Source organism: Anabrus simplex, chromosome 8 (assembly GCF_040414725.1).
Source record: "Anabrus simplex isolate iqAnaSimp1 chromosome 8, ASM4041472v1, whole genome shotgun sequence".
Lineage (NCBI taxonomy): Eukaryota > Metazoa > Arthropoda > Insecta > Orthoptera > Tettigoniidae > Anabrus > Anabrus simplex.
In genome coordinates this window covers 64,796,586-64,940,764 of record NC_090272.1, presented here as the reverse complement: position 1 = coordinate 64,940,764, position 144,179 = coordinate 64,796,586, and the positions used below count along the sequence as shown (strand labels likewise).

Here is a 144,179-nt window from a genome sequence, read left to right as displayed (position 1 = left end):
AACCCCACCACAGACAACACTGAGACTAGCAGGGGCGAAGAGCGGGAGCCCGGACAGGAACCGGGGCCAGCCAAGCCTCAAGATTCATCGCGGGAGACGGAGCAGCACGTTCCGGAGACCGCATAAGGTGAAGTATTGCATGAAAGTAAGGAATGATTACTTTCATACAGGCAAACATACAACATTGTATAGCGGCCCACACCGAGCTCGATAGCTGCAGTCGCTTAAGTGCGGCCAATATCCAGTAATCGGGAGATAGTGGGTTCGAGCCCCACTGTCGGCAGCCCTGCAGATGGTTTTCCGTGGTTTCCCATTTTCACACCAGGCAAATGCTGGGGCTGTACCTTAATTAAGGCCACGGCTACTTCCTTCCACTTCCTTCCACTTCCTAGGCCTTTCCTATCCCATCGTCGCCATAAGACATATCTGTGTCGGTGCGACGTAAAGCTAATAGTTAGTGTTTGGTATCTATTTAAGAAAAGTTATTCATTTGCTACTACTTGCGAGAAATGTTCATTTTTTCCGTATTTTCAATTTGTACGTTTTTCAAATCGTTATTAGCTATTATGAGAGCAATGCCAACAATATAATGTATTGATTTTCTTGACAAGGAAAATGCCGTGGAGCTCACCCTTTACTTAGTATAAAACTAGCTGATATACCTGTGCTTCGCTACGGGATTCTAAGAAAGACTGTCTTTGTAGATTTACGAACTACAGTTAGTTAACTTAGGCCATTACAGAAACGTCAGTAGGAATGTAGGGATTAAAAGCATTTTACCATATAAAATACTCGCTCAAATGAAAAACCGTACATTTTCTCACTTTAAACGAACAGTACGGCGGCGCCGATCTAACAGTCCAAAGTTCCAGTGCTGGTATGACCAGGCCACAGACAGCCGTGAATACTCCTCTGCCATTGTTCCGTTAAATATACTGAAACAGGAACGCCCGTAATTCAGTTTTGTGGTGAGCATGGATAACGCCAAGGCGTGTACGGTTCATGCTTTAGAGAGTACGAGAGAAGAGTAGTGGAATGGGTTCATATTTAAAGTGGAACTTGCAGTTTATTCAAAAAATGCATAGATATTATATCACCTTTTACAGACGAATAGTTTGAATGTCCTCGAAGATGTGGAGAAGGCGTCGTTCTTTGGCGCCGGTGTCGTCCCACGTCGTCAGAGTCGGCGTCGTCCCACGTCGTCGAAGTCTCCCACGTTGTTGGCGTCGTCCCACGGCGGTTTTTAGCCCTTGATGTTGAAGGAGACTCGAACCTGGGGCGGTCGTCTGATGATAGTGCTGCGTGGAATAGTTGTTGAGTTTTGTATTCCACTAAGTCCCATGACAGGAGCAGAGAAATGTAAAACTTTCGCACAGAATGTCAATGGAATCTAATACGACACTTCTCTACCGCACTGCACTGCAAATTATGGCGAGACACTGTTTACTGGCCGAATAAATTCCACTATAAATGGCGTTGGACGCACATTTGAAAAAAGTAGATGAATTCAAAATCACAGTTCTGTGAGAATGATTAATATTGTTCTTGCCATAGTCACTATCGAACTTGAAATGATAGGCAATGAAAATAATCTGGAACTTTCTGAGATACGATGGTTTACCGCTTCACTTAATCTCAGTGCAAAAGGAAATAAATTAAGTCCTTCGGACACAGTCTCCGCACTGTTTTAATGAGTACATGCAATGTCCTAGCACACGCACGTAGAAATAAATTAAAGTTTCTGCGAAGACAGAAAGAAATAGTTTATGACACAGTCTTGTGAAAGAGAACCAAATTCTGTTACGACTCAGTCTTAACAAAAATCACGTAATTTCTCAGGGGTAAATTTTCCACTGAAGCACAATATTACACGTAAATGTAGACACAGTCTTTATGAGGGGATTTAACATAGTCCCTTGAGAAGAGATAAAGGTACCGTATTTCACGAATCAGCACAGTCCTTGAAAGGAAATATCGGCACAGTTTTATGAAAGAAAACGTTAGCACAGTTCTGTGAAATGGATTGACACAGTCTTTTGAAACTGAAGGTCGGCACAGTCTTATGAAAGAAAATGTCGACACTGGTTTTTGACGGGGTGAATGGACACAGTCTTTAAAAGGAAGGTTGGCACTGTCCTTTATGAAACAAATTGACACTGTCCATAAAAAGAATTGTACACTCACTAGAGCACAATTTTACGAAATAGCCTGACACAGGCTCTTGTGATTGAAACAACTAAAGCACAGTCTTTATGCCCTAAGTCCTTTAAACACAGTTTCAAAATATCAAGTGATTACTGTACAGACTCTTACAATTACACAATTCACGAAACGAAATACCGGTAATGTTACTCGGCTCTACAGACCGATATTATCAGTGAATAAGCTTTCGCTTACACGCGAAATTAGAGTCCACAGAGAAGGCTTTCAACACTCGTATTACGTACTTTCAAACCCCGGTCCTTAGCCGGACAGAGTAACGAACTGTATCACATCAGCGAGACGACTGGTTCACGACGAAGTACTGTGACACACACTGTGACACACTGACACACTCTGATCTCTTCGAGCTTGCTTGAGAGGTTTTCATTCCCCGTCCGAAGGCGGGGCGGGCCCCCTAGAAAGGGAAAAGAAGTAGAAGGTGAGATAGAACAGGAAGATGGGTATAGCAATGTGAAAATTCATGGTGAAGTAACGGTGGGTCTTCTTAGCTGGGGAGATGTGAATGATAGGAATTGTGCTCTAGGAGTGAAGTTTAAATGAATGTAGCAGGGCGGAAATGGAATGTGAGGAGTTGCAGAATTGTTGTGATATTGTTAAGGGAAGTGATGAGGAGTCGGATGATATCTAGCGTTGGAGGTGGTGGATGGAAGAAACTAGGTGGCGAAAGGCGTGGGCAAACGGGTGTACTAGGTTGGAAAGGAGGAACTGGCCGGGGGCGGATATTTGGTGGGTTGAAATGTTGGCGAATAGGTTGAGGTGGGGAGAGAGAGGGCTCAACTTTATGACAATGGCGATAGATGTAAGCTCCATTGGCAATAAGTCGTTGGACATCTTCGGCAGCTGGAAGGTGTACGCGGACCATATACGTCGGGCCGGAGGAGTTCTTGATCCGAAAGACGCGACGGAGTGGGACGCCTTCGGCTTGAAGTTCCTGGAGAATCGTTTGAGCTGAGAGAGCAGGATCCACTCCGCGTATCACACAACTGTACATGGTGTGACAGGTCGATGAGGACTGCGTGAATGGTGGTGTGGCGGAGGCTGCTGCGTCGGCGGCGTGCGTAGATGGTGGTGACGAAGGCAGTGCTGCAGTTGTAGACGGAGATGTCTCAGTGGGCTGGTTCGGGTGTTGAGGTCCTTCAGGGGTAGGGCAGACAGGGAAGAAAGAAGTCATGAGAGGAGAAGGATGGCATGTTATAACAGTTGTGACCGGGACAGAAGGATAGAGAGGGATGGAGGGCGTATTGGTCGTTGCGACGGTAGTGGTGATGGTGTTGCTGGTGGTGGTGGTGGTGGTGGTGATGGGAGTTGTGTAGAAATGAGAGGAAGATGGTTGGGATGGAGTCCACTGTGGTAGTGTTTCGTCGGCAAAGTACGAAGGACAAGACGTCACTCGATGGATCTGGCGGTCCAAGTAGATTCCGCTGGCGAGAAAATGTGAAACGGCGTCAGCTGAGTGGAGATGTAGTAGGACCCGACGTGTAGGAATGAAGTGTTGCAGTATCCTTGAGACGCTTCGGGCTGGGACGTGTGCCAGTTGGAGTTTGGCAAGTAAGTTCTGGTCAGAGAGGGCGGGATCCATGTCATGGAGCACGCAGCTAGACATGGTTCTGGGGAGGCTAACTACCAACTAGGTGTCGGCCCAATATGCTGATTGAATCGGCGGGAAGCTAAGTTATAGATGGTGAGCCACCCGGCCGAGCAAAAATGATTTGAAGGTGCGACGGAGTTCGGTGCAATCCAAATCAGAGATCCTCTTCGAGGCTGGTGACCCCCTTATATTACTCAAGGTCGGACGGCGAGACTCGAAATATGAGCTTTAAAAAATTCATATCTCAGCCATCCTTCCGCCGATTTTAATGAAATTTTGGGTAGTAGCATTTGTTGACCAGGCCCGCAAGTTGACGTTCTTGAAATTACGACTTAAGCTTCCGTTCGTGATGAAATGCCGTAGAATCTAACAGAACTTTCGGTGTGACGTCACTTGGCCTTGGCAGGTTCTCTCTGTAGCAGCGCTTGCTTGCATGCTGTCACTCATGATGCCCGCTTGCTCGGCGCTCGTTTTGAATCCTTACAGTCGGGTGTTAGCGCGTTCCTCTCAAGAAATACATAAACGCGAATGCTCGCAGGGCATTCCCGTTTCAATACACACTGCTCATTCCAATCAGTGCCTCAGGGTAGGGATTGAATTGCTCGAATGTTGTGATGAACCAGTTTGTTACGTACCAGTAGTATCAGAAAATGTATGAACCAGAGAAATAGCATGCTTAAGAAGAAAGTTATCTAACTCACCAGCTACTTTCCGCCAATATTCAGGCAGGCTGTTATAGTTGGTACGACCGGGCGAGTTGGCCATGCGGTTAGGGGCGCGCAGGTGTGAGTTTGCATCCGGGAGGTAGTGGGTTCGAAAACCACTGTCGACAGCCCTGAAGATGGTTTTCCGTGGACTCCCATTTTCACACGAGGCTATACCGTAATTAACGCCAGGGCCGCTTCCTTTCCACTCCTAGTCTTTTCCTATCGCATCGTCGCCATAATACCTATCTGTGTCGGTGCGACGTAAAACAAATAAAAATACTCTGTATACAGCAGTAATTCCATCTATCGGACATGACTGTCAACAGAATACACAAAGCACATCACAACAAGCAATGGCCAATGCAATGTTATTGTTCAATGTTATGAGCTTTCTATATTGTAGGCCTTCACATTTAGATTTCTTTCGACTCTGTGATATGGCGTCTTACGAAATTATTTACAGTGTAGTCTGTAGTTCCTTATTCCTCGACTTTACAGAACGATTTTCATTAAATCCTGTCTACCCATTTTCTCGTGACTTAGCACTGATATGGACTTAGCAACAAAAAAACCAAATTCATGAATATCTCTGTTATCATAGCTGGTACGGTAAAATGTAAAAGACATAAATGATAGGAAATTTAATACTATGTAACTTTAGTAATGTAATATTTGTCGATAGGAACACTAATAACACAAATATTTGAGAATTAAGTTTGAGGCCTTCCCCTAAACTACCATTCCACTCAGCTTGAATAAAATTATTTAAGGCCTAGATTGTAGCGACTTATTTTTCCGATTTTGCATACCGATTTTCATTAAGATAGGACCACTAACAACATAAAAATTTGAGAATTTATGTTTAGGCTTTCCCCTAAACTACCACTTCTTTCAGTGTGAATAAGATTATTTATGGCATAAATTGTAGCGACATATTTCCCAACTTTGCATACCGATTTTTATTAAGGTAGGACCACTAATAACATAATTATTTGAGAATTAAATTTTAGGCCTTCCCCTAAACTACCACTTCTCTCAGTGTAAATAAGATTATTAATGGCCGAGATTATAGCGACTTATTTTTCGACTATACGTACCAATTTTCATTAAATTATCTTCAGCCATTTTCTCGTGATGCATGTACACACATACAGAAATTACGGGAAATTAAAAAGTGTATTTCCTTGCTAGTATGGACACGACCGATACAGAAATACCATCCTTTTTAAATTCTGAGCAATGTACAGACAAAACTCTAATTTTATATACATAGATGTTGGCAACCTCTTTCTTCCTATCCTGTATGGTCTTCCATGGCCTTCACAGAATGTAGAACATCTTCATTATTACTGTAATTATAATAAACACAAGCTTCATTAGATTTTATACCGATTTCTTAAAATTCCTTTCTCTAAAAATCATTACTATTTATTTAAAATATTATTCAACTATTCAAGGAAATGTATTTATTTATTTATTTATTTATTTATTTATTTATTTATTTATTTATTTATTTATTTATCATATAGCTTTTAGCGCCGGGAGTGTCCGAGGACATATTTGGTTCGCCTGGTGTAGGTCTTTCTATTTGACGCCATAGGCGACCTGCGCGTCTGGATGTGGGATGATGATGATAATGAGGTAGCGAGAGGGCGAAACCCGTTGTCGGCATGTAGCCTACTCCTGTCGAATTACACCAAGGGGGCCTGCTCAAAGCTTTTCATCTCCATCCGACAGACAAATCACCATCAAAATCGCCATATACCTTCATTCCACATGAGCACTGCGGAAAGGTTTGGAATTTAATCCAGGATTTTTGCTCGCAGATGAGTGATTAGAAGTTGTAATCACCACTTCCTCTACCCTGAAGTCCATCATCCTGAACATTAACATTTTGTGAAGGAGGTTCAGAAAACTCCATATAAACTGTAACGCACCTACATGTAGTTATAGTAACCTCTGATAAAGAATTATAGGAATATACATCTAATCACTTATATATATATAAAACGATAATGTTATTGATTTTATGCGTCACTAACTACTTTTACCCTTTTCAGAGACCCAAGCGTGCCGGACTCTTCTCCCGCAGGATTCGTTTACGTTCCAGTATATCTATCCACACGAGCCTGACGTACTTGAGCACATTCAAATATCACCGGACTGAGCCAGGGTCAAACCTATCAACTTCGATTATGAAGGCCAGGGCTCTACCATCTGAACTACTCATCGCGGCAGATATACAGTTCATACTTACCTTTGCTGGTGGTTTCGTGCTATTTTTTGCATTTGATGCTATTGAAATGTGAAACACAACATGATGAATTGGTGGTGCTGCAGATGGAACACATATTCTGTACGTCCAAATAACTTTCTCCGGGCCATTATCAGTAGATAATATCTGCAAAAAAGGAAGATATACATATATAGCATACACAGAGGTTTTTTCTGAGAATATATTGTGTGCCATAAAATTTATCTCCAGTAGAGAATTATTTCCTCTTCAGTGTTGACAGACATAATGTAGTGATAACTTTGTTGAATTAAACTTATTTCACCAGCCTTAAAGATAAATCAATTACCTTTGGAGCAATTTTATTGATTTCTTGTGCAGCTCTATAAGAGGGTAATAAAAACAAAGTAAAGCCATCTCCATACAGGCTACGAAGTCCCTTGGAGGAGTGAAAGTTAAAATCTTCTGCTATCTGTAAACTCGGTACTAAGTGTGACAGAGTGGTTAGCTCTATGTCCGGACGCATTTGATTCCAGGAATTAACCAAGAAGGTAAAGCATTTATCATTATAAGAAAGTCGTAAACTCATTGTAATTTCTTGAAAGGTATAAGTTCACTAAATGACCTGGAGGCTAGTTGCTAATTGCTCAAAATACAGTGCACGCATGTACCAGTGTGTAACGCCAATTTGTTACTAGGGTTGTATTACGAGAATGAGAGATTATCGACGCCCGCCTCCTTTAAGTACCACGGAACGACTCTAGAGGTCACGGGTACCACTTTCACGCTACGGTACATATAAAAAACAAGGTCGCTGCTGCGGTAATAGCCATGAATGTAATCAATCATTTACGGAGTCTCTCAGTGGATACAGCGATGAAGCTCTTTAAAGTGAAGATGAAGATCTCACCAAGAGTGTGTTACCCACAACATTTAATATGATACCATCTTACCAAGAGTAATCTAAGAGATTTAGAGAAGGCGACAGCTGCTTATCTAAAGAAATTTCTAAGCCTATCGAAAATTACTCCCTCACGATTGGAATACGAACAGTAAGAGAAAGGTTCTTCATAAAGGACCTGCGGGGATGGTTGCTACTAAATTCTACACCTGCCTACAACAGTGTTCTACAAGAACTTTATTCATTGGAAAAAGGAAATATGGAGCACGTTTTATACTATAGGTGGGCCAGCATAAGGTTGCACCTGGCAGCTGCGCACAATGTTGGTCACACTACAATGGCGCTCGAAGCGATGTTGCCGCCGCAACAACAGCTAATTGCACGACACGTGAGTTTTTAAAATAACATGGGAGAAATTCTTTTAATGTCATCGCGATAATACACAATACAAATGATATCGGCCGACAAAAATCGAACTTTTAACACACCGATTAAGTTTACAATAAAATATTACATCACACAAAATAATACGAGATGAATAATATACTACGAACTTATTGTTATCATCGCGATTTTAGAAAATACGGGAGAAATCGGTCGCCAAGAATCTCACTTTAAATACACCTATAAATGTTAGAATTATATACACCGGCGCTAAAACAAAAGGTTTCAAGTAAAATCTATGAAATTTACGAAAATTCAGAAACTATTTTCATACCTGATTCACTAAGGTAGAAGCTCGATACCCTCCAATCACTGCCATCACTGCCATCACTGCCATCACTGCCAACACTACCGTTGCCTTCGTTGTCATTGTCATCGACGTATAGACAGATCATCGACTCCTGACAGTCACTGATGATGCCATGTATTGCCTTTGCCGAGTTAATGAATGATGCGACATGTCTATCTTTCTTCCTCCAAAAAATCGCATCCATCCGAGCAATAATCTGTCGGAACAGTCCTTCCACTTCAGTAGTTATGAAAGACTTGTTATTAGTGCGCAGGTAATGTTTTACTTCATCCCGTACCGTACCAACTCAATGAGGTTAAGGTGACAGTGGTACGGCGGCAATCTAATAACCTCGTGGTCTTGTTCCTTCGCTACATTGTCGACTAATTTAGTCATACACATATGCGCTGGGATATTCCTTTACTGCAGCCATTCCACTAACAGTTCTCTACGGGCGCTCGAAGTAGGGGTCTTATCCATTATTACGGAGTGGTATGTGCATTTTCCATAAAAATGACAGAAGGGACTTTGAGCTGTAATAATCGTACACGTGATTTCGTATTGCATCAGCCTGGAAAGAATTCATTCCTGTTGCAGGAGATAGCTTAATTCGTTTCTTTCCCGGAGTGCTGTGAAACAATTCCCTACTATAAACCCCGTTTCGGTTACTGCTATGTTCCCCAGTCCCTTTTTCCTTCTTTTCTTGGAGGCGAACACCTGTCTTTGAAAGTCCAGTCCACTAATGTGCTTAATAAGGGCTCAAGATCGGGAAGCTTTGCGCTACCCTTCCCGAAAATTCGTGTTCTTATTAAAAATGTATTAATATTTACAACGCGGGCGTTAGGATATCTCGGAAAATAAAACCTTGTCCGAAAGCTGAAATTACTTACCGCTCCAAAAATTAAGGAAACGTTTCAGTGCCACGGCTGTGATCAAGTACACATAACAGACGTTATGTTTACAACATTTTTCAGAGCTGTTCTTGATAATTATGCAAAGAGAGTGACTAATGACTGTGATTATTAAACAAATTCAACGGCAAGTCTCAGAGTAGAAAAGCGTTGAAATTATAGAAATAGAGAAAAATCGGGTGAGTTCTTCTGTTTTCCCTATTCTTTATTATTGTGTGATAAACAAGTGCAAAATGAAAAAAAATATACTAAGTGTTGTGTGATTTAAGCTGTTCCATACATTTATATCTGATTTACACCGAACATAATGATAATAAAATGTATTATTTCGCGTTATTGTATGAATCTTCAATGTAAGGATATAGACAAAACATGAGAACAACAGAACATCAACGCGATCCAAGCGGCCATTGCTGATCTACTTTGTTCGCCCAGAAATGTGTCGTCTTGACCTGGCCTTCTAGTATCTAGTAGGCTTTGAACTAACACAGAGAACTACATATGGTATCCTAAGTGAGCATGTATTCAATGTATTTATGTGTATAACTATCCGATGGGCATTGGCTGCATTAAATTAAATTATTTCAAATCAGCATCGTTGCATTATTCCCTGAATAGTTGGCGGTTATATTTTGGTTGTAAAAAAGGGAGAATATTTGTTTCTGGTGTTGTACTTGGTAGATTAATTGAGTTCACACTGTGATACGAATCGTTTAGTGGACTTGTGGTGTTAGTTCGTGTTTCGTTTTTCTTGCATATCGTTAGCGTTTAGGAATTCGTGTGATGGTGGCCTCCAGTGGAGGGGAGGTCCTCTTGGACAATTCACAGCTATCCATTGATAATGAGGTTGAAGTGGAAATGGACGATGAATCTCTGGATAATCAATCTACCGATCAGCCTAATCAAGATAAAGTACGTGACAAGCAAGCAACGCAACCACCTCCTGTTATTCAGGAAGTGTATACCCGGGAACATTCTGGACCATATATTGTTTTGATGGAATCAGTAGCCGATAAAAATGTCGGGCAACTTCACCCTATGGCTTTAGGCCGACTTTTTTACAATAAGAATTTACCAGTCAAACAATAGCACGTAAAGGCAGAAATCGTCTTCAAGTCGAATTCAATTACGCTGTTCAAGCGAACGAATTCTTGTGTCATTCGTTACTTGAATCCATTCACGCTCGAGCATACATACCCAGCTCAAATATCTTTCGTGTTGGTATTATAAGAGGAGTAGATAAAAGCTTGTCTGAGGAGTCTATTCTCCAAAACCTCAAAGCCGATTATAATGTCAAATCTGTCCAGCGTTTACATCGTAAAGCTGTTATCAATGAATCCATTGAATACACATCCACTGGTTCTGTCAAAGTAGCTTTCCGCTCACAACATCTTCCACGTTATGTCTCACTTTATAGTGTATTTCTTGATGTTGAACCTTTTATTTCCAATCCAAATATCTTAAAAAAATATCTACGCTATGGTCACACCGGCCGGCAGTGTCGGGCACAAGCTTTCCGATGCGGCAAATGCTCCCTGCAGCATGCCACAGATAAGTGTACCGAACGGATTACAATATGCTCACACTGTAAAGGGGACCATCCAACAGGTCATGTTACATGCCCCGAACATAAACATCAACGGCTTGTTAAAAAATAATGAGCACTGAGAACATATCTTTCCTAGAATCTAAATCAAAGGTTACACCCCCGATATATTGCCCTACTCAACATCCGCAACAATTCCCTCCCCTCGCTAGTGAACCCTCCAACCCAACCCGTTGAAAACACAAGAAAACGTAAGTTTACTCAAGTTATTATGCAATCACTAAGACTTCAACCCCTTCCGGGGTACGATAGAGCTGCATATATGGCTATCCTTAGAGATCCACCTATTTCACTTAACTCGCCTGTGAGTATCAATGCTCCCCCCCAACCCTCCCTGTAGTCACAACCCTCGAATTCAACAGCTAATGTCATCCCCCCCTCCGAACATACGGAACATCCCGTTTATCGCCAAAAGGCCCACCTTCAGAAAGATATTCTTAACATCATTTCCCTTTTACTCCAAGCTTTAGGTGATCACCACTCTATCAAGCATGTCATCCACCAACGACGAGAACGATTATGTGACATTTTTACTCTGTATGATCAACATAGTTCAATGGAACGCAAGGAGTGTACTTAATAATAAGAGTGAAATTCAATTCATTATTAACGAAACCTGTGCTCATATTCTTGCGTTGCATGAAACATGATTTTCAGATCAAACAACATTTTCGTTACCTGGAATCAAGTGCGTCACGTTGGCCCAAGGTATGGGGGAGCTACCTTCTGTATCCATCGTCCCCTCCCCTATCAATCCTTTCTTATTTAAAACCCTATACCTCACACCTTCATTGTTGGTATTATTTATCGCCAGTTACACCTCATCAATCTTTATTGTCCTCCTAATGTTCATATTACAAGCACACAATGGGCGCAATTTTTGTCAGCAGTTTGAGCTCTTACCCAATATTCTATTCTTAGGTGACTTCAATTTACACCATACCGCCTGGGATGGTGCTAACGATACCCTCGTGGTTCATATCTTCTTTTATTTTTACAACGGTTTAATTTGACTCTCCTTTATGATGGTTCTCCAACAAGAATTGCTTCTCCTGAATCTCCACCTAGTGCAGTTGACCCTACTTTTTGCCACTCAAATCTGACACCCCTGCTTACTTGGGCGACACTTTCGGACACTTTCTCAAGCGATCATTATCCCATTTGGGTTACATACGGTTTGGCCGACCTGCTCCCTCTGTTCATCCTCATGCCCCTGCCAGTAATATCCGATCTTTACGGAATTTTGGTAGTCAGACTTTTTCCTCATTCCTAGAATATAATTTTCAACATTACTCGACACGCCCCTTAACGTATCAATCTCTTGTGCCTCTCCTTACCTTACCCAGTATATTGATACTTACCATCCTTGTAAACCATTTGTTACCCCTGTCCCCCAGTCCCTTTCAATATATTCACTGGCGGGATAATGAGTCCCATCGACTCGTTATACAGCGTAAACTTTTATTTCGTACGTCTGAATTATCTTAGATTGAAAAATCATATTGCTAAAACTAAGTTAATTTTCAATCAAGAATGTCGTGCCGCGTGGAAAACATTTATATCTTCTCTTACTTCGCATATACCACCCGTCTAATTAGGGAGCGCCATCCGGACGTTGTCACATTCCTTCTCACATAACGGCCCCCGACCCATACTACAAGATATTCTTCTTTCCTTTTTCCATTCATTAACTCCGGATTATACGTTACCTCTTTTTTCAATTCCTCAGTATCCCGCAAACTATCAATATTCCACCTTCCTACAACCCCTCTAATTACGTGAATTGCAAGCTGTTCTCCATTCCGCATCTACATCCTCTCCTGGTCAGATTATATTACCTATAAAATGCTTCGATTATTACCCTTGCATGCGCAATCGAAACTCCTGCACTTTTATAATGACATATTGCTTACCACTCACACCCCTCCTCAGAGGAATGAATTTTTTCTCATTCCTATTCTCAAACCCCGAAAATCCCCTACAAACCCCGAAAATTATCGTGGTATCGTCCTACGATCTAGTGTGGGCAAAACATTTTTAAAACTACTCTTACAACGTTTGTTAACTGGAATATTATCATTTACTCCCTAAATATCAATATGCTTTTCTCAAAGGCCATAGTACTCATGATCCTATTCATATTTTGACCATAGACCTTCTTCTTGCCCAACACCGTAAAGAAAGTACCCTTGCTATTTATTTGGATATAGATAAAGCTTATGACTCAGTCCCATTACATGTGCTTTGGGCTAAACTCGCTGCGAAACGGCTACCCGCGCCTTCCTAATTATCTTACAAAACGTATATACATTTCGCTCGTTAACAATTAAATCGTCATACCATCATTTAACTAGTCGAGCTTCCTGTAGTGGCTTGCCTCAAGGAGATATATTAAGCGGACTTCTTTTTGCATAATATATTAGTGATCTTGAACATCTAATTTTGTAGCATGTTCGTGTTCTCATTTATACGGATGACATAGTTTTATACACTTCCCATACTTGTATTGATGAAGCCCGTACACTTATGAATAACGTCATGAGTGAAGTATACATGTGGTTTTATGATAATGGACTTCAGTTATCTCTTAATAAATGCGCTGCAATGCTCTTTACACACAAGCGCTCATATGATCGCTCCCCTCTTTCTTTCCAAGGGCATAATATCTCATTTACCACTCATTACAAATAGCTTGGGATAATATTTGACCAAAGGCTTATTTGGCAACGGCATCTTACATCCTTAAGTCAAAAAGTAAAAAGCTCATAGATACCTTCAAGTTTTACAAACTGTTATACGGCGCCGCTGGGGTGCTGATCCCATTACTGCCCTCTCATTATATAAAGCAACTATTCGCTCATATTTTGACTACTGTTCTCATATCATAGATACAGCACCACCTACAACCCTTAAGATACTTGATACCATCCAATTTCGTGCTTTACGACTTTGTATTGGAGCTCTCAGGACTACCCCTACCAATGCGTTATTAGTAGAGGCAGGCGAATTTCCTCTAGTACTTAGGCGGCATAAACTTGCTCAGAAATACTTGCTAAAACGCCTTGCCTGTTCATCCTATCCATTATTTCCGAAGCTACAGCTCTTATATGAATATTATCAAACACGCCCTCCCCGTAATGGATGATTTCCTCCTATATACACAGCTTATATTTCCTTGAATCAATTTCGACCTTCGCTTCTTAAACTATCTACGCTCCCTATGTATTCTTTCCCCTTCAATCTTTTTCACTATATGCCTACTGACATTTATTCTAATAAGACTTCATTCTCTATATCCACGACCAAATCCAGTCTCCCTTGTCCCTCCTTGAAAAAACCGCGCTTAACCCCTTTCGTAGGTGGTGTAAACATTTATACTGATGGTTCTAAACATTCCCAAGTCGTTGGTGCTGCTTTTTACATTCTTCATTCGCACACAATAAAACTTTTTCATCTCCCAGCAACATTTCCAATTTCTCGGTCGAATTATTTGCCTTCCAACAAGCCTTACTTTATGCCCAACAACATTTCTTTCCCAAAGTCACAATTTATAATGATGCTCAAATTGTTTTACATGCTCTAACATCTTTTCCCCCTCTCTCAATTGGTATGTATACCAAATCTTTACTTCTCCAGCTTGAGCGTGATGGAGTATATTTAACCCTTATTTGGATCCCAGGGCATTCTCGCATTGCAGGTAATGATTCAGCTGCTAAAGAAGCCAGTCGACTTTGTACCGCACCCCATTCAGTAGATATACCACCCCTAGATTACTTTCCAATTTTACAGGAGACTGCCTATCGGGCTTGGCAAGATCAATTGAGTCAATCAGCACGTTCCAAAGGTCATTACTATTATCAGCTTCAACCAGCCATCCCCTCACAACCTTGGTTTTATAAAGGAACATATTCACGACGACATATCACTAATATTATACGCCGCCGGTTCAATCATGCTCTTACCCCTCAATATAAATGTCTTTTCGGCTCGTTACTTTGCCTTATTGTGTGTGTGGTGATTCTGATGGTGACGCTAATCATTATTTTCGAATGTCCTGTCTATTTACATCCTCGCCGTAAATTTCTCCAAACTCTCATACGGATGAAAATTTCTTTTCCTAAAAGTATTCCTTGTTTGTTATCTGACCCTTCCCCTGGCACGATACAGGTTCTTAATCAATTTCTTGGTGACGCTCATTTGACTTTGTGAATTTCATTATCGCTCCTGCTTCCATTTGAACTGTGTATACGATCTGTGTTCTATGTGACTTCTGTATTTCATAGTAATACTGCTCATTTCATAATATTTTTTTCTGTTTTTACGAGAGTAATTCTGCTCATTTCATAATATTTTTTTCAGTTTTTACGTGAGAATCGGCTTTATCACATGTGTGGCTTTATGGAATTGTATATTTTCTCGTGCTCGTTTTTTTCTTTCTTTCAATATTAAATGTGTAGTGGCTGGGTTAAAAGTATCAAGAGCCCATTGGCATCAAGAAGAAAAATCAACATGGCCGACGCATCGGTTGATTGTAAACAAGCCTGTGTTAAGGCCGGTCTCCACTGAACAACATGTTAAATGTTAAAAGTGTTAAATGTTAACTGGTGACACCATTAGCATGTTAAATGTCAAAAACTGTTTCATTTAACATTGTGTCCACACTTAATAAACATGTTAAACTTGACATCCTTTGTTTATATACAGGTAGTTCATCATATCAGTTTATGGTAATACATTTAGATTGTGTCTAGTATTTTTAAATAAGGACAATGGACTCAGATGAAGAGGAATTGGCCTTTGTTATTGCCACTGTTGCTTCTTGTTATGATTTAGAAATGCAGTTTTATTAGGCACATTTTCTCCCCTCACTCTGCTCATTGCTTCAAAAGCAAACCACTTTGAAGTATAAACTTCGTCCGCTCCCGACTACCTAATTTTCTGAACTTTCTTAAAGCTGCCAAGCTGTGATTGTAAAGGGCAGTCCCTCCTTGAGCCACTAGCTCACTGGGACATTCTATACCCAATAAATAAATAAATAAATAAATAAATAAATAAATTCTGCAATTCTCGACTGTACTGGGAGCGGAGGGACGCTAGTTTTTTTTTTCGATTTACTCGCGGGAACAATTATAGATATTTTCGAGTTCCAGGAAACTGTCGGCTTTCTTCGCTTTATATCTGTATTCCTCTGATGAGACATCCCACAAATAAGGCCTTTCTATTATATCATTAATTAAGTCCAGAGTAATCTCCTTGCTCTACTCTATTTCTGACTATACATTTTAGTATAGTGCAGAGAGAACGACACACGTGCGTGTACTGTATTTGTAGCTTATAACAAAGAGAAGGAGTGTTGCGGAGTGTTGTAATTATAATCCTACTATATGAGGAGCACGTCGTTTGCGTCGTTTAGGTTATGTGTTGGCACGGAAACATCATGGAAGTTGCCGAAGCTGTGCCGACATCGCACGAACAACGAATTGACTTGACATGTTTTCCACTTGGAGCGGAAAACACGCCATTACATAAACATAACCTTCTTGTTATCGTATTGAATTGCTAAGTTGTAATAATGTAGAGTACCTTACTTTACTTTGGATAATAGAACCAATGCTTTCTAGGAATGTCTATATATCGACAAGCAATATGTGTAAAATTCAAAATATAAGTCTCTTCTATGAACTAGTATGGTCGAGGAAATAGGTAAGATAGAATTTCATTCTAAAATAACAGTCCTGGGAGGAATATGTGATGCGTTTCAAAGAGTGGCAGTTTAAATTCAATTCAATTCAATCACCAATTATCTGAATTTAGGGCTGTCGTCTAAGAGGCAGATTACGTATCAGTTGTTTACTTAGTCTTGTCTTAAACTACTTTAAGGAAGTTGGAAACTTATCAAATTGGTGTAGATGGAGTTGGGGGCACTCTTGGTAAGTGATTCCATTCCGTTATCATTCTTCTTATAAGTCAATAATTGTTTATAAATACATTTATTTTAATGATCTTTTTATTACCGGTACCATAAGTTACACTTTTAAATATAATAGCCTACCCCGTTCGAAAATTTATTAGAAATAACCCTGTCATGAATTTCAATTCTCTCATGACAGTTATTCTGATAATGATTCACCTAACTGTTATACCACATCTGTTTCACTCCAGATAATCTTTGTCTCTCAATAGGAGAATCGATTTGAAATTCTCTGGTGGCATGTGCAGTTTCGTATAATGCACATTAACACTCAAATCACAGTTGCTTGCTCGCCGTAAGGCACGAAGGTCCTGTAGTAGTGATATCGTGTGTGGCGTGTCAGTTGCTGGTGTGCTTTAGTGTGTATAGTGAGTGCAAGGTGAGCGATGGCCGCCTCCAGTGGGGGGCATCTGCCCCTCACAGGTGATCAGTTAATTGTCGATAAAGATATTGAAGTGCATATGGACGATGAATCTATAGATAGTTCTTCTTTAGAATCTCCTAATCAAACGCAAATCCAATAATCTACGACTACTCAACAAGGGCAAACTCCACCTAACAAGGAACTTTCATCCAATCAACAAAATACTCAACTCAGTGCTGTAGCCCAGTCTACAAATGTGCCGGAGTACTATAAAAAGTTCATTACGGTCCCTATATAGTGTTTGTGAAATCATCCACTGATAAAAAATATAGGCCAATAACACCCTATGGCTTTAGGACGACGTTTCTATGAAAACGATTTAAATGTAATAGCTCTTCAACGCAAGGGACGAAACCGTATTCAAGTAACCTTTTACACGGCAGCACAGGCAAATGCCTTCTTACGAAACCCGATCCTTGAGACTCTTAAAGTCAAACCCTATATCCCCTCTTCGAATGTCCTACGTGTAGGACTTATACGAGGTGTCGATAAAAACCTACCAGCTGACGAAATACTCCACCTACCTGAATCATCAGTGCCTATTAAAGCTATACAACGACTCAATCGAAAAGTCGTCCAAAACGACACAACAGAGTATTTACCCACAGGATCCATTAAAGTTATTTTTCGCGCACAGACTTTACCTCAACAAGTATCATAATACAAAGTTTATTTAGATGTCGAGCCATTTATTTTTACGCCTATCAGATGCCGAAAATGTCAGAGGTATGGGCATACAGAAAAGCACTGTAAAGCACAAGCTCATACATGTGGCAAATGTTCCCAACTGCACGCCACCAATCAATGTACTGAACAGTTTACAAAATATGTATATTGTAAACGGGAGCATTTTACAGGATCCCCCGGTTGTCCGGAGCACAAGTACCAGGTAAAATTGAAAAATTAAAAATCATGAGCACAGAACATATTTCATTTGCAGAAGCGAAAGCCAAAGTAGCACTCCCTATATATTACCCGGAATAAAACCCTAACCATTTTCCTTCATTATCCCGTGATCATATTCCTCCTCCTGAAAACCCCAGAAAAAGGGAATTCACGCTGGTTATTATGCATTCTCCTCCTCCTCCTGCTTCAGGATATGATAAAAGGGGGTTATATGTCCATAAGCCGCAATGAAAATATTCCTGTGGAATGGCTCGCTTCTCAACCAACTACAACACCAGCTAACTCAACAGTTAAACCTTCCACACCAACCATGCAAAATATGTATAATAGAGATATGTCGGTCCCACAGGCCCAACTGCTCCACAGTACAAATGGCCACCTTCAAAAAGAAATTCACCCAATATTAGTCTTATTAATACAAACTCTGGGCAATGAGCCCCAACTTACTCAAGTAGTTTATAAATTACGTGATCACATAGCAAAAATTCTAGACGTGTATGATCAACATCCTACAATGGAATGTTAGGAGTGTAATTCCAAAAAAAATCATGAATTACAACTACTTATTCAGGAAACCCTGGCCCATATTATTATGCTTCAAGAAACTTGGTTCACATCACACTCCCATTTCACTCTCCCGGGATATAATATTGTAAGACAAGATGGCCACGGATCTGCTGGCGTGGCAATATGTGTACACAATTCATTTACCTATATGCCTTTTCCAATCCATAATCAGATTCACCAAACTTATGTTGTAGGCACCATCTATAATAATATTCATTTAGTTAACACATACTGCCCCCCAGATATTTATATTTCAACACTGCAATGGTCCCATTTTTATCACAATTCGATTCCTTCTAGAATGTCATTGTGTTTGATGACTAAAATTGCCACCACATAGAATGGGGAAGCATATCTGATACACCAAAGGGTTCACACCTTCTTTGTGCCTCTCATCAGCATAATTTTACGATAGGTAACGATGGTTCTCCTACGCGAATCTCCCCTCCCGGCTCTCCTCCTAGCTCCGTAGACTTAATTTTATGTCGTACAACTTTGGTCCCAAATATTACTTGGCATACTTTATCAGATACTCACACGAGCGACCATTTTCCAATTATCATTACTTATGGTATTAGTAAACCTCAAATCTCGATGCAATTAATTGAACAAGCCAGTAGCATACGCTCTTTTAAAAATTTTAATAATGATACATACATTGAGTACCTCAATCATTCATTTACACGCGTACACGGTTGTAATCCTACATTTTTAACTCTTCTTACAGTCCACAATACTTATCACCCATTCAAACTAATAATTTTATCTTCTGCCCAGCCCTTTCAGACTATACATTGGTGGAATAAGGAATGCCACGACCTCATTAAACACCGCAAGATTTTATTTAAAACTTATCTTCAATCAATTACGCAAACAAATTAATTAAAAAAGCGACATATCGCTTAAAACTAAACTTATTTTAATACTAAAAAGAGTAATGCCTGGAAAACATTCATATCATCATTAAGTTCTCACATCCCCGCAACCCAGTTGTGGAATGTTAAACGAATTATAACAAGAGCCTTTCATCATTAACTACAGCATCACTTCCCGCGAACCGTTCTCTATTCCTTTCTCAATTCCCTCAACCAGATAATACGGTACCTCATTTAATTTCTGCCTCCTATACAACACACCCATATTTTTCTACTTAAACACAACCAATACAATTAAATTAACTACGCGCTGTTCTGTTAACTGCAAATAGTTCTTCCCCTGGCCCTGATTCTGTAACTTATACAATGCTCCGACTACTCCCATCTCAGGCACAACTTTTACTCCACAATTATTATAATGATATCCTATACACAGTGCGCATCCCCACTCAATGGAATGATTTTTATTTAAAACCTATTTTAAAGCCACATAAACTTCCCGATACCCCAGATCATTTCCGCGGAATAGTATTGAGTTCTTGCATACGCAAAACCGTCTGTAAAATCATACTACGGCGACTAATTTGGTTACTAGATTAATATAACCTTTCCCCAAATTCCAATACGCCTTCATAAAAGGACGTAATACCCAAGATCCAATTAATATACTAATTCTTGATATTCTGTTAGCCTGTTGGAGACAACAGAGTACTATTGCCATATTTCTCGATATAAAAGGTGCCTATGATTCGGTACCGTTACACCTACTATGGGAAAATCTAGCCATGAAGGGATTCCCTTTCCAATGTCCTATATCAATTATTTTCGTATCATACATTAACGATTAAATCAGCACACTACCAAATTCCGAGTCGACAGACATCACATGGTTTGCCTCAAGGTGCAATACTAAGTGGAATATTATTCGCCTTATATATGAGTGACTTAGAACAAATCATAACACCATTTGCTAGATTATTAGCCTTTGCGGACGATTTCGTTATTTATGTTACACATACAAACATTGATGAATGCCGACAAGCGATATCTACTGCTATGAGCAAAATATTACTTTGGTTTAGCGCTCATGGTCTAAACTTTCCATTTTAAAGTGTGCTGCAATGGTATTCACACACAAAAGCTCTTTTGATAATAGTCCTATTTCCTTTGATGGTTTCAGTATTCATCTTACCAATCACCATACATATATAGGTATACTTTTTGATCGTAATCTCACTTGGAAACAACATATTCAGACCTTACGAAGAAAAGCAGATCGTTACCTCAAAATTCTAAATACAGTTACTGGGCGTAAGTTGGGAGCAGAACCCTCAATCGCGTTAATGCTCTATCGGGCAATTATACGCTCATATATGGATTACAGTGCTAACATTATTGATACAGCGTCAGAAACCACCTTATCTCAACGTAATCCAACACCAAGCATTAAGACTTTGTATCGGTGCTCTCTAAACTATCCCCACAAATGCACTACTGGTTGAAACAAGTGAATGTCCCCTTGTCATTAGACGCTTAATGCTTGCAAAAGAAATATATCTTAAGACATCTCGCCTTTTCACGTTCTATCCTCATACCGAAGCTGCAACTTCTTTATGAATATTATCGCCAACGCCCTCCAAAAAAAGGAAGAACTCCTGCGCTATATCAGGCTTATGTTGAGATGCAAGTTATTCGCTCCTCGTTACTACGAGCTCCTCAGTTACCCATGCATTCTTTTCCATACGATACTCTAACTTTATACCACATATTATTATTCAATCCTCATTCATTACCCCTCAACCCCTATAAAGTACCTAATTATTTACTTCAGCGACCAAGAAACTTAAATTCTCGTCAATCGGATGTAACGTAAATATATACACAGATGGATCGAAGTCTCAACACGGCGTAGGAGCGGCCTTTTTTATTCCAATACAGTTACAAGATTTCAGTATCATTTACCGAATCATATTTCTATCTTTACAGCTGAACCCTTTGCAATTAGGCAGGCATTATTATATGTACAACAACATTCCTTTCATAAAGTAAATATTTTTACTTATTCCCAATATGTGCTACAAGCTCTAAGTACCACTACACAGTCTTATAATGGATATTTATATGATGTTAAAGACATGCTATATCGATTCGAGAATTCAGGAGTTTATCTTAATTTAATATGGATAAAAGGACACTCAGCACACCCAGGTGATGATAAAGCTGATCTCGCCGCGAAAGCAGATAGTAACTCCCCTTTGATCCTCTTCAGATAAAGACTCCTCTAATAGATTATTTTCCAATTCTCAAGCGTGATGCTCTACAAACTTGGCAGAACATATGGCAACATACTCGAGTACTAAAGGGAAACCCTATTTTCAGTTACAACCGTATATTCCTCTGAAACCTTGGTTTCTAAAAGGCTCATATACCCGACGACATGTTATTAACATCATAAATTGCGTTTTAATCACGCATTAACCCCTTTATATAAATATCACTTTAACATCTCTAACCTCCCATATTGTATATGTGGAAATCCTGACGGCGATAGTAACCATCTGCTATTTCAATGCCCTCAATATTCATCCTCTCACCGTATTTTATTCAAGCAATTAATAAAATTACACATACCTTTGCCAACAAGCGTTCAGTGTATATTATTCGAACCTTCTCCCAATATAATTACACTTCTAAACCAGTTTCTTGATCATACTAAATTAACTCTATAAACAACTGATCTTCTTTTGTTAGTTTCATCACAGGTCTTACACTCCTACATTATTTTGTCATGAACATTACAACAACTGTTCTTCGACTACGTACATAGTTTTTTAGACACCGACATGTGTATACATGAGTGCTAAAGGTACACACGTGAGACGGATAATATTAAGTGTGATTAAGGTCAAAACTGTGTGTTGGTGCCTATCCTAGTACATTTCCAAATTACTATGCCTTTTGAGATTTTTAAAAGTGAGGTTATAAAAAAGGATAAAGCTATTTAGTTGTCTGTGAATGAAGATTATGTTCCCTTTGTGAAATTAGAGGACGAGGTATGAACTAACATACTGTCGCTTACAGTACGTATTTGCCTTATCAACGATTTGAGTGTTCTTCTTCTTCTTCTTCTTCTTCTTCTTCTTCTTCTTGCTGATGGGGGTTTGGGTTTTATGAATGTTATCCAGTCACAGAAGATCGTCGTACACCTGCTAAAGTGTTAACCAATAAACTTTGGAATTCTAGGATTGTTTTATCGCAAAGAACTTTAGAGCGGCGTTTCAAAGAGATTGATCTGAAATGCCACCGCCCTTTAAAGAAACCAAAGTTGACAATTGGTATGAAACAAAAAATGCTTCAGTGGGCTAAGGATCACAAAAATTTGTCAGAGGAAGATTGGAATGAGGTTTGTAAAATTGTACATGCAATTTCCTGTGTTCTCATGATATAAAATACTATTGGTTAATACTTTCTTACATTGGCATTGTATTTTTTAGGTTTGCTTCTCAGATGAATCTTCCATACAGATCCTTGATGATAAAACAAAGTTAGTTCGACGCCGCACCAATGAAAAATACAATGAAGGCTGTGTTGTAGAACGGGTGGAGCATCCTCTCCCCATAATAATATGGTTGTGATTAGCAGCAAGGTTAATGACCCTCTGTATATTGTTCAAGGCACAATGCGGAAGGATCAGTAGGAGCTGGTGCTAAGGAACAAACTTTTGCCTCAAGTCTCAGATTGGTCCCCGAAAAATGATTTTACCTCCATGCATGATTGAGCACCATGCCACAAAACTAAATCAGTAACAGCATTCCTACAGAATCAAAAAATTAATGTATTGGACTGGCCAGTCAACTCGCCTGACATGAATCCAATAGAAAATATTTGGAAGACACTGAGGAAAGAAATTACTAAACAAGGTGTCATTACATGCAAGAACATGCTGTTAGAAAGACTTAATGAGGTTTGGAACAGCCCATATACGGAGGAACAGGCAAGAAAATGGATTACAAGTGCACCAAGAAGGGTCTCTGCACTGATTGCGGCTAAGGGTGGCTTCACAAAATACTAAACGTTTGATCATTACAAAGACAATTGTAGTTAAGAAACTGTTTTTTCTGTGGAAAATGGTAAATAGAATATGTAAAATACAAATGAAATAAAGAAAATGCATGAAATATTACCAAAAATGTACTTATTTTGCCAAAATGTTACCAATTCCATGTTTTTTCTATCTGAGTATAATAATTTGGCAGACCACTGTATGATCGACACGTCCTAATATATCATGTTAGTTTTAAAACCAAATTTCAATAAAAACATCACTACGCTAACGTCTCCTGATCAAACCAAATCAACAGAAAGAACTGAACTGATGCTTCACACATGCCGATTTTTACATTTGAAGAAACCGATAGCGGCGCCAATTTAACTAATATTGGTAGCTGCATTAAGGTCTGATATAGCAGTTTGTCTTGACTATACCCACACTGCATTTAGTATTTATCGAGCATAACAGGCGATTAGCCCCGATACATGTTCATAGAGCCCCTTTCAAGCATGAACAACTAACAACAAAAGAAAAGAGAACACGAGATTCCTTGGGCATGCAATGAGGTCCATCAGATACCCCGGAAACGTGACACTCCCAAGGGAGGGTCACCACAGCAGTCATCCTGAATCCCTACATGCCACGTCCATCGTCTCCACGTAATATTAAGAAACAAAATGAAATATAAAATAAAGATAATAATATAAAGCAAGAAATAATATTAATAACAATCAAAGCAGGATAAGTCAACAATCTACTACTACTGCCCGGCCGTGTCATCACCCTGGTGAGAAGAAAGCCGCCCTCCCGATGATGCTACGACCGGCTCTATCCAAAAGAAGACCCCAACAACCTTACTAGATGACAGTGAGCTTCTCTCACCATTGCATTGCGGCCGGCCACGTGAGGCTGAAGCCGCTCTCCTCCCGTATCCCACCTCCCTCATGTCTCCCTTCTTCTATATATCTTGGGTAGGCCCGTCCTAACTCCTTCCTCTTACGGGTATGTCCTGCTCTCCCTTGTCCACCACCCCTTACCATCTCGTACAAAGCGTAAATATTGAGAAAACAGCACATGCCCAAACATAGATAGATATTTATTTCAATAATTAATTCCAACGAGCCAAAGGCTCATACAGAGGAATTGTACAATGAATAATATACTCAATGGCGGATCTACAAACTCTGATAATTACAATGATATAATCAGGTGACTTAAACAGTAAAAGTAGAGACATCAATAGAGAAAGTGTAAAAAATAAAATACCATTCTATAGTACCTTAATTATACTAAGATACTTAAACTATTTAGTAGGTACTACAAGTGAGTAACAATGCAACAGGATGGACAAAGAGGGGCGGGTGGTTGTTTTAAACATTTCCAGTTTATACGTGACCTATGATGTATCTATTCCATATATTTTCCTTTGCCTTTCGTTTGAAAGTTATTAAAGTAGGGACAATTTTTACGTCAGCAGGAAGTTTGTTGTATGCTTGAATTGCTGAGAATTTACAACTGTTCTTCCCATATTTTGAAGAGTGGATGTGATACAAGGCCAAATCTAGTTTGATACCTGTGGTTGTCTTAATTTGATTATTCAAGTAGTGTTGTGAAATATTACGTTTCTTTTTATTTTATACATTAGTATGCCAGAATTAAGCCCTATAATTATGCTGAGAGGTAGAATTTTGGCCTGAGAGAACATGTCATTTACAGGGGTGTATAATGGTAAGTTAAACATGTTCCTTATTGCCCTGTTTTGTATCACCATTAGTTAATTCAAGGAAGACTTTATACAATGAAACTAAATTACACATAAGTACTGCAAGTGGCTATGTACTAGTGAATAATAAATTTGTAGGAGGAGGTGTTTAAGAATTAAATATGTAAATCTTTTTAGTAACCCAGCAACTGGGGCGATTTTCTTAGTTATGTATTCAACACGATCATTCCAGGTCAGGTTCTCATTAATAATTAATCCAAGATAATTCACTTTATTTCCTCTTTTTCTATTTCGGTATCATTTATGAGTAATTTGTCTATATTTGAGTGAAGGATTTTCTATTTTAAAATAATGTATCTAGCTTTCTGGAGATTCATTGTCAATTTGTTACACTGGTACCTGTGTAAAAGAGTGAGTGTGTACTGCCGCATGTTTTCTAAAATTGTGTCCTTACTTTTGCCCGTGTAGAAGGTATTGGTGCCATCAGCGTATAATGTGATATAGCCATTTAGATTACATGAAGAAATATCGTTTGTATACATGAGAAATAAAATAGGACCTTGTATGGTAACTTGAGGGACGTCATGGGTTACATAATTGGCAGAGCTCGAGTAATTATTCACAGTAACAAGTTGCTTTCGTCCTGTTAAGTAATTTCAAAACCAATTCAGGGCAAATCCACGAATTCTAGCCTTTTTTAATTTTCATAAAAGAATACTATGATCAAAAGTATCAAAAGCTTTGGTAATATCAATGAATAAGCCTGCTGCAATGTTGTTGTTGTCTACGGTGGATTTTAATATTGTAATGAGATCAACAGTAGGTATTTCGGTACTAGACCTCTCTCTGAACCCATATTGCCCCTATAGAAGAAATTCTTTTTGTTTAGCAAAGCCAAAAGTCTTTTCTTCACAAGTTTCCATAATTTTGGAAACAATTGATAAAATCGAGATTGGCCTATAATCACTTGAATTTAGTCCATTCCCTCCCTTAAACACAGGGATCACTTTAGCTATGTTTAGTTTATTGGTATTATACCGGTAATCAGGGACTCATTAATGATCTCTGCGAGTAATCCTATTATAGCGTCCTTTGCTTTTTTTTAATAGTGAGGTAGTAATGTCATCTATTCCGCAGCTGTTCATACATTTATGGTTAGATATGATGGACTTAACTTATGCTACGTCCGTTGGGTACATGTAAAGGGATTCAAGAGTAGTAAATTCACTGAAAGACATAGTATTATGTTGAGGAATACTTAGAGCTAGGTTTTTGGCAATGTTTACAAAAAGGAGTTGAATGAGTCACACAGAACCTGTTTATCAGTTATTACTTTGCCTTCAATTTCAAGTGTGGTACACGAGGCATTCGTTACTTTTTATTATGAATGATTTCTTTCACTAATTTCCATGTCTGTTTTGGATTGTTTTCATGAGATTTGAAAAGGTTTGAGTAGTAGCCATGTTTGAATCTTTTTTAAGTTAGTTACTGTATTTCTACAGCTGCAGTATTCTTGTCTCAGAAGTATGTTATTCTTTTGAGTAGGATGTTTGAGTTTTGCATGCAAGCAGTCTCGTCTCTTTATAAGTGTAAGAAGATCATTAGTAACACAAGGAATTTTCCTAGGTTTGTTTATGTCATTTAATGTTGTATTGTGCTTATTAGGACAGCTCGTATAATTGTCCTTTTGTTGTTTTCGGTTAATGAATTAATCATACAATATATCTATGTGGCAACTCTTCGCATGATATATATCTGAATTGCGTACACCGGTGTTCATGTAGGTATTGCTCGATTCATTCTCCTTACACCTACTAGGCATTGCAGAAATGTTAGAGTGAGGAGATGTTAGGTGAGTGTTTTGGTTTAGCCATAGCATTTCAAAAACTAAAATATTATGATCACTTAGTCATTATTAATATTTGATACTGTATACCATAATTCGCAATTATTCACTCATATGTGTTCAAGTAAGGTGATAGTAGGGTCACTTATTCGAGTTGGATATGTTCTATTGCACTGAGCAAAACCATACCAAGTTAGAAGATTGAGATACCATCTTTTTAATTGGTCACTGGATAAACCATCAATATTGAAATAACCTAGGATAGAACACAGCTTGTAAGGACTATTAGGCTGACTGAGAAAATGTTCAAGAGAACTCAGGAATGGAGCCGCACTATTCCGGTTAGGATTATATCCGGCAATAATGTTAATGTGATTGCAACCTTTCGTTTCGAACTGATATCTGGTAATCTCAATCCACCTATGATTCAACTCCCATTTTGATATCTAGCTTACTTTCCAACTATGCGATACGTAAATACCCACTCCACCTCCATCTCTATCATCTCTGTGAGCAAATACACAATCATAATGCCTTAGATTATAGAATTTAGCTTCATTGCTAGTTACCCAAACTTCAGATACAAACACAATATCCACTTCACCAATGAGGAATAACAAAAACTCAATATCGTCAAGCTTATTTCTGATACCGTACTTCTGGTGTTAAGGTAGGTACAAAATCCAAACCTCACTAAGAAAATTAACTGAAATTGAACTATGAGACGAATTCACGGTAATATCCAAGGGTTTCTGCTGAATGAAATCGTCCAAACAGTTGAATTTGACTTCATAGCAACCTATAGGAAGTTTTGGGTACCCTGTTAAAAGATTATTTAAAGTAGTCCTATAGCTAGTCATTTGGAGGTTGAATAATGAACCTGGGTGACATAGACTTGGTAATATCTTCCCCTTCAAGGCGTTTAATGTCCTCGGTGTTCTGAATGCGGATTGATCGGTGATTCCCCGATTTCCTTACGTATATTTTGCAGTATTTAGTCCACACACATTTATAACCATGTACCTTCAGGTCCCTCGCCAGTTTATGTAGGTATTTATTGGTAGGTGTCAGGTGTTCGTTCATGTAAACAGTTCTAGGGGCAGCCTGAATGCCTACCTCACTCGACTTGATGTTTTTCATTTTCTTGGAAGAAAGAAATACTTCTTTCTTGAGGCGGCTACCAATTTTCACAAGGAGAGATGGTGGGAATTCAGGCTTTCTGGAGGGTAGTCTATGACACGCATCGATATCACAATCGGCCACTTCGATACCGCCGAGTGCTTTACCTAGGCATTTCACTATTGAAAGTGGATTTCATTCTGAACTTGTGGCAGGCCGTGGATTTCCAAATTATTTCTTCGAACATATTGATGCAGTTCTTTGTTTTCTGTCTTTAGTTTTACCACCTCTGCTAGTGTTATTTCACGTTCTTTCTCAAGGTCATTTACGTTGCATTTTAACATTGAGATTTCAGACATCGCCATCTTGAAGTCTTCTGTAATTTTACGAAGATAATATTTTACCTCGTCGAACGAGTCCGCACAAAATAACACTGCCTTTTGAATCTCGCCCTGCTCCGTTTCTATTGCCTCAACTTTTGAAAATCTTTTATGAATATCTCCAATCACGTGATCTATATCACTAACGTTAGGCACACACTCAGTCTCATTACTAAGACATGTCGTATCGTCACACCTACCACAGTACGATTTGTCGACTTATCATTAATAGGTTTCCTAAAATCTTTCTTATTGATTTTTACACTCACTCGATGATACTTTCTACGACACTTTCCGTCACATAATATGTAGTTATCTTCTGATTTTATGTTAGCATTGGACAAGCCACATACACATACGACTGAATTGGATCCGCTATCTGAGTACCATGCTGCTAGCTTACTACAAATAATAATAAATTCATAATGCTCGTAACCTGCTGAGGCTACGTAACAATCAGTATAAGTGTTAGAGTAACGTTAGAAAAAATATAATAAAAGAGCAGGATGGTTTAATCATGCAAAACCTACTTCTACATCCTACCCTGTCAGCATGTCTAGTGTAATTACTACTACACGCTGACGTTGTCCTAACATTTAAAGTGCTGAGTGCCAATCTCCTACTGACCTATTTATGCTAGCTACTCCACTATTTACATTCCAGGTGATTACCTCATATACTACTTCGCACTTCTCTGGCATTGTTTTTATCACTGCGCATAAGAACTTATTCAGGCCGGTGTCGTTTCTCCACTATCTATACAGTAATTTTTTGCTCATCTTTTTTTCTACACACGTTTTGCTGCTTTACATTTAGAAACGTTTTCCTTAAATTCTCTGTCCCTATACAATCACAAAGCAAATGTAAATCATCATTCTTAGCCTCACATCGTATTCACTGAGAGCTCTCTTTGCTCCTGATCCATCCTTTACTTCTATGCAACCCCATCAGCCATCATAGTATCCCACCCTTTAATATTCCATCCCCGAATATTATACTTAAGTTGGAGATCCCGTAGACCTTATAGAATATACTGAGCGAAGGCCTTTCTCTACATTCTTCCAAACAATTCTGCATCTGGATGTCCTTAATTCTCATTGTCAGGGCCCTCTGCATTCTGCTATTATTCCCTTCCATCCCTCCCGCCAAATATATCCCATACACAAATCCTCGCCATAACTTTCGATTTTTGCTATCCAACACTCATCATACATTCCTTCCAGTTCATATCTATATGCTTCCTGCAGCAGAATATCGCCGCCACTCTGTCTTAATCTAGACCAATAATTTAGTACCCTTTAACACAATCCAACTCGATAAACTTTCCGCATAAGAGTAATGCGCCCACATTGGCTGTACATTGTTTGGAAGGATGTAGAGAAAAGCCTTCGCTCAGCCTATTCTATAAGGCCATAACAGCATTTCTGAATTTATATATTATTTGATTCAGGCTGACCCTTTTCTTTTCTAATCCCCACAATTCAACTCCATATAGGACTATACTTTGGACCAGGGTTCTTAGTACTAGCGTCAGTACTTTATAGCTTACACCTGAGTACTTGGCGACTAGATATTTATTTCTGCGAAGGCTGCAACCCCTCTCAATTCGTATCTCTTGATGTGGTCATCCCATCCTCCTTTTCTATTTAGTATCACTCCTAGATATTCTAATCTATTTTTTTGCTAGTTGTTTTACGTTGCACCGACACAGATACGTCTTACGGCGACGATGGGACAGGAAAGGGCTAGGAGTGGGAAGGAAGCGGGCGTGGCCTTAATTAAGGTACAGCCCCAGCATTTGCCTGGTGTGAAAATGGGAAACCACGGGAAAATATTTTCAGGCCTGCCGACAGTGGCGATCGAACCTACTATCTCCCGAACACTGGATACTGGCCGCACTTAAGCGACTGCAGCTATCGAGCTTGGTTTCTAATCTATTTACCTCCTCTATTCTTGTCCCCTGTACCCTCAATTCCATTTATTTTTTTATCCCCCTTTTCTTACTTACAATCGTCACCTTAGATTTGTTATCATTAATTTTCAGCGACCATTTATTCCCGTAATCTACTAATATCTCCAAACTTTTCTGCAATCAACCCCTAGTCAGCGTCATTAACAGAATATCATCAGCGAAAATCAGGCCTGGGATCTCCATATTACCCACCGCCGGTACAGCCCACCTAGCCCCTCCGTGCCCATCCAGTATACCATTTATGAATAGTACAAATATGGGCGATAACTTTCAGCCTCGTTTGAGACCCAGCTTGCATTCTATCTGTTTGCTTATTACATTGTCCTCTAGTTTGACGCTACTATATACTCTCTGATACAGCGCCTCTACCGCACGTATTTTTTTCCTAGAGACTCCCAGCCTCCCTAGTTTTTCTATTAGCGCTCTTAGGCTCATCGTGCCGAACGCTTTCTCAAAATAAACTGCCAAAAATATGCTGCATCTTTCCCGCAACATGTATTTCTCCGCTAGCAATTTCACAATCATGAAATTATATATTGTTTGCCTTCCCTCCTGAATCCTTCCTGATATCTAGAGATTATACCGTTATTTTCATCCCAATCCCTTAGTCTATTAGCTAAAACTCTTGTGTAAATTTTGCTCAATGAATCTAAAAGCGTTATACCTTGGTAGTTAGTAGGTAAATTTCTATTCCCTTTCTTTTTATATATTGGGCATACAATGCAATGAAATGCAATGTCACCTCCGTACAGGCCATTAAGGCCCTTGGAGGAGTGGAAGGTAAAGGCTTCCACCATTGTTAACCTCGGCGCGTGATGGGGGAGAGTGGTTAGCTCTACGCTCGGCTGCCTTTGCCCCCAGGAATTAACCTGGTACTCCTTTTTGGTGTAGGCTGAGTGAACCTCAGGGCCACATGCACTTCCGGAAGTGGAAACATTGGGCATATTATCCCATATTCCCATTCCTTCGGTACTTTCGCCCCGTTGAAAATCCTGTTGAATAGCTTTTCGATTCCTTCTACCATCTGCCTGTATTCACTTATTTGTTTCCAGCATACATTACTAATACCATTCCTTCCACCCCGCTGATTTCATCTTCAGTTTCCCGATTACCCCCGTACTTCTTTCGTGAAATCCCTATCTAGTTTGTGTATACTTACTTCCACATTAGACCACAAGGCCTGCTTTCTTCCCTTATACACCCAATCGTCCCTTCCTCCTAATAGCTCGCTAAAATATGTCACCAACTGTACATAGTCAATACTCGTTTTCTGCAGTCCATTCCCTCCTTTGTTGATCATATTTATTCTCTTCCATATTTTTCAGTTCGATTCATTCTGCATTCCCTGTTCATTAGCTCTGATTGGTTCTTCAACCACTGCTTCTTCTTCTCCACAATTTTACTTTTGTACTCTTTCCTCAGCGTGCAAACTGATTCACGATCTTTGCTTCCTCCTTTTGCTCTATACTCTTTTATTCCTCCTAACACTGCTTTTCTGCGGATCTCACTTTCCTTGTCATACCAACCACCCCTTCTATATTTTTCCTTCTGTTGTGCTCGACTGTCCATGTCACTTTCCTTACAGAATATTCTAATAACTCCAGCGCTCTATCTATATAGTTTTCCTTCAGCGCCCTTTCCCAGCCAATTCTAATTAATTGTATCTCTTTATCCAAAATTGCGTCTAGCTCTCCTTTTGAGTTCTCTGTCCATATATATCTATATATATAAAATAACTTGTCCTGACTGACTGACTGACTGACTGATTCATCATCGCAGAGCCAAAACTACTGGACGTAAAGAAATGAAATTTTGGGAATATATTCATATTAAGATGTAGGTGCTCGCTAAGAGAGGATTTTTGGATATTCCTTCGCTAAGGGGGTGAAAAGTGGGGTGAAATTTTAAAATGAGTGTGTCTATATCTCAAAAGTTTAAAAGTTTACAGATGTAAAAATTGGTATTTAGAATCTTCTTTAAAAATAAGGAAACACGTATTTTTTGTTTTCAGAAAATCCCAATAGGAGGGGTGAAAAGGGGTGAAAATGGGGAAAATGGGTTGAATGCCCTTAATCAGGATACCAGTACTTATATCTCAGAAACTGAAGATATTACAGACCTGAACATTGGTACTTTTGATCTCTTTTAAAAATAAGGAAACACGCATTTTTTGTTTTTGCAAAATCCAATTAATGGGAGGGTGAAAAGGGGGTGAATTTTTAAAATGAGTGAATCTATATCTCCAAACTTTTAAAGTTTGCAGATGTAAAAATTGGTATTTAGAATCTTCATTAAACATAAAGAAACAAGTATTTTTTTGTTTTCGGAAAATCGCAATAGGAGGGGTGAAAAGGGGTGAAGAAGGGGTTGTATGCCTTTGATGAGGCTACTTATATTTCAGAAACTGAAGATATTACAAACCTGAAAATTGGTGTTTAGGATCTCCTTTAAAAATAAAGAAACACGTATTTTTTTGTTTTTGGAAAATCCAGTTAATGGGGGGTGAAAAGGGGGTGACTTTTTAAAATGATTGTATCTATATCTCAAAACTGTTACAATTTATAGATGTAAAATTGGTATTTAGAATCTCCTTTAAAAATAAAGAAACACGTATTCTTTTGTTTTCGGAAAATCCCAATAGGAAGGGTGTAAAAGGGTGAATAATGGGTTGAATGCCTTTAATGAGGCTACTTATATTTCAGAACCTGAAGATATTACAGACCTAAAAATTGGTATTTGGGATCTACTTTAAATATAAAGAAACACGTATTTTTTCGTTTCTGGAAAATCCAAATATTGAGGGGTGAAAAGGGGGGGGGGGTGAATTTTTTAAAAAGAATGTGTCTACATCTTAAAACTTTAAAATTTACAGATGTAAAAATTGGTAGTTAGAATCTCCTCTAAAAATAAAGGAACACGTATTTTTTTGTTTCCTGCAAATCCCAATAGGAGGGGTGTAAAAGGGTGAAAAATGGGTTGAATGCCTTTAATGAGGATACATATATCTCAGAAACGGAAGATATTACAGAACTGAAAATTTGTATATGGGATCTCCTTTAAAAATAAAGAAACACGTATTTTTTTAGTTTTTGGAACATCCTATTAATGGCGGTTAAACATAAGTGACAAATTGGGGTGAATTTTTTGAAAGATTATCATGGAAACGTAAAATGTTACAGACGTAAACAGTGGGTGTTTGGAATCTCCTGTAAATGTAAAGAAACATAGGTGATTTGTTTTTGGAAACTCCATTTAAGGGGAACCCAAAAAGGGTGAAATTTTAAAATGAATATTTTTACAGTATATCTAAAAAAAACTTAACATATTACAGAAGTGAAAAATGGTATTTTTATCTCTATTAAACCTAAAGAAACGTGTATTTTTAATTTTCGGAAATACCACTTGGGTGGAGGGGGTGAAAGTGACTGAACATGGTGTTGAATTCTTTTAATTAGGCTACTGATATCTTAAAAATGAAGATGTTACAGACGTGAAATTTGATATTTGCAATCTGCTTTAAAAGTAAAGAAACACGTATTCTCGGAAAATCCAATGAAGCGGGGGGAGGGGGGTGAAAGAATTGAAAAATTAATTGACTTTAATTGTATGAGAATATATACATCTAATAAAAACTAAAGTTGTTACAGACGTGAAAATTCGTATTTTGATCTCCTTTAAAAACGAAGAAAAACGCGTTTTGGGGGGGGAAACCATCTTGGGGGGCGGGAGTGTAAAGGAGTTGAATTCCTTTCATGAGGACACATAAATCAAAAAGTGAAGAAGTTAGAGTCGTGATAATTGGTATTTAGAAGATCCTTCACTTTAAAGAAACAAGTATTTTTTGCGGGAAAGTTCACTTAGGGGGGGGGGAGTAGTTTGAAATGAAGTGACAAAAGTAAATTATGTTTATGGGAATACTCATATCTCAAAACTGAATGTAATAGACGTGAACATTGGTGTTTGGAATCTCCCTTAAACATAAAAAACACGCGTTCTTTCAATTTGGGGGGGGGGTTGGCAGTAAAAACTAACGGCGGTGGGGTGTAAAAGGAGGTGAGACCAATTGATTTTACTGTTCTTAATGTACTTATAAGGATCCTCCGTTGCTCAGGCGGCAGCGCGCCGGCCTCTCACAGCTGGGTTCCGTGGTTCAAATCCCGGTCACTCCATGTGACATTCGTGCTGGACAAAACGGAGGCGGGACAGGTTTTTCTCCGGATACTCCGGTTTTCCCTGTCATCATTCATCCCAGCAACACATAATAGTAGTAATAATAATAAGAAGAAGAAGAATAACATTAATAATAATAATAATAATAATATTGTTCCGGACCGTCGTCAAATGTGCGGACCGCGCTGGAAACAGCTCCTGGACGGGTAATGACTAAGAATGCAGTCCGACCGCGGGTTCAGTGCCGCCAAGGCACCCAATATGACACCACGCCGGATCTCCTGAAGGATTTTATCCAGATTAAAAATGATTATAGGAAAATACGGTCTGGCTAAGATTTACGGACCCAACTGACCGGGATGAATACCTGAGCCTAGCCCGGGAAGTACGAAATCGATTGCTGGAAAGGAAGATTGAAAAATGGGAGGAAACGTGGCGTAATCTAATAGAAAACGAGTCAGATCGGGAATATTGGTGGCTTCTCGCTGAAAACGTGTCAGATCGCGAATTTCGGCGGATTATATATCTAAAACAATAAGCATTCAATTACAAATTTCAGTATAGTACCGTAGCGAAGCACGGGTACCTTGCTAGTATTTAATATAACCACTACCCCACTCTATCGTACTTTTTCTCTCTTCCGCTTTTCTTTCCTCTCTCCTCACCAAACTGACCCAAACCGGAGCGTGGTGCGATTTGGTCCAGTCCTCCACCACTATGCTTTTGATGTTATCTAGCAAGTCCTCTGAACTCATTACTAAGTCAATAACACTTCCCCCTTGTTCAGTAATATAGGCCATTTTACCTTCTCTGACCCCCTCCCAATAGCAGTCCAGAATGAAAAAATTCCAGCAATTCCATATTTCTAAAAGTTTATACCGTACTTATTAATTACCTCATAGTTACTACTTCTACCTGATACTACTATCAACTCTCCTTCTTTACTATACCTCGGACTTCGCTCACCTTTTCTGGCATTCCAGACTCCAAGTAACAATATTCCGTCCTCCTCATACCTCCCTCAAATGATACTAGTTTCTAATAATAATTCCTCAAAGAACTTATCATTTGCGTATGATTTTCTTGGGGTGACAGTAGGCAAAAGCCAAGCACACATGTTTCTCTCTCCCTGCCTCTCTCCCCATGTTAAATCTTATCCACATAACCCTCTCAGTGTCACTCTCAATATGCTCTATACATTCATTCAAACCTTCTTTGAGTAGCACCGCTATTCCTCCTGGCGTACGGCCCATTTTACTTAATCTCTTCCTTGATTTGTGCCTCACCGTGAATCCCCCAAGTTATCTCCCTGCCTACTTCTAGCCATGTTTCCAAAAGCGCTACAATATCAAAACTTTGTATTAAATTTTTCACTTCTATATCACCTATTTTACTAAATAAACCTTCAAGATTAACAAATCCTATCTTCCAGACTAGTTACAGCATTTTTCCCCTACCTTCCAAACCACCATCTTTATTCTTACTTCTCGTCACACTCTCGCTCTCAGCTTATACCTCCCTTCCATCATTCCTTGACGCTTTATTATCATCCTTACTTTCTTTATCTCCTAAAGCTTTATTTTGCCCCCCACAGGTCCTTTAGGCTCCTGCTACTCCCTTTGGTCATAAGTTCTCTCTCTTTCTTGTCCCCCCCTGGTCGGCAATCAATGCATCCTCTTTTCCTTTCGGAACACTATCTGTTAACACTTCCTGAGCCTGCACATTTGATATTTCACTCACACTATCTTTAACTGCTTTTTTTCTTGACTCGGCTCTTCAGCCATCGTTACCATGTTTCCTTCCTCCTTTGTGCGTACTCCTGTCTATCTCTTGGCCACTTCGAACGTCCCTCTTCCTGTTTCAGCTCTTCCTCCATGCCTTTTAGTTTTGTTACAGTCCAAACACGCCACCAGGCACCATTTGTTACCACCAACCTTTGATCCTTAATAAATGCTTTGAGGCCTTGGTGTCTAGCTCTACCTAAATGTTTCCGTAAGATTTTTCTATTCTGAATCCCTTCTTTTCCCAAGTCTTTATTTATCCAAATCTTTCCACCTTGTAAGTTCCTTGTATTTTAACACTATATCCGCCATTATGGTTGACATCAGCTTCACTTTCACTGGTCTCCTACGTTTCACTTTTCCTACTCTTTCGACATCGTCCATATCAATTTCACTGAAGTTAAGTTTCAGCCCGTTTTGGACGAGGTCCACCACTTTTTATATACAACCTTCACTTTACCTTCACCCCGCTCTTCCTGTAATCCGTAGATATATACATTTCTTCATCCTTTCTTGGTTGACGAGACCGAGATAATTCTTCAGAGACGCCACTTCCGTTTCCGGATTTTTTACCTGAACTTTTAGCACTCCCATTGCTCTCTCATTCTCCTCTATTCTTTTTTTTTCCGAAACTCCGCACTGTTCCTTGAACTATGGCTTCATATCTTCAAATCCCTTGGCTTGTTCCTTTCTCATTTCCTTTATCAGTCCATCTCCAGTATGTGTTTTTTTGCAGCGTCTCCTATCAGCCCCTGATTCTCTCCCAGTCCTCCCAGCTCATGTCAGGACCTGAATTCATCTCCACTCCCCCTATAATTAATAGCATAATTATCACCGTCTCTGCCAAGATAGCCTCGCCGATCTTCCCCAGCTCTCCCTTGTCCGCCACATGCCCTGTCGTCTTATTTGGCCGCGCTGCCAGCTGCCGATCACCGCTCGATATTGCTCAATGCCAATCACGTTACACCGCACTCATCTTACCACACATCCACTCTGGTCGGTTGCTCAAGTTGTACTGTAATACCCACATTGACTGCGAAGATTGTGCGTCTACGATTGCACTCTTACAACGACTTAGGAATATTGGTATTCGCGCCTTCCCGTGTTAAACTAGTGGCATAGAGGAGGCAGTGTACGATGATAGAGACAGCAGTGGCTTAGTTCTGTGTAGTTCGTCAGTTCACCGCTATGATCGCTCGTAAGCTCCCTATAGTGTACTAACCGGGAGCCTTGGTAGGTGCTTAACTGCGTGTCTTCTAGTGTTGTCGAAAATATACCTGAGGCCATTGTATATCTCTGTGTTCTTTTTTAATTACCTTACTATAATGAAGTGTAATTTACTTTAGCGAGTGGTGTGTATTACATACTTCCATTTTGTAAATCGAGAAACAGTGTAACCAAAGGGATGTCATTTCATAAATTCCCATCTGAAGTTGCAGCAAGTCAACAGTGGATTCAAAGTATTTCATGGCAAAGCAACGAGCCAGAGTCTCTTTGGACACCGAATAATAGCACTGCTATATGCCGAAGGCATTTCAGTGACACCGACTTCAGTATTAATCTTTCTATAAAGATACTGAACTCTTCTTCATCCATTTAAGGGGGAAAAGAGGGGATAACAATCTGATGGTTGTAAGGTCTTATATATATGCCATTGAGTCAATACTTCAGACTGGTCTGATAGTCGAAACATGGGAATGTTGAACTAATAATAGTAATATGTTTATTGCAGCCGAATTGGCCATTTAGTGTGTGAGGAACACGAATTTGCAAATCATATTTACAGGTCTTATACACTATGAAATGTCACCAGCGACCCTATTCTCATCTTACAGTTTAACACGTGGTATCTCTCACATTGGTCACCACACATTGCGTATGTACAGTTCGTGCCGATCTGGTGAAAACTTTGGATGTTGCACAGCCGTGCACTGAGAGTCTTGTCACTATGTGGCGGAGTTCGTATCTTCACTGCGTCCATTCAGGGCTTGTCATAGCGTCAGTAACGTTGAATTCCTCCCCTATCTTGCGTTTCTTCTTATGCAGTTCCCTCAGTAAGTCCTGGTAGGCTAACGTCGCTGGTAGTAAGAGCTTCAGTCGTAGCTGTTCTATAAAGAAAGGTTCTCTGGCCAATTCATACACGAACCGAGGGGGTGAGTATTTGGGAAGACAGGGTACCCTTTTAAAAAGTGTTGCCTTCAGCTTCTCTCTTTTTTCGAGGTTGGTCTTCTTCATATGTGTCCATATGTTTTCCAGTCCGTATGTTACGACAGGTTCAACTTTGAGTTCGAAAAGTCGTAGGGATGTTTCCATATAGAGTTTACGTATCGACTTGATGTAACTTATGGCTCTCGTCGCAGCACTAGCTCTGTCGGTTATGCGACGTGTGAATACGGTTCCCTGTGTCTCAAGGGCAACTCCCAGATACGAAAAGCTGGTGATTGACTTTAGCGGTATCTCACCAGTGTAGAAAGTGCCGCGTCTTCGCCCTCTTCTGAAGGTCATGGAGGCTGTCTTCCTTTCATTCAATGCCAGGTCGTTTTCTTGTGCCCTGTCTACCAACTGGTTGAAGGTTTTCTCCAAGTCGCCCTCAGAGGTTGAGGTCAATACCATGTCGTCTGCGTACATTAGAAGATTTATATTGTCGTGTTGTATTGTCTCGACGATGTCTGCTGTAGCTACGATGAAGAGTAAACGGCTTAGTGCGTCCCCTTGTAGTACCCCAACAGTTTCAATCAATCAGTCAATACTGATCTGCATTTAGGGCAGTCGCCCAGGTGGCAGATTCCCTCTTTGTTGTTTTCCTAGCCTTTTCCTAAATGATTTTAAAGAAATTGGAAATTTATTGAACATCTCAATTGGTAAGTTGTTCCAGTCCCTCACTCCCCTTCCTATAAATTAATATTTGCCCCAGTTTGTCCTCTAGAATTCCAACTTTATCTTCATATAGTGATCATTCCTACTTTTATAAACGCCATTCAAACTTATTCGTCTACTAATGTCATTCCACGCCATCTCTCCGCTGACAGCTCGGAACATACCACTTAGTCGAGCAGCTCTTCTTCTTTCTCTCAGTTCTTCCCAACCCAAACATTGCAACATTTTTGTAACGCTACTCGTTTGTCGGAAATCACCCAGAACAAATCGAGCTGCTTTTCTTTGGATTTTTTCCAGTTCTTGAATCAGGTAATCCTGGTGAGGGTCCCATACACTGGAACCATACTCTAGTTGGGGTCTTACTAGAGACTTATATGCCCTCTCCCTTACATCCCCACTACAACCCCTAAACACCCTCATAACCATGTGCAGAGATCGGTACCCTTTATTTACAATCCCATTTATGTGATTACCCTAATGAAGATCTTTCCTTATATTAACACCTAGATACTTACAATGATCCCCAAAAGGAAGTTTCACCCCATCAACGCAGTAATTAAAACTGAGAGGACTTTTCCTATTTGTGAAACTCACAACCTGACTTTTAACCCCGTTTATCAACATACCATTGCCTGCTGTCCATCTCACAACATTTTTGAGGTCACCTTGCAGTTGCTCACAATCTTGTAACTTATTTATCACTCTATAGAGAATAACATCATCCGCAAAAAGCCTTACCTCCGATTCCACTCCTTTACTCATATCATTTATATATATAAGAAAACATAAAGGTCCGATAATACTGCCTTGAGGAATTCCCCTCTTAATTATTACAGGGTCAGATAAAGCTTCACCTACTCTAATTCTCTGAGATCTATTTTCTAGAAATATAGCAACCCATTAAGTCACTCTTTTGTCTAGTCCAATTGCACTCATTTTTGCCAGTAGTCTCCCATGATCCACCCTATCAAATTCTTTGGACAGGTCAATCGCGATACAGTCCATTTGACCTCCAGAATCCAAGATATCTGCTATATCTTGCTGGAATCCTACAAGTTGAGCTTCAGTGGAATAACCTTTCCTAAAACCGAATTGCCTTCTATCGAACCAGTTATTAATTTCATAAACATGTCTAATATAATCAGAAAGAATGCCTTCCCAAAGCTTACATACAATCCATGTCAAACTTACTGGCCTGTAATTTTCAGCTTTGTGTCTATCACCCTTTCCTTTATACACAGGGGCAACTATAGCAACTCTCCATTCATCTGGTATAGCTCCTCCGACCAAACAATAATCAAATAAGTACTTCAGATATGGTACCATATCCCAACCCATTGTCTTTAGTATATCCCCAGAAATCTTATCAATTCCAGCAGCTTTGCTATTTTTCAACTTTTGTATCTTATTGCAAACTAGCTGATGTACCGGTGATTCGCTACGGAATTCTACATTGTATATAGAATTTAGGTTAGGTAGTGTACACGTTGCGAGCAAGATTGCATTTAATGGCATAGCGTTTAATGTTACCTACCCTAGAAACGCGATAGGGAAAGTCACCAAACGTCGTTTCTCATATGAAGACTGGGTTATGGAATTTTCATTGTAATGTTAGGCCCCTTGCCTACAATCAGTCACAATCAGGTTGGGGAGTTCTCATTATAATGGTAGACACTCACTCTCCACCTGCCCTTTTACATCGTCAGAAAGACTGTCTTAGTAGTTTTCCCAACTGAAATAAACATAGGTCATTACAATGACGTCAGTAAGAATGGCGCTATTAAAAGCAATGCTTTCGTCAGTAGTGATCGCTTTTGTACAGGTAAAGCATTCTTCATCTGTTTGGTAGTTGTTGGTTGGCATGTTGTATCTGCTGGATGTCAGATGTTAGCAGTATTTTACCTGTCAATTGCGAACGTTCGTCGGTTTGTCTTCTTGAATTAGATTCCTATCACATAATTCACCGTCCGTATCCACGTGCCAACATGTTCTTTAACTAACTACATAAATTTGTTAGAATAATAATAATATTTTATTGCAGCCAATGGCCAAAAGATATTTACATTAATACACAACATTAGTCATCTCTGCAGAAGGCTATCATCGATTCGCGCCGACAAGTACAGCTCGTGGCATGATATCGTTCACAGCTCTTACCACAAAGTTCACATACACAGTTCGTGTCCGGTTGATGGAATTTCTTTGTTTTACTCAGCTTGTAATGAAATCCGTGTATTGCAAAGCGTGTAACCATGTGTCTGAGCTCATATCCTCCTGCTTGCCAGTCTTTGTAAACCATTGCGTCCGTCGAGTAAAATTCGCTCCATATGTCTCTCTTCTTTGCTCGTAATTTCTCTATGAACTGTAGATATGTTGGTGTAGTTGGTAGTGGTAGGTGACAACGGACAACTTCTACATAGAAAGGTTCGCGGGTTAACTCATATACAAGCCTTGAAGGCGTATACTTCGAGACACAAAGTGCCTTTTTCAGAAACGCAGCTTTCACTTTTTCTAATTGCTCGAACTGTTTCATTTTTAGATGCGGCCATACAATTTCTAATCCATAGGTGATCACTGGTGACACTTTGAGGTCAAATATTTTCAGGGCTGTTTTGATAGATAACTTATTCAAATTATGTATGTCGTTGATGGCTCTGATTGCTGCATTTGTCCTGTCATTGATGTGGGTAGAGAAAACATTACCTTTAGTTTGTAATGTGACCCCCAAATACTTGAAGTTCGATACATTCTTTAGAGGTCTCCCATGTATATGAAACTCTGATGCTTTACCTTCTTTCCTAAATGTCATTGTTACTGTCTTTTCCTCATTTAACTGAAGTTCATTCTCTTCTGTCCATTTCACCAGCGCGTCAAGTGTATCTTGCAGTTTCTCGCTGGACCTCGAGGCAATCACGATATCGTCTGCATACATATATATGCTTGTTTCTTCAGGGATTACTTCTGTGATGTCCGCCGTAGCAATTATAAATAGTAGTGGGCTTCGTGGATCCCCTTGTAGTACACCGGTGGTTTGTTGAATTGGGTTGGACTTCGCTATTCCGTCACTAATTTCTATGCAGTTTGAGGCCAGTATGTTCTGAATTAGTCGTTTGAGACTTGCATTGCTTCTTATTAATCTGTCTAGTTTCTCCATTATAATTTTTCGGCTGATAGAGTCCAAGGCTTTGGAGAAGTCGACGAAAATGGTATACAGCTTGCCTCCCGCTCTAGTTGTACCTGCTTCGATATCATCCATTAGACACTTGATGGCCTGAATAGTGTTCTTCCCTCTTCTAAAACCGAATTGTTCTTCTGGCAGTTTGGAATCCACTTCTCTAGTAAGGCGTTGACATAAGAGTTTTGTTAGGATCTTTAGCATAGTACATTCGAGAGTGGCGCCTCTATAAGCGTTTGGGTCTTCAGTGCTTCCCTTTCCTTTATATATCATTTTGACTGTGGACTTTCTCCAGCTGCTTGGAATCGTTCCTTGCCTAATGCATTGGTTCAAGACATAAATTTGTCTTTTCGGTGTCTGAATGCGTATCCTCATTTAGCACATCTGCCAAACGTCCATCCCCTGTGTGTTTGAAAGTCTCACCACAGTACATGCATGAATATATTTCCTCTCCTGTGTGAGTGATATGTGTAAATACCTTATGGTGGAATGCGACCGCTGCAACTCACACGTACACAAAGACTGCTCAACCCTAACACAAGGAGAGTATGACATTCTGAAAAGGAGAAACCGGAAACTCATGTGGTTCTGCATCGCCTGTAAGCGTGTTGCCCAGATAAAAGAACACGGCTGCATAAACCTAATCGAAGATCTCCAAAAGAGGCTCGACAATTTGAGGGAATACTTGACCCAGCAAATGGAAACCGAGCTAGAAAAGCGAATCAGTAATGCCGTCAGGGCTGAGCTGGAAAACACGATGGGGGCCCACCGCCTATACCAAAAAGAACCAATGAACCAGAAGTAACCAAAAAGGGAAGGGAAGGAAGTGGAACCAACACCCAAATCAACCATGGAAGAGTCACAACTGCAGTCACAAAGCACAACGAAGCGGAGGAGACAATGCAACAAACCATGTCAGAGGACAAAGTGGTGCGCCACCAGATGGACCAGATGGAGGATATGAACAACAACGGCCAGGATGACAACGGACACAACAATGCGAATAGTGCAAAAGAAATAAATGACATCTCGCCAGCGGAACGGATAATAATGAACTCGTTCGTAACAGCAGCCAAAATGAGCACGAATGGAGAGAAAGGGAATGGCGATCGCGATAACACGTGGAAGAATGGTGGGAAAAGAAGAATGCAGAAAATGGACGAAGATAGTATTGTACACAAAACCTCAGACAACAGCGGGATAGACAAGTATAATACTCAGATGACATGGAAGCCTGGACCAACAGCTCCACAAAGGAGTAATATGCAAATCCGCCGTCCTAACGAAGCAAAAGCAGAAATACCGCCGAGAAAGGAATATGAGTTGGTGCAGGTAAAAACTCCAGACCTGGAATATGTCAATTTTCCGGAACAAGTTGCCAGCAAATCAAGTAGAAAGCAAACTAGATAGCAATACGCAATGATAAGCACAGGTCCAAGAGTTGAAGAATTGCAAGCGGCAAAGAAGAAAGCTTGGCTCTGTATGGGGCGTTTGAGCCCGCACACAACCTCCGATGTCATAAAGAAATACCTAGAAAACAGAGGAATCAAAGACGACATTACGTGTGAAGAAATAATAACCAATTACGACACGAAAGCTTTCAAAGTGGGGATTCCATTTGATCTAATGGACAGGGTATATGAAGATGAATTCTGGCCGAAAGGGATTACTATCAAACGTTTTCAATTTCGATCCTTTCGCCCCATACGAGACAATGGACGCTCCTTCGAATAATTCGGAAAAGAAAATAGTTGAAAGAAGGAACCAAAACTTAAAAGACGCTTCAAGATGTCTAAGAATCATGATGTGGAATATAGAAGGGCTAAAAGGTGCAATGAATATGTGCCAGGAAAACTTTCTATTAGGGAACAATATAGCAATTTTATTGGAAACATTCGTCACTGACGACTGGCAACACCCAGACTTCTATGGTTTTCATCTTACAGCTAGACAGGGAGAAAAAGGAAGACCTTCTTGGGGATAACTATCCTCATAAAACCACACCTAACCCCAATGTTATCAAAAAGGCAACAGAACCATACCCTACTACTGGAAATAGGCGGCCTCGTAATTATAGCCGCTTACTTCCAACCGAACATAACAGCGATCGACATAATGGACGAGCTAGGCCAAATGATCACTCAGAGCAAGCAAGATAAACCAATAATTAAAGCAGGTGACCTTAACTGCAGACTGGACATTCCGAATTACAAAACAAAGCTAGTCCTTGAGAAACTGGGAGAAGAAGGCTTCATCCTGCTAAACAACCCCACTATCTCTACATACATCTCACATAATGGAAAGATCACAATAGATATTGCACTTACGAAAGGACCAATAACAGGCATCATGACTACAATATGAACAACAAACCAAGCCGTGATTAGGAAACACTTACCAATTGAAATACGTATCCAAGGGGAGTGGAAAAACTACAGAAAGAGACAATTCACCCCCTTTCAAGGAAAATAGATGTTGAGAAAGTTAAAGATATGCTAGATTCAACTACACATCTAGACACATTAATAGATAATTCAAGATTGGATGATGCAACAGCAATAATAGAAGAAATCCTACAAAAGGCCGCCATTCCGCGGGCCACAAGAAGAACAAAGATATGGTTTGATAATGAGTGCTATAGGCTGAGGAGGGAGACCCTAGATAAATTGCAACAGTTAAGGCAGAACTTGAATAATCAAAGTCTAATATACATATACAATCAGAAGAGGAAACTCTACAAAAGAACACTGAAAGAAAAGAAACGCGCCTACTTAGAATCGGAGAGCAAGAAGCTAGCAGAGGAAGCCAAGAAAAATCCGTTCATTGCACTACACCCAAAGAAACAACAACAGACGCACTACATAGAGATGGAAATCTGGGAATCACGCTTTACTAAGATTCTCAACATCGAAGGTCCAGCGCACCCCAGAAAATATCTACATACCACTACTCCACATATACAATTAGACTGGGTACCCCTGACCATAGAGGAAACTAGAACCGCTATAGACAGCACCAAAAACAAGAAAGCCGCAGGTCCGGACGGGATCTATAATGAATATGTAAAAGACACTGCACACCTGCTAGCCCCTATATGGACAAAATTATATAACAAATGTATAGAAACTGCTTCCATTCCCGACCAGTGGAGAAAGTCAATTGTAAAAGTTCTATATAAAGGCAAAGGAGACCCAAGAGATCCCAATAAGTACAGAGGCATAGCACTGGAAAACTGCCCCTTCAAAATATTCACCAGGAAAAATAAAATAAAATAAAATAAGAATAAAAATAAAAATAAAGAATAAATAATAAAATAATAAAAATAAATGAGGAAATAAATGAGCATCTGCCAGAGATCCAAATTTGGTTTTAGGAAGGGACGATCTACCCTAAACGCTATTGAACTCCTGCTAAACCAAATCTGGGAAGCCTTAGAAGACAACGGAAAATATTACACCATCTTCATAGATTTTACTAAAGCTTTTGACCTGATAAACAGGAAGCTAGTGATAGACAAGCTTAAGGAGATGCTAGGCACGAACAACATATGGACCCATCTCATCACATCAATACTGCAATGGAACGAAGTACGAGTTTCGGATAACCTCACTCTATCAGATACAATAGCTCAATCAAACGGGGTCCTACAGGGTGACCCACTGAGTCCTTTGCTGTTTATAGTTGCAACCGCAGATATCCTAAGAATTACCCAAAAGGAGGGGGTATTTTCTTGCGCGTATGCCGATGATATTGTAATTGGCTCAAGAGACATAACAAAATTACAGGAAACTGTAAATGACGTCCAAAACTGGCGCTCCGAAAACAAGCTGTTCATAAACATCTCAAAAACAGACACCATGGTGTTCAGGAAAGGAGGGAGAGTACCCGCCTCAGCAGAGACCTTCCTTCGGGATAAAAAATTAAAGATAGTATCAGACTTCAAATATTTAGGCATCACCCTGCAATCGAGCGCATATTGTTTCACAAAACATGTCACAGAAAAGGCCACTCAAGCAATGATGGCAATGCACGAAATAAAAGACATTGGATCACTTAGTCTGGAGACAGCAATGTTGCTATTCAGAGTAAAAATTCTTCCAATAATGACTTATGGCATTGAAATTATCTGGACACATTTAACAACGAGGAACTTATCAACCTTGGAAAAGGTGAAAGCGAACTATATAAAGAAGGTGATAGGTGTATCAAAAACGACACGATCTAGACTTGTATATCTCCTCGCAAGGGAATCATTTCTCATAGAAGATCTCAGGACAAGTATGCCACTACCGAACACCGGTGCATCAAAGAAACTGCTAGCAAATCTGACGGAGAAGAGAGAAGAAGTCCAACCAGACTTCTATGGCACAGGGGCAATGATAGATCGCTCGTGGACAAAAGATAATTTTGAATTAAGACATGTAATTACAGGATTAGCAGTTCACAGTTTTCATCACCTACTCTGCAAATCAAAACACTTCCATGACCCCAGTATAGACTGTGAGTGCAAACTATGTGGAAAAACATGTGAACAGTACCACATTGAATTCTGTACAAGAAGAACAATGTCTATAAGTGATTATGCAAATATGTAACCCATCAATGTAACCTATATTCTCTGTTATGGCTATTTGGCTGCATTAAATATATTAAAAAAGCAATGCTTTCATATGAAATAGTCGATCAAATGAAAAACCACACATTTTATCACATTTAACAAACAGTACTACGCTGCCGATTTAACAGTCCAAAGTTCCAGAGCTGGAATGACAAAGCCGCAAACAGCTGTGATCCGTGAATACACTTCGTCTTATTTCGGCTGGGTGGGGGTGTTGAATAATGGAGATTCCCAGGGCAAAACTAGGCCCTATTACTGATCTGTTTTCTAGGAGTACCCGATGAGTCGGAAAAATCTCTTTTCACTACATAGGCGGCAGAAGAATCTATCTGACCTGGAGGTAATTTTTTCCTCCAAGCCAGAGGTGAAACCCCACTCTTCACTACTAATTTGGAATAAAATGAATGTAGAATTTAATAAAAGTGAAGAGGAAGAAGCTTCTCTTAAGAAACAGCTCTTTCAGGATTGAATTTTGAGTTATTTAGTGAATTGTGGTGCTATAATTTGGAATAGGCCTATATTGTAATTCTAGACCAAGTCAAACTACTACTACTACTACTACTACTACTACTACTACTACTACTACTACTACTACCACTAAGTAATCCTCTGCCTTAAGTATGCACACTACTCATTCAAACCAGCGCGTCAGAATAGGGATAGAATAGCTGGAATACTATGATGAACCAGTTTGTTACGTACCGGCATAATCAGAAAATGTATGAACCAGAGGAATGGCATGGTAAAGAAGAAAGTTTTCCAACTACTCAGCTATTTCTCGCCAATATTCAGTCAGACTGTTATACGCAGCAGTAATCTCATCTATCTGAGTTGAGCGGCAGCATAAGAGACAAGGAAAATCACAACAATCAATGGTCAATGTAATGTTATTGTTGATCAATGTTATGCACTTTCAATATTGTACGCCTTCACATTTAGTTTTATTCCGAATCTGAAATACCACTGTTATCATAGTCGGTACGGTAAAACTGAATAAAACATAAATGGTCGGATTTTGTATTCTCTATAACTTTTGTTACGTAGTACTTTTCGATAGGACCAATGACATAGGTATTTAAAAATTAAATTTTAAACGCCTTCCCCTAAACTACAATTTTATCCAGGGCGAATAAAATTGTTTATAACTTATACTGTAGTTTCTTATTCCCCGACTCTGTATATCGACTTTCATTAAATTCTGTTAACCTATTTTCTCGTGGCTCGGCATTGATATGGACTTGGCAACAAAAACACAAATTCATGAATATCTGTGTTATCAAAGCAGGTACGGTAACAATATATGACATAAATGATCGGAAATTTAATTCTATATAACTTTCGTTGTGTAGTATTTATCGATAGGACCACTAATAATATAAATATTTGAAAATTAAAATTTAGGCCTTAACCTAAACTACCATTTCACTCAGCGCGAGTGAAATTATTTATAGCCTAGATTGTAGTGGCTCATCCCCCGACTTCACATACCGATTTTCATTAAATTCTCTTCAGCCGTTTTCTCGTGATGCGTGTAGATACATACATACAGATAGACAGACAGACAGACAGAAATTACGGAAAAGTAAAAAATTGCATTTCCTTGCTACTATGGACATGACCGACGCACAAATACCATTATTTTCAAATTCTGAGCAATGTACAGACAAAACTCTTATTATATATAGATATCATTGTTATCATATGTAAATTTTAATACTTCTTTCGCATTAGTCACGTCCTCTATCTGTACATTATCCTTGTAACCAACAATCATTACATACTGCTGACTGAATACTTCTGTCTTTTGAAGATCCTCACATGGGTTACACACTCTCCTTGTTCATTAATTATTCCTGAAAAATCCTTCTTGGAACCTGTTTCTGCCTTAAAGTACCTATACATACAATTCCATTTTTCCCTAAAATTTGTATGACTGTCAATTATGCTTGCCATCATGTTATCCTTAGCTGCCTTCTTTGCTAGATTCAATTTCCAAGAAAGTTTATTCAATTTCTCCTTACTTCCACAGCCATTTCTAACTCTATTTCTTTCCAATCTGCACCTCCTTCTTAGTATCTTGATTTCTCTATTATAATAAGGTGGGTCTTCATTATTCCTTACCACCTTTAAAGGTACAAACCTGTTTTCACATTCCTCAACAATTTCTTTAAACCCATCCCAGAGTCTGTTTACATTCTTATTTACCGTTTTCCACCGCTCATAATTACTTTCTAAAAACTGCCTCATGCCTGCTTTATCAGCCATATGGCACTGCCTAAAAATTCTACTTTTAAAACCTTGTGTCACATTTATTTTTAACTACGACATAAACAGCTTCGTGATCACTAATACCATCTATTACTTCGGTTTCTCTAAAGAGCTCATCTAGTTTTATCAGCACCACGTCCAGGATATTTTTCCCTCTAGTTGGTTCCGTCACTTTCTGAATCAGCTGTCCTTCCCATATTAGCTTATTTGCCATTTGTTAGTCATGCTTTCTGTCGTTCGCATTTCCTTCCCAATCGACATTTGTTGAATTTAGATCTCCCGCTACAGTCACATCCTTTCCATGTCGTTTCACACATAGCTGATTATCTTATCAAATTATTCTGAATTCGTGTCAGCGCTACCCATTCCCGGCCTGTACACTCCAAAGACATCAAGTTGTCTATTATCTTTGGAAATGAGCCTTACACCTAGAATTTCATGTGTCTCATCTTTAACTTTTTCGTAGCTTACAAATTCTTCTTTCACCAGAATGAATACTCCCCCTCCCACCATTCCTACCCTATCGCTACGATACACACTCCAGTCCCGTGAGAAAATGTCTGCATCCATTATATTATTTCTCAGCCATGATTCAACTCCTAATACACTATCTGGTAAATATATATCTATAAAATTACTTAATTCTATTCCTTTCCTTACAATACTTCTACAGTTCAACACAAACATTTTTATGTTATCGCCACTTGACTTTCAGATCTCTGTACGCTTATCACCGCTCCCTGGATATCTCCGTTTCCCTGAACGCTCCCTATTACCCTTCCAAACAAATTGCCTAACTTATACGTGCCACTGCGGTTTAAATGAAGGCCATCTGAGCGCAGATCCCTACCTTCTACCCACCCATTAGGATCTAGAAATTTCACTCCCTGTTTTCCACATACCCACTCCACAGTCTCATTTAAATCCCCAATCACCCTCCAGTCAGTATCCCTCCTACACAGTATTGCACTGATAATAATCTCCGCATTCTTAAACTTCAACCGTGCTGCATTTACCAGATCCCACACATCCCCAACTATGTTGGTACTTATACCAGCTTGCCTTACGTTGTTGGTACCAACGTGAAACACTACCACGTTCTCCTTCCCCTCCTCCTTCTCTTCTACATTTCTCAGCATCTGCTTCAATCCTTCAATCTAATTCCTGAATAACACTCTACTCTGGTTCCGTTTCCTCCGCACACTTTCCCCATGACCCCATGAAATCCCACATGACCAGACCCTCAACCCTACCCACCTCCTTTGATCCCGTCCCCTCCTGGTCAGCCCTATCTTTCCTGATACCCGCAGAAGATTCTTCCTTCCCCTTTTCTGCCTCTCATGACCCTCTTCCACCTGTCTTTTCATATCCTCTAGTCTATATTTCCCTCTCCTACCTTTTCCCTTCCTCCTACTTCCACACATCTCAGCAACAGTTCCCTGTTCCTCACCTTCCCTTTCTTGCTCTACCTGAAGTGGCTCGTACCGATTTCTCAGAGACACCTGTCCTGAATTCGCGCACATTTCAAACTTGCAGTTTCCTGCAATCACCTTCCCCTTAGAACATTAGACCACCTGTTTTCTACAGTTCCCCCTTTCCTTCACATCCCTCTTTTACAACTGCTGTAACCAGTGGCGAAGCTTGGGGGGAATCTAAGAGTCTCAGATTCCCCAGACGAAATACGAATAATAAATTATTGATATAAGGCACGAAAATTATGTCTATTAAACTTAATAGACTTCATGGCTCTCCAATCTGCCGCGCTACTCGCAGAGCAATGACCCTAGCCGTTGAGTCTGGCTTCAACCAGACTCTTACCTTTCTGCTAGTGGGCGGGACTTGTACTGGTTGCTATGACAACGTATGACGTCATGCAGCGGTAAGTGCTCGCTTTGAAACCTAGCTGGGAGTCTAGTCTCCAAGTCGCGAGTTACGAGTTAATGTTTAGGTTCTGATCTGTTGATCTGTGAAGTTTACAACTTATTATTAGTGGTCTGTGTTTTGTGAAGAGTTGCCAGTATTTTTTAAATCCGTGTATAATGAATGAAAATAATGATCTTATTACATACTTGCTTCGAACTCCATTTTCTTCTTTGTCTTTCGAAGAAAAATGTGCCCTGAAAGACAAGCGGCCACAGCCATTATTGAAAATTGTGCAAAAGGATGGAAACCAAATAAGAACTTTCCAGTCCCAATGGTATAAGGATTATACATGGCTTACAGCAAGTGTGACAGATTGTAAGTTTTATTGTTAATTTGCATATTATTTGGAGGTGATAGTGAATGGAATGAGGGTGGCATCAGTACCCTAACAAATTTTCATAGAAGAGCACGTAAACACCAGATTTCAAAAGGACATATTCAGAACAGTGAGCGTTTTCTTCTTCTCGGCAGGAGTAGAATAGAACATGCGATATCAGAAGCGGCTCGTCTTGCAGCTCTAAAGCATAATGAGTTAGTAAATCATAATAGACGGGTTATTGGCAGGTTAGTTCAAGTGGTGTGTTTTCTCGGAAAACAAGAACTTCAATTCCGTGGGCATGACGAGAGTAGTGACTCCGTAAATAAAGGTAACTACCTCGAGACCTTTGAATTGCTATCACAAGAAGAACAATTCATGAGAGAGCATCTGGGAGCAACTTCAGGATTTAAAGGAACTTCGAGTGACATTCAAAATGAACTTATTGACTGTGTAACTCAAGTGATGAATGAAGAGATTCAGAAATAAATTTCTATTTGTGAATTTGTATCAGTTCAGGCGGATGAAACATTAGATATATCTTGTCAGAATCAGATGAACATTATATTTGGGTATTGTGTTGGTTATAACGTTCACGAGAGGTTTGTGGGGTTCTACGACGTCTCAAAAGATAAAAGTGCCACTGGACTGTCAGCCGTAATATTGGATGTATTAAAAAAATGGGGCGTAGAAAAGAAGTTAATATGTCAGACTTACGACGGGGCTTCCGTAATGGCGGGTTCTACAGGGGGTGTTCAAACTATCGTAAAGCAAGTTTGCCCACATGCAATGTTTATACATTGCTATGCACATAAGCTTAATTTGGTACTCTTGTATGGAGCAAAAGCTATAAAGAAAGTGCGTCTCTTTACTTATGATTTGACTGCCTTCCATACATATTTCAACAAGTCATCAAAGAGAACTCAAGTCCTAAGAGGTAAAGGCTTTCAACTTCCCCCGGCATGTACGACACGTTGGAACTTCCACTCCAGAGCAACACTGACAATAGCATCCCATTTCAAGGACTTGAAAGAAGCTTTTACACACATTGTTGATAAAGATGAAGAATGGGATGGCGAATCTGTTAATGGTGCTATGGGACTGGTTAAGAGATTAGATGACCCTAATTTCCTCTTCCTGTTGTGCGTTTTCAACAAGATATTTTGCTACACGGATCATTTATTCAAGGTGCTGCAAGCAAAACGCACATCTAATGTAAATATCTGCAACCATGAGATAAAGCAAACCATAAATAACTTAAAAAATCTGAGAAATGAAGAAACAGTGAATGAATGCATAGACACCAGCAAAGCTCTCAATACCGCAATGGCAACAGAATCATTTGTAGTGCCAACCCTCACAGCATTAGCATATGAAATAATTGATACCACCGTGGTACAGATGGAAATACGGTTCTGTGACTTTGAAAACTTTCATTTTGCAGAATTATTGGATGAGAATCAATTTAAGGCTTACAACACAAGTTTTCCCTCAATGAAAATGAAACAACTCCTGAAGATGTACCCTTTTTTCGAAAGTGAACAACTGACAAAATGAACTTGTGAATGTGTACTCTGATGAAGCTAAACATCTACCTCCACAAATACTGCTAAAATATATGTTGGATAATGGTCTGGACAACGTTTACGAACACACAACACGTTTGGTTCGTTTAGTTCTCACATTTCCAGTGACAACATGTTCGAGTGAAAGAAGTATGAGTGCTCTAAAACGCATAAAAACCTTCCTGAGGAATTCAATGACAAACAGTAGACTATGTAATTTAAGTACACTTGCGATAGAGAAATCTCTATTGCACGAACTGTCAAATAATCAGAGCTTCAGGGACCGTGGCATTGATGCATTTGCAGAGAGAAAGGAGCGCCGCATACACTTGCTGTATAAAAGAATTTAAGGTAAGCTTGAACAATATTCTTAGTTTCCCCAAGTAATATAGCTAGCTTCGCCACTGGCTGTAACCTGCACATTGTTTTAGGGAGGGCTACCTTCCTGTCTTCTGTGAGAATCCTAATTATCTCCCTTAAACTCTCCAACTCATCCCTCATACCCCTCAATGCCTCGCCACAACCACAGTTCCTACACTTGCACTCTTTAGTCATTCTGTACGAAAAAATGAAAAGAAAAGGAAAAATACAATAACTTGCTTTGTGCGAAAAAATGAACGGAGAGAAATATTGTCTAGGATAGTACTCAAAGGTCACACGACGATAAGGTAATTAATATACCACTACACTACAATAGTATTTAGTTGTACTCTATTTTTATCCTACAACACCCTAACAGATAAAAACTAATGTTAATTACTGAATACCGAAAGGAATACATAAGAATTACACAATTCTATACTGCAGTTAAACGTATCCTAATTACAACAACAGAATTTTAGTAAGAGAGTTTCTAAATACCTCTACTGTACTACACAAATATTTTACAATAATAAAATTAGCATGCTAATTTCTAATGAGATATTACTCTTATACTACTGTACAAAACACTACAATAATTTTAAACTACGTTCAGACGTATCCCAATTACAATACCGGTAACGTGTGCCACTACTAAGCACAACAGAAATTGAAACTGCAAGTTTGAAATGTGCACGAACTACTGTACTCGAAGATCACCAACAAAGCTAAATGCCTAGACAGATTATTATTAGTACTATGCACTAATAGATACACACAAAGATACACACGAATATAGCAGGTAAGATACTGTACTATCTAAATATACCGCATCTGCACTACAATTCTAATTGAAAATGTGGTTATATGACTTTTACCACTGGTGGATTACTATTATATTCCCTACTACGCGGGACGGGGAACATACGTGGCCTTAAATTCCGAAAAATAAGAGGTTGTCTTTAATAATTTCTATCAAAACTTCGCCGGGGGCTTGAACTGTAATATTATTACGATAGGTCCGGTAGAAATTTGATTATTAACTTTTAATCGATGTATGAACGAAGGTGCAAAGTACAGTACAAAGTAGTTTGAAAGTAATCGGCTGATTTTATATTCATTTACACAACTACCATGTGTATGTAGCCCGTACTCTTTGATCTCGTCCGAATGTATCAACAATCTTCAACAATCCAAAAACTGTTCAGTACCGTAATTATCCAGTGAAATTACCGTGTATTCTCTTTAACTTATTTTTAAATCTAAGTTTATAGGCGTATCGTGTATTTAATTTAATAAATTATTACCTTCGTGATAGTTTGAACATATATCAATACGAAATACCGGAAAAGTTGCGGCGGATACTACGGTACTATTCCTTATGATAATCTGCCCTTGTAAGTACTATACCAACGAACCTACAGATATTTACAAATATTTTTAAAGTTAATATTAATCCCTAAAGTAGTTCTTAAATCTAAATTCGAAACAAGGTACACCTAGCTAGTCTACTTAACCTTGAAAACGTAATTTACTAAGACCAACTGAATTACTTGTTATGAAATTTAAATACATATAACTACTCCCAATTTCTACCAACAAGCACTAAACACCAATATATAAAGATCACAAAACGAATCACGCACAAACAAAATTAAGCTATTTCAATAGGTTTTAACTACCAACATATAGAATTGGCCTCGGGAAGGACATACGGCCGTAAAACAGGGCAAATCCACATATGCGGCACAGTTCGCACCAGCGACCTCACAGATGTGGGAAAAGCGGGGGAAGAAAAAAGAAAAAAAGATTAGGCTTACTATTAGCTTGCGGAATCCGCACGAATCCACCACTCTTGCTTGGATCCAAGGACACTCATTTCCTTTTTAGGTATTCTACCAGTAGCGTAGCCAGGATTTCAGTTTGTGGGGGGGGGGCATTCATCCAGAATTTTATTTTGATAGGTGTCCAAACTTCCAGAATTTAGGTGGTGTAGAATACCTAAAAAGGAAATGAGTGTCCTTGGATCCAATTAAGAGTAGCGCATTCGTGCGGATTCCGGAAGCTGATAGTATTCTTCTTCTTCTTCTTCTTCTTCTTCTTCGTCTTCTTCGTCTTCTTCTCCCACTTTTCCCACATCCGTGGGATCGCGGGTGCGAACCGTGTCGCAGATGTGGATTTGGCCCTGTTTTCCGGCCGGATGTTCTTCCCGACGCTAACACTATATGGAGGGATGTAATCACTGTTGTGTGTTTCTTTAATGGTTGGGGGTGTGGTATGTTGTCTGAATATGAAGAGGAAAGAGTCGCGACAAACACCCAGTACCAGAGCCAGAAGAATTAATCAGACGCGATTAAAATCCTCGACCCGGCCGAGAATCGAACCCGGGACCCTCTGAATCGAAGGCCTCAACACTTACCATTCAGCCAATGAGTCGGACACCGGAAGCTAATATAAATATACAATATATATAAAACGCTTAATAAAAGTACATTCGTTGAAACTCGCGGGGTGTCTGGACTCCTTGGGTGACACCCCTCCACCCCAACTGCTACCTTTGTATCTCCCATCCCAACATAACTGCAGCAATTCTTATACTCAGAGTACAAGTGAAATGAATGCAAGAATAAACAGTTTGAGTAAAGATGCAATATTCTGGTTTAGAATAAATACTATCAATCACTACATATCTGCTTTTAGAGCAGCCCAGGTGGCAGATTACCTATCTGTTGTTTTCCTAGCCTTTTCTTAAAGACGGTCATGTGATAAGCAATAAAGAAGTGGCATTTTATACAAATAAAGCGGCAAAGAAATACACACACACTCACACACACGTCGAATACAGGTTTCTCGTCTTTCTTGTCCATGGCTAGATGATGAAGCCAAGAGAATGATAGCCCACTCGTTATTTCGACATCATACACAAACCCTAGATGACACAGACTTCGAATATTTACGCATCTTAAGAAATCGCACAAAGCAGTTAATCAGAAATAAAAACTGTATATATTTCCGGAATTTAGCTAACAACTTAAATTCTAATCGCGCATGGGGACAACTTAGATCTCTGGGAATAGGAAAAACAACAGAGACAGACAACTCTCGACATTCCACTTGACGTCCTGAACGGTTACTTTAGTAGAATAAATATTCAACCTACCCCAATTAACTGCATCGACTCACCGCCCTCCCTTCCAGTCAATCCATCATTCACATTTCACAGTGTCACAGAAAATCAGATTAGAAAGGCTTTGTACTTGATTAAATCAAAGGCTACAGGTATAGATGATATGACCTAACATTATGGGTGCTGCCCTGCTTATACTGACGCACATACTGAACTACTGTTTACTAAACGGTACTTTCCCTACTGTCTGGAAGACAGCCAAAATTATACCGGTACCTAAGAGTTTAGACCTACAATCACCCTCTGACTATCGTCCCATGTCCATACTCCCTGCGCTTTCTAAAGCCTTTGAACGTTTAGTATACGAGCATGTTCTGCAATCTATATGAGTATAAAATGAGTTTTGTCTGTAAATTGCTCAGAATTTGAAAATAATTGTATTCTGCATCGGTCACGTCCACAGTAAAAAAGAAATGCACTTTTTACTTTTCCGTAATGTCTGTCTGTCTGTCTGTCTGTCTGTCTGTCTGTCTGTCTGTCTGTCTGTCTTTCTGAATTGACACGCATCACTAAAAACCGCTACAGAGAATTTAATAAAAATCGGTATACAAAGTCGGGAAATAAGTCGCTACAATCGAAAACATAAATAATTTTATTCACGCTGATAGAAATGGTAGTTTAGGGGAAAGCCTTAAATTTAATTTTCAAATATTTATGTTATTAGTGGTCCTATCTTAATAAAAATTGGTATGGAAAGTATCTAGGCTATAAATAATTTTATTCACGCCGAGTGAAATGGTAGTTTAGGGAAAGGCTTAAAAATTAATTCTTAAATATTTACGTCATTAGTGGTCCTATCTCATTGAAAACTGGTATAAGCAGTCGGATAATGAGCTACTACAATCTAGGCTATAAATCATTTTATTCACGCTGCATGAAATGGTAGTTTAGGGGAAGGACTAAAATTTAATTCTCAAATATTTATATTATTAGAGGTCGAATCGGTAAATATTACATAACCAAAGTTATGTAGAATTAAATTTCTTACCACTTATGTCTTATACATTCTTACCGTGCCGGCTATGATAGCACACATATTCATGAATTTGTATTTTTGTTGCTAAGTCCATACCAACGCCAAGCCACAATAAAATGGGTAAACAGAATTATTGAATGAAAATCGGTACGGTATATAGACTCGGGGAATACGAAACTACAGTCTAAGCTATAAACAATTTAATTCACTCTGGATGAAATTGTAGTTTAGGGAATGGCGCCTAAAATATAATTTTTAAATACCTATGTTTTCGGTCCTATCCAAAAGTACTACATAACAAAAGTTACAGAGAATACAATTTCCGATCATTTATGTTTCATTCAGTTTTACCGTACCGACTATGACGAGTGATTTTTCAGATTCGGAAGAAAACTAAATGTGAATGCCTACAATATCGAAAGCGCATGACATTGATCAACAATAACATTACATTGACCATTTTTTGTTGTGGTGTTCTTAGTCTCTTATGCTGCCTCTCAGCTCCGATAGATGGGATTGCTGCTGCGGACCGAGTATAATAGCCTGACTGAATATTGGCGGGAAATAGCCGGGGAGTTAGAAAACTTTCTTCTTTAGCATGCCATTCCTCTGGTTCGTACACTTTCTGATACAACTGGTACGTAACACACTGGTTCTTCATAGTATTCCAGTTATTCGATCCCTATTCTGACGCGCTGTTTTGAATGAGCAGTGTGCATACTTAAGGCAGAGGCGGACTTAGTTGTAGTAGTAGTAGTAATAGTAGTATGGCCTGTTCGATGATAACAATTTAGGCCTATTCCAAATTATAGCACAACAATTCACTAAATAACTCAAAATTCAACCCTGAAAAGAGCCGTTTCATACGAAAAGCTTCTTCCCCTTCACTTTTATTAAATTCTACACTCATTTTATTCCAACTTAGCAGTGAAGAGGGAGTTTCTCCTCTGGCTTGGAGGAAAAATTTGCCTCCGAGTCAAAGAGATTTTTCCGCGGCCAGTGCAGTGAATTGATATTTTCAGACTCATCGGGTACTCTAGGAAACAGATTGGTAAAAGGGCATATTTTTTGCCCTGTGAGTCTCCACTATTCGACACTGTCCCCGCCGAAAAGAGACAAAGGGTGTTCACGAATCACGGCTGTCTGCAGCTTGGTCATTCCAATTCTGGAACTTTGAACTGTTAGATTGGCAGTGTAGTCCTGTTTGTTAAAAGTGAGAAAATGTGTGGTGTTTCATTTGATGAGTATTCCATATGAAAGCATTGCTTCTAATCGTGCCATTTCTACTGACGTCATTGTAATGTATGTTCCTTTCGGTTGGGAAAACCACTAAGACAGTCTTTCTGAGGATGTAAAAAGGCAGGTGGAGAGTGAGTGTCTACCATTGTAATGAAAACTCCCAACCTGATTATGTCTAATGTTATGCAAGTGGATCTACCATTACAGTGAAAACTCCCTAACTCAGTCTTCATACGAGAAATGTTTGGTGACTTCCCTGTCGTTTTTCTAGGGTAACGTTAAGAGCTATGCAATTTAATACAATCTTGCTCTCAACGTGTTCACTAGAATTCCGTATACAATGTAGAATTCTGTAGCGAAGTACAGGTACATCAGCTAGTGCCTAAATAAAAATGCTCTTTTGGACCGTTTGCAATCTGGATTTAAGACGGGTCACAGTATCGTGACAGCACTTTTGAAGGTTACTGAAAACATTGGAAACGCTATGGACAAACGACTGATCACTATACTTATCCTTCTTGACTTCAGTAGCGTCCTTGACACTATAGTAATTCTGACTGTGATAAAGAAAATGGGAATGCTAAATTTCGACCTGGCTGCGCTTAAGGTTTTTAGTTCTTATTTGACTAACCGTCCACAGTGTGTAACAGTAAACGATAAGGCCTCTAAATGGAAAATGAAACTTAGTGTTTCTCCACAGGATAGTATTCCAGGGCCCCTAATGTTCTGTATTTATATCAGTGACATACCATCTGTGGCAGGAAATAACACACACCACCTCTATGCTGACGATCTTCAAATATATCGACACTGCAAGACAAGATATCATCAATAACCTCCGATGACTCAGTGTATATGCACAACGGAACTATCTTATACTAAACCGCACAAAATCACAGGCAATCATAATTGGATCACGAAAATTACTGATCTGCTCAAACAATGTCGCAATCCCGCCTATCCTACTGAATGGTAACTTTATTTCCTACAGTTAAACGGTTAAAAACCTCGGCGTAATGATGAATGAAACAGTTGATTGGTCTGATCACACGAAAGAATAACCGCACGTAAAATATTTTTGGAGTTCTTCACCCACTTAAACGGCAGAAGGATGTATTTGCATTTGAGCTACAGGCCAAACTAATACAGTCACACATTCTCCCTATTCTTGATTATTATGACGTTGTTTTTGTTGACATGACAAGAAGAAAAACACTTAAACTTCAACGAGCACTGAATTCCTGCCTGCCATTTATTTACAATATCGGGTACGATGTTCATATCACCACATACTATCAGGCTGTCACATGGCTGATGACTGATAAACGTCGGCAGCTACACACTTTAACGATGGTGTTTAGAGTGGTAGCTGAGAGTCAGCCACTGTATATTTCTTTTAAATTCATCTTTTTATCATCATTTCACAACTTAAATACACGTTCTATATTAATTCTTTATATTCCACACCACCGCACAAGTAAAATTAATAGATCATTTGTGGTGACTTTCGCCAGATTATGGAATACCCTGCCAGCTCAGGTCAGAGAAACTAGCTTTTTTAAAATCACGATTTAAGGTCACCTGCCGAGACTACCTGCTGAGGACAGCTAACTGAATGGTTGAAGTATGAATGTGTGCGTGCCGAGGATTAATAATTTTTAAGAGTGTTTAATATTAATAAGTTTTATTATTAATTTAGTAATTTATTTAAATTTATTTTCAATTCTATTATGTAGTTTTAACTATTTTAACTATCCCAGTATTTTATTTAAGATTCTGATTAGTATGTGGTTAAGTGTACGAGGGGGCCTGGAGCCCGAACTTCGCCACTGTACAGAACGCACTAATAAATAAATAAATAAATAAATAAATAAATAAATAAATAAATAAATAAATAAATAAATAAATAAATAAATAAATAAATAAATAAATAAATAAATAAATAAATAAATAAATAAATATAGAATGTCAAGCGTATGGGTATAGATATTTTGTTGGTAAAGAAAAATACACGCCACAACATATGCTAGGTATTGTTTACCTTTTCCTATTAGTTTCCCTCGCGGTTAGGGCCACGTAGCTCTGAGCTTGTATCCGGGAGATAGTGGATCCGAACCCCATCGTCGGCAGCCCTGAAAATGTTTTCCCGTGGTTTCCCGTTTCACGCCAAGCAAATGCTGGAGCTATACCGTAATTATTAAGGCCACGGCCGCTTCCTTCCCACCGTTGCCATAAGACCTATCTGTGTCGGTGCGACGTAAAGCAAATTGTTAATTACTTTCCCTCGCAAACCTGGGATACAGAATAGTATATTTACAAAGGTTTTATGAGGAACATTTATTAAGGCGTACGTTTTCCAACTGTCCAAAATGCACGAGGCCGGACAGAAGAACTACTTGGAAGCTAAAGAGCCTTACAGGGGTGTTGCTTCCTTCTCTGTTCAATTTTTCAAACCAAACTCAATGGCGTGAAAGCCCCGAAGCGCCATTGCCTACCAAGTGACCGCTGTTCAGCCAGGATGCCTGCAGATTACGTGTCATGTGGTCAGCACGACGAATCCTCTCCGCCGTTATTCTTAGCTTTCTAGACCGCGGCCGCCATCTTATTGTCAGGTAGCTCCTCAATTATAAAAACTTGGGCTGAGTGTACCTCGAACCAGCCCTCAGATCCAGGTAAAAATCCCTGACCTGGCCGGGAATCGAACTCGGGGCCTCCGGTAAAAGGCAGGCACGCCACCCCTACACCGCGGGGCCGGCTGGTTACTTTTAAGTCTCTTTATTTTAGAATTTGACTTATGGCATCTTGCATTCGATTCCCGGCACTGACAGAGTTAAGAAAGGCAAGGGATGGGGAAGATACGGCCTTGTTTTGGGGTGCAGTAGCGTTGGCCTTGAGTATCCGGTAATCGAAGTATCTACGACTTGGAAGGTAGTCACCTTCACGAGGTGTAGTACTATAGTGGTTCCTTTTTGTAAGAAGACAAATTCAATGAAGATTCTACTTCCTCACAAACGAAGAACGATATTACCAATTTTACGAACAGTTTCAATAATGCAGCCGGTTTATGTTAAGAGTACAGAAGCTATGATTGTACATGGTAACAATCAAACCATCAATATCTACTGACAGTCCGTCACCGCACTCGGTAGGACCGGCTTTCTTTCAATATCCACCGGGCGAGAGGGGCGCTTAGCTGTGTGCTTGCATCCGGGAGAAGGTGGGTTCAAACCCCACTGTCGGTAGCCCTAAAGATTGTTTTCCGTGGTTCCCCATTTTCACACCTGGCAAATGCTGGGATTCTACCTTAATTAAGGCCACGGCCGCTTCCTCCCCACTCTTAGCCCTTTCCTTTCCCATCGTCGCCATAAGACCTACGGTGCGACGTAAAGCAAATTCTAAATAAAAATTAAAAAATCTTTTCACAACCCTTTCCAAGGAAAAGTTGTATCCTCGCTACTGGCCTGGATACTGAAATTATTTTGTGGGTACGCCACTGCATCCATTCACCATTTAAGGCACAAGATGAGCCCGATGATTAATTCGATACTCAAAGTACACCACCATAAATGATGCGGTTATGGCTCAAAAGTATAAGGAAATGTAACGGACGGGATCTGGTGTTTTAAGTAGAATCCGTATCAGTAGAACGTGACTTCCCTTTTAAAAATGTTTCATTCTTCTGCCATTCAAGCTTGGGCCGTCCTGATGAGAAGATAGAACCATTGGAACTGAGTTATCGCCCCCGCCAATTACAAAATAGTTTTAATGGTGCCATTTCAGGTTCAAAGCAGTTCCCGGGCATTTGACAAAATATATAGGCTTACCTACCGAACTTAGGCACGCATCCGAGATTGTCTTGCTACGGTTAGAATTTAAAAAAAACTTTTTCATAACTTGCCGAGGATGCACAGTGACAAAACGGTCCCTCTTCAGAAAAATTTACTTATATGGCACAAAATGAGGAACTAACATGCAGCTCACAATCCTGTCACAGTCTTCCCAATGTTGCAACTTAAACACAGCACATCTCTCAACCACGGGACAACCCGAGAATCCCTAGGACATTGTTGTTTTTGGAACCGATGTGCAAAAGCTGACACGATGTTGTAAGCTTGCAACTGTTTCTGGCCGTGGACCCCGTTATCTCGGTGATTGCGTTCCGGCCCCCTACTGAGTAATCCCAAGGTAAGTATTATCGGCACACTTTATCTGGATACATATGTGTACGGGGTTGAGGAGTAAGGAGGGAGCTGCCCCGGTTCCGGTAGTGCTGTAAATTGAATGAAAATGAAATCTGAATTGAATCGAGAATATGATCGACCGATATGAAGTTTCTAAACCGTTATCATCCTAAGCCAGCAACTGTGTCACATTCACATTATATAACATTATATAACATTTCTCAATGAATTCTATAGTTTGGCTTTGCTGTGTAAACAACAACAGTACTAGTACGTAAAGTGTACGCCAGATGTCGCACAACGATGCTTAAGCGATTCATAGTTTGTGTTTCAAAGTTTGCCAGTACGAATCTCAAAGATTGGCGAGGTAGACCGATTCAGCACTAGGGTGTAAATGGATCCAGATAAAGTGTGCCGATAATAGACTATTATAAGGTAGGCCACTCCCGCCCGTTCAGCGGAGAATTTACCCACACTGCTTTGCGCGCTGTGACGTCATGTGGCGGATAACTAAGGCCCCGGGAGACTTACAAGTGAGTGAAAAACGAGGTAACTAGTGAATGTGTGCGCGAGGAACTAGTAAAAAGGAAGCGTTGTGAGAGATGCTCTCATCTATGAGTTAAAATACCAGTAATTGTGCAGTTGCAAATTGCAACAATTATGGCCGTAAGACGAGTGGTATAGTGATCATCGTTTCCCTAAAGATGCAGTGACACTGGTGGTGGTGGTGATTATTGTTTTAAGAGGAACTACAACTGGGCAACCATCCTCTATGTAACACCAATCAGAGAGAAAAAATGGAAGGGGTCCGACACTTCGAAAAATGAAGGTATCGGCCAAAGAAAGACAAGGGACACGAAGGGCATGAAAATGAAAGACTCCCTAGGCCTCGAATGCTCTACTAGCGTCGGGGTCGGAAAAGAACAAGAGTTGACCAAGAGAGGTCGGACAGGACAGATGAAAGTGAGGAGCCTGGCACAGGTAAGTGGAAGCGATGCCAGGACTCGGCTCAGGGCCACGTGGTCGCCAACCCACGCTCCAAACTTCAGAGCCCCTGAGGCCCCTTTTAGTCGCCTCTTACGACAGGCAGGGGATACCGTGGGTGTTATTCTACCGCCACCACCCACAGGGGCGTGCAGTGACACAGAGAGAAAATGGTTATCGCGGTGCAAGCGTGCCGATGAAATCAACGTGAACAATGCACGTATACGCTCAGCTCGTTTCCTTCCGGAGGATTACGAGCATGATTTAAAGAATGAGCAGCTCGGTTTACCGCTAAATAAGAAACTAAAAGCATATGCAGTTCCATCACTGCATTTACCAAATTGGCACGGATAAGTACGTACAGCTGAATGTGGCATGAATAGCGAAGCAGTCGAAGATGTAAGGATGCTAAAGATCTTTCCACATAAGTACTGTTGAACTGATTAACCTTGATTTACAGTATTCATTTGTTAACTTTTATCTTCTCGAATTACGTTTGTTTTATTCATAGGTAGTTATGATTCCTCATTTGTTAGAAATAAAACAGCCGACCACGTTGGTGTAGTAGTAGCAGCGTTATTGACTACTATCCCCGAGGTTCCGGGTTCGATCCCCGATCCCTCCAAGTAATTTAATCTGGCATGAGGGATTGGTACAGTGTCCCACCAGCCTCGTGAGGTCAGTCGGTGGATTAGGACACGTAGAACATCATCGGCGTCCAAGTATAAGACCCACGGTATTACACGTGTTACGTTACTTAGAAATAGAACAGGAAACCTGGAACTGTGGCAACTATATACTTTATTTCTTACAAGTTGCTCTTTTTCTCTTTTAGGCTGTACGTGATCGTGTTCAACGGCATCAAAGTAGAGAAGTGCGAAAGTGGGCAATTTCAACATTGGTGTCTATATCCCCGAAGAAAAGGAAACTGGACCAAGTCACAAATACAGAGCCCATCTGAGAACTCTCTGATGTGAGACTGAAGGACGAAGAAATTAAAAGACTGAAAACAGAAATAGAAGTCCTAAAGAAGAAAAATGCAGTCCAAGAAATTGTCTTTAAAAAGTGTGATGCAGCCCTGAAGAAGGCCAAAGCTGTAAGGCACATGTTGCCAAACAAGAGAAAATTATCCAGAACTCTGAAAGAACGTGTCATGAGGAAGAAAGTGGAAAGTGTGCTGTCTAAGTGTTTTACTCCCGGACAAATTCGCTGCTTATTAAGAGGCAACAAACGAGTAAGATGGAGCTCCGAGGATATTGCCAATGTACTGACTTTAACCCTAGATCACACCCTTCGTAAATTTTACGACGGTAGGTAGCAGAACGGTGTAGTTTATTGCCTTCCTCGCATGCGTGCCTGCCGCCATTTTGTGTAGCTGATTTTTTCGAGCAGTTATTGACTGTGGCAAGTGCGATTGTTGATATCTTTGCTCATTCTTGTAATAATTGGGTGGGTGTCGCCATATTGACGAACAGTTAGTTATAGTGTGAACTTAAAAGTACAATGTGTCTTCATGCCTGTTTTTTACATGTATACATATTTTATTTATTTTCTTGGTAGTTTTGGTTTCTTTGCGATGTAAATAACCCACATTCATAATTTTAAGGGTTTATTTGAACATGTTGTGTTATAAAATTCATTTCTTATAAAACGTGTTCATTTAATATTTTGTGTGTGTCAAGTTTTCTATATTTAATAAATAATCGCATAAAATTATTTAATATCTACATATTTTGATTCATGTTAAGTTTACGACATTATAGGAACTCCATATAATCAAAATTTTGCCAAATATAAGCTGTTACGTAGAAAATATAATAATTACAAATTGGAGTAGTCAAGCCCGCCTGGTGGCCATGATCGTTAAGGCGCTGAAGTCTAAAACGGTCTAACACCGAGGTTAGCCGGTTCGAGTCCCGTTGGTCGAAAAAATTTTCACCATCAGAATGTTGGCCGGCAGGGTAGGGGAGGTGGTGGTATACAATTTCTAATCACTAGATTGCGTGCCAAAAGCCTGGATTAAATTCCAAACCTCTCCGCAGTGCTCATATGGAGTGAGGGCATATGACGCTGTTGATGGTGATTCGTCCGTCGGATGGGGACGTTAAGCCTTGAGCAGACCCCTTGGTGCTATTCGACAGGAGTAGGCTATGTGCCGGCACCGGGTTTCACCCTCTCCCTACTATCATATATCACGTCATTCATTTCATCTCTCATTAACTCCTCTGATGAGGTTGACGTCAGGAAGGGCATCCGGTCATAAAAAACCGCCACGACAAATTCATCTCACCTCATACCCGACCCCGTAGGGAAACGGGACAAGGGTTGGACAAACAAACAAACAACAAACAAATTGGAGTAGTCAAATTTACGAAGGGTTAGTAATAATGTGTGGCGAAACATTCCTTTGCCGTGTCGTGCTACGCTTCAGAATTGGACTAGGAATTTTAAGTGCAATCCCGGTGTTTCTGAAGAAGTTCTTTCAATTTTGAAAGTTAAGGCCCGTACATTTAGCGAGTTAGATAAGAAAACTGGATAAGTGAATATTTTCATTGTATTGGGGCGAAAAATGCGATGAAAATTCAACGCCAGGAAATACTCAAAACGGTTTCATTATGCTGTATATTAATACTTATGTGATGTTATGTTATAATTAGTGATATAATTATTGGATCCATTGTTTAATAATGAATTTAGAAAGTTTTATTCTTTCTTAATTGTTTATTTTTATATGTTTTACATGTGAATTTTTGTGATTATAGATTTATGAACTGTGTTGTGCTTTGACGAAATGAACATTGATTGCCGTATCTGCTATGATACCTCGGAAGACAGGATTTTAGGGCCTCACAGCAATGTTCAAGTTGTGATGATTCGCGGTTTGTGTAAATCTTGGAAGCAACAACTTTATTACGATTTTGATTGGACAATGAACAGCAAATTGCTCCAAGATATAATAATGAGAGTTGAAGATTTAGGACTACATGTCGTGGCGGTAACGTGTGATATGGGGGGAAAGAATTCAACAGTGTGGAACGAACTCTGCGTCAACACATCCAAAAAAATTTCATAAATCTAGCGGACAAGGAAAGAAAGATCTGGTTTCTTATGACGTGCCTCACTTACTGAAGCTCCTTCGAAACCACTTTTTAGATGAGGGGTTAGTTTTGCCTGATGGAACTTGAGATAACGAGAAAGATAATTGAGGACGTATTAGATATCCAGAAAGGCGATTTATCTATTACGCATCACATATCAGAAGCTCACATCAGTGTCACAGGTCGAGCGCGACAGAATGTTAGAATGGCTGCGCGCTTGTTTTCACACCGTACAGCTAAAGCATTGAAGTATGTTCTAGGTAACGAACGCGAGAGCATTTCCTTTGAATTAGTGAATTATGTTTTCGATGTTCTGAATTCTCGAGTTCCCTTTGACCATGGTACATCCCTCCGTAGTGGATTCGGTCTCAGTCTTATGAGCCAGGAGAATACATTAAGAAGGTTCATGGACGTTTGCCGTGGCATGCGCTTTGGAAGTAGAAAAGGTTTGTTTCCGTTTCAAAAGGGATTTCTCATCTCCATCACATCACTTCTGGGACTGTTTCAAGAAATCAGAGAAGGGAATGGAAGATACGTCCTAACATCTCGACTAAATCAAGACTGTCTAGAAAATTATTTTTTGAGAATTCGAGGTCTTGGTGCCTTTTATAACAATCCTACAGCACTTGAGGAGAAACACCAGGATTTGGCTTCTTATCTTAACAGGAAACTCAAATGACATACCCTTAGCAGGAAATACATCAGTTGCTGAAGAAAGAAACAGTACTTCTGTGGCAGACGTTGAAACACGGGACGAGGAAACAGATGAGAAATTCTTCAAATTCATAAGTAGTGAACTATGCATTGAAGTAACAGAAGAAAGCCCAGCGAATATTATACGTAGTTCTGACATTGAAGACATTAAAGAAGACGAAGAGGAGTTACTGAGTAAAGTCCACGAGTTAGGGCAGAGCTATTCTAATAATGAGGACGTTTCTCACGATACTGTTCAGTACATGGCGGGCTACCTCGCATTTAAATGCCGAGCGATTGATAAATCCTTGGGATCACGAACTGAAATGTGCCCGATCCCTGGGGCAAGTTCTAATTCCTGGATATCTACTCTTTCTCGAGGGGGCCTTTTTACTCCAACAAAAGATTGGGTGAACACAGTCAAACAGTTCGAAATTATATTTGCTGGTTTTCATGGACATGACAGTTCGAAGTGTGACGAAGTGATTAAAACATTGTCTTTAGTTATTACGTCGAAGTTTCCTTAGGTGCATGAAAATATAATTCATTTGTATACAAGGACGAGGACATTTATTCGCATCAGGCATTTGAATAAGGAAAGGCAGTTGCAAGCAGCAAAGAAATATGCCGCAAAGAAGAATCTGATGTGGACTGCATCTCAGCCAGTAAAATAACGAGGATACCCTTCACTCTCCTGCATACAGGTATGTTCGGTTTACGACAGATTAAATTAATGCATGGTGGCCGTGGAACTCGTTCAATTGTTTATAGTACCGTAATAATTTTGCATGCTATGTATTTCTGTTTTATTTTACACATTTTTAAAACGTGTAAATTACGAAAGTAGTAGGTCTCGCAACTTACAAAGCATGCGCTGTCTCAAGGCTATCCGCCTGTTGACGTCACGCGAGAGCGACCAATGGCAGCTTCCATTGCCGGACTGGTCCCCCCCTGGAGTAATCCCTTGCTAATTGCCCCCTTCCTCATGTCTTGACTTTTGCCAACACACGGTTACATTCCCAGTATTGTGGTCTTTACAGTGAAATATACCCGCGCATCACAATCCTAAGGGTTTTCCTTTCATTCAAGCAGTACAAATATGGAGAATTATGTATGGCCCTATTAAGCCTTGCTATTAGGTTCTTTGTCGCTACGTTAATTTAACATTTTGGCGTAAGTTTTTAAGTTGTTCGTACCGTACGTAAAACAACGGCTGATCCTCGCTTTAGTTTCAGGAATTTTTTTTTGGGGGGGGGGGTTGTACTTGGCTACGCCAGTGTATTCTTCACCACCTAAATGAAAGTTTGGAAACCTATCAAAATAAAATTCTGGATGAATGCCCCCACCCCCAAAACCGAAATTCTGGCTACGCTACTGTATATAGACATATTTTTGCCTCGATGAGGAAGCAGTTTTTAAACAAGAAGGTAAACAATTCTGAGCTCCTCCTTCCTTAAATGTGTATACGCATATGGCACTCAAAGGACATATATTCAATAAATCGATCAATCAACCATTAATGATATGCATTTAGACAAGAAATATGGTACCTCTTTAACTAAACTTCTTGCTGTTGCTTTCCAGCTAGTATTAGTTACTACTTTCTTCGATGGTATACAGTAACTGGTGCTGTTGGGTTCTTGTGATATTAAGTACGTGTTGTCGTCGTAGCAATTGACGACAATAGATACCACATCACACAACTCTGAAGGATTTTTGAACATTCTAGAAGGTGTATATAAAAAAATATTGCGTGAATTTTACTTTTAAAATGTTTTTCTAAAGATGGTCTTTAAATTACGCGCTTCATGTTACTTATCGTCACGAATTACCATAATTAGGAAATAAAATTGCACTCTGATTAGTTGTTTGTCCATTTCAATTAGTTGTTATTAGAATGTAAATATTTACACCTGTATATTCTTGTACATAATCATGACATGACTGATAGCTTAATTTTACAATTTTGTTATTTCTGTCGTTAATTTTTCATTATCATCGTGTACAATGTTGTTGGTTAAGTTGGAAGCTAGCTATGAAGAGACGAAATAGTAACACTGTAGCCAATAGCATGGGATAAAAATGAATGTGCTTTTCAACGCGTTAGTATTTAACAATCCAAGGATCTTAAGTCCAATCAAAATGTTGATACTAAAGCAAAGTTTTTGCTACAAACACTACAAATTAGGTTGAATCTCTATATAGGTGGTATTGTTGAATATTTATTATAATGCAGTGGGCTTCTTTCTAGCTCGTTGGTACTTGTAGGCTAAGGTTGGTATAACGCGAACATTGGCGGGGAACAAATGAATATATAAATGGCACGAAGTTAAAGCTAAAATACTGTCTCTCAGATAGAAACATTTATTCTCGTTCAAACAATCTGTCTTTCTTCAGTGTATATTATTTTGTTATAATTCTGCGCGTTCTGCGGATAATGGCGTGAACAAAGCTTGTGATTTCTTTCCATTTACAGTGTTATGTTTTAAGCTGCCAACACGTGTTTGGCAATGGAGGTTATGTGTGAAGTTTGTCAGTCTCAACTTCCAAAATACAAATGTCCTTCGTGCCGTATAGTGTAGTAAGTATATAGTGTTGTTCCTTAATATTTTAGCGCTGTGAACGACCGTTGAAAGCATACTGTTCTGTGTTAAAACAGTTCGTAAAAAATCTGTATTTAGCAATAACCGAGCGAGTTAGTCTTGCGGTTAGGATCGCATAACGGTGAGGTTGCATTTGGGAGATGGTGGTTTTGAATTCCACTGTCTGCAGCCCTCAAGGTGGTTTTGCGTGGTTTCCCTTTTTCACACCTTCAAAATGCTGGTACTGGCCAGGGCCGCTACCTTCACAAACTTAGCCCTTTCCTATCCTTGTGTCGCCGAAAACCTTTGATGTGTTAGTGTGACGTTGAACAAATAGCAGAAAGTTTAGCGATATAGGTAAAAAAGAGCCCGTGACAGGAAAAGTAAGAAGATTATACTGAATATGTGTAACGCGAGGTCTGGCACCGGGTCTTATGTATAGGCTGTACCGGTACCCATGTTTTAATTTTGTCTTTTACTAAATTTTTACATCTTTATTTGAAAAACTGAGGTTGCATTTTAATTAATGATCAGTATGCAGTCTGAATATGTTGCTTTTAACGAGTTATTAACTACTTCATGCTCTAGTAGCACCTGTGTATAAAGGAAAGGGTGATGACATAAAGCCGAAAATTACAGGCCAGTCAGTGTGACATGTGTTGCATGTAAGCTTTGGGAAAGCACTCTTTCTGTTTATACCTAGACATTTTCACAAAATTAATAATTGGTTCTATAGAAGGCAGTTTGGGTTTAGGAAAGGTTATTCCACTGAAGCTCAACTTGTAGGATTCCAACAAGATATAGCAGATATCTTGGATTCAGGAGGTCAAATGAACTATATCGCTGTTCACCTATCTAAGGCATTTGACCATATTATGGTATGGTTGTCACTTCCACATTCTTTGAAGAATTTCTATGCTCACTGTCACAAGCAAACCTTCACATGCCCTGATGAAAGCCAAGGTAATTTGGCAGAAAGCTCTACTTGGTGTAGTCTTGTTATATATAAGTGGCTTGAATCCAGTTATCTTCTTCGATTTTGGCCATCTAAGGACCACAGAAAGTAACCCTTTGCATTCATCTTAATCCTTCTTTTCTTGGCTTCCAATAGTTCTTCATCCTTTCACTTTGCTGTTTTCTCCTCTCTTGTATCCAGATGTTATTACCTTTCCTCTTTTCCTTCTGAAAACCCATGAAATTTTGTATCAATCTTCTGAAAGTTGTTCCGTCTTGTATTACATCGTCTGTTATTCCAATCTCTGCCCTTTTTTAATATTTTTTTTTTACTCCTTGGATCTACTGGTTGCCATTCTTGCTCTTGTAAACATGGTTAAACACTCGTTTTGTCAATCTGTTATCCATCCTCATTACGTGACCAAAAAATTTAATTCTCCTTGTTCTGATTGTGTCTAACAGCCTTTCATTTCCTTCATCCTTGTATTCCTCCTATGTCTAAACTCTCCTTCCTTCGTTATCAGTGGTCCTCAACATTTTCCTTTCTTTTTTTTCTCTATCTGTTTTATTTCACCAGTTTTCATAGATAACTGCATTCTGTGGCATACAGACACTCTGGTTTGATTACTGTGTTGTAGTGTTTGATTTTAGTTTTCCTTGAGAGATTTTTCTTATTGTAGGTATCTTTAGTGAGTTGGTATGCTAGTTTATTTTCTTGCTCTTGATCTGTTTGCTTCCTTATCGAGTCCATTAACCTGAATAATTTCACCTAGGTATTTAAGTTTATTAATCTTGTTGATTTTCCCATACTCTCTTTTTAGCGGTGTGGGTGACTCCCTAATATTTGACATGAATTTAGTCTTCTCAAAAGATATTGGAAGTCCAACTTTTCTTACTGCTTTCAGAAGGTTGATTTGCTCTAAGGCAGTCTCTATACTTCCAGCGAGGATTGCTATGTCATCAGCAAAGGACAAACAGTTTAAACCAAGCCCTTTGTGCTTTGAACCTAATTTTATCTCATGATGAGTCCCCTTGCTTTAACCTGTGAGTGGTCACTCTATGAGACTTTCTCTCACATTCTTTATTGTGATATTACTTCACAGTGATGAATGGGAGGTGACTGTTCCCTCTTCTAGCTGAGTTTATACCTGTCGTGAATAAAGCAATTCACATTTGAAGGGGAAGCACCCCCTCCCCTAGTCAGAACAAAGGTTCCTATGTGTCCGTGCGTGCTGCGTGAGAGTTTCTCTCATCGCGCGACCAATGACGGTGTTATTTTGAAGTGGAGTGGGAAACTTACTCCTGTTGTACACATTAGTATTTGTATTATGAGCACTTCTTTTTTGAAAATGTTGTTATGTTCAGAAACCTTGCTTTGCATGTAAATATTATTAGATATAATGCAAGTTTTGAGATTTTATTTTTTACAACTTCAGGACAGAAGTTATTTTTATGTACATTGCATATGTCAATTTTTATGTACATTGCGTATGTCATTTTAAGTAGTAATTTGTGTCTTTAATAAACAGTTAATCATGTTCAGCTCCATGGCTAAATGGTTAGCGTGCTGGCATTTGGCCACAGAAGTCCCGGGTTCGATTCCCGGCGGGATCGGTAATTTTAACCTTAATTGGTTAATTTCGCTGACACGGGGGCTGGGTGTATGTGTCGTCTTCATCATCATTTCATCTTCATCTTGACGCGCAAGTCGCCTACAGGTCAAATCAAAAGACCTGCATCTGGCAAGCCGAACTTGTCCTCAAACACTCCCGGCGCTAAAAGCCATACGCCATCTCTCTCTCACACACAGTTCATCATTTCATTTTTATATAAAATATATAAGGTAGAACTTTCGTTTTATTTCAGCCTTACTGTGAAAAATGTCCTATTTATTTTAATGTGAGAGAAAGTCTCACGCGTGACCACTCACGTTACATTTCGGCTAGCGACCATTCATGGGTTAAATCTTTCTTCTCATACTCTTATTACCTTTTCCAGGACAATATTGAAAAGAATCGGGGTAAGCTCATCTTCCTGCCTGACACCGGTTTTAATTTCAAATTAATCTGAGATCTCTCACTCTCGACTTTGTTTTCAGTCAGAGTTTGGCTAATTATATTAATTGATTTTGTGTCAACTCCAAATTCCTCTAAAATGTTCATTAGTGAAATTCTGTCTACTGAATCATATGCTTTTTTAAGTCCACAAAAACTATGGCTTAGTTTTTGTTCTTTGTAACCCTGTCTCGTATTATAGTTTCTAGGTTTGGAATCTGTTCTGCACATGACCTGCCTTTTCTGAACCCACCTTGGTATTCTCCAGTTTGTTTGTCTGTTATTGGTTCAATTCTATTATGAAGAGCTTTTGACAATATTTTTATATGTAACTGCTACTAGGGAGATTCCTCTGTAATTGTTCACATCTGTTTTGTCACAGTTCTTATATAATGGGTATGTCAGTGCGTTCTTCCAATCATCAGAGATTTTCTCCGTTTGCCAGATTTCTTGTAGGCCCTATTATGTTTGTCAGTTCTTGTCTTGCTTGACTGCCTGCTTCTTTCCACAGTTCTGCAACAATCAAATCTTCCCCTGCAGCCTTATTGTTTTTCAGACTTCGGTTTATGTCATATATTTCTTTCTCTGGTGGGACCTGGGGTTTAGCTTTTGTTTGTGGTTGACTGAATTCTAATCTTTCTTCAGATTCTTCACAGTTCAGTAGTTTTTCAAAATAACATGCCAAACTTTCACAGTTGTCCTGTTTGAATGTTTTGTGAAAATTTCATGTATTTGTTTTCGTTTAGTGAAATCTTCAATTTTCATGAGTCGACTTCTTTCATATTTTTCTTCACATTTCTTACAGTTTTAGAAGTTTGTTTCCACACTGTCTTGAAAGTCTGAAAATTCCCGTCAGTTTTAGAGGAGTGCCACCTTCTCCAGGCTGTTAGTCTCTCATTTATGGCCTTTTCACATTCTTCATTCCACCATCTAGGGTCTATGTTTCTTTTTCCCTCTTCAGAGGGCATAGTTCCTGTGCAGTTTTAGTTATTTTTGTTCTCAGATCCTCCCAGTTCCTCGCACTGTCCCTTTCTTACTTCTCTTTGAAATTTTGGTTTACTTCCAAGTTGTTTTTTAACATTTCAACATCAAATTTAGTTCTGCTTGTTCTCTTGTTTTGTCTATTTTGATAGATGAATCTCATTTTTATAGTTGACTCCTTTTTTACCTTGACATTTTGGATCTCCTTTTTGTTCTTAGCAAAGATAGCTATGTGGTCAGTTTGGAATTCCCTGAGGTGTGGGATTGGAGAGCACCAGGTTTTTTGTTTTCTACTCAGCTTTTTAAAGTAGGTAGACATTAGTTTGAGATTAAAAGCCTTGCATAGCTCTACAAGCCTTATTCCATTTCTATTTGTTCTTTTGTGTGCCGGGAACTCTCCTACAATATTCTTATAAATCCTTTCTCTCCTAACTTGCATTGAAGTTTCCACTTTGACGTGATCTGCAAGAATTTTGTAGACTTTGTTTTCTAAGAGTTCCCAGTACTCTTCAACTTTGTCAGGATTTTTCCTGTTATCATTTATTGAAGCATGAGCATTAATTAATGTATAATTTTTATTTCCACATCTTATGGTCAAGAGAGACAGTGTTTCAGAGGGTGAATAGAAGTTTTGGACTGATTCCACTATGCTCTTGTGTACTCTGAAAGCAATGACATTCTTCATTATTCTCTTCCCTGGTTTTCCTTTGTATATTCTGTAATTTTCTGAGTCTAACATATTACTGTCTGTACATCTGGTTTCCTGGAGAGCAAGTATTCTAAAATTTGAACTTCATTGGCACGTGTTTCCTCTCAGACTTAGATTCTCAATTTTTTCGTTCCCCTCTTAACTATTTGTGATGGTGACTACAGAGGCAGACTGTCATTCTGAATTTTTAACACAATGATTTTGTCCTGTTTTTTAATTATAACACACTGCACATTTTTAGACTAAGAGGTCCACAACCTCAACATAATCACTTATTGTTTGTTTCCGTCTTATCTCATTTGTTTTCATTCTTTTGTATTGATTAGGAGGACATATGAAGTTTCCTTTGTAAAGCAAGTATTAAGATTTTTTTGGTTATCTAGAATTTTGATTAGTTCTTTTTAGTTTTCCAACTTTCAGAAGTGTATTAATATTTAGCATGCCAAAGAAGTATTTTGGTTTTGGTCTCAGTTTACCGTTAGTTGATGGGTCACCAGTAGAAGGCTCCAACTCCTTGCATGCTGTTCTGGGCTCTCCAGAATCCTTAGGCCTAGTTGCATAGCGTACTGCCGTGGTGGATTGATGTTTCCGATTACCATCTGGACTAGTTATTCTGTAAGTTTGCATCATGCATAGTTTATTTGACTTTCTTGGGGAACGATTTGTTGACCGTTCCAAGATTAAAAATACGATTGCGAGGAGCCGTTGAGTTTATTTCTCAGCTGCATCTCGCATGGTGTACAGATGCTGACCACAACACCGCTCGTTGTGAGAACAGACGTGTGGATTTAAGTTTTAAAGACAGTTCTTCCACCTCCTTTGCTGTTGGGATTTGTCCTCCTCCTTTGCCATTGGAGCTGTTGACTCCTTCGTTTGATGGATTTTAATGACATTTCCTTCAGTAAGGACCATCACCCTCTAAGGGAGCTCCTCCGCCTGAAGCCGTTGGCTCCCTTAGGGTGTCACGTTGTTTTCCGCCGCCCAACACTCGGCGTTGAGTTGCTGGCAGTATGGTCTACTCCATTACCGTAGCAGGTATCCTGGCCAGACTTTTAAATCCAATTATCATTCATTCATTCATTGATTTATTGATTTCTTTCTTTCTTTCTTTCTTTCTTTCTTTCTTTCTTTCTTTCTTTCTTTCTTTCTTTCTTTCTTTCTTTCTCTCTTTCAGAAAAGACTAGGTAAACAACAGATAGGGAATCTGCCACCTGGGCAGCTGCCATAAATGCACATCACTGGCGATTGATTGATTGATTGATTGATTGATTGATTGATTGATTGATTGATTGATTGATTGATTGATTGATTGATTGATTGATTGATTGATTGATTGATTGAAATAACTACTCTTGAAATAGCTACACTAAAGAAAAACTTCTCTGGGTACAAAAATGGACCTACAAGTACTTACTACAAAATTAAGAGTTTGTTCAGACAGTAAATACCAGTATTTTATCGATATGAAGAATAAGAACAGAAGGCCTTCAGCAATTTAAAACCCTCAGTATTGATCAGGAAGTGGAATGATGTCCAAAGTTCACTGCGCCACACAACATAACCAATAGCCTGTCCCGTATATTGATACAAACCTACATCTTGTTTGGTATTTTTTCGGTAAGAGGTCCGGACAAGGAAGTGTCTCTCAACTAAACGAGGAAGAATTTTCATAACTGCTCGGCGTTACATGTGATTGGGAACCACTTCCTCAGGCAAGTGTTTCAGAAATGCTCTTCTGATTACTTCGTGAGGTATCTTCCATTGGTAGATAAGAAGGGAGTTTGTAACAGCAACGTTTAGCAAGGCATAAGAAATTCCGGGCGCCAGGTCTGCATGGCACCTAAAATTCTTTGTTTGGCACCTTATTTTTCGAGCCAAGAATAATCTCCCCCTTTTATGTTTAATTCCAAGTTTGGTGTTGCTGAACTATTGCAAAGCTTATGTAATAATGCACAATCCCTTGATACACTGGGTGATTTCTGCTTTGATATTAACGTTATTACCATTTAAAATAATAATGAAGGCCACATTATATAAGCAATAGAAGAAAAATTAATGTTAAGTACAAACGTTTGAGTTTTGAAAAAACCTCTCGTAAATAAAGTATTACTGACTTAGAAATAACTCAAATATTCTTCGTATTTAATTGACACGAATAATATTCACGATTAAAATTAATAAAATTATGTAATGGTTCCACCTTTTCAGTACATGTAAACTTTAGTAATGTAAGGTTACATCACTAGTTAATCATAAACGGTACCAGTTTTGACCCGAATTCCGGGTCATCATCAGACGATCACTTAAAAACAGGAAAAAAAAACAATGCACAGATAAATAACCAGTAATGTGTTGTTTTTTAATAATAATAATAATAATAACAACAACATTTAATGCAGCCAATGGCCATATAATAATACAGTTGCAGCCATAGTGCTCAATGTATAGTTCTATAGTTTATGTAGCACTTAACTATTACAGGATTTTGTCAGCGAGATTTGTCTGCTTTTGTATTTTACCACATGGTATCACATTGGTCGCCACAGAGTTTACACTGGCACAGTTCACTTGGATCATGGTAGGTATCTCTCTTGCAGATTTTGTAGTGGAAACCATGGACCGCAAAGCGAGTTATGGTGTGCCTCAGTTCATAGTTAGCCGTTATCCATTCCCTGTTGATCATTGCGTCTGTGGAGAAGAAATCTAGCCATATATCTTCCCTTTTGTCCTGAAGTTTCTTTAATAGGCTCTGGTATGCTCCTGACATGGGCGATGATAATTCAAGCCTTAAATCTTCAATATTTCTCTGGCAAACAGGTAGACCAAGCGTGATGGGGTAAACTTAGAGACTTCCAATGCTTTTGCTTTTTTTTTTCTTCAGAAATCTAGCTTTTTACCTTTCCAATTTCGTTGATGTCTTTCTTTTGCAGTTGGTCCCAGATTAATGTCAGGCCGTAGGTTAATATCAGCGAGATCTTTTGCTTAAACACTTTCAACGCAGTTTCCAGTGAAATTTTCTGTATATTCTGGATGCTGTTCATGGCAGATATGGCAATTGCCACTTTTTCCTTGATGTGGTAGCTGAACGTGTTTCCGTTTGTCTGTACTGTTAATCCAAGATACTTAAACTGTGAGACAACTGTTAGTGGTTCTCGTCTGTAGTATATTATATCACTGGCTGCTGGCTTGCCACCTTTCCTGAAAGTAATTGTCACTGTTTTCATTTATTTGCAATCCATTGTGTGTAGCCCATGATGTAAGTTTATTGAATGCTTCCTGAAGGTTTTTTATTTCATAAGACACCTATGCATATATTTTTTCACCAGACGTAAGTTTGTGTGGAGCAGTGAAACACATGTGACTGTGGCACTGTGTTTTGAAAGTTTCTATAATCTTGAAGAGAAGAATAAATACCTTGAGGAAACAATCTAGTAATCATTACCAGATGTAAGTTCGTGTGGAGCAGTATAACACCTATGAATGTAACACTATTTTTTCAAAGTTTTTAAATCTTGAAGAGGAGAAGAATAAATAGTTCGAGGATCGATCTTGTAATCGTTGCCCGACGTAAGTTCATGAGGAGCAGTATAACACATGTGACAGTAGCATTATGTTTTAAAAGTTTTTAAAACCTTGGAGAGAAGAAAAAAAAAATAGCTTGAGGATCAGTATTGTAATCGTATGCTTGATGTGTGTAGATGCAGTTGATTGGTCTTGTAATGCAGAACAGTTGACATTAAAAAACAAATGTGAAGAGAGATAAGTAAAATAGTGCAGTATTAGAATTGTACCGGGCGGTACACCTCCACGCCGCAAATTTAAATATTGCGCCAGTTTAAACCTCTACAGGAGAAGTTTGGAACCTTGAAAACTGAACTAATTCTACTATTTCTTAAAAGAGGTCACTACTGTAAATTTGGTAATCTTGTAGTGTTCTGAACTGTGTCTATTTTGATTTGTGTTTGTTTATTCTGTAGCAAGAAGTGTGGACATTCTCTTCTAGATGGCACTACTTAAGAACTATAATTGTGCACCCTAGTGCGAAGTGAAGAAACTGTTTTTTTTGAAGAAATTTGGTATTCATAAGTTTGTTCTTTGTTAAATTTCTTTCAGTCATTTTTTGGGTTGGCAGTATAACCCTTCTCTTTCCGCTTGTTTTGAATTGAGCCAATCCCGAATTTCTCTAATTTTTGACCAATAACGTATGTCTTCTCCGATATAGAGATGTTGCTTTAAGCTATCCAATAAAGTTGAGAGGGGTGTGTGTACTCATTCTTGAAAGGTCTTGAATGTTCCACGAGGGTATATAAACTGCTGATTTTCTTGTCTTGGGGCCACTTCATCGACATCTTGCTTAGTGTGTGATTATGTAGCAGGGGGCGGGAAGCGCCTCTTTCTTCGGGCAGCGGTTCATCCACAAGGTAATGGCCGTTTAATAACTTTATTTCTTGCTAGCTCAGCAGTTTAACCCTCGGGGCAGGTTCGAAACTTTTCTCGTGTAACCTATCCTTAAAATGTAATAGATACTTGGTAAAATTTCGTCTCTTTAACTATAAATTGGGATAGAGAGTGCCTAACCCTCTCGAGCTCCCACTCATTGTTTTGAGGTGACTACGTTTCATAACCGTTTTTCTTCCCTTCGTAATGTAATAAAGTTTTCTTATCGTGTCACCTCCTTAGTATGGGATTAGCCCTTGCGTAAGCGGCCTAGTGCCAAGTAGGTTTCAAAAGTATATTAGGAGTGCAAGCTTCGCCTCCATTCTATTTTGTATTATGGGCCAGTATCTTAACCTGATGTTTCATTTTCCTTATGTAAAGGCCCTGTAGGTTGGGTATCAAATACCCCTGTTTCTTGGTGCGCCTTAAGGGTAGATAGAAATGAAGTTTGTTGTAGCCTTTGATAGGCTTGTCAAATTGAGAGCGGGTCTGCTCTTTTTCTTAACACTGTAATTAGGAGCAAGTGCTCCTTGTACTTGGGGGTTTTCCGCCCTTTAGCTATTGTGGTGGTGAGCTGAGAGCTCAGAAATTAATCTTGGGGCTCGAAGCCCAACTCTTGTAACTATTGTAATTTCTTAAATTGTTTTCCTGCTACTTGGTACCTGTTACTCTGTTGTTGTTATCTGTTGATTTTGAAAAGAAAATATAACCTTTGTTAAAGTTTTAAATTAACTTTAATTTCGTAAGTTGAGACCTATTCCACCCAGCACCTTCTTTCACCTCTGCAAATCCACAAAACATCGTAACAAGAACAACTGAGAATCGCAGTTGACAAACGAAGGTTTCTTGAAGAAGAGTGCTCAGGTAGTTCTTGAGGTGGCGAACAGAATAAATTAGAAGGTCACACAGTCACGTGTGTTACACTGCTCCACACAAACTTACGTCTGATGAAAAAACAACACATTACTGGTTATATATCTGTGCATTGTTTTTTCCATGATGCAAGTATAATGGTGTGTCACTGCGCACCAGTCTATCGCAGTGACGTCACCCTGGTAGCAAAGCAAGGAAGGTGGTAACATTTCTTGCTCTGTGATGAGAGCGCGTCGTTGAAAATGTGTTAGTTTACAATCGAGAGACCACTAATATGTTAATACAGTCGGTTTATTATTATGTTATTCATATTGTAAGTATTTTACTCTTACATTTATGTAATGAATATCTTGCACATAAACGTTATAGCTCTAGCAGTTTATAATGTTTGACATTTTCCTAGACATTTCTCTCAGAGTATATTATCTAATTTTCTTCTTATTTAACCGTTTTAAGCGAATACAAAATCTTGTGTGCGCTAAGGTTAAAATCACTTCTCGAGGAATTTTCACCGTTGGCGGTAAGTGTGCCATGGTTGTCTCTGTTAGTCAATTATGTAGGATTCCCCGCAAAGGTAGTTACGGTGAATGTCATTAAATTCTTTGTCCACTATACTGTATTTGTAACTTTCAGTAACTTGTAACTGGGACTCATTAAATTTCCTCTTGAGACACATCGGAGCCACTTTGTTTGTTTATGGCTGCCGAACAGTTGTACCTAAATAGGAATATTTGTTGCAAAAATTGTGAGCGATATAGCCAGCAATGTATTTCAAGCTTTCCTGATTCATTGTTTCTTTTGATAACATAACTTTGAAAGCTTCAAGCATATTTATGTGTCTTGGAGTCATCCACACTTTAACTAAGCCACTAGCTATGACAATTTGACAAGTCTTGTGTGGTCCTACTCTCTGTTGCAGTTTCTAATCGATGCAAATTTCATTCAATATATTCATTTCATCAAATACCAGAACAGTTAAACGCTCTTGACGGCTTAATTCACAGGCCTTTAGTTTCCATTAAAACAAATCGCGTAGTATACCCTTTTCTACACTGAAACATGCTGCCCATGAGCTCAATGTTGAAGGAGTCAGAAATGGGTAATGGTAGGCTTTTAGGCAACGGTATGCCTTTGGACTGACACTTCGCAATGATATCGCCGCTGATATATCGTCTGAAGTCCGGCTCCATGGCTAAACGGTTAGTGTGCTGGACTTTGTTCACAGAGGTCCCGGGTTCGATTCCCGGCAGGGTCGGGAACTTTAACCATCATTGGTTAATTTCGCTGGCACTGGGGCTGGGTATATGTGTCGTCTTCATCATTTCATTCTCATCACGAACCGCAGGTCTCATACGGGCGTCAAATCAAAAGACCTGCACCTGGCGAGCCGAAAATGCCCTCGGACACTCCCGGCACTAAAAGCCATACACCATTTCATTTCATTTACCGTCTGAAGTCCAACGAACTCTTTTACTTTTGATTTTATTTTCACGGTTCATTAAAACTTTTATTTGCCCTGGAGAAAAAGTATGTCCGAACATTGAAGTAATTCTCTCAGATATGTCATTTGCCTTTTTTAGTTGTAGTAATTCACATTCATTCTTCAATAGCTGTTCATATTTTTCCTTAAGTCACTATTTTCTCTTTCCAACAGTAGTCTTTCTTCTCAAATCATCCAACTCGTTAGCACTTTCATTTGGAAAAAAAAAATGGGAATGTTATATAACGTTTAAACATGTATTTGTTGTCTTTCTTCACTCAGCAGCCGGCGATCTTAGAAGCTCAGCTAGATCCTTGTGTCTATTTCTCAGTTTTTCCCTCTCAATGCTCCTGACACTATTGAGAGTTAATATATTTCCTCCTAGAGTATATACTCATGCATCCGGTTTTAATTCCCGGCTCTTTTTATTCTGATAATTTAGAAAATGTTGTAGCCTATTAAAGCACGTAATGGCGAAATGAAGTGAGCAAACTTGACCTAAAGTAATAACAAATTTTGTATTAACTTAATACAGCATGTATGGAATACAGACAATAATAATTTATCATGTATTATAAATACGTATCCTGTTTCACACTAAATTTATCATTGCGCCGACAAGCGTTCTCCCACAGTCTGTCAAGTTCTTCATTTTTCAGGGATGAAAAATATTTTGTGTTTGATCCTTTGGTTTTCGTGCAGTAGCTTAAACGGCCTGCTACTGCATAGCCTGGCATTTTCAAAAGTGTGATCCAAGCAGATTAATGAGAAGAATAACAGAGCTTCAAATTATATACAGCACGTATTTCAATAGGCATACATAATGCATGTTTATCACGCTAAAAATACAACAGCGGCAAGCCATGTAGCCGTGGAGCCAGTTTCTCGCAGTGCTCCCTGCGTGACGTCACCTGCGCAGAAGCAACGCGTTTTCGTCTCTCTTACTGACACACCATTATATATACTCGCATCATGGTTTTTTCCCTGTTTTTAAGCAGTTGGCTGATGATGACACAGAATTTGGGTCGAAACCGGTACCGTTTATGATTAACTAGTGATGTAACCTTACATTACTAAGTTTATGTGTATTAAAAAGGTGGAACCATTACATAATTTTATTAATTTTAATTGTGATCTCAGTTCAGTACGGACCATAATGAAATTCTTATCTTTCAACGAGTAACTTTATGCGATCGAGCTCGATAGCTGCAGTCGCTTAAGTGCGGCCAGTATCCAGTAATCGGGAGATAGTGGGTTCGAGCCCCACTGTCGGCAGTCCTGAAGATGGTTTTCCATGGTTTCCCATTTTCACACTAGGCAAATGCTGGGGCTGTACCTTAAATAAGGCCATGGCCACTTCCTTCCCATTCCTAGGCCTTTCCTATCCCATCGTCGCCATAGGATATATCTGTGTCGGTGCGACGTAAAGCAATATAGCAAAAAAAAAAAATCTGCAAAGCTCCTTTACTATCAAAATAGAATCTCGTTTGCTATTAAATTTAATATTTCAACAGAGCTGCTTTGTAAAGTGAAATAGAATGTATTCTCACAGAATTTATTTCTGTATACGTTGACAGCGTACGAAGCTCCTAGGCATGTGCATGGACACAAAAGGCAAAATAAGGATGTCTTGTAAAATATGGGTTGTTTCTTATATCATATTTTTTGTAGATAGGTAATTTAGATAATGTTTAAATTTTAAATTATTAATCCTTTAACTTGACAGACTAACACATAGAAAGGAATTGTACAATTTGGTGTTTACAACAATTTGCTATTTACATTTTACAATTTACCAAGTTTCTTAGAGAACAGTATCAAAATATAAGTATGCAACAATTGGCTAGTTTCATAAATTTGTATACATAGTGATATGTTTTATTTAGTCCAGTGTCCTGCTGTCTTTACATCTTGTGCTAATCTCTTGTAGTGTATAAAACTACTAAATCACAATACCTATTGCTATTACTACCCTGTTAAATTTTTCAGAAGGCTAGATGCCAGTATATTAACGATGCTAGTGCTAGAAAAATTATCTGACTCCTAGGTTTGAGTGCTGACTCCTAGATTTAAAAACATTATTCATAGCCTGGCATAAAATATAAGTGGCCAACGTGTGTTCATGTGTCTAATATCACCACCAATATCTTCTTCCAGTAGCCCTTCTGAACAATGGCAGTAGGGTACTCGGCATGAGAAGATTAAGGCTAAGTCAGGAATGAATTTGATTGATGAAGCTGTATTCGTAAACCAACTTTAGTTGTGGGGTCATGCGAGATGAATGAAGGAGGATAGGTTACCTACGAGATTATTGTTTTTTGCTATTTTGCTTTATGTCGCACCGACACAGGTCTTATGGCAACAATGGGGCGGGAAAGGCCTAGGAATGAGAAGGAAGTGGCCGTGGCCTTCATTAAGGTACAGCCCCAGCATTTGCCTGGTGTGAAAATGGGAAACCACGGAAAACCATCTTCAGGGCTGCCGACAGTGGGATTCGAACCCACTGTCTCCCGGATACGAGCTCACAGCTGCGTACTCCTAACCTCACGGCCAACTCGCCCGGTCCTAGGAGATTAACGGACTGTCATGTAGGGTAAGAGAAGTAGAGGGAGACCAAGACGACTATGGTTAGACATGGTTTCTAATGATTTAAAGATGAGAGAAAAAGGCCATAGAGAGGATTGTGGAGGTGTTTAGTAAATGCACAGAGACTTGCAGACTGAATGCCGAAAGGCCTAAGTCTATAGTGATGTATATATGTTTGTTAAAATATAAATTGATTGATATGGTATCACTCCCATTATCCTGGTATTGTTTCCTATTGAAATTCTTAATTCATGGCATATTTACAAGTTTCAAATACCATGGATTTTACGAAAGACCTTCTAAGAATTACAATTACAAATTTCAATTCACAACTTTTGGAGTATGTTTACTTCATGTAATAACAAAAACAAGCACGTTTCTTTCACTGCGACCATGTGAAGTCTGTTGTTCAGGACACGTGGGAGGTACCAACTTCTGAAATAAGCCATCTTACGAGATCCTCGTGCAATTAGTAAAGAAACTATGATTGATTGACTCGGCATGAGAAGATTAAGGCTAAGTCAGGAATGAATTTGATTGATGAAGCTGTATTCGTAAACCAACTTTAGTTGTGGGGTCATGCGAGATGAATGAAGGAGGATAGGTTACCTACGAGATTATTGTTTTTTGCTATTTTGCTTTATGTCGCACCGACACAGGTCTTATGGCAACAATGGGGCGGGAAAGGCCTAGGAATGAGAAGGAAGTGGCCGTGGCCTTCATTAAGGTACAGACCCAGCATTTGCCTGGTGTGAAAATGGGAAACCACGGAAAACCATCTTCAGGGCTGCCGACAGTGGGATTCGAACCCACTGTCTCCCGGATACGAGCTCACAGCTGCGTACTCCTAACCTCACGGCCAACTCGCCCGGTCCTAGGAGATTAACGGACTGTCATGTAGGGTAAGAGAAGTAGAGGGAGACCAAGATGACTATGGTTAGACATGGTTTCTAATGATTTAAAGATGAGAGAAAAAGGCCATAGAGAGGATTGTGGAGGTGTTTAGTAAATGCACAGAGACTTGCAGACTGAATGCCGAAAGGCCTAAGTCTATAGTGATGTATATATGTTTGTTAAAATATAAACTGATTGATATGGTATCACTCCCATTATCCATTCAATCATCAGTTACCACTGTTCTGCTGTCTCTCATGTGGCATATACCCTATTTATTATTTACTTAGTCTTTTCTTAAATGATTTGGTAGATTATTCCAATATATAACAAATTCCAACTTGTAAGTTTTTCTTGAGGAGTATTTCACTTCTTATTTTTAAAGTAACTCGTCACTAATAAAACTACGCTGTTATATATTCTTCATACTAGTCTTGTCTTCTTTCAAACAACATGTTTTTAGATCTTTTGTACAAATTGTTGTAAAAATGTGGGATGTATCAACAGTCTTACTTGCTGTGATGCAAAGGTGATTTCTTGTGTTGTCATTTGACAGATTTGGACCATGTATTTCTTGAAAGAAGTTAAGAAATACTGTGCACGACTATATTGTCTGAAATCTGGAAGGAGAAAAGGAATTGTGAAAAATCATAATGTGATAGCGGTTAAATTGTTGTGTTATGATTGGATTTTAAGCGTACTCACCCCGGATCCAAATACTGTATGTTTTTAATCGAAGTGTTTGTTCGTTGTGTAGTGTTTTAAGACCTATTCTGTATGTTAATTTTAATCTGTACAAAGGGAATGTGGCTGATGATGTCCACATAAGGACCAAAAAGATATGGGAATGTCTGGAAGACCTAAAGGTGCCAAAGTACTTAATTGACAAAGTCAGGATGCTATACCAGAAGTGCTACAGCTGTGTCCAGATAGGTAACGGACGATCAAAATGGTTTGAAACAAAGAGAGGTGTCCAACAAGGAAGTGCTCTATCACCACTTCTGTTTGTAATAGTAATGGACAAGGTGGGGGATGAACGTTGCTCACGTCCGCAGGATTTACCTCCTCATTGCCCTGCACTTGTCCCCCGGGTGGTGCTAAGCGAGCAACAGCAATAGTCAGCCAGTCTATCCTAGGATCTCCTGGCTATCAAATTATGTCAAAGACACCATGTGGAAACAGAAACATTGGTCCCACTATTCGTATTTTCCAACTCAATATAGAAAGTATCAGCAGAGCAAAGTGTGATTATCTCTCAAAAGTACTCAGAGAGAACAACATAGATGTTGTTGTCCTTCAAGAGACGCATGTTGCTAATGAAGAACAACTCCGTACTAGAGGACGTATTGCTGGGTACACAGCACTAGGAGCTACTTACCATGAAGCATATGGAGTGGCCACATATGTCCGTAATGACATCAAAGAAGCTGAGCTACCATCTCAAAGCACAGAAGAAAATGTCCATCAGGTTGTCGTCCGATTGAATAATGTCTCGATCATCAACATCTACAAACCACCATGTATCTTATGGCCTCAGTATGTTGTACCAACTGCGGAACATCCTGCGATTTATGTGGGGGATTTCAACAGTCATTATAAACTCTGGAAGTATTCTACAACAGATGATTGTGGACGTAAATTAATGGACTGGTGCGAAAGTAATAACCTCCATCTAGTATTTGATGCTAAAGATCGAGGAACTTTTCGATCAGCTGCATGAGGTAGAGATTCAAATCCAGATTTATGCTTCATCAGCTCCAATATAAATGGAAATCCCTCGCACACTACACGCAAAGTGATGGGAGATTTCCCTCATAGCCAGCATAGACCAGTAATACTCGAGTTTGGTGTCACAATTCCCATTATACGTTCAATGCCATGTCTCCGTTGGAATTTCCAGAAAGCTGATTGGTCTGCATTCTCTGTAGAACTAGATAAATGCATTCGTTGGATCCCCCCAAATCACCAAAGTTATCAACGTCTTGTTGGCGCAGTTATATCTACTGCTAAGAAATGTATGCCCAGAGGTTATCGGAAAGAATATGTTCCTGGCTGGAATGCGCAGAATGAGGAATTATTTAAGAATTTCCAACAAGACAGAGATGCAGAAACTGCTAACAAACTTCTGACTGGTTTGGATGATCGCCGAAGATAAAACTGGGTTGAAACTGTCAAAAGCTTAGATTTTACTCATTCTAGCAGAAAGGCCTGGGGCCTTCTTAGAAGGCTAGGAGAAGGTGCACCAGTATTGAAGGGTCAACCTCAGGTGACACCTGACCAAATAGCTTCCCATATTGTAACAACTTCCCGAGCTTCAGCTGATAGGAAGCATACAAAGTATGTTAGATGCCATCTCCGTGCTCTGAAATCATCAGTACCTCGCATTTCTAGCTATTCACGTCCCTTTACAGCCCTTGATGTTCAAGAGGCTCTCAAAGAACTAAAACCTGGTAAGGCACCTGGATTCGATGGAATTCATCCAGAATTCCTCATACGTTTGAGACAATGCAAAGAGATGGATGGCACAGTTCTACACGGACATTCTTCAGACTGGACAAATCCCACCTGACTTCAAGAAAGCTAAAATTATTTCCATATTGAAGCCTGGAAAACAGGCCTAAAAGTTACAGACCAATAGCCCTCCTTAGCTGTTGCTACAAACTCTTTGAAAGGCTTATCTACAACAGAATTGGATCAACCATTTTAGAACTCATTCCTGTGGATCAGGCAGGCTTCAGACCTAACCGAAACTGCTGTGATCAAGTACTTACATTAACATCTTACATTGAGGCCGGATACCAGCAAAAACTTAAAACATCTGCTGTCTTTGTGGATCTCACTGCTGCCTTTGATACTGTTTGGAAGGAAGGATTGATTTATAAATTACTCAGAGCTATAACCTGCAGAACAATTGCACAGCTTATCAACAACATGATCAGCGACAGGAAATTCCAGGTCTGGTTAGGTGAAAAGAAAAGCTTAGTGAGAAAACTGCATAATGGTTTGCCCCAAGGATCAGTTTTATCGCCTCTACTGTTTAATCTGTACATCTCTGATCTTCCAGAAACAATATCCAGGAAGTTCTGCTATGCTGATGACTTGACCCTGGCCACACAACACAAGATCTTTGAGAAAACTGAAGACATTTGGACTCAGGACTTATCCACATTGGTTGAATATTTCAGGAAATGGAGACTCAGACCCAGTACAGCCAAAACGGAGGTTTCTTGCCTCCATTTGAGTAACCGGCTCGCTAACTTAAAACTAAATATTACCTTCTCCAGTCGAGCACTTAATCACAATATGTATCCAAAATATCTCGGTGTTACCTTGGACTGGACATTATCATTCAAACAACATCTTTTGAACTTGTTGAAGAAATTGAAAACCTGAAACAATATTATTCAGAAGCTAACTGGTGCCACTTGGGGATCTACTGCAAACATCCTACGCTCTTCAGCCTTAGCACTGGTTTTCTCTGCTGCTGACTACTGTGCTCCAGTGTGGATTAATAGTCCGTATACAAAGTATATTGACCCACAATTGAATACCAGCATGCGTCTTATATCTGGCACCATCAGATCAACTCCAGTTCAACTCCCTCTGTTGTCAGGAATAATGCCACCTTGCTCTTGTTCGTGAGTACAACAAGATCTGCAAGAATCCTTTGCTACCTGTTCTAAATGACATACCAGCTCTTAGTCTCAAAAGACTGAAATCACGACATCCACCCCTTTGTGATGCTGCTCTGAAGATGTCCACCAACTTCAATGCTTTGAAGGAGTGGAAAGGCCGCTGGAATAACACTCCCAACGTGCCCCTGCATAACATCTTCAGAGAGGAAAATATTGCAAATGGATCCCAACTACCACGTGCAACTTGGTCCAGACTGAACAGGATCAGGACAGGTCATGGAAAGTGCAGGGATTCTCTCTACAAGTGGAACTTTGTACCATCTCCAGAATGTGACTGTGGAGCCCCTCACCAGACTATTCCCCACATTGTAAGCGAGTTTCAACTGCGGGCTTATCCAGGTAGTTTGGAAGACTTCCTATCTCCAACAGCGGAAGCACTACAGTGGATTGAAAAGTTGGACATTCAGATATAAGATATAACACTAATGCTTGAAGTGAATCAATGTTTTTGTTATTGTGTATATATTGTATATTATGCATATAATTTCCTTGCCATACGCTAATAATAATAATAATAATAATAATAATAATAATGGACAAGGTCATTAATCTATCAAGAAAATGGACAGTGAACCAAACGCCCTGGTATTTGCTGCTGATGTGCTTTTATGGGGAGAGACGGAAGCTGAAGTTCAGAAGAAACTTAATGAATGGAACAACACATTCAAAAATTTTGGACTGAACATGAGCAAAACAAAGACAGTGGAAATGACCATCAACAGGGAAGGAACAAGCTCAAATATATTTCTGGAAGGAGCAAAAATCGAATCAGCTTCCCACTTCAAGTACCTCGAAAGCACAATCTCGAAAGACAACACTGTTAGGCAGGAAATACTCAGCAGGACACATAAAGCATCGAACTTGTACAGTCAAGTCAGAAATCTTCTCTGGGACTGCAAAATACCACAGAAAGCGAAAACGATGGTGTACCACACTTACTTCGTACCAATCCTCACGTACAGTTTAGAGACGTGTACCCTACTAAACAAAGACTTCAGTAGAATCCAAGCAACTGAAATGAGATTCATTAGAACCATGAACCAAACAACCAGAAAGGACAAGATCAGAAATGAAGTGAATAGGAAAGTAGCTGGTATTGAGGTTCCTATTATCAGTGTCATAAAGAAACGTAGACTTCAGTGGTATGGGCACATAATGAGAATGGACAGGGAAAGACCTGCCAGAAAATATTTTGACCTTAATCTTGTAGGAAGATGACCACAGGGAAGACTAAGAAAATGTTGGATAGAGGCTGTAAGATCGGACGTGGAGGAGAGAGGATACAAATGGGAGGACGTACTGGATCAGAAGATGTATGAAGACAGGAGGAGATGGCGAGCGCTTGTACACCACACCCGGGAAACTGGAGTTGGGAAATGATGATGATGATGTCCTAGAAAAATTACGAGGTTATAGAAATAAACTAATCAAAGCATTATTTGTTGTAGTAAAAAGATGGATCATTAGCATAATTTTCATATTATAATACACTAGACATTCACCACGGAGCAAAAAACGAGATTCATAACATGTCACATACGCTTAGTCGAGCAGCTCATTTCTTTATTCCTAAGTCTTCCCAGCACAAAGTTTGTTACATTTTTTAAATACTGTTCTTTTGTCAGAAATCACCCAGAATAAATCGTACTGCTTTCCTTTCGATCTCTTCCAATTCTTGAATCAAGTAATCCCATACACTGGAACTATACCCTAATTGGGGTCTAACAAGCAACTTATATGCTCTCTCCTTTACATATTTCCTGTAACTCTTAAATACTCTCATAACCATATAAAGAGATCTGTAACTTTTATTTACAACCTGTTTAATGTGGTTACTCCAGTGAAAGTCTTCTTTTATGCCGTATGTGGCAAAGCAAAGAATACAAAAATGTTATTTAATTGTGTTGATATAGTATGTCTTCAAAACGTGCCACACATTGTTCATAATGTTCCTGAAGATTATTGAAATGTGTTGAACAAAGGTTGCTGTAAGGATACAAAGAATGACATTATCTTCTTGTGTAATTCGGGAATATTTTTATGTCTTGGAAACTAATTCTTTCAATGTGGCTGTTAATGGTATTACCGTTAATAAAGTAAAGTAATAATTAAAGTTAATGTAGGCATCTGGGGAGCAGGAAGGATATGTGATTGGAGTTCCATAAGAAATTAGGCAACCTCCATTGTTGGATGGACAAGTTTCTGATGCAACAAAAAGACACAAATGGTGTGATAATGAGATCTCTGTAGATTACCTGGTCCACTGTTTTTGGATTTTCTGCAGCATCCTCGATGTAGTAAGGGCTTGATATTCTATGACTGTATACGGCGCACCAGATTGTAACCTGCACGCTGTGTAGAGGTTTCTTGGCTGTATTGTCCCCTTTCGTTGATATAAGACTGATCTTGTATGATGGAACTTGTCTGCAACAGCTAACATTGTTTTCTTATTTGATGCCTCCGTATAAAATTGTTCCTTGCACTGTTCTTTAACTTGGAACATTTTGACACCCACCTCCATATCTTGTGCGCTTTTCCCACACTGTGGGGCTGAGGGTGCAACCTATGTCACACATGTGGACTTGGCCCTGTTTTATGGCTGGATGTCCTTCCTGATGCCAACCCTCTGTAGAGGGCTGTAATTACTATTGTGTGTTTCTATGGTTGTTGGTAATACGGTGGACTGTGTGATTCTATCCCATTGTCGCTGTAAGACCATCTGTATTAGTGTGACATAAAACAAAAGTGAAAAATACACCCAGTCTCCAAGAATTAATCATAAGCTATTAAAATCCCTGACCTGTCCGGGAATCCAACCCTGGACCCTCTGAACCAAAGGCCTCAGCGCTGACCATTCAGCCACGGAGTTGGACACGTCCCACTCTTTATGACCAGAAATAATATTCCATGATAAACACAACACTGAATTCACAATATGTTAGGCTCATATTATACAGTAAATAGGCTAATGTTGCTTTTATGGCATGTTTCATTGCCTGAAGACTTCTGTATTTCTTCTTATAGCAAGTCCAAAATGCAGCTGCAGATTATCAATTACTGCATCAGGCAACCTCCCTCGACCTCTGATGGGCTTACCATCAGAAGGTTTCTGATTACCCAAATTTTTATTTTTTTTATTTTCACTTTCCTATGCCTAGTCCCTCACCTCTTCTGCACATTGCCTGCACACTCAAATTTCTCAATTTTAAGATTGTTCCCATTTGGTTTACAGACACTTTTATTACTCCCTTGAAATCACAGTCAACTAGGTACTTCACATACCTCAAACCTCGTTCACACCAAGAACATTTGAACATTGCCACAACACCTGCAGCCTCCATGTTATCTTCTCTTCTTTGTCGTTTAGGCCTACGGGGCTCGTATCTACTCTTGGGTAAAGTTGTTGCTTTCTTCTTCTTCCAATACTCCTTCATTTGCTGACTATGAGCCAGCTTTTTCTCCTCGGTCCACTTAGTTCCTGTAGTCTTCTTACTTGTAAGGGACGTTGGAAAAACTCCGTGTCAGATGGCTTGACGGAACAGTAGTTGGTCATGAGTTTGTCCCAGTGGGATATCTAGTTGTTCCATATCTGACTTAACTGACGTGACCCATTTGTTCTTAGAAGCCTTGCCTCTTCCTGTTACTGTGAATATCCTGTTGGTGAGTCTTTTGGAATCCAGACGGGCCAAGTGTCCATAAAAGGTCAGGCGCCTTTTCCTTATAGACGTGACGATGTCCTCCTGGTGTTCATACAGTTCATCATTATGGCAGATTCTGTAAGTGCCTCCTTCCTCTCTGATTGGTCCTAATATCCTCCTCAGGATCTTCCTCTCTTTTAACTCCAGCTTTCTGAGTGGGCCCTTCCTAGCCATTACAAGGCACTCAGAAGCATACAGAACAGATGGTTTGACTACCGAGTTGTAGTGTCTGAGTTTGAGGTTCTTGGAGAGGCACTTAGATGAATAGATACTACGACACGAGTGATAAGCCCTTTCAAACTTGGTACATCTGGCATCTATGGCTGGGTTCTCGCTCTGATTCGCAGAGATCCGTTCTCCCAAGTACTTAACTGAAGGTACTTTTCGTATGGTAGCGTCTGTGACAGGAATTGTAGAAGGGGCCTCCTCGATATTGGTCATAAATTCAATCTTCTGGATGCTGATTTTCAGACCAGTCTTAACCGCTACACAATAAAGACTCTGTAAGTTGTAGGTAGCCTCCTCTATATTGTTTGCCAATAGAATGAGGTCATCGGCAAAGGCTAGGCACGGGACAATGAGGTTGTCTCTCTTGTACCCAAGCTTCAGTCCAGCTCCCGGTGGTAGCATCGTTCTCCATTCTCTAATGATCTTTTCCAGGACACAGTTGAAGAGAATGCAGGAGAGACCATCACCCTGTCTAACTCCTGTTCTGATTGGAAAGCTTTCACATAGTTCACCTCTGAACCTGACCTTGGACGTCGTGTTCCTCAGAGTGGCTTGAACCAACCGTAGAGTCTTCCCATCCAGACCAAGTTCCCATAGTATGGAGAAAAGGGTGTCTCTGTCCACAGAGTCATAAGCTTTCTGAAAATCTACTAGGACCACCACCCAGGGATGTCCACCTCGGCTTTTGTAATTGAGAACTGTCTTAAGATTGTGTATCTGTTCTGGACAAGATCTAGTCTTACGGAAACCAGCTTGGTATTCACCTAACTGTGAGTCTAGCTGTGTGGTGACTCTATTGAGCAGGGTTACAGAGAGGATCTTGTAGGTAATTTGTAACAAGGAAATACCTCTATAATTGTTGAGGTCTGTCTTACTTCCCTTCTTGTGGAGGGGATGAATCACGGCAGACGTCCATCCTTCGGGTAGGGACTCTGTTGTCCATATGTCCTTTATGATTTGATGGATGCTCTGCAAAGACTGGTCATCTTTATGTTTCCACATCTTGGCAACTATGCCGTCTTCACCTGAAGCCTTGTTGTTCTTGAGACCAGCGATGATGTCCTTTATTTCTTCTCTCGTAGGTGGTTGAGAATCAGGGTTCCTGTGTGAAGGCTCATGGAAAATAAGCTTTTCTTTAGGTTCCTATGCGTTTAGTAGCTTCTGGAAATAATCTCATTGTTATCATTCTTTTCACATTTATGATCATCCTGGGTTCCAGCATAATCATGGCAGTACTTTGTCAGGTGTACTTTCCCAGATGTTACACTTACGTATGACTACGCTTTTGCCAGCTTGCATCATAAGCAACGACAACATCACTACTATTGTCATTTAGAAGCTTGACTCCTTTAGCTGCATTTACCATACAACCCAAGGAAACATGTTTCAATGAATATAAAAATACATTGTTGGCTTTGACAAATGTACTTGTTGGACGTTGGAGGTTTATCATGGCACAAAATACCTTTCCTGATTTCTTACCTTTCCCAGTACACCTCATTGCATAGGAAAACCTAATATTTACCTTATAAATTCTTTCACACTTGATGACATAGGTGAATGTTCTGATTTACAAATACTGCATACTGGAACGATTTTACTTGCAAGACCTCTTCTACTATTTACGTCTTTTACAATCTTCACACAGTTGACATTTTGACAGTACTTACATATGACATGGTTGTGAAACACATCAGATATAACATCTAAATCTAATATTACACTACTGAAAGATAACTAATCTTTCTCTTTGAAGCACTTGAAACACATGTGTCTATTGTTTTTGTGGGGTTAGAAGGTGAATTATTGTCTTGCACTGGACTCAGACTAACATTAATTGTATTTGTCGTATATCTTGTTGCCTTTATGGTATTGTTTCCGTTTGAAATTCTTAATTCATGGCATATTTACAAGTTTCAAATACCATGGATTTTACGAAAGACCTTCTAAGAATTACAATTACAAATTTCAATTCACAACTTTTGGAGTATGTTTACTTCATGTAATAACAAAAACAAGCACGTTTCTTTCACTGCGACCATGTGAAGTCTGTTGTTCAGGACACGTGGGAGGTACCAACTTCTGAAATAAGCCATCTTACGAGATCCTCGTGCAATTAGTAAAGAAACTATGATTGATTGACTAAGGTTGTCAATAGTGGAGTTTGAAAAGTGGGGCGTGGCAAAAACAAGGCTGCACATTATTCTTAATTTCTTTGTAAAATCAAATAAAAATGAATATAAATCATACATATTCTTGTTCAGGAAGGCGCTCTTTTAAAAATTAAGAGGCAAACAGGATTTGAAATTTCTTTTCTATTCACGTACTTCTGCCCTAACCAATTTCCCCATGTCTGTGATCCTTAATACTGAAACTTAAAGACATACAGCACAGTAAATGTTGAAATTGATGCAGTGGCACAAACCAAGGATATTCATATCTTTAGAAGAGTAGCTCAGGGTTCACCCTTATTGCCTCTGTTATTCAATGGTGGTATTGATTTTATATAAGGGAAATGAATAATAAATTGCCTCTGAACTTTGATACACACTTGTGGATAATCTAAAAAATTGGCAGCACTGAGCTTTGCTGAGGATATCGCCTTGGAATGTAAAGATGAAGATTCTGCTAACATTTACATTTTAGAAGATTGGAAATTTAAGGTTACATTATTAAAGATAGGAAACCTGTAAGCGTGCTGGGCCCATAACCCAAAGGTCTGTGGATCAAAACCATGCTCTGCTACCACTTGTTACCATGTTTTTGTGGATCACAGAGGTGAAAGAAGGTGCAGGAATGAATGGGTCTATCCACTACAATCAAAAGATTAATTAAAGGCTTTAGAATTAGAGTTATATTTCTTTTGGGTTTTTTTTTTTTTTTTTTCAGAAGCTAAATTTTAACAAAACTAGTCGCTCAGCGATGGAACAAGATTTCAGATACAAAACTAGCTCGTTAGCTTAGATACAAGATAGGAGAAATCAGAAACATCAACAAAATTGCCGGTTAACAATATGAGGTTAACGCTCCCAATCTTACAAATGTTACTTGAGCACTATGGCTCCATCCACTCAATAGTCATGGAGACAGGTCTTCCAATTTCATTTACAGAGTATACTAACACCTCTACAAGAATAGAAAGAGCATCTATGCTCTATGAATATTTATCTAGAAGACTACGTTGGCCTGGCCTCAACTTGAATCCACAAAAATCAAATGCTATAGTAATTAAGAATGGTAATTCAACATTAAAAACTTCATATCTGGTCCGTATTGAAAGGAGATAACATACAATAGAGGGAAATTTAATTGCTCCACCTTTTTTCAATACATAATATGTTGTTAATGTAATCACGACATTTTTTTATTCATTACCGGTTTCAGTGGCTATGGACACCATCATCAGCTGAAACAGGTTGTGTGAACAAAGATATAAAAGTATATAGTACATATAATAAACCCTCAGTAATAAGTGACTAATAAGATGAGGTAAAGATACAATGCTTAAAAGAATATAAACAAGTTATGTGCTTGTTGCTCAAAGTATATAGTGAAAGTGACGATATTAACAAATGTTTAAAGACCTGTTCACTTTGGAATGATTAAAAAGTCTCAAGCGTAGCACTGCTAAACACTAGGTTAAATAAAACATGGACATCCAAAAACTGACATGGGATGAAGTCCTTGCACAGAGTATTGATAATAAAGTAACATAAGTAAGTTTGCTGGTGGCTTGTAACATCAACTCATAAAAAGAAGCCGTCATTTATGAGATACTCAAAGAAGTGGATCATATTGCAGGCAAAGAGAAAGTGGATATATGGCCAGAAAGTTCTCGATCCAATTCAGAATCTCAAACGGCCTGATGTATGCGTGGAGAGTGGCAAGGAGCAAGTGCTGTAAATCGAAAAAAGGCAACATTTATTACAATGAGTGGTATATTAATATTCTCACTAGATGAGAAGGAAAAAATTAAATGTCTGGGTGTAATTTTTATTGATGTACTTTTATTAGATGAAGGATTTTTGATAAAGAAATTTCGTTTCATTACAATTAAGCTCGTTAATTCGTCACTCTTGAAGCTTAATCAAAAAATAACTATATTAAACCAATGTAACTTATTTGGCCCAGTTTGATGATGTCTTACAGTGCACCTCTTTTAACAAATATCCAAAGTGGCTTTTTGGAAGTTAGTCAAAAGCACTTGGTGAAAGAAATAATTCAAATACCAAATTACAGCCCAGATTGTATGCTGTATTCATCCAGAACAGTCCATGGTTTGGGTGTTATGAAGGCATCATCGGAAGCATTCCTTCAACACAATATATCAATCGGAAGCATTTCTTTTCGCACATTAACATATGCAAACACCTTCAGTCCAGTCCAAATATGCCTTTATAACATTTCAGAATAACAGTTAAAGACATCATAAGAACTCAGCATTAAGGAAATTAAAAAGAAACTGCATTATCAGGAATTTGAAATGTTGAAAAGCCTAACCTATCTTGGCAGAGATGCATATAACAATTGGGTATCCACAAAGAATGGTCTATCTTCTTCTCAGTGGACAAATGCCATAAAAATGAACTGCAATGCTGTCGCAGTTGAGTGTTCATGACAGAAGCCAAGACATCCTTTGCCGTGAATGCAACAAAATTGAAAGTGTTCCACAGATTCTTGGTTTCTGTCGCAAATGTGAGCTCTTAAGAAACAATAGGCACCATAGACTCAGCAAAAGAATAGCTGACTGCTTTAGAAATATAAAGCATTTCAAATTATATGAAGAAGTAACAGTACATCAACTGAAGGTTCAGTTAAACAAGTGGACTTTGCAGTAATCGGTAGGAAATTCAACAAAGGCGCCATTAATTATCTAACAGTCAGATTTAAGCGAGATGAAAAACAGTCTAAAAGTTTTATACATAAAAGGAGAGGACTATGACCTTTGCTTTCATGACTTTGGACACAAGTATAAAATTAATAACTGGGAAGTTATTGGTATGTTGCCATTAATGCTTTCACGACCGTACTTTGACATCATACTGTATAGGCTTTTGGGCTTATGCCATGTCAAGAAAATAAGGATGCAGAGCACAGTTTTCTGCGAAACGTTAAGAATTTCACCTTATTTTCTTGACACAGCATAAGCTCAAAAGCCTATCATGTCTATTGGTATGTTATTTGAGGCACGCAGAACAGTCACAAATTTCTCTGTGAATATTTTCAGATGGTTTAGACTCCCTATGAATGTTCTGCAAGTTATGTCAATTGTGATTTTGAGAAATTCCCTCCAAATTGTAGAAAACTATCTGAAATAAACAGAATCCATCACAGGGTAACTGCTCAAAAAGAATGAATATTGTGATTAACATTCTTTAAATTCCATTGGAAATAATTTAAATGTATTTTAATTTCTATTGTCTTCATAGTGTCATCAGTAGGCTGAATCTTTGTGGTTTCCCTAGTATTAGGGCAACTATTCATAGTGAATTCTCTCTCTAATCTTTCATTAGCATAAACGAGGGAACTGCCGCATTCCTGTTCAGAATCACTCATTTTGTCATGCTGTGGACAACTTACATGACAAGGGCAGGTGTGCAGCAATTTTCTGATATATTAATTTATCATCCTTCCACCAGGTTTCATTGTAGTTGATGCCTTCGATATACCATGTTCTATGTAAAATTACTATAACAAATGACTATTTCTTAAGTATGCAAATATTGTTTTATGGCAGAATGACTGTTGCCATTAATTTTATGATGTCATAATTGATCACCTTGCCAAGTTCCACTGCACTTGGTCTGGTCCGGTCAGACAGTTCCTTTTCTTAGTATTATTGTGAAGATTTTATTAGTTTTAAATAAGCATTTTTCTCTATCAAATTGTAATGTGTTATGTGAAGGAAATATTTTTTTAATGCTCTCATCTGAACTGACCTCATTTCGATAGTATTTTGTGGTTTTTGAATGTATGTGTAGCCTAAGTAGTTTGCTTTCTTTCGCTGATGTGATGATATTGCTCTTTTTTACAGTTGTTCTCTGGGGTGCTGGAAGAGTCATAAAGAATCAAGTTGCAGCCACCAAAGAAAGGAAAATGATGAACCTAATATTTCTATAGAAAAAAAGGAAGAGTATTACTTCCAAACAGAAGATACTGTTCCTATTGAAAAACTACAGTTGTTACGTAAGAAAACTTGAAATTCGATACGTTATAGGTTTAGTTTCTATTACTATATGTATGTATAATATATATACTAGCAAGATACCCATGCTTCGCTACAGTATTATACTGAAATTTATAATTGAATGCTTAACGTTCGATATAAAAATCCTCCGAAATTCACGGTCTGCCTTGTTTTCTGAGATAATCCGCCAAAGTTCGCGATCTGACTCGTTTTCTGAGAGATTACGGCAAAGTTCCTCCCATTTTTCAAACTTTCTTTCCAGCAATCGATTTCGTATTTCCCGGGCTAGGTCCGCGTATTAAATAATAATATTGTTATTGGCTTTATGTTACACTAACTACTTTTTCAGTTTTCGGAGGCGCAGAGGTGCCGGAATTTTGTACCGCATGTGTTCTTTTACGTGCCAGTAAATCTACCGACACGGGGCTGACGTAGTTGAGCATCACCAAATACCACCGGACTGAGCAAGGATCGAACCTGCCAAGTTGGGGACAGAAGGCCAGCGCCTCAACCGTCTGAGCCACTCAGCCTGGCAAGGTCCACGTATTCCACTCGGTCAGTGGGGACCCTAAATCTTTGCTATCTTTTCCTATAAGCATTTATAATATGGATCAAATCCTTGAGGAGATCCAGCGTGGTGTCATCTTGGGTGCGTTGGCGGTACTGAACCCGCGGACGGACTGCATTCGCAGACATTACCCGGCCAGGACCTGCTTCCAGCACGGTTCGCACATTTTGACTTCGGTCCAGAATATTACTTGGCGGTAAATTACATCTGCTGCCATTGGAATTGCTGACAATGTGACCAGCACCATTGTTGCGCGTAGGCAAGTGCGCGGAATTTCTGGTGATACGAATGATATACTTCCGTGCGTTATTGACCTTATTATAGAGGTGAACACTTGCACGGTCAATATCATTCCTATCGTTTATTTCAAATATGTTTAAATTTTTATTTGTATGCCAGGAGAATCTACTGTAATCCAACTTCAAGTTCTCCAAAGGAAAAGGATGGTTCTTGAAAACCAACCCAGGAAAGATTAAAAATGATCGGTTTATGATCAGAATAAGTACATTATTAACAGTAAAATCAATTGGTGTCCACTCCTTTTTCAGCCCACCGCCGTTAAGTTGATTTGCCCCCCCCCCTCCCCCCCCTCCCCATAAAGAAAGGTGTGTTTCTATATGTTTAAAGGAGATTCAAAACACAAATGTTCACATCTTTTACCTTCAGTTATGAGATATAGGTATCCCCATAAAAAGAGTTCACTTTTGTTCACTTCCTTTCACACTCCCCCCCTCCTCAAATTAATTTTCCAGCAAAAAGTACTTGTTTCTTTAATAGTAAAGGATCTTCTAAATATATCACTACTCTAACATCTTCGGTTTTTGAGATGTGTGTTGTCGTAAAAGAAATTCAACTCCTTTTACATCCCCACCCCCCAAGATGATTCCCCCCCAAAAATATGTTTTTCTTTGTTTTTAAAGGAGATCCAAATACCAATTTTCACATCTGTAACATCTTTAGTTTTTATTAGATATAAGTATCCTCATACAATTAATTCAATTAATTTTTCAATCCATTCACCTCCCTCCTTCATTGGATTTTCCGAGAATACTTCTTTACTTTTAAAGCAGATTCCAAATACCAATTTTCACGTCTGCGAAATCTTCTTTCATTTTTGAGACAATAGTGGTTTCATAGAAATAATTCAAATAATTTTTCAATTCTCCCCCTCCCCCCCCCCCCCCCGCTTTAAGTGGATTTCCAAAGAAAAAAATACGTATTTATTTTTAAAGGAGATTCCAAATATCAAATTTAATGTCTGGAACGTCTTCATTTTTTGAGATATCAGTATCCTAATTAAAAGAATTCTACCCCATTTTCAGTCACTTTTACCCCACCCCCACTCAAGTGGCTTTTTTGAAAAAGATACATCTTTCTTTATTTTTAATAGAGATAGAAAGTACCATTTTTCACTTCTGTAACATGTTAAGTTTTTGAGATATACTGTAGAAATGCTCATTGTAAAATTTCATCCCCTTTTTTGTTCCCCTTAAGTGGAGTTTCTAAAAACAAATCTATGTTTCTTTACTTTTACAGGAGATTCCAAATACCAATTTTTACACCTATAACATTTTAAGTTTCTGAGATATACTGTAGATATAGTCTTTCTAAAAATTCACCCTAATTTGTCACTCCTGTTTTCCAAAAACAAAAACAAAATATGTGTTTCTTCATTTTTAAAGGAGATCCCAAGTATCAATTTTCAGGTCTGTAATATCTTCAGTTTCTGAGATATAAGTATCCTCATTTAAGGCATCCAACCTGTTTTTTCACCCTTTTTCACCCCTCCTATTGGAGTTTTCCAAAAACAAAAAAAAATATGTGTTACTTTATTTTTAAGGGGGATTCAAAATACCAATTTTTACATCTGTAATGTTTTAAAGTTTTGGGATATATATATATATACACTCACTTTAACAATTCACCCCCCATTAATTGGATTTTCCAAAAACAAAAAAAGTATGTATTTATTTTTGAAGGAGTTCCCAAATACCAATTTTCAGGTCTGTAATATCTTCAGTTTCTGAGATATAAGTATCCCCATTAAAGGCATTCAACCCCTTTTTCACCCTTTTTCACCCTTCCTATAGGTATTTCCGAAAACAAAAAAATACATGTTTCTTTACTCTGAACGGAGATTCAAAGTACCAATTTTTACATCTCTAAACTTTAAAGCTTTGAGATATACTGTAGATACACTCATTTTTAAATTTCACCCCCTTAGCGAGGGAATATCCAAAAATCCTCCCTTAGCGAGCACCTACATTGTAATATAAATGTATCCTCAAAATTTAATTTCGTTATGTCCAGTAGTTGGTTCGGCGATGATGAATCAGTCAGTCAGTCAGTCAGGACATATTCTTTTATATATATATGAATATACAAGACTATATATATGTTATTGACAATATAAGAAAAGCAGGCCTTATATAGAATAAACAGTACAGGCAATATATAGAATGCCTAGTGCTTTTAGGCAGAGTATGACTTACGTTGAATATAGTGCAACCGGGCGAGTTGGCCGTGCGCGTAGAGGCACGCGGCTGTGTGCTTGCATCCGGGAGATAGTAGGTTCGAATCCCACTATCGGCAGCCCTGAAAATGGTTTTCCATGGTTTCCCATTTTCGCACCAGGCAAATGCTGGGGCTGTACATTAATTAAGGCCACGGCCGCTTCCCTCCAACTCCTAGGCCTTTCCTACCCCATCGTCACCATAAGACCTATCTGTGTCGGTGCGACGTAAAGCCCCTAGCAAAAAAAGATATAGTGCATACTTTCCCTAAGCATTTTAACCAACACTAGGGATTATATAGATGAAACATAATACCGTACTTAAATAAAGTGTGAAATGAGTGCTATGAAAAGGCTTCTGTTGAAAACTAGGCCTGAACTTGAAATACAAAATAAAGTAGCATTGGACTACTTATTGCAGCAAGGAAGTCTAGAATAACATTTTGAATTTCACTTACATTTTTTTCCACACAAAAGCACTTGATATTTTGGCACTTCTTATTGCATATGCTCCTCACAAATCCTTGTCCACTTCCAGTTGATTGAGCAAAATTAGCATATAGCAGGTAGGGATGTCTTCAGTTGTGAGTAAGCCCTTTGCATACACAGTGAACTGTGATCTGGCAGAGTTGCTTCAGGATTCTTCGTGGAGTTTCAAGTGTGTAAAAGCCATCTCCTGTAACTCATAACAACAGCCTTCAGATTCCGAGAATCGCCCTGAACGTTGAAGAAGGCAGCAATAGGAACTCGCACAATGGCTCCTCAAGATGCAGGAGGAAACATTTCGTTGTAGTTCATAAGTTTTGGCCTGTCCGCCTCCTCAGCATAATGGTTAGCACTATCGGCTGCCATCCTCGGGGACCTGGGTTCGATTCTCGGTGCTGCCAGAAATTTAACCCTTAGAGTGCCAGGCGCTCTTATAGATTCCCATACATAAATTGCCAAGCTATTTTGCCTTCAAATGCAGGGTCTTTTTCTTTTGAAATAACTTGAGTTTTATTTGATGTATCTGCCTGTTCTTTTCTTTGTTTTGAAGCAGAAGGTTTGTTGCACCAAAATTGTGTGCCTTTGAACATTTAAGAAACGGAAAACCTATTTAAAAAATCCTGAATTTTCAATATTTTTAAGTTGTCTTCTCGTGTTTAATTATTTTAAATGGCCAAAATTGTTAGATACGATCTAATCATATCGTCGGATTTCTTAACTTAGCATTCTACTTAGAAGGCAGATGATATTGTATCTGTGTCACGACCAGCTAGATTTTTTCTTTGACCATATTGGTTGTTCCGAAGGCCATAGATATAAACAAATGAATACTCTTTGACTCTCTGCGCACATCGAATGTAAACAAACAATGGCATCTACAAGTACAGAACGTGGCAAAGAAATTCCTAGTTGGTCATGACACAGAAACAGTCTCATCTGCCTTCTAAGTAGAACGTTAACTAAGAAATCCGATGATACGATTAGATCGTATCTAGCAATTTTGACCATTTTTCTGGAATACGATCAGATCGTATTTGGCATTCTAAAGATTAAGCATACAGGATGGCTGGTATGTGGTTAAAATGGTACATGCAACTCACCTCCATGGAGTTTGGCCTGAAAAGAGCTGCACCATGTCAGGGCAAGTACATTAGTTTTCTTTTCTCTTTTTTCCCGGTATTGCCAGATTCACTCTGTATTGTATCTTTTCCCTCAGCAGTATTTTCAACATTGAAGCACATGGTGCACAAACTATTAACTTCATAACCTACAGTTACCCCACCTTCATCCTCATACTCAAGGATCAATGGTGGGAACATTACGTACTTTATCCATTTGTGTTTTGGCCGTATAGAATGTCCAAGAAACTAGGTTACACACACACAAGAGGATAGAGAGCAAAGGAAGAGAAAGACCTTGGCCTTCTACCTGTCTTCTCTCTCTGCCTTTATCCTTTTGTCTGTCCATTTATTTATATGGTATTCATCAGGTTTCCTCTTCATCTTGCTCTTCCCAGACTAAGAAACAATAATTCTCTAGAATACCATATTTAATTTAATTTCATGTGGCTATTTCTAGCCGAGTGCAGCCCTTGTAAGTCAGACCCTCCGATGAGGGTGGGCGGCATCTGCAATCTGTAGGTAACTGCGTGTTATTGTGGTTAAGGATAGTGTTACGTGTGGTGTGTGAGTTGCAGGGATGTTGGGGACAGCACAAACACCCAGTCTCCGGGCCATTGGAATTAACCAATGAAGGTTAAAATCCCTGACCCGGCCGGGAATCGAACCCGGGGCCCTCTGACCCGAAGGCCAGTAAGCTGACCATTCAGCCAATGAGTCGGACAGAATACCGTAAATAATCCCGAATACCACCTGCACATTTTCCCCCCAAAATATTGGTTTTAAATCTTGGGTGCGGGTCGTATTCAATCAAGCCGTTCATTCTCGTAAATATTTACTATGTTTACATGCAGTATTGAAATAGATTTGAATACGGTTGCCGTACTCGATATACCACATGTAAACAGGTGTTCAGGTCTTACTTTGTTTTAGTTGCATTCTAGAAAACAAGATTGATTTTTCTCAATACGGTTACAGTGGCATGAAAACGCGAAATGTAAGGTAATGAAATACGGTAAATCAAAGAATATGGGTAAATATGCGGTAAATATGAAAGCTGCTGCTGCGGATTCTCAATCGTCATTTGTTTCACAAGTATTGCTGGCATGCTGGGTGCGTGAATAGCTGATCTCGCAGGGTATCGTACTTTGCGAGAGTCGAGACTGTTGGCTACGGAAGTGTACCTCGCTCACATTTGAGTTCGTATCTGTCCCGTGAAAGTGCTGTCTCGATAGTAAGTGATGGATTCAAAACAGCATCTGCGGTCATTTACTGTGCGTGACAAACCTAAAGTTGTAAGGAAAGCTGAAATATATGGAAATCGTACCATTGGCAGAAAGTACGATGTTGATGAATTGCATATTTGTGATTAAGTATATACATTTCATTATTCGTCCGTATTGAACCAAGATTACAATTTATTATAATTCGTATCCACCTTATTCAATACCAAAAATGTTGTTAAGATGAAATTACAACATGTATATTTATTTTATCAGGACTAGTTTCGACGCTTTATATTGCATCATCATCAGCTGATATACACTGGAAACATTGGCAAACATATATAAGTTTATCTACGTCACACACATTATAAAAACTATGATAAAGATTTTAAAACCATATTACACTCTGGTCCAAAAAAATATCCCCACTACGTATACTGGCCCCATATTTCAATTTCAACCTCATTTTCTAACAGACATGCATTGGTACCAGCGTTTTCGTGCTATCAGTTTATTTCCTATGAAGTTAAGACACTCTTCAAGTGGTATTTGTTATTAAAAGCTAAGTTTTGATAGGTTAATTGGAGTAATGTGAATGATAGAATAACGTGATAAGATTTATCTTGATATTGACCATATTCACGGTACCAGCTTCCGAGACACATTCAAATACGGCGCCTAGGAGACATTACAATATTTGGCCACAAGATGGCACGCACATGCCTGAAGTTCACAAAATTCCCGCCATATACCTCTAGTTGTACTTCCGTTTGACTTCTTATCAGTTGTTCTTCAGTAAGCTGAATTGTAAAAAGAGAAGCCAATTTGGTAAGTTTTTAGAGAACTATTGTTCTGTTTCTCAATTGATAGAATTGTTTTCCCATAGCTTACTGAATTTTGAGAGATTTTAAGATTGCTATTTGCTTTTTTTAGGTTATGAGGAGGAAGAAAGACCTATCTCCAAGGAAGCATGGCATGATTCTTGCATTCAGTTTCCAAGGAATATCCAACAAGGAAATTGCTACGAGGTTATTCATTGACCATAAAACAGTGGGTAATGTTTTTAAGAAACAAAAGGAGACAGGGTTGACAAGTTTGAGGCATAAATGTGGTCGCAAGAAGAATGCAAGCCCAAGATTGTGCCGGACACTGAAAGCAATGGCGAAACAAGGACGAATATTGAGCTCCAGGCAGGTTTCGTGCAAATTGCAACATGATCTAGGTCATTCCGTTTCACACCAAACAGTGTTAAGACGTCTCTCAGATATGAACATAAAAAAGAAAAAGCCTGCAAAGAAGCCACTCCTGACAAAAAAGCATAATCAGGACAGAAAATCTTTTGTTGAGATGTATGAAAATTGGACAACTGAGGAATGGTGTAGAGTGATTTTTTCAGACGAAAAAAAATTAATGTGTTCGGTAATGATGGTGGTGTAAAACTGTGGATGGAGCCCGGAGAGATGTTAAAGAAGGAATGTGTTGTGGAAACTAAGAAATTTAGTGAAAGTGTTATGCTGTGGGGAGCAATAACTTCCAAAGGGGTGGGAAGAATTAAAGTTTGCACGGGTTCAATCAATGGAACGGCATACTGCGACATCATTAAGAAGGAAGTTTTGAATACTGCTAGGGACCATTTTAGTGGTGCAAACCTAGGACTGTTCATTTTCCAAGACGACAATGCCAGTTGTCACCGATCCAGGGGTGTCCAGCAATGTGTCTCAGATCTCAGCATTCAGCGATTATGGTGGGCCCCAAATTCACCTGATATGAACCCCATTGAGAATTTATGGGGTTTTATGTCGGCAAAACTCAGGAAACATTGTTACACTACCAGAAAAGAATTAATTGAAAAAAATTGTTGAAGTGTGGTATCATGAAAATGAGCCTGCTACTTGCGAAAAACTTGTTCAGTCAATGCCACAAAGAGTACAACCCCTCAAAAAGGCTAAAGTTGGTCACACAAAGTACTAAAGCATGTCACATATATTGTAGAAACCCTGTATATTGCTATTCTGAAATAAAACATTCAAATTCTTTCTCAATACTCTCTTAAAATATGTTTCTCCTTAAAACATGCAGGTGGGGATATTTTTTTGGACCAGAGTGTATAATTATACTATTTCCGAGTCCATATTGTCCAAGACTTGCAATTATTAAACTTTGGATTGCTAAAATCTGATGCAATTTGGTTTTAATAATCATTAAAATTAAACAAAACTAATAATAAAATCACGATCTTCTTAAAAACATTCACTTTGTTTAACGTTTTCTAAAGTGACACTTTGTGTGACGTTTTCTAAAGTGAATGTTTTTAAGAAGATCGTGATTTTATTATTAGTTTTGTTTAATTTTAATGATTATTTAAACCAAATTGCATCAGATTTTAGCAATCCAAAGTTTAATAATTGCAAGTCTTGGACAATATGGACTCGGAAATAGTATAATTATAATATGGTTTTAAAATCTTTATCATAGTTTTTATAATGTGTGTGATGTAGATTAACTTATATATGTTTGCCAATGTTTCCAGTGTATATCAGCTGATGATGACGCAATATAAAGCGTCGAAACTAGTCCTGATAAAATAAATATACATGTTGTAATTTCATCTTAACAACATTTTTGGTATTGAATAAGGTGGATACAAATTATAATAAATTGTATTTGTGATTGGCGAAAGAAGAAGGAACAGCGATCGCAGAGCGTTCCGCGGGCGGAGTGCAGTGTTTCTGGAAATTGAAGAATGACTCCACAAATTTGTGATAGAAAAACGTGAGTTAGGATACGGTGTCTCTAGTGAAATGTGTCAATTGAAAGCACTAAAGATCTCAAAAGAACTCAAAACACAGGGTTTTACTGCAAGCCGCAGATGGATCCAAAACTTTTATCGGAGAAAGGGATTGTGCATTCGGAGACATATGTCTATTTAACAATGTCTCCCTGGGGCGTATGAAAAAAAATTAATGGCCTTTCAGCATCACATTATTCATTTGAGGAAGCAAAATTCTTATTTGCTGTTGCAAATTGGGAATGCTGACCAGACATCTGTCTATTTTGAAATGCTGTTGGAAAATACAGTGGATACGAAGGGTTCTAAAAGTGTAACCATCAGAACAGGTGGTAACGAAAAGCAACGATGCATGGTAATGTACGTATTAGCGGAAGGAACCAAACTCTCTCCATATGTGGTTCTGAAAAGGAAAACTTTTCCGAAAGGAAACCTGCTGTCCGGTGTTATTGTTAGAATACATGAGTCCAGCTGGATAGACAGTGCGTTAGTTAAGGACTGGCTTAAGTGCGTTTGGCATTGTCGCCTGGGAGCATTGTTACAAAAATGAAACATGCTTGTGTTGGACAGTTACCCCGGACATGCATCTGATGCCGTAAAAGATATGATGAGGAAAGGAAAAACCGATCTTGCGATAATTCCCGGAGGACTTGCTTCTATTCTACAGTCATTGGATGTGTGTGTAAAGCGGCCTTTCAAAACTGCCATGAAACAGTTGTACACCGAATGGATGTCTGATGGTGATCATGCGTTAACACCAACCGGACGAGTGAAGAGGCCTAAAGTGCAACAAGTATGCAGCTGGATCTAGACCGCATGGGCGCGAATTCCCAATGATCTAGTGTCCAAAAGCTTTAAGAAATGTGGAATTTCAAATTCAGTGGACGGTAGTGAGGACGACTATTTGTGGAAAGATGCCAGCGACGAAAGTTCCTATGGTGAAACTTCAGATAACGGTGAATTGTGAATGATCTAAGTATTGGACCAATTTTATTTACGATTTTTGTGATGATTTTATTAATTGTAAGCTGTTTGAATTTATATTTGTGGTATATTTGAAGAAAATTAAATAGGTATGTAAGTTATTTTATTTTTTATTTTTTTTCCGTATTTTGCCGTCACAAATTTAGGGTGCAGGTCTTATTTGGTGGCGGGTGGTATTCGGGATTATACGGTAGCCTCCTTGATGAAAGTGAACAGTCATCCTCCTTATGAAGCTGGGGAGCAGAAACAAGCTCATTATGGAATAAGAACTTTATCTGGAAGAACCGAAACTGATGGTGATAGTAACTAATGATAAGTGTAAAGATATGGAGTTTGCCCTTGTCCTTTTAAGTGTTTGGATTTGTTCTTGTTTTCCCCTTCCATCATTCTTCTTTTGTGTACCCATATCCTTATTCCTAGTTTCCTATCTTTAAAGGAGCGTTTTGAGTTAAAAAAAGTGATTGATAGAGGAATTAATTTTATGGTATACATATTTTTTTCTCTCTGTGGTTTCTGTAACAAGTGTGACCAGTGTTTGAAATCAGAGTGTAGTTCTGTGTAGGTCACTAGAGGTAACCTCTGTCGATGCCTGTAACTAACCAGCGCAGTAACAGAAGTGAAACCACGTGGTACCCATGTGGGCAGTTTGTGCTGTACAGTGGAACCTCGATTATCCGTTCCCGGAAAGTACGTTTTCCCGTAATATGCGTTCAAATTACGTGGTCCCGAGAGCATCGTAATTAAATCACGTTGTAAAAGTCCCGCATTATCCGTTCCTCGAAGAAACGATTTCCCGGATCAACCGTCCAGAAATTCCAGTCCCATCAACGCTAAATCCTCTATCAATCGTGTTTTAATAAACTGTATCTCACGAAAGGACGGCTCTGGCATATTTATGGATCTTGACGTTCGGCGATCGGCGGTGAACTTGCATAAGGGACCATCTTAGCATCGCATTCGGGTGGTATTGTTTAGAGAATCTCGGAAAATCATAGGGTAGAGAGTGGCCACAGCAATTGCTAGAAGACACGGCGCATTTCTACAGCTCTGCGTGAAGACGGAACGAGTTTCGTCAAATGTTCGCACTTATAAAACGTCCATATTATGTCCAGGGTTAGATGTTTTATTTACATTTTTTCGATCGTACTGCCGAAGGGGTTTTCGGCACTTTGCTCAGGGCACTGCAGACCTAAGTGGGCTTTCAGGCAGGAATCGAAACTGCTCCTTAACACAAATTCAGTATTTTTTATATTATCGTACATGATTATGTTAGCGAGACGAAAACAGATGTTGCACCTTACATTAAAAAAAAAAAAAAGAAAGCCATAGGAGGTCTTGGGCTTGCCTATTACTGTTACTAATGTAAGACTGGGAATTTTACGTTTTCGTGTTAAAATACCAAAAACCGCAGTCGTTTTACTTGCGCACGTTACATTTTAAATGATTGGTATCATTTCAAACTCGTACTGACATGTGCAGCGAGCGCACTTTCCAGATGACCTCAAGGTCACGAATAACCGTAATTTCTGAAGTTTTGATATTTCTTTTATCTTTCCAATTTGATTGGATTTGTGCACCGCCGTCTCGATCCTCCTATACTGCCTGCTCTATGCCACTAGTTTAACACAGGAAGGCGCGACTACCGACATTTCCCCAAGTCGCCGTAAGAGTGCAGCAGTAGACGCACAATCTTCGCTGTCAGTGTGGGTGTAGCACTGTATTATTGGTGCATGAATGTGTGTGAAAATCTGAGTTATTTCGTACAATGAGTAAACGTGTCTGGTCACTTTCGTTCGTACAAGAGATATTTTGTGTAAAACTGTGAAATGAATTATTCATGTTATGCTTATAGATATATCAAAACCGAGCTCGATAGCTGCAGTCGTTTAAGTGCGGCCAGTATCCAGTATTCGGGAGATAGTAGGTTCGAACCCCACTATCGGCAGTCCTGAAAATGGTTTTCCGTGGTTTCCCATTTTCACACCAAGCAAATGCTGGGGCTGTACCTTAATTAAGGCCACGGCCGTTTCCTTCCCACTCCTAGGCCTTTCCTGTCCCATCGTCGCCATAAGACCTATCTGTGTCGGTGCGACGTAAAGCAACTAGCAAAAAAAAAAAAAAAAGATATATCAAAAGTGATTTGAAGGTGTTGGTACTTGTTTCTTTCCGTTCGTGCAAGGTATATTTTTCGTAGAACTGAAACTTCAGATTCTTTCCCCGAAATATTCAACTGTTGTGTACCATTTTGCCGATCTCGGCAAGGTGGTTCGCAGCCAGAAAGGATACGACTCCATGAAATACCGTCTAGTAAAGCGGCTGTCGGCTTTATCTAAGCAAGGACCTAATAAAGGAAGTAATTAGATATCCTCAGATTACTCTCGCATCTGTGCCTTTACACCTTATTTCAGAATGTGATGGAGCCTCCGCGGCTCAGGCGGCAGTGCGCCGGCATCTCACGCTGGGTTCAGTGGTTCAAATCCCGGTCACTCCAAGTGAGATTTGTGCTGGACAAAGCGGAGGCGGGGCAGGTTTTTCTCCGGATACTCTGGTTTTCCCTGTCATATTTCACTCCAGCACCACACTCGAATATCATTTCATTTCATCTGTAATTCATTAATAATTGCCCCGGAGGAGTGCGACAGGCTTCGGCAGCCAGCACAATTCCTATCCTCGCTGCTAGATGGGGGGCTTATTCATTCCATTTCTGACCCGGTCGAATGACTGGAAACAGGCTGCGGATTTTTTTTAGAAGGTGATTAAAGCCGTGGAGGATAGTGGATTCCTTGTGATAAGAATTGTGATGGACAGTCACAAAACAAACGTCTTCATGTTTAGACATTTTGGACAATCTCAGATATCCGGTCGATAATATTCCAATCAAACTAGAAACAGGACATCAAATCCTAATTTGGGGGTACTGGGCTCGTGTTGTTGAAGAGAGGATGGAGTGTGACATTTGCGTCAGCAACATCTCACTGCCTAGAGCTTCGACAACGCTAAATGGAACTGATTATGCATCAGGACAGAAGAGGAGTTCGATATCCAAAACCTCGTTTTGTTGCTCTGGCGAAGCATCTTCAGGAGTTCGCTTAAGCTGCTGTTCCCTATTGTCGACGTCCTTCAAACGTACGAACGTAATACGAAGACTTGCGACGTCTTCCGTTTCAGAATACCAGGCGAGTTGGCCGTGCGGTTAGGAGCGCGCAGCTGTGAGCCTTCGTCCGGGAGAAAGTGGGTTCGAATCCCACTGTCGGCAGCCCTGAAGATGATTTTTCGTGGTTTCCCATTTTCACACCGGGCAAATTCTGGGCTGTACCTTAATTGAGACCACGGCCGCTTCCTTCCCATTCCTAAGCCTTTCCTATCCCATCGCCGCCATAAGACCTATCTGTGTCGGTGCGACGTAAAACAACCAGCAAAAACAAAAAACAAAAAAAAACCTTTCAGAATGTGTTTTGTTACAGTGTGAGGTCAAAGAATATCAGCAAACTGTTAGTGATATTATCCTAACCAAGTTCGTAAGACCTCTATTTTTTAATATTGCGTTGGCAAGAACACGAAAAGTACGGTACCACTCCAAGCCTTTGTCCAGGAAAATCTTTAAATTGTGCAAGATGAGGCCAACTACGACTTCATACAGGTAATTTTGCCGATATTTAATATTACTGATGTAATTTACGAGCTCCAGTGAACATATGACCATACTGCATAGTGTTTTGTAGGTAGTGATCATTAGAAAAAGTTTAAAACATTGTGCGTCTATGTCTGCCATCTAGCGGAGAAATTATGTCGCAGCGTAGTCGCAAAAAGGCTCGCATAGAGCAGGCAGTATAGGAGGATCGAGACGGCGGTGGATTTGTGACGCGCAGAATTGAATATAATGTATTAGAGACTTTTAAGAATCGATACTTACATTCGAAACCATGTTTTCGAGTTCAACATAACCTTTAAAAGTCGATGTAGGCCTAATTTGCGCGGTAATAGATTTCCAGAAACTGACTACGAACAGTATACCGGAGACCAAATTACAATGAAAGATTAAGAAATTAACGGATTTCGCCATCATTTTGGGTGCTTTTGTATCTAATATGCTTTATTTTATTAGATGAGAGAATTAAAAGCTACTTCTGGTCGATTGTCGTTTGTCTTGGCGTTGTTAGATTTTTCGAAGAGTTTGGCTAGCGTAATCAAAGTTGCTGAACTGAAAGAAGTTTTCACGGGATACTGACGAAGATTCCCCTGTAAAATTGAATATAAAGTATCGAGATTTTGAACTCGCGTACCGGTAATTAATGCGGTTCGCGGTCTAACATGCCCGGCTCTCATCCAGAGGGCCCGGGTTCGATTGCGACCAGGTCAGGCAATTTTACCTGGATATAAGTCTGGTTCCAGGTCCACTTAGCCTACGTGATTACCTTTAATTGTGGAGCTACCGTATCTAATGGTGAGATGGCGACCCCGATCTACAGAGCCAGGAATATCGGCCGAGAGGATTAGTCGCACTGACGATGCGCCCCTCGTAATCTGCAGGCCTTCGGGCTGAGCAGCGGTCGCTTGGCAGGCAAAGTCCCACTGGGGCTGTAGTTTGGTTTGGTTTAGGAGTTTTTGTAAGATTATAATTATACATATTTCATTTTTGTGATGTTTAGCCAAATTGATAGTTTTCATTCATTCCCGGATTTTCCGTTTTCCCGTGTTGTACGTTTTATTTTCACGGTCCCTCGAAAAACTGAGAATCGAGGTTTCACTGTATATTATTTTATTACTATTATTGCTAGTGGACGCGTGCTGCTCTGCAGCATTTGTTAGTAGGTCAGGTAACTTGTTTTGATATGCCTGCCGTAGTCATATTGTTTTGCCTTCCCTCTTCTATAGTTTTATGTTTTTATATTTTTATAGTTTTATGAACATTTAATACTGGTTCATTCTTTATGTAGTTTGTAACACTTCTTTCCATACAATATTCACTGTGCTTTGACCATTCAGACGTATGTGGATCGTAACATTTTCAAACGATCTTGCCAGACATAGTGCAACATACAATTGGCCATTACTGAATGTTGGTTCGGGTAAGTAGATACCCACTTTTTCAAGAGTTTGCCCTGCGCATTATTAACGGTCATACAGAAATCTAGTCGACTTGCCGTGTGTGCATATGCCGACTGTTTTCTCTTAGCAGCATGTAAGTTATTAGGTTTGTTAGGAATGAAGCCATACTTTTCAGCATTGACTTAGTTAAATGTAATAAAAACTTTTCAGTCTGTCAAACACACTGCAACAACAATATAAAGTATAACACTATAAACATATCTGTAAATATACACACTATTTTACAAAGAATGACATTTCGTTCAACAAGAACATCCTCAGATTCTAACAAATCACTTAAAACATGCTTAAATATGTATAGTATTGTTTACATTGCATAAACTTGTCAGTGATGGAGAGTTTAGTGACCTCCTTCTTTTCTTCATGGGCCCTCTAAATATTAGTTATAATTAGCGTCGACCTCTTAAGATCTTTTGCTACCATGTTTTTCCTTCATTCCCACCTAGATATACCTGCTCCCTTCACAAAGCTGCAGATTGTTCTTATTGGGTCTTCTTGTATTTTCTCTCTCTCTTCGCCTGGTAGTCCTAGAGTGGAGCGTCTGATTCTACCCAACGCCTCACATTCGAAAAGTATGTGTTCAGCTGATTCCTCTGCTTCATTGCATTTCCTACATATACTGTCTCTTATTACTCCCAATTCTAGGTAGGTGTTTTTTCAGATGGCAGTGTCTTGTCAACAGTCCTACTACCCATCTTATATTTTCTCTGCTGAGTTTCAACAGTTCTTTAGTATGCTTCTTGTTTGGTCCTTTTATCAGTGTCTGCCATCTTGTCCGATTTAACATAATTGCCATAGAAACCACGATTCATATAGGAACTCTACACTACATATCCGGTGTTGCCTAGACCACAGAATCTGTATTGTTTAATTACATCTATGTCCTATCTATGTAAACCATCTCTTACTTAGCCACCGTTAGGGCGGGGTCGATGTTGCTTCACGTCCATAGGTTTTAACCTTAAAGTGTCCTACACGTGTTCCCCGGGTGGTGTTAAGAAAGCAACATAACTGGCTGCCAGACAATCTTTCCAGATCTCCTGGCTACACGACAAGTACATAACACTATATCAAAAGCCCTTTGTAGGGCCGAACATCTAGAAAAATTGGACCAAAGATTAAAATATGTTGACTAAATATTGAGGGCATTAGTAGAACCAAATGTCAAATCTTACAAAAGATGTTGGTAAAGCATTATTCGATGTGGTTGTCTTACAGGAAACTCATGCTGATAGTGAAGATCAACTTTGTTCTAGGGGGAAAATACCAGGATATGACATCATTGGTGCGACATACCATCATGCCTATGGAGTAGCCACATACGTCCAGAATTATATAGAAAATGCCCATCTGCTATCAAGTTCTACGAATGACAGTATTCACTCAGTGATAATTAATATTGGGGAAGTAATCATATGTAATATCTACAAACCACCAAGCTCCCCTTGGCCAATCCACGTTCTTCAGACGTACCAAGATCCTGCAGTCTTTGTAGGGGACTTTACCAGCCACCACATCCAATGGCGATATGGAGAATCTGATACCAACGGTGAGGCCTTAGTAAACTGGGCAGATAAAAATAATATCCACCTTATTTTTGATGCTAAAGACCGTAGTTCCTTCCGGTCAGGACGTTGGAAACAGGAATACGTCCCAGACTTATGCTTTGTCACAGCTGATGATAAACATCACCTAGTCAGCACTACCCACAACATTCTACCAGATTTCCCTCATAGCCAACACCGTCCAGCTATAGTAGAAATTGGTACAAATACGCCATTGATAACCTCAATCCCACGACCCAGATGGAATTTACAAAAAGGTAATTGGAACGCCTTCTCTGAAAACCTTGATAAATGTCTAGGCTGGATCCCACCATCTGTTGATTTGTTGGAGCCGTTATCAGTATAGCAAAAAAAAAAAACACTTACCTAGAGGATATCATAAAGAATATATTCCAGGCTGGGACGAGAAATGCGAAGAACTCTATAACTATTTTCAAAGTAGTGCTGACAGAGAAATAGCAGATGAATTGATACATAACCTTGATGTCGCACGCCGACAGAAGTGGATAGAAACAACTTGGAAAATCGATTTCAAAGTATCCAGCCGAAAAGCATGGCCTCTGCTACGAAAATTAGGAGGAGCTAGTCGTATTGTACGAGAAGATAATCTCGTAATACCCAACAATATTGCGTCACACATTGTTAAAACTTTTAAAGGAATAAATCACCGTGCGACTACAATCAATATCAAACAAGAACTCAAAAAACTAAAAGCAACAGCTGGCTCTACGACAGAATATTCACACGACGTCACCCCCGAAGAGGTTGCAGCAGCAATAAAGGATATGAAACCTGGTAAAGCTCCTGGCTTTGATGGCATACTCCCTGAGTTTCTCATAAAATCTGGAAAATATATGAGGACATGGCTAGCAAAATTCTTCACTTCAGTGCTAAAAACAGGAAATATACCTCAAGAGCTTAAACACACCAAAATAATTGCTCTCCTTAAACCAAGAAAACATGCAGATCTTGTGCCAAGCTACCATCCAATTGCATTGCTTAGTGTGATATATAAACTCTTGGAACGAGTATTATTTAATAGGATTGGCCAAACAATACTTTCGGCGATCCCTGAAGAACAAGCTGGCTTTCGTCCCAATCAAAGTTGCGCAGATCAAGTTTTGGTACTCACGTCACATATTGAAGCAGGTTTTGAGAAGAAGATGAAAACGTCTGTGGCATTCATTGATTTATCAGCAGCATACGACACCGTCTGGCGGCAAGGCCTACTCTACAAGCTGATGAAGATCATTCCATGCCAACAAGTTACAAAGCTTATTGATAACATGATTCGAAATAGAGGATTTCAGGTCATTATGGGAAACAAAACCAGTAGCCAGAAATTCCTCCAAAATGGCCACCCTCAAGGTTCTCTTCTAGCCCCACTGCTCTTCAGCCTTTACATTGCTGATATGCCAGAAACTATCAGCAGAAAATTTGGGTATGCTGATGATTGGGCCATTGCAACTAGACACACGCACTTTGAACCCATGGAAGATACTCTAACATCTGATTTGTCTGTGCTTGCAGAGTATTTTTGAAAATGGAGGCTTCGACCAAATGCATCAAAAACAGAGGTGACTTGCTTCCATCTCAACAATAGACAATCCAATAAGATTCTGGAAGTCTACTTTGATGGTACATAGCTTACCCACAGTAAGGAACCGACATATCTGGGAGTCACACTAGACAGGACCCTGTCGTTTAAATCACATCTCACAAAAACTGGTAATCACTCCCCTGATAAGTTAATTTTTAAATTTTTTTAACATATGAATGAAAAAACTTGGTACTGAAGTACCAAACAGCAACTGGTAACTCAGCACTTTAAAGGTTAATCTTACTGGCCTGGATTCTGCTCTCCTGTCTTTTTGTCATTGTACAACTCTCCCTTCTCTTTCTCTTCTAGTCAACACCATTGTCTTGCTTTTCTCCACTAATATCATCATTCCATACTTATCAATAAACTCTTTCAGTATGTCTGGTTGACCTTGTACTTCGTCACCATTTATTCTGTACTTGACATTTCTTCACTAATAACTGTGTGTACTGAACATGTCCTAATACATTGAAAGTTTATTTTGATTACAATGTGGTCGTGAAAATTAAATATTCATGAAATACCCATTTGCTCCCCTTTCCACAGTGTCATCAGCAAGCATCATCTTCAGCTCCCTGTTGCTGTATTTTTCCTTCGTGTCCTTTACAATTTCATCTATTACCCTTATGAGCAGCAATGGTGACAGCACAAATTCCTTTCTCAGTAGAGTTATATTTCAAAACCATTCTCTTACTCACAGGGATCTGGACTCTGCTGCAGCAATTATTGTACATTACTTGCACTTACTCAGTCCTACATTTTCCAAATCCTTTTCTGCTTTGTGGCTTTCCACACCTTTGCTCTGGAAATGCTGTCCAATGCTTTTTCTAAAACTAGGAATGTCATCACCTTTTCTCTTCCACATTCCCATTGTAAATCCATATTGCACTTTTTCTAATTGTCCTTACACACCTCTCTTCTCATTTTCTTTCAAGTATCCTTTCAGATAATTTTGCTAATTGTGATATGTGAATTACTGATATCTCTCTTAATATTAGTCTGTTACTAAGGCTATACCAAGTGTTATGTGTTACTAAGACTTAAACATTATTTCTCCATCATCTATCTCCTGTATTTCTTTTTTCCTGTATGAAAAATAACAAAATGTCTTAGCACTGGGCAAAATGAATGGGGAAGGGGAGGAAGGATTAGAAATTGGCATATCTTTCCTTCCTGTCAGTGCAGTTTCTGCCTCAGTTATTTGTATCTTCAAGTTGGTTGCACACTATCTTCTCCAGCTGAGCAAGTTTGAGCTAGATTGGAACTCAGCGAAGGATGGTACTCTCATGGCGAGTTCTGTGTTGCTTGTTCCTGAGTCAGCTTGACCTCCTCACTCCACATTCATACCTCCCAAGGTAGAATATCTACATTTTGTATAAAGAAGATCTTGAATAACAGGTATCCAACTTAAAATTCAGGACTTACAAAAGTCCACAATGTCTAGAATGAAATAGATTTATTTTGTCTGGTCCCCTGTGGGAGGAAGGTGGTAGAATACACCTATGTACCCCCTGTCACATGAGGCAACTTAAAAGGATGACCCTGGATCGGCACAGGATTATGGAATTGGACCCCTTGTGGGTGGGAGGTCATGAATACATCCACAGGTAATCCCTGCCTGTCGTAAAAGGTGACTGAAAAAGTCATGTGGCTATCGCTCCCCTCTTGAAGGTATGACTGGTTCCAAATTGAAGTCGATTCTACTTGGAATGTGCTGTTGAAGTGTTACCACTTTGTGATATTCCTGTCAGAGTGGAGAAAAGAAATGAACTAGATCTGTGATTATATTTTCTACTGGGATCTGTCATTGGAAAACTGATGAATAATTCAAGGAAGATATGAAGAACTGTGGCATGGTGAAAGTCCAGCGTAATATGTGCAGAGTCAATGGCAAGGACATTGCCACTGTTGCCTTCATTATGCTTCCAGAGTATTTAAGGTCAGCAGCTACCATTGTGATGTGAGGTCATATGTCCTGCCTCACATGTGCTGTTATAACTGCCAATGTTTTGGGCACATGGGTGCTCAGACAAATTGTCAGCTGTGGGTGCAATGCCTACAAAGTGGAAGATTGCACACCTCCACCTCAGTGCAGTAATTGTCTTGGAATCCACCCTCTTCCTGTGTACCTGAGAGATATGAAGATTCGGGAAATCAAAACCCTGGAAGGCCTTTCATTCTTGGTCTACCCGCACCATTCTTACCACCTACACGGTCCTCAGGATTCTTTTCTCCAGAAGAACATATATTTGTGCTTTTTGACCTGGAGAAAGCTTACGACACAACGTGGCTTCATGGTATCCTCAGTGGAAATTCCGAGGCAGTCTAGTGGCACATGTTGCAAATTTTTTATCCGTCCACCTGTTCTGAATGCAAATAGAAGGGATATGTTCGCAATATCACATACAGAGAAATTGAGTTCCTCAGGGATCGGTACTGAGTGTCACTTTGTTTGCAATTGCCATCAGTAGTATCATTGCTGCTGCTGATCCAACAGTTGTACCTGTGCTGTATGTAGATGTTGAACATGGACATTAGAACATGGCTTTATATTGTCAACCACAAAGGCATTGGTTGTTCATTTTTGTCATAAGCGTACTCTCCATGCCATCCTGAACTGTTCATGGGGAATGTTGCTCTATCGGTAGTTGGCGCCCACAGATTACTGGGACTTCTATTAGACAGTAAATTAACCTGGGAACTTCATGTATGACAATTGAAGACCTTGCGCGCTAAGAAATTAAATTTATGAAAATATCTTAATGGCACGACATGGGTGGATGACCAAGTGGCTTTCCTACATTTCTCTTGGGCACTTACTTCATCCAGGTTAGATTACACAGTGCAGCATATGGATCAGTACATAATTCAGTGCTAACTATGCTGAATAGCACCCATCGCTGTGGAATGAGGCTGGCAATGGGAGTTACATGCACTAGTCTTATCTGAGGCACCAACAAATACTGTTACCCAATGCAGCAAATATACAGCACATGCCATTTCATCCAAGATATCCCTGCATATTCAACAATGTAAACCATTGGCTGTATGTTGCATATCCACTAGCAACACAGCTGAACTGGTATACACTTGGATAGCACTCCTCCTTATTGAAGAGAGAAGACTCCCTCTCATCAGTGTGTACTTGTGGTGCCCATCTGATTGTAGTACATATCCTTAGGGAGTGCAGGAACCTGACCGATCTCTGCCATAATTGGCAACTTCCTACTGCCATATTCTTGAATTCTACAAGAGTCAGTTGACCACCTCATCCATTTTATGAGGGTACATGGTCTGCTTTATTGGTTGTTGCTGAGCAGTGGTTATTTCCTCACCATGGAGCATTACAGAATTCTGTTGTAGACTTACCAACTATTTCAACTGGAGAATGGCTTTTTGATGTTGCCATCGGAATATTCACTGTCTTCTCTCATTGTTTCCTTTGGACTAGGTCTTTTGAACCAGGTACCATCTTCGCTGCCAGATAAGTTCAGACAAGGAACCGCTTTGTTCTTCAACCTATCACCATGAATTGATACCATATTGGTAAGTTGAACATTGTATGTGATATTCAGTAGACTGAAATTGAACGATAGAAATTCTTCGTGCTCTTGGCTGGTTGAATTCATTCAGATTTCTAAAATCCAATGACTGGAAATATTTTGCACAAATCTTACCGCTCTTCAGTTTCTCAGGATTGTTTATCCCAAAACCGATTGATTGGACAATTTTCTTAGCACCGCCTATTTTCAATACAATGTTTCAAAGGAACTGATTCACTTCCCACAAAATGTACTTGTTTTGTTTCACGGCAATGCTACTGTAGAAAGAGATTTTTCAATAAACAAAGAATGCCTAGTGGAGAATCTTCATGAAAATAGCTTGATTGCACAGCGTCTGGTGTATGATGCAGTATCTGCAGTTGGTGGAGTATTAGCTGTCAATGTTTCGAAAAAGATGATCCATGCTGCCAAAAATCCATCAACATTGAGAAATGAAGTTTTAGAAAAGTCTAAAAAGTGTACAGATAACATTGCAGCCAAATTAAAGTTAGTAGCGGAAGAAATAAAACATATAGAATTGAAGAAACGATGTATTATGCATAGTAGTAAGGAAGAGACAGAAGAACTGGAGAAAGAGGTGAAAAGACTGAAAAAAATACTGTTGTAAGTGTGTGTGTGGGGGGTGCACGCACGCACACGCTTTTTTTCTGTGATGCATATGAAAGTGATTGATTTCAATATATATGTCTTTCTTTTGACTTATTATTTAGAACAAGTTTTTACTTAGAAAAAGCCTGGTACAGAATCTATTCAAGAACGGTTTACTTCCACGGTATGTGTTATGTGATACTCTGTCTTTGGCTGTGTTAAGTGTTAACGAAGTGATCCAGATAGCCAAAAGTGCATTGTCACTTAGAAGCAGTGATGTCACCTAAATTTTTCAAGTATATTTTGTGCGTGTGTGTAATATAGCATTGTAAACTGAAACCAAACAGTTACTGCATAAAGTATGAAGTACAACGATTTTTTCATTTATATAAAACTGGCAATTTGTCAACTTTTTTTGTCTTGTATTTGTCTTAATAGTATTACAAACAATTTTGTATTCCACAGTGGGTGGAGTGGAGGTCTGTGAGGGGAGTTGGGAGGCCCTGTAAAAAAATGTTAAAGAATTGTTTGTATTTAAAAAAATTAAGGCTATCTGAATTTATTAAAAACAAAATATGCATTTGTTGGCAAAAAATTACAAACCTGAAATCATCAAGGGTGTAATTCTTCCTATTGGCACCGTGCGTCTCGCTCTAGCGGTCGGGCGGAGAACAACACGTGAGGTAGACTCCAGACTCGTAGTAGCTGTTCTGTTATGACTGAGCATGTAGTTAGTCCGATGATAATGGCAAAGTAAGGTGATCAAGTGTTGTCAGATGTTTGAATATTTCAAATATGGGAAGTGAAGTACAATTTTATTCTTTTTCAAAACGAGCGATAGAAGTGGACCGAAGGAGGCAATGGATGCAAGCAGTTAACTTAACGAAGTAAGTAGGCCTTCATATACGTACTGCACATATTTGCAATAAGTTCAGTTGATCCGAACAGTTCTTTTACGCGTTTGCCTTTTCTACATTTTCTGTTGACATTTGTTTTTGGGCTCGGTTTTCACCATTGTTGCGGATGGTCTGTTTTGGAGACAACACTTTCATTATTTATATAATACACTACCGCAGCTACGTGTTTGCAAGTTCCTCTGGCACCAGCAAGAGAGGAACAGTCGCTGGTATAGACATTACGATTCTGGTCAACCTGAACACAAAATAAAAACTTGCATTAAGTAATCCTTACTAAATAAACTTCATAAATTGTTACCTAACTACACTTTGTCTACCTCAAGTTTCACGATATAAGGTGGCAAAGGGACAGACGTTTGTCGGGTGACTTTTCCTGTGATGTATCTGAAACCATTCGAAATTAACTCTTCAACGCCATTCACGTGGCCACTGACAACAAGTTTTCTTCCTTTATTGCATGATGATTCACTTAGATCTCTGAATTGAATCGCTTTAAACTCACAACTAATTCAAATGTCACACATGTTATACTGAGACTCGCACTACGCCTCACCTATTCTTTCAGAACGGGCCACTATTTAGCGCTAGTAGTAGCATTTCAATCTCTCTGTACGGTGCCTATAGAACTTTTAAAAAATTCATAGCATTAGGTACTGGAATGTTGCTGATATTTATACTGAATATACTGGAATTTTGAAAATGGAACTCAGTATTATTAACAAATACACCACAACTGAGAAATTTTTTTGCTACGGGCTTTACGTCGCACCAACACAAATAGGTCTTATGGCGATGATGGGATAGGAAAGGCCTAGCGAGTTGGAAGGAAGCTGCCGTGGCCTTAATTAAGGTACAGCCCAGCATTTGCCTGGTGGAACTGAGAAATATCCTGGGGGCAATGATCACTTACAGTAGTGTGATGATAAAGTTAAATCATAATTACCCAACAACTACAACAACAACAACAACAACAAGAGTTCAACAAGCAATACCATGGAAAGACAATATTAGAAGAAACACTACTAGTTTAACATTCTGAACACAGTATCATCATATACAAATTTACACACAACTTCAGTATTTCCAGTGCTTAACCCTCCGGTGGGTGCACGGGCACACTCAGTGCGGCAAATTAGTTAGTTTTCACTTTGCTGATGAACGTATTCGTTTCCCACCTTGGGAACGAAGGTATGCTATGTTTATTATATCACCACTAAGTTTCAATTCAATTGATCACTAATCTGCCTTTATCAGTCGCCTATGGGCTGTGAAAGCCGGCCCCGTGGTGTAGGGGTAGCTTGCCTGCCTCTTACCCGGAGGCCCCGGGTTCGATTCCCAGCCAGGTCAGGGATTTTTACCTGGACCTGAGGGCTGGTTCGAGGTCCACTCAGCCTACGTGATTAGAATTGAGGAGCTATCTTACAGTGAGATAGCGGCCCCGGTCTAGAAAGCCAAGAATAACAGCCGAGAGGATTCGTTGTGCTGACCATACGACACCTTGTAATCTGCAGGCCTTCGGGCTGAGCAGCGGTTGCTTGGTAGGCCAAGGCCCTTCAAGGGCTGTAGTGCCATGGGGTTTGGTTTGGTTTTTATGGGCTGTGAAAGTTGACAGGTATCGTGACGCTGCACTGAGTGAAGTGCGTGCCCACTCCAGTGACAGTTTGTTTCGCACTTGGTGTAGGATGTGTTCACTCCGTATGTGCTTGTTTTATAGTTCATGTAGCTCATCCGTTGTGATGTAAGTTTTATTTGTATAACTCTTCTAACTGTAAACGATCCAGTATTTTCACATCAGCAAATATGTTTCATATCAATTTCCTTACCGTAAATAAAGGAGATTTCCTTTGTTTTGTTTGCGAATTGTTTCTTGATCTGAAGAAAAGTTCAAAGGATTACTTATCTATTTCTTTTGAAAAGGCTCTAAGATTGGCAACCGTGCAGGACATTCGTCAAGTCCTTCTATAGCTCTCCGATGATGATTCGGAACTTCAGCCTGAATTCCGCAAGGACTGAGACGAGGAAGATGATCACGGACATATAGTTGTGGTGGAGGAAGAAGAGGGTAGTGATACAAATCAGTCAGTAGATTCGGCAGCTGGTGAACCTGACAGCGATAGAGACGATTTCATATTTCATTTGGTAAAGAGTTAGATGCAATCTGGCATAGGTGTTATTGAACAGGGCAAAACTAGGTCAAGAAATATAATAAAAACATTTCCGGTTCAAAATGAGTTGCAAGAGATACTTTTTTTTTTTTCGCTATTTGTTTTACATTGCACCGACACAGATAGGTCTTATGGCGATGATGGGACAGGAAAGGGCTAGGACTGGGAAGGAAGCGGCTGTGGCCTTAATTAAGGTACAGCCTGGTGTGAAAATGGGAAACCACGGAAAACCATCTTTAGGGCTTCGCACTATCTCCCGAATACTGGACACTGACCGCACTTAAGCGACTGCAGCTATCGAGCTCGGTACAAGTGATACTAGAACTGAACTTGATGTGTTTCTAAAATTCTTTGATTACGTTATCAATGACGATATCGTTTCATGAACTAATATTTTAATTGACAAATTATGCTCCACCACCGAAGTTGTGGGAGAGACTGGAGTGATAAAACAAGAACAAAAATAATGGCTCTTTTTGAGATATTTTTCCTGATCGGAGTGAAGGAAAGAAGATACACTAACACTTAAGAAGTATGGAAAGTAGATGGCACTGGTATGCCTATCCTAAGAGCTGTATTCAGTCTCAAGTCGTTTAGTTTTTTTTTTTTTATGCGAACACTTCGATTTGATAATTTGCACACTGATTAAGAATGACAACAGTGTGATAACTTAGGAGCTATTAGGGAATAGCATACAAGCTTTCTCAGTAATTGTCAATAGAATTATTTGCATGCTCCTAGGATTTCAAGGGCGCTGAGTTTTCATGCCGGGATATGCCAACCAAACCGACCAAATATGACATAAAATATACACCCTGTGGGACAGCAAAGTATATGACACATCTAATTTTGAGCTGTAATGCGGAATTCAGAAACCAGGTAATTTTGTGATGTCCAATAAACAATTTGACACAGCAAAAAGATTGTTTTGATACAAAATCCAAACTGAAACGCTACCACCGACAATTATTTCTCCAGTTATGAGTTTGCAACGTATGTTCATGAAAATGGCTTCACATTTTCCCCAAATTTGTGCATTTCAGTGATTTTTGTAGGGATGCACTCCATGCGGCACGCACCCGTCAGTATAATTTCTCAAAGCGCGCCAACCAGAGGGTTAACACTACGGCTTACTATATTATAGGTTCAGCTTACTACTAGCTTAACAGTACAACATCGACATATGCAAATTCACAGGAGCCTTATGTATTTCAAAATTTTACACTATGACTTTCAACAACAACAACAACAACAGTACAACAAGCAATTCACCGGAAATGAAATATTATGAGAAATACTACTAGTTTAATATTCTAAATCCAAAACATCATCATATACAAATTCACATACAACTTAAGTATTTCCAGTGCTTAATACTACGGCTTACAATACTATGGGTTAAGCTTACTACTAGCTTAACAATACAATACTGTCATATACAAATGTACACCTACCTTAAGTATTTCAAAATTTTACACTATAACTTACAGTAGATTGAGCGGTCCAATTACTATTATCTTAGCATTGTAAATACAGCACGTTCATATACATATTCACACATACCTTAAATAATTCAGATGCCTTAATACTACAATTTGCAGTGTATTAAAGTGTGACACCATCACATAGAAATTTACACTCAATTTACAGAATGCTGGAGTCTATTCTTGAATCATCTTACATTTTTGGGAAAAGGCTCCAAGACAGCTGCAGGTAATCCATTACTGTCATCAATTATCGGATTTATGAACAATTATTTACCATAGTTAGTTTTCTGCGATCTACCTTTTACTTTATGCGGATTATCTGTCCTACTTATGTAACAGGGCTTTTCTGGTCAAATGTTCAACTCTCTCCAAGCTGGCTTATTCATGTAAGCATTATACATGGCACATACCTGTGTTCTTTTCCTTAAGTCCCCAGTGCCTCATACCCTAGTTTTTCTATCATACTTGTCACACTACTTCAGGATTGAAATCATTATGCACAAATCTTGCAGCCTTTTGCTGTACCATCTCAAGTTCCTTAATGAACCCTGTTTGGTACGGATCCTGTACGGCTGCTCCATATTCCAGGACTGGCCTAATGTGCCTTTGCCTGGGTACTGCTGTTCTTTAGCACCCTTATCACAAAATGTAAGGACTTGTATGCTTTGGTAATTACACTTCCTATGCGGGTGTCCCATTTTAGATCTCTTTGTGTGCATACCTAGGTACTTGCATGAGTCACTCTCAACCAGAGCGTCCGATTGAAGACAATCTTGAAAGTCCCCTTGCCTATGCTTCTTTACCATTCTTATGAAACTGCATTTTTGAGAATTAAATTAATTGTATTATCGAGTGCCCACTTATGGAGTATATTTATATTGGCTTGTAATAACCTGTTATCGCTAGCATTCTGTATTTTTGCTGTATATTATGCAGTTGTCTGCAAACAATATGCATTCACTTCAAATTTAGTTCAGCAGACTGTTGATAAATGCCGTAAATGGGAGTGGCCCTGTAACACTATCATGTACTACTTCAGACATTATAGAAACTTTGTTGGAATATTTACTTCCCACCTTTACCCTTTGTGTGCAGCCTGTCCAAAATTCCCAGATGCACAGAACCACCCCAGATTTGTGACAGGTGTTGTGCAAAATGTGACAGTCTTATTGTTTCTTTTATTATACAGGCTAATATTTTCTCATAGACATGACTTATTTTCATGACCAGATATATTTATTGACATTCCTGGGAAAATGGCTTTTTTTATTGCTGGTTGCCTCAGTGGATCAGAGGTGATGCCACTGGTGCTGACTCCTGATCCCAAGATTGCAGGTTCAGTACAGATTTATTGAAGATCTTGAAATGTGTGTCAATTTGGCGAATGCAGTGTGACAAATTGACACTGAAGTTTTGAGAAAATACGAAGGCCTGTCGAAAAATAACCAGAATTATTTTATTGCTGTTCAGTGTTCACATGCTTGTGTTTTGTGTTGGCAGTACTGGAGAGGTTTGACCTTAAGTGACTCATTGCCATTTGCATCGTGTGCCTGAAGGTACTCTGTTGGAGGAAAACAATCAAACTGAAAGAATGTATCAACTGTACCCAGCACAGATCTTCAGTTGTAACAGCACGCATCAATTAGATTTTATGTTCTCCACATCAAAACTCCATCACAAACAGTGGAAATGTTGCAGCAAGCTTCATTGAGAACCAGATTTTTTGGTGAAAGCCGTCACGGGATGAAGCCTGGCTCGATCACTACAACTCAGAGACAAAACCGGAAAATGCCCATTGGAAACATCCTTCAAGACCCAAGAAATCCAAGGTTGAAGCAAGTGTGGGAAAGGACTTGCACCTCATCTTTTTTGATCAGCAAGGCATCTTATATAATCACGTTGTGAAGAAGCAATGCACTGCTACTGCTGATTATTTTTGTGAAGTACTGAAGGGTCCACCACATGACTATGGGAGAAGGATTTCAGAAGGCGAACATCTCCTAGACTTCTGCATAGGAAACTGTTTGGTAGTAAAAAACAGTTGGTTCAACAAAAGAGTCAGTCACAATATTACCTGTTACACCTGGGATGGAAAGAGCAAAACGGTCATTGACTATGTCATTACAGATAAAGAAAGAAGTAGACTTGTGACTGATCTCAAGGTGATTCCAAGTGAGAACCTCAAAAGCGACCACTGGTTGTTAGTAGCAGATCTGAAAGACATTAATGTACCAAAGAAAACAATCAGAAAATTACCTAAGATTAAGGTGTGGGAACTACAACAGATTGTAAAAAGGACCAACTTTCAGGACCATATAAGAGGACAACTGCCTACGGAAGAAGTGGAGAGTCGTGAGGTAGAGTGGAAAAGGTTTAGAAACACCTTGATAGAAGAAGCAATAGAGGTTTGCGGGAAGACAGGTGCGAGGGTAAGGGAAAAAGAGACACCCTGGTGGAATGAGAGAGTAAGATCCTCAATAAAGGAAAGGAACATGGCACAAAAAGAATGAGATAGAGAGAAATCCAATTCAGAATAGGTAAGGGACTAGGGGAAGATCAGAGACCTTGAGCAAGTTTACTGGGACAAGAAATTGAGAGTTAAAAGAGTAGTAGAAGAGGAGAAGATAATGTGCTGGGAGAAATCTACTAAAGAACTGAAGGAAGACAGCAGAGACTGTATGAAACTATTGTTCAGAGTGATCAAAAAACAAAAGGAATTCAGTTGAAACCATCAAAGCAATTGAGGATCCTAATGGAAACCTGGCCAGGAAAGAAGAGGACATCAGAGAGGTTCTGAGGAATCATTTTGATCACCTATTGAACAGGACAGAAGCAGATCAGAGAACAAAAGAACCAGCTGTTGAAACCTGCACAGAGGTATCTCCCATTACACGGGAAGAAACAGAAGCAGCCTTTAAGAAGATGCCGCAAGGGAAATCCCCAGGAATCGATGAAGTCAGCACGGACATGATTAAAGCAGCAAGAGTCCAGGGTTTACAGTGGCTACACAGAGTGCTCAATGCAGTTTGGAAATATGGCAAGATACCTATTGATTGGAACAAGGGTGTCATTATCCCCCTGTTTAAGAAAGGAAATCACAGAAAATGCTCCCAACTACCGGGGAATAACACTCCTTTCTCATGAGCTTAAGATTCTTGAGAAAATCTTAGAGAGCAGATTGTGAGTCATCTTAGAGCCACAGTTTGAAGAGGAACAGTATGGCTTCAGGCCTAACAGGTCCACAACAGACCTGATCTTCAATGTCCATATGTTAATGAAAAAGGCAAAGATCTGTTTATGGTTTTCCTTGACATTGAGAAGGCATATGACAGCATTGCAAGAGAGAAGATATGGGAATGTGTAAGAAAAAGGAATGTGCCGGAGGGACTGGTGAGGAAAGTTCAGATGCTATATGAGAACTGTACCAGCTGTGTGTGATTGGGTGATAGACATTCATCCTGGTTCAAGACCGAAAGTGGAGTCCAGCAAGGCAGTGCACTATCCCATTATTGTTTATCACCATCATGGATGACATAATGAAGAACATCAAGAAAACCTCTGGTCGACTAAATGCAATGGCCTTTGCTGATGATGTTATGATCCGTGGAGAAACTGAGAAACAAGTACAGTCGAGACTCAGTAAATAGAAGATTAAGTTCCAGGAGTTCAATCTCAAGATAAGCGAACTCTAAACAGTAGTGATGGTAATAAACAGAGAGGGACAACCAGCGAACATCATGCTAGGAAACCATCCACTAGAATGTGTGGAAAGCTTTACATACCTCAGCAGTGTAATATCTCGAGATACACTAGCCACAAAGGAGGTGGCAAATAGAGTGCAGAAGAGCTCTCTCACTTTTACCAGCAAGTACTAACACTCCTCTGGGATCCCAAAGTACCAACAAAATCAAAGCTGGTGATGTTCAATCAGTACTTCATACCAATCTTAACCTGTGGTATTGAAACCTACACCCTCACCAAGAAAGACTCATCAAGGTTGCAAGCATCCGAGATGAAGTTCCTTAGGTCCACAATTCAAAAAACCAAACTGGACAAGTTGAGGTATGATGTGGTTAGGAAGGAAGCTGGGATTGTTACATCATTGTTAGATCGGATCAGCATGTCTAGACTGAGGTGGTTTGGGCATGTAATGAGGATGGAGTCAACAAGGACAGCATATGTTAACTTGGAGCGACATGTGGCAGGGAAACGGATGGTGGGAAGACCAAGAACCTACTGGATGGGCATCGTAAAAATGGACATTGCAGATCGGGGGAGGACATTGGAAGACGTCATTAACAACAGAACATGTCTCAATAAGACAGAATGGAAGAGGCTCTCGAGCAGTACCTGGGAAACTGGAACTGTTAAATGATGATGATGATGATGATGATGACTGAAGGGTCCACGAGGGAAATTGCTGCTAAATCACCAACCCTTGCTTAAAAGGGATGGATCCTCCATCAGGATAATGCAACCGTTCATCACATCGTCAAGACTCGAGAAACAATCGCTACATTGGGCACGGAGGTGATGCCACACCCACCTTATTTGCTGGATCTAGTGCCATATGATTTCCACCTATTTCCTACAATGAAAAAGGACCTCCGGGATCATAATTTTCATTGTGATTAGGAGTTAACAATCCAGTTTCAGATATACTCAACACTATTGAAGAAAGGCTTTGGGGTGTGTTTTAAACATTGAACTAAACACTGGAATCGTTGTGTTGTGTTGTGTATGAGGGAGAATACTTCGAAGGTCTGTAAGTGAATGTGAATAAATAAAATAATTCTGGTTACTTTTGATACCCCGTCATACAGTTCTTGATATGGTATGACCAAGCTATGATTAAATGCCTATTTGGTGCTTAACAAGTCCTTCCATGTTGGTAGATATCAATGAATGTAGTAAATTATGCCTAGCTGGAGAATACAGGAGACTTGAATTAATGCAAAACAATTTTGGCTCTCACTTGTTCAGTACGACTTTCTTTCAGTGTAGCTGACAGTGAAATAAGACTATCTGAAAAAGATGAAATTTCTCAATGTATGATAGGTATTACATCAGCTGGTGTGGAACAAGTTAAATTTTTTTTTTTTTGGTGAAGTGCACTCAAACTTAGAAATAAACTAGGGACAGAGAAAGCTTTCCGGTTAGTAGTTTTGTTGAAACGATAGCAGGTTATCTGATAGGGTATTTAGCCCTATAGTATGGTATAATATTATTCTATGTCTGGCTCCATGGCTAAATGGTTAGCGTGCTAGCCTTTGGTCACAGGGGTCTCGGGTTCGATTCCCGGCAGGGTCGGGAATTTTAACCATCATTGGTTAATTTCTCTGGCACGGAGACTGGGTGTATGTGTCGTCTTCATCATCATTTCATCCTCATCATGACGCGCAGGTCGCCTAAGGGAGTCAAATCGAAAGACCTGCACCTGGCGAGCCAAACATGTCCTCGGACACTCCCGGCACTAAAAGCCACACGTCATTTCATTTCATATTATTCTGTGATATACATTGGCAGAAAAATATATCCAAACACCAAGAAGGGGTTATGCTAGATTAATGTACATTGGTAGGCGTGTTTATACATCCGAAAGATGTAGTTGATTCAAATTTCCTGCAAATCACATTAGCGTGGCGCCCCATGACGTTGCACATCTGGTTTGCTTTAAATACGGTCTAAGTGAAACCAAATGGAAAGGTTGCAACACAAGAATGGATATAAATTGTACTGCAGTGGCGAGGAATGGAATTGGTTTTATACTCCATGAAGACATTGATAATCTAACAGACATCTCATTCATCAATGAGAGATTAATCAAAGCTAAAATATGCCGAAATGGAGAAACCCAAACTGTGATCCAAGTTTATGCTCCCCAACAGGGTTGTAGTGACGACCAGAAAGCAAGCTTCCTAGAAAAACTAGAGGACATCATTGATGAAGAGAACATAATGATAATTGGGGATTTTAATGCCCACGTAGGAACTGATAGGTCATTTTTTTATTGGTCCATATGGATTTGGTAATAGAAATGACGAGGGTGAACTTCTGCTTGATCTATGTACACAAAATCAACTTGTGGTGAAGAACTCTTGGTTTCAGAAATGGTATAGCCACATAACGAGATACAGCTGGGATGGTCAGTATAGATCAGCGATAGACCTTATCGTCACAGATAGGCCAAGTGGAGAAAAGGTGCATGATGTAAAAGTGATACCTAGTGAGAGCCTTGATAGTGATCATAGACTCCTCATTGCAGACCTAAAAGTCGCCAAACCTATTATTAAAGAAAACAAGAAGAAAAAACCACGGATTAAAGACTGAAAATTGAAAGATACGGAAGTCAAACAGCAGTTTCAAGAGGAAATCAGAGCTAAAATACCAGTAACAGATACAAAGAAAGCTAATGAAGAATGGAATGATTTTAAGGCAAGTCTGGTTGGTACTGCAGATAAAATATGTGGAAGAACAAGCAGAAGTGTTAGAGAGAAAAGAACATCTTGGGGGAATAATAAAGTGAAAGAAGCCATAATGAAAAGGAATAAATCCAAAGCTCTTGATGTGGTGAAGTCTGATAGAAGAATCAACAGTGACCTAATAAACAACAATAAATTGGAAGAGATGGTGAAAGAATATAGATACAGGAAGTCAAGAGAATTGTACAGGAAGAAAAAGATAAAAGTTGGGAAGAATTTACAACGGAAGAAGGCAGTAAAGGGAATCTTGAAAATTATATATGGAATAGTAAAACGTAAAAGATCAGATAAAAAAGCAATTACAGCTCTGGAGACAAGCAGATGGGAATATAGTTTGTAATATGAAAGATATCAGGGATACAATGGGACAGTATTTTGACAAGCTCCTAAGTGGCCCTAATGAGATCTCTGTTGAGGATGTAGGACAGGAAACGATAGAGGAAGGTATCCCAATTACATGGACAGAAGTAGAGCAAGCTCTCCATAAGATGGGAAGTGGTAAGTCAGCCGGAGCTGATGAAGTTACAGCCGACATGATTCAAGTTGCTGGTCCACCAGGAATACAGTGGCTGTATAGAGTTCTCAGAACGAAGTACCTGAAGATTGGATAAAAGGGATGATAGTTCCTATCTTTAAGAAAGGGAGTAGAAGGAAAAGTGAAAATTACAGAGGCTTTGCCCTCCTATCACATGGCTTTAAAATTATGGAGAAAATCATTGAAGCCAGGGTAAGGGATATACTAGAGCCCATCTTAGAAGAGGGAACAACATGGCTTTAGGGCTGGAAGAAGCACAACAGATCTGAGATTTGCTTTTAGGTTTTTAGCAGAGAAACACTGGGAAAGAGGAAAAGACCTAATTATTGTGTTTATGGACCTTGAAAAGGCATATGATGTTGCTAGTTCAACTATTTGGAAAAGTCTCAGAAAACTTGGTGTACCGGAATACCTTATTCCAAGTGCTATATACCAATTGTAAAAGCTGTGTCAGTATTGGAAGTGGTCACTGAATGGTTCAATACAGCCAGAGGAGTACAACAGGGAAGTGCCTTATCACCTCTTCTATTCATAGCAGTTATGGATACCATTTTAAAGGAACTAAAGGAAAAAAGTAATAAAGGTCTTCAGGCTCTGGTATTTGCAGATGATGTGACAATATTGGATGAAACAGAGGAGGGAGTGCAAAATAATATGAACGCATTGTGTAAGAAGTTAGATGATTATGGAATGAAATTGAACCTATCAAAAACACTAGCATTAAAAATCAGCAGACATAATACAGAATGCAACATAAAAATACAGGATCACCAAGTTGAAGTAGTACACCAATTCAGTTATTTAGGAAGCGTAATGGCTAGTAATAATAGATAAAAATAACAAACAGAGTAACCAAAGGCTCTAACTTTTACAGTATCGTTAGACACCTAAGGGATGAGAAGGTCCCACAAAGAAAAAGAATGATCTTGTACAAGTCATATTTCACTCCCATCCTTACATGTTCTCTGGAAACCCACACACTAACATCAAAGGATTGTAGTAGGATTCAAGCCTGTGAAATGAGATTTCTTAGAACTGCCCTCCAAAAGACACGACTTGATCACATGAAAAATTATGAGATCCGATCTAACCTAGAAATACATTGATGGAGGAAAGACTTAGGTCATCTAGGCTTAAATGGTTTAGGCATGTTAAACGAATGAATAGCACAAGGTTACCATGTGCTTATTTGGAAAAGAGAATGACAGGTAAAAGACCAGCTGGAAGACCAAGAAGAAGATGGATGGACCAACTGAGGGAAGAAGTGGAGAGAAGAGGATGGAATTGGGAATCTGTCATGGACAACAAAATCTTTTTGAATAGGCAACTTTGGAAGACACTCGTTTTCAGACACCCTACCCGGCTCACGGGAAGGGCAAACCGATGATGATGATAACGATGGGCTGTACTGTGTAAGAGCGTTAGTTACCTGTGAGATTGGACAGAGTGACTGTGAATGGGTCAAGAATGCCTTTACGATGACAAAGAGCCAGTATCAAAAGCTCACTGCGGTTGAACGAGGCCATATAATAGGGCTACGTGAAGCTGTATTTTCCTTCCGTGCTATTGCAGAACGACTTGGTAGGAAATTATTAATAATCTTGACCATGATGGTCGGGATTGGATCCGTATTGACTTAGTAACAATAAATATGTTGGAAGATAGTCCGCCTAGTCAATACTATTCATTTATTTACCTTTCACCTTAACATCTAGTACATGTTTCGAGAATATAATGCATTCTCTTCCTCAGCTAGTAGATTAAAATTCATTATACAATAAGACCTGACTAAAATACGGGGGCCCCCATTAAAATTCAAAACAATGAGTATGACAATGTGACATTTAAAAATTCTGGATAGTACAAACATAGAATTAAAATCCCATTTTGTCAAGTACAAATTAAAAACACAATATAGTCCAATTAATGTCTAATTGAACACAACGTCTTGTGATGATATGAATTCATAGTTTCCTTGAAGTTGCCTTGCGTACTTCAAAAATGTTGAGTTAAGGATGAATAAAATTGCATTAGAACTTGAAGTCCTGCCGATATCCACCGTTAATGGGTGTTAAAATGATGTCTATTTAAATTAAAATATTGGATACAGCGTCGTATAATGATGTGAAATTACGGTGTCCTAGGAATTATAATACTATCTTGCGTAGTTCAATTGGATTTGTACAAGAATAAATGAAGTTGCGTTAAAACTTGGAGTCCTGCCATTATCTTCGGTTGATAGATGTATTATGCAGCCAGGTTGAAAATAGGTTAAAATGGTCTATAAAAAGGAAATGGATTGAAAATTAACAAAAGGCTCCGACATGAACAAATGAGAATACAACGGGGTAAAAATATTAAACTTTACCACTGTGATGATGTAAATATTACGTGTGGCATGCATGTGTTAGATAGATGTTGAGGCACCTGATGTTGTTTGGCAACTGGTTACAGTATTACATTGGGTTGCGTTTGGATGGAAGGAGGGGTGGAAGGAAACGCCCCTGATACTACAGTCATACTTCCCCCCTTACACGCTTGACATCATTTGGCCTCTTACTAGGGTATTGGGTTACCAATTTAAACAACTGATTGTCTTCTGCAATGTGTTCATTTAGGTTGTTCTCATTATCAAATTTTTGCAATTTGTATATTTCTAATTTCTCTAGGGCATTCATTTGTTTGCCTTTGCTTAATGAATGTAATAAAGTCATATCACGTTCAATATTTGTGAAATGATGGTTGCTTTCATACATGTGTTCACACATTGCAGAGTATCTAGAATGTTTTCGTGCATTGACATGCTCTTTATACCGTACCACCACACTTCTACCTGACTGTCCAACATATTTTTTTCCGCAATCCTGGCACGACAGTTTGTATACTCCTGATTTACTGAACCTACTGTTGGTGTTTATGCTATTCGAATTGAACAATAAATTATTATTATTATTGTCTGTCCTAAAGGATACATGGATATTGTGTTTTCTAAATAGTTTAGCCAAACTATATGATTGTTTATTAATGTAAGTGAATGTAGCGAATTTCTTTTTTTCTTCCTTATTTACAAGTAGGGTGTTAGGTCTATTCACGACCTTACTCTTTATCCTATTGACATAGCTTTTGGGGTAACCGTTTCTTTTGGCAATATCTTGTATAATGTTTATCTCTTTATTAAAATCATTTCTGTTTAATGGTATTCTTACTGCTCTATTGATGAAGCTGTAAAATGCCGCTTTCTTATGTTCTCCTGGGTGGTTCGAGTCTTTCCTAATAAGAACATCTGTGTGTGTAGGTTTTCTAAATACTTGGTAAATCAGGTTTTTATTGTCTCTAGTTAATGTTACGTCTAAGTAGTTTAGACTTTTATTATCTTCCGACTCGATTGTAAACATTATATGTTTATCAAGGTTATTTAATTGGTCTAACAGTTCGTTTGGCTTGAGTTCTTGTTCGTTAATGATAGCGAACGCGTCATCAACAAACCTTAACCATAAGTCTAATCCTTTTATTTTACCGATTATTTTATTATATTCCATATGGTCCATAAATATATCTGCAAGGATACCAGACGCTGGTGATCCCATGGCCAACCCATTAACTTGTTTGTACACGTTGTTGTTGAAAGTAAAAAAGTTGTTTTCTAATATAAACTTTAATAAGTTGATGAATTCATCAATTTCTACTTTACTCAACGAACTATGTGTGTTTAAGTTGTTCTTAACAATGTTGATAGTCTCCGTGATCGGAATATTCGAGTACATATCTTTCACATCAAAGCTATGGATAGTATTATATTGCGATAAAATTAAATTTTTTTGTCCTATCACAAAAATCTATGGTATTGCGGAGACTTGTATCTACATTAAATCTGTAATGTTTCTTTAAAAACGTGTGTACAAATTTGGCCGTTTTATATGTAGGACTGTTTCTGAAGTTAACAATCGGTCTAATAGGTATGCCTTCTTTGTGTACCTTAGGCATAGCCCTCAATTTCGGTAATCCTGGGTTCATATTTACCAAGCGTTTTGTTTCATTCGAATTCATCAAAAAATTAGTGTTAGCTAAAATTTGTTTGAAAGTCTTTTGCATGTTGTTAGTAGGGTCCTTCTTTATCTGACGAAAGTTGTCACCCTTCAGGAAATCATTTGTTTTACTAATGTAATCATCTTTATTCATTAAAACTATAGTGTTACCCTTGTCAGCTTTCGTGACAATTATGTTATTATCTTTAATCTTCTTATTAATCTTTCGGAGATTGTTATTAGTGTGGGTATCTGCGATGGTTTTATGTTCCATTATTTTTACAAATTTTACAAATCTTAAATAAAGGTCCCAAACATAACTGGCCACACACGAGTAAGACTGTCCAAAATAGAGAACTAGTGAAACTGATAGCGGAATCTGAAGTAGCAATTGCAGAAGTACCCATAGACGAACAAGAGAACATGAGGTTCGAGGCTAAAAATAAAATTTGTAAAATAATGGAACATAAAACCATCGCAGATACCCACACTAATAACAATCTCCGAAAGATTAATAAGAAGATTAAAGATAATAACATAATTGTCACGAAAGCTGACAAGGGTAACACTATAGTTTTAATGAATAAAGATGATTACATTAGTAAAACGAATGATTTCCTGAAGGGTGACAACTTTCGTCAGATAAAGAAGGACCCTACTAACAACATGCAAAAGACTTTCAAACAAATTTTAGCTAACACTAATTTTTTGATGAATTCGAATGAAACAAAACGCTTGGTAAATATGAACCCAGGATTACCGAAATTGAGGGCTATGCCTAAGGTACACAAAGAAGGCATACCTATTAGACAGATTGTTAACTTCAGAAACAGTCCTACATATAAAACGGCCAAATTTGTACACACGTTTTTAAAGAAACATTACAGATTTAATGTAGATACAAGTCTCCGCAATACCATAGATTTTTGTGATAGGACAAAAAAATTTAATTTTATCGCAATATAATACTATCCATAGCTTTGATGTGAAAGATATGTACTCGAATATTCCGATCACGGAGACTATCAACATTGTTAAGAACAACTTAAACACACACAGTTCGTTGAGTAAAGTAGAAATTGATGAATTCATCAACTTATTAAAGTTTATATTAGAAAACAACTTTTTTACTTTCAACAACAACGTGTACAAATAAGTTAATGGGTTGGCCATGGGATCACCAGCGTCTGGTATCCTTGCAGATATATTTATGGACCATATGGAATCTAATAAAATAATCGGTAAAATAAAAGGATTAGACTTATGGTTAAGGTTTGTTGATGACGCGTTCGCTATCATTAACGAACAAGAACTCAAGCCAAACGAACTGTTAGACCAATTAAATAACCTTGATAAACATATAATGTTTACAATCGAGTCGGAAGATAATAAAAGTCTAAACTACTTAGACGTAACATTAACTAGAGACAATAAAAACCTGATTTACCAAGTATTTAGAAAACCTACACACACAGATGTTCTTATTAGGAAAGACTCGAACCACCCAGGAGAACATAAGAAAGCGGCATTTTACAGCTTCATCAATAGAGCAGTAAGAATACCATTAAACAGAAATGATTTTAATAAAGAGATAAACATTATACAAGATATTGCCAAAAGAAACGGTTACCCCAAAAGCTATGTCAATAGGATAAAGAGTAAGGTCGTGAATAGACCTAACACCCTACTTGTAAATAAGGAAGAAAAAAAGAAATTCGCTACATTCACTTACATTAATAAACAATCATATAGTTTGGCTAAACTATTTAGAAAACACAATATCCATGTATCCTTTAGGACAGACAATAATAATAATAATTTATTGTTCAATTCGAATAGCATAAACACCAACAGTAGGTTCAGTAAATCAGGAGTATACAAACTGTCGTGCCAGGATTGCGGAAAAAAATATGTTGGACAGTCAGGTAGAAGTGTGGTGGTACGGTATAAAGAGCATGTCAATGCACGAAAACATTCTAGATACTCTGCAATGTGTGAACACATGTATGAAAGCAACCATCATTTCACAAATATTGAACGTGATATGACTTTATTACATTCATTAAGCAAAGGCAAACAAATGAATGCCCTAGAGAAATTAGAAATATACAAATTGCAAAAATTTGATAATGAGAACAACCTAAATGAACACATTGCAGAAGACAATCAGTTGTTTAAATTGGTAACCCAATACCCTAGTAAGAGGCCAAATGATGTCAAGCGTGTAAGGGGGGAAGTATGACTGTAGTATCAGGGGCGTTTCCTTCCACCCCTCCTTCCATCCAAACGCAACCCAATGTAATACTGTAACCAGTTGCCAAACAACATCAGGTGCCTCAACATCTATCTAACACATGCATGCCACACGTAATATTTACATCATCACAGTGGTAAAGTTTAATATTTTTACCCCGTTGTATTCTCATTTGTTCATGTCGGAGCCTTTTGTTAATTTTCAATCCATTTCCTTTTTATAGACCATTTTAACCTATTTTCAACCTGGCTGCATAATACATCTATCAACCGAAGATAATGGCAGGACTCCAAGTTTTAACGCAACTTCATTTATTCTTGTACAAATCCAATTGAACTACGCAAGATAGTATTATAATTCCTAGGACACCGTAATTTCACATCATTATACGACGCTGTATCCAATATTTTAATTTAAATAGACATCATTTTAACACCCATTAACGGTGGATATCGGCAGGACTTCAAGTTCTAATGCAATTTTATTCATCCTTAACTCAACATTTTTGAAGTACGCAAGGCAACTTCAAGGAAACTATGAATTCATATCATCACAAGACGTTGTGTTCAATTAGACATTAATTGGACTATATTGTGTTTTTAATTTGTACTTGACAAAATGGGATTTTAATTCTATGTTTGTACTATCCAGAATTTTTAAATGTCACATTGTCATACTCATTGTTTTGAATTTTAATGGGGGCCCCCGTATTTTAGTCAGGTCTTATTGTATAATGAATTTTAATCTACTAGCTGAGGAAGAGAATGCATTATATTCTCGAAACATGTACTAGATGTTAAGGTGAAAGGTAAATAAATGAATAGTATTGACTAGGCGGACTATCTTCCAACATATTTATTGGTAGGAAATGTCTCCACTTTGCATACATGCTGGCAGCAGTGGTCACAATAAAGTACGCTCGCAAGAAGACCGAGCTTCGGATGTACTTGTGGCACCACCGAGAGAGAGGGCCGCTGTATTCGGCATATAGCTGTGTCCCAGAGGACTGCGTCTGGAGCAGCATTTGGCACCACAGTGATGCAGTGAACTGTTCGAAATCGGTTACTTGAAGGATAACTCCAAGCCAGATGCCCTGCGGCATGATTTCCACTTACCGCAAACCACCGCCGTCTGCGACTTCAGCGGTGTCAAGCGAGAGCCCATTGGAGGATGGAGCGGAGGTCCATTGTGTTTTCCGATGAAAGCCGGTTCTGCTGTGGTGCCATTGATGGCCATGTGTTGGTTAGGAGGAAGCCAGATGAGAGCCTGCATTCCACCTGTCTGCGGCATCAACACACTGGACCTACACAGGGAATTCTGGTCTGTGGAGCAATTTCCTATGACAGCAGGAACATTCTTATGGTTATCCCACGCATCCTAACTGCAGATATGTCTGTCTGATGATTCGATCTGTTGTGCTGCCATTCATGAACAGCATTCCCAGGTGTGTTTTCCAACAGGATAATGCACGCCCCCATGCTGCTGTTGTAAGCCAATGTGCTGTACAGAGTTTATGTTGCCTTGGCCTGCTCGATCCCCCGATCTGTCCCCAATCAAGCACGTATAGGACATCATTGGACAACAACTCTATGGTCAACCACAACTGGCATTAACTGTATGTATTGACCGACCAAGTGCAACAGGCATGGAACTTCATTCCCACAAGCTGACATCCAGCACCCTTATAACACAATGCATGCACATTTGCATGCCTGCATTCAGCAGTCAGGCGATTACACCGGTTATTAATGGACCAGCATGGCATGTTTGAGATGGCTTTTCTCGCGCACATATTAACCTGTAGTCTTGTACTTTTAATCAATTAAATATGTTATCTTGACAAATATATTGCCAAAATTTCCGTATTCTACATTCCTTATTTCATAGTGTTTGGATATTTTTTGTCCACCAGTGTAGTAATTTAATTGTAACTAACAGTATTTTTTTGTAGGTAGTAACTTTATTCTGTACAAATACAAATATTAATACCATTAATTTATATAAAAATAAAATGATTAGTATTGACAATCTTCATCTACCTTCAGTTTTCATTCACAGATGTAATAAATATGTGGAGCAAAATTATCAGTTTAAAAGACACATTTAAACATTTATGCAGCACATTAATTAAAATGACCAGGCGAGTTGGCCATGCGGTTAGGGGCGTGCAGCTGTGAGCATGCCTCCGGGAGATAGTGGGTTCGAACTCCACTGTTGGCACCCTGAAGATGGTTTTCTGTGGTTTCCCCTTTTCACACCAGGCAAATGCTGAGGCTGTACCTTAATTTAGGCCACGGCTGCTTCCTTCACACTCCTAGGCATTTCCTATCATCATTGCTACGTTTCTTTCTTTTGAGTATTGAATAGGTTGAACCTCCTTTCCAGTTATTTAATTTTTAACATCCTATCATCATTGTCATAAGACTACCTGTGTCAGTGTGACGTAACGCAAATTTAAAAAAATTACGACAGAGAGAAAATTACTGGTAGCTATCAAATCATTTAAATCATAAAAAATCAGATTAATTTGATTTCTTCAAAATAATCACGTCGCTTATTGCTTAACCGTGTTATGGTCACGTTACATAATACAGAATGACGAGGGTGGTACGTAACTTTTCCATAATACGCTGTTATTTTAGAATGCAGTATACTGTATAACATCCTTTTCTTTCAATTTTCATGTTCACTATAACCATAGTGGTAGTTCATTATGAGCAAAATAGGATGTATTATATGTTCTCAAGTTTATATATATGGGTTAATTAGGTATCCACATGCTTGACATGGCCGTGATTCAACGCCAGTTGTTGGTCGGCGGTAAATAAGCTAACTCTAATGGAGCCAACAGCTTCAGGTAGAGGAGAGCCTTAAACTAAGGAGAATATAAAATATCTTTGTTTGAAACCAGGTGTTGATTGTTGTTTGAATCCTGTTTCAGGAGAGAGTGAGGGCCTTCGAGATATTCTCCGCAACCCTCACGTACGAGATATGTTGAGTGCAATCGATAGTTCCCCGAATCCTGCTGCCGCAATGAAAGCTGCTATGTTGGAGCCAATCTTTGTTGAATTTGCTGACAAATGTTTGGAACTAGTGGAGCCGTCGTCACAAAAAACATAAACTATGTTTTAAAAAGACATTTCTTACGTTTGCTGCCTCTTTTCATGTGTTTCTTGTATTATTATACCTCTAAGAATAAATCATTGCTTAGTACATTGGTTTTATGAATTGACCACAAGTTGGCTTTGACATTCAGTTGATGACAGGACTGTAACAACCAAACTGTTGTTACTTGTTCAGGTATGGTAATCTTAGTTCTTGCTGGCATATCCGGTATTTGGTTTTTTACCTAGCCTACAGACTTCGCTCCATGCACTCTCTTCGCTCGTCTGGCGAGAAACGTGATGTAGTTGCTATGGAGGTGTACAATGGTGCGGAGCGCATACAATGTTGTCTTTGATTTCACGAAATGAAATTGCAAATTACCATACAAAGACGTTTCAGAGCAGAATATCAGAAAGCTCCGCCACAGGTGAAAACCATCAAAACATGGTATGATTGATTCGTGGAAACAGGTTGTGTGGCACACCAAGAGAAAGGATAGGGATGCCTTCTTGTACCAGTCCAAAGAAATCTACACCTAGAGCAAGTTTGGAGCTGGCCATTCCACAACCTATGGTAATGAGAATTTTACGACGATGACTGCAGTGTAAGGGGTACAGGTTTCAACTGGGTCAGACGTTGAGTGCTTGTGACAAGCAGAAACGGTATGAGTTCTGTGTGGACATGATGAACAGAATGGAAGAAGATTACGGTTTTCTTAATAAGCTTGTGTTCAATGGGGTTACGTGGAAGATAATACGTACATCCCTTCACTTCTAACACTCTCCATGAACATCGTCAGTAGGTCAACGCTGCTATTACTCGGGTAGATCCAAAGATGCTCACGTGTATCTGGGATGAACTTTTGTATAGGTGGGATATCTGCCGAGTGACAAAGGGAGCCACATTCAACGTATGTAAAACAGTCCTAACACATCTTAATGGTATGTCAATTTGTGCATCGGAAGTAAACTACGTAAACTAATTTTGTATAACCCTGTATTATTCCTTGTATAATTATGCTATAGGTCGTAGTAGTTGTTTCAAAGAGACTATCCAGTGCCGTCTTGGGATATGAACCCATTTCTGATAGGAACATCTTCATTAAAACGCTTTTCCTAGTAAAATCAATTTGGTTCAAGTTTATGCTCCTACGTCAGCAGCATCTCAGGATGAGATTAACAAATTTTATGAGCTACTAGAACATATCATCAAGAAAATACCAAACAAGGAAATGTTAATAATCAAAGCTGATTTCAGTGCTAAGGTTTATATATTTATTTCGTGTCAGGGTGTTGAGAAACTTAAAAAATATAAATAAGGTATTATATACAAATAAAACAGAATACATTTTTATGTCACAAAACATGTTTCACACAATGTCTGCCCAGAAATGGGCAACAGAAATTCCCTCTTCAGTGGCTTGAATCAAGTCTTGAAGTGTACAACGAACAGGGCAGGACTGACAGTCATACAGGTGTTGGGTAGTTTGTTGCTCCCCACAATTGCAGAAGTCTGACTGATCTTTCAGATAACCCCATTTTTTAAGGTTATCCTTGGATTTACCTACTCCACTCCTCAAACGATTAAGTGCCTTCCA

General features: G+C 39.1%; 1 protein-coding gene across 1 annotated transcript; it reads left to right on the top strand.

Moving 5' to 3' along the window:
• Positions 1-70,449: 70,449 nt before the first annotated feature.
• LOC136879126 (zinc finger HIT domain-containing protein 3) lies at positions 70,450-142,681 on the top strand. Its single transcript, XM_067152873.2, has 3 exons — positions 70,450-70,728; positions 99,353-99,504; positions 142,419-142,681. Exons 1-3 carry the CDS (start codon positions 70,658-70,660, stop codon positions 142,595-142,597), a joined length of 402 nt encoding a protein of 133 aa, XP_067008974.1. The 5' UTR covers positions 70,450-70,657; the 3' UTR covers positions 142,598-142,681.
• Positions 142,682-144,179: the final 1,498 nt, after the last annotated feature.

Bases quoted from the DNA above. Each gene is read 5' to 3' on its own strand.
- LOC136879126 (XM_067152873.2), top strand. From the start codon at position 70,658: ATGGAGGTTATGTGTGAAGTTTGTCAGTCTCAACTTCCAAAATACAAA. The intron at 70,729-99,352 runs GTAAGTATATAG...TCTTTTTTACAG, and splicing joins CCTTCGTGCCGTATAGTGTA to TTGTTCTCTGGGGTGCTGGA. The intron at 99,505-142,418 runs GTAAGAAAACTT...ATCCTGTTTCAG, and splicing joins TGAAAAACTACAGTTGTTAC to GAGAGAGTGAGGGCCTTCGA.